Below are 104,373 nucleotides of genomic sequence, written 5' to 3'. Positions count from 1 at the left end.
TTTTACTTGCTGCGTGTGCAAGTTTTTTTGCCTCCCACTGCTGGGTCCTTGCACTGTTTGCCTTGTTTCCTCTATGTCAGTTTGACTATTTTCGCCATCCCTTTCGCCTTCCTTAATATTGTCTCCCTTCCCCTCGGAACTCAGTTTAAAGCTCTCCTGATCAAGTTCTTGAGACTGTTGGCAAAAACATTTCTTCCAACTGGCGTGAGATGCAACCCGTCTGTTGCAAGAAGTCCCTCCTCATGGAACCACAGCCCATGATCGAAGAATCCAAATCCTTCTCGGCGGCACCATCTGCGAAGCCAGTTGTTCACCTCTGCTATTTTCCTCTCCCTTCCTGGACCATGCCCTTCAACTGGCAGAAGAGACGAGATGACAACCTGTACATCCATTCCTTTCAGCTTCCTACCAAGCGCCTCGTAATCCCTTTTGATGTCCTGAAGGCTGTGTCTTGCAGTATCCTTGGTTCCCACATGGACCAAAAGGAAGGGGTATTGGTCAGTAGGCTTGACCAGTCTTGTCAGCCTCTCTGTCACATCACGGATCTTTGCACCTGGAAGACAACACACCTCTCGAGACATCTTGTCAGGCCTACAAATCACTGCTTCTGTACCCCTCAGCAAGGAGTCCCCCACTACGACCACACGCCTCCTCCGAGGCTTAGCAGCGACTGTTCCCTCGGGTGGGACTCTCAGGCTCCTCTGCTCTGTCCCAGAAGTCTGTCCATGCTGCTCTTCTTCATCCTCCTTGATAAGGGAAAGAGCTTCGAATCGATTCTCTAGCTGCAAGCTCCCCGAACAATTCCTTCTTGGCTTACTTCTCTTTGTGACATTCCTCCAGCTGTCTGCCTCCTGTGTTTGGCAAGTGACCTCTTCCATCCTAGCATCTTCCTCTGCGTGGTACTCATCCAAGATGGTTAGTTCTATTGAGTCCAGGAAATCCTCTTGTTCCCTAATATGCTGAAGTGTAGCTACTCTGGACTCCAGCTGCTGCACTTTCTCCTCCAAGAGTGCTACCAACTTGCACTTGGTGCATGTGAAGTTCTCCACTTCTGTAGGCAAGAAGAGAAACATCCCACAAGAGTTGCAGGTGACTGCGGCAGATCCCTCGTTGTCCATACTGCAAAGTCTTTAGTAATAAATATAACAGTCAATCTATTGGGAATACTTCTTTAAAGGTAAGTACTGGCTGCTATCTTACACTTAAAGGGAAGGTTCTGTTTCAATATCTGATTCTAACCTGATGCCACTTGAGCACAGTTGTTGAGAAGCTCCTCCCCTTCAGCAACGAGCACACGGTCTCGAGCACACGGTCTCAAAATGGCTGCCAAGCAGCTCCTCTCCTTCTCCTCTCTCTGGCCGGACTGTTCTGAAGGCTCTGGAAGTTGGTATATAAAGCTAGTCTGCTAGCTCCGCCCCCTTGTGACTCACAGATGTGACTCACAGAAGCTCCTCCCCTTCAGCAACGAGCACACGGTCTCGAGCACACGGTCTCAAAATGGCTGCCAAGCAGCTCCTCTCCTTCTCCTCTCTCTGGCCGGACTGTTCTGAAGGCTCTGGAAGTTGGTATATAAAGCTAGTCTGCTAGCTCCGCCCCCTTGTGACTCACAGATGTGACTCACAGAAGCTCCTCCCCTTCAGCAACGAGCACACGGTCTCGAGCACACGGTCTCAAAATGGCTGCCAAGCAGCTCCTCTCCTTCTCCTCTCTCTGGCCGGACTGTTCTGAAGGCTCTGGAAGTTGGTATATAAAGCTAGTCTGCTAGCTCCGCCCCCTTGTGACTCACAGATGTGACTCACAGAAGCTCCTCCCCTTCAGCAACGAGCACACGGTCTCGAGCACACGGTCTCAAAATGGCTGCCAAGCAGCTCCTCTCCTTCTCCTCTCTCTGGCCGGATGTCATGCCCAGCCTGGAAGATGGCTTGGAGGACTCAGAGGATGAGCTAGAGCCTCTGGGATCTGAACCTATAACGGAGGAGCCAGAGCCCCAGGGGCTTGAACCTGTAATGGAGGAGCCAGAGGCTGGCCCTAGTTCTGCTGGAGCAGAGTCTGTGGCCCCTCCAGAGGTTCAGCAGTCAAGTTTGCCTGGTGCCGAGGCTGTGGACATGGAGGAGGATCTGGGCAGTGTGCCTACCTTCAATGAGCGTCGAGCAGAAAGAGAGGGCCTTCGAAGATCTCGGAGGCTTTATCAGAAGTGTCTTCGCAATCAGGCACAGCTGAAGGCCAGCTCCTTGCCTTTATAAACACCTGGAGCATGTGTGGTTCTTTGGTTCTTTGCCAGTGGATATCTGACTCTTTTAGAGGAAAGACTCTGTCTCTGGCTCCTTGGCTTCTTGTCTTGAATACCCGGAAACCTTGACCTTGGACTGCTTCATCGACCTGCCTATCTGTTGCCCTGAACCTCGGACTGTCTGACAATTCTCTTGGTAATCCCTTTTGGTAAAGCTACTGCATCTCTCTAGGACTGACTTTGCTGTGCTGGGAGAGGGTTGTTTGTTTGGGAACTAGCTGCCTTATCAGCCTTTGGCTGCTTTCCCGGACACCGGACTGTTCTGAAGGCTCTGGAAGTTGGTATATAAAGCTAGTCTGCTAGCTCCGCCCCCTTGTGACTCACAGATGTGACTCACAGAAGCTCCTCCCCTTCAGCAACGAGCACACGGTCTCGAGCACACGGTCTCAAAATGGCTGCCAAGCAGCTCCTCTCCTTCTCCTCTCTCTGGCCGGACTGTTCTGAAGGCTCTGGAAGTTGGTATATAAAGCTAGTCTGCTAGCTCCGCCCCCTTGTGACTCACAGATGTGACTCACAGAAGCTCCTCCCCTTCAGCAACGAGCACACGGTCTCGAGCACACGGTCTCAAAATGGCTGCCAAGCAGCTCCTCTCCTTCTCCTCTCTCTGGCCGGACTGTTCTGAAGGCTCTGGAAGTTGGTATATAAAGCTAGTCTGCTAGCTCCGCCCCCTTGTGACTCACAGATGTGACTCACAGAAGCTCCTCCCCTTCAGCAACGAGCACACGGTCTCGAGCACACGGTCTCAAAATGGCTGCCAAGCAGCTCCTCTCCTTCTCCTCTCTCTGGCCGGACTGTTCTGAAGGCTCTGGAAGTTGGTATATAAAGCTAGTCTGCTAGCTCCGCCCCCTTGTGACTCACAGATGTGACTCACAGAAGCTCCTCCCCTTCAGCAACGAGCACACGGTCTCGAGCACACGGTCTCAAAATGGCTGCCAAGCAGCTCCTCTCCTTCTCCTCTCTCTGGCCGGACTGTTCTGAAGGCTCTGGAAGTTGGTATATAAAGCTAGTCTGCTAGCTCCGCCCCCTTGTGACTCACAGATGTGACTCACAGAAGCTCCTCCCCTTCAGCAACGAGCACACGGTCTCGAGCACACGGTCTCAAAATGGCTGCCAAGCAGCTCCTCTCCTTCTCCTCTCTCTGGCCGGACTGTTCTGAAGGCTCTGGAAGTTGGTATATAAAGCTAGTCTGCTAGCTCCGCCCCCTTGTGACTCACAGATGTGACTCACAGAAGCTCCTCCCCTTCAGCAACGAGCACACGGTCTCGAGCACACGGTCTCAAAATGGCTGCCAAGCAGCTCCTCTCCTTCTCCTCTCTCTGGCCGGACTGTTCTGAAGGCTCTGGAAGTTGGTATATAAAGCTAGTCTGCTAGCTCCGCCCCCTTGTGACTCACAGATGTGACTCACAGAAGCTCCTCCCCTTCAGCAACGAGCACACGGTCTCGAGCACACGGTCTCAAAATGGCTGCCAAGCAGCTCCTCTCCTTCTCCTCTCTCTGGCCGGACTGTTCTGAAGGCTCTGGAAGTTGGTATATAAAGCTAGTCTGCTAGCTCCGCCCCCTTGTGACTCACAGATGTGACTCACAGAAGCTCCTCCCCTTCAGCAACGAGCACACGGTCTCGAGCACACGGTCTCAAAATGGCTGCCAAGCAGCTCCTCTCCTTCTCCTCTCTCTGGCCGGACTGTTCTGAAGGCTCTGGAAGTTGGTATATAAAGCTAGTCTGCTAGCTCCGCCCCCTTGTGACTCACAGATGTGACTCACAGAAGCTCCTCCCCTTCAGCAACGAGCACACGGTCTCGAGCACACGGTCTCAAAATGGCTGCCAAGCAGCTCCTCTCCTTCTCCTCTCTCTGGCCGGACTGTTCTGAAGGCTCTGGAAGTTGGTATATAAAGCTAGTCTGCTAGCTCCGCCCCCTTGTGACTCACAGATGTGACTCACAGAAGCTCCTCCCCTTCAGCAACGAGCACACGGTCTCGAGCACACGGTCTCAAAATGGCTGCCAAGCAGCTCCTCTCCTTCTCCTCTCTCTGGCCGGACTGTTCTGAAGGCTCTGGAAGTTGGTATATAAAGCTAGTCTGCTAGCTCCGCCCCCTTGTGACTCACAGATGTGACTCACAGAAGCTCCTCCCCTTCAGCAACGAGCACACGGTCTCGAGCACACGGTCTCAAAATGGCTGCCAAGCAGCTCCTCTCCTTCTCCTCTCTCTGGCCGGATGTCATGCCCAGCCTGGAAGATGGCTTGGAGGACTCAGAGGATGAGCTAGAGCCTCTGGGATCTGAACCTATAACGGAGGAGCCAGAGCCCCAGGGGCTTGAACCTGTAATGGAGGAGCCAGAGGCTGGCCCTAGTTCTGCTGGAGCAGAGTCTGTGGCCCCTCCAGAGGTTCAGCAGTCAAGTTTGCCTGGTGCCGAGGCTGTGGACATGGAGGAGGATCTGGGCAGTGTGCCTACCTTCAATGAGCGTCGAGCAGAAAGAGAGGGCCTTCGAAGATCTCGGAGGCTTTATCAGAAGTGTCTTCGCAATCAGGCACAGCTGAAGGCCAGCTCCTTGCCTTTATAAACACCTGGAGCATGTGTGGTTCTTTGGTTCTTTGCCAGTGGATATCTGACTCTTTTAGAGGAAAGACTCTGTCTCTGGCTCCTTGGCTTCTTGTCTTGAATACCCGGAAACCTTGACCTTGGACTGCTTCATCGACCTGCCTATCTGTTGCCCTGAACCTCGGACTGTCTGACAATTCTCTTGGTAATCCCTTTTGGTAAAGCTACTGCATCTCTCTAGGACTGACTTTGCTGTGCTGGGAGAGGGTTGTTTGTTTGGGAACTAGCTGCCTTATCAGCCTTTGGCTGCTTTCCCGGACACCGGACTGTTCTGAAGGCTCTGGAAGTTGGTATATAAAGCTAGTCTGCTAGCTCCGCCCCCTTGTGACTCACAGATGTGACTCACAGAAGCTCCTCCCCTTCAGCAACGAGCACACGGTCTCGAGCACACGGTCTCAAAATGGCTGCCAAGCAGCTCCTCTCCTTCTCCTCTCTCTGGCCGGACTGTTCTGAAGGCTCTGGAAGTTGGTATATAAAGCTAGTCTGCTAGCTCCGCCCCCTTGTGACTCACAGATGTGACTCACAGAAGCTCCTCCCCTTCAGCAACGAGCACACGGTCTCGAGCACACGGTCTCAAAATGGCTGCCAAGCAGCTCCTCTCCTTCTCCTCTCTCTGGCCGGACTGTTCTGAAGGCTCTGGAAGTTGGTATATAAAGCTAGTCTGCTAGCTCCGCCCCCTTGTGACTCACAGATGTGACTCACAGAAGCTCCTCCCCTTCAGCAACGAGCACACGGTCTTGAGCACACGGTCTCAAGCACACGGTCTCAAAATGGCTGCCAAGCAGCTCCTCTCCTTCTCCTCTCTCTGGCCGGACTCTTCAAGCAGAGGCTAGATGGCCATCTGCTGGGGATGCTTTGATTGGATTTCCTGCATGGCAGAATGGGGTTGGACTGGATGGCCCTTGGGGTCTCTTCCAACTCTATGATTCTATGAATCTATGATTGGGGGGGGTGGGTTACCATAAATCAGAGTCAGCTTGATGGCACGTAAGAAGCACATCCCCCTCTGTTGAGCCGGATCTCTCACACGCTGTCAGCAATGCACACAGACCCCTCCATGCCTTGTGTCTTTAACAGGATACATAAAGTGGATACTGGTCTTTATTAAACAAGGACATTTCACTTTGTGAATGTAGTCCAAAATCCTGTATAACAGTCCTGAGAATCAGACCACTTTTTTGAAGGTGGGGAAATAAAGAAGGCACACGAGAAAATGCTATAAACGTTTTTTAATTTTTCTTAGAAAGTATTTCCAGAGAAACAGACAAGAAAATAATCTGGATCATTTATTTATAGTTTCAATAAAAACCTTTACATAATGTTCATGCGTAACCACACTGCTGCTGACAACCCTCACCCCAACACAGACTGGCCCCAGTTCCAGGGGTCCAGGAACCCATGCCCCACTGGACCCCCGCATCCACCTGAATGGGCGGCAGCAGCCACCAACACCCGCTTAGGCCATAGGCTCCGATTGTGCAAACAGGGCTTCTGGCCGCTTTACACACACACACCCATGCGCACCTGCCCTTGCAGGACAGCCGGAGGGATTGAAAAGTCCCTTCCTCCCAGAGGGTAAAGCTCCCTGGACCAACAAACCCCACAACCAGGTGAACCCCACAACTTCAGGCTGACTGTCTCAAGAGTGGGTAGCCTCAAGAGAAGCTGTGTCCTCAGTATTTGCAAAGAGGTCTGCTTTGTGCAGCTGATAAGAAAGAACAAGAGCAGCTCAGCTCTTTTTAAAAATGACCATGAAAAAGTCAGGCAACCAGAAGGTTTTGGGGTGGGGGAAGGAGTTTGAAAGCAATCTTCCTGCCCTCCTCTGTGAGAATCTGGAGGGACTTGCCCTTGACCCACAGCTGCCCTGACAGCCCAGGCTGGATTGCTGTGCTGAAGGGAGACACACCTGGTGCGCGTCCTGTCAAACAACCACCACCTTTGTGGAACACACTGCCCTCTCCAAAGCCACCCTGTTCTTGGCCTTCTCCTACCAGAAGACAAGACAAGCTCTCTGGGCCAGGGATCAATCAAAAGGAGACTCGATTACACACACACACACACACACACACACACAATTTCCACAGCTATCTGTAAGAAGTCTGGAAGGTGCTCCGCTGCCGCCTTGCTCCCTCCCTTCCATGGGTCAGGCCTTCACTACGATGGCTGGCTTCAGCTGCAGCAGGCTTTATTCAGCAATTGGGGGGGGGGGGGCCAGGCAGGGAGGAGGTGTCTGTGTATTACCAATGTGTCTTTGCACTCTACCCCTGAAGGGGTGGCCAGAAGCCAGTGAGTCGTAGCCCATGGCAGCATCCACAGGCAGGCAGGCAGTTCTGCTTTGCTGGAGAGGGTGTTGCTGGCAGAAGAGGGAGTGTACCCTTTCCTCCCCAAAAACAAGAGACAAGAAGACCAGCAAAATGTTCAAAGGGTGCAAGAAGCAGGCCAGCCTCACTGGGCCACCACTGTCAGTTCTCGCAAGTAGGACTGGGTGAGGCCACGCAGCTCCTCCAGGGCGTAGTCTTCAGGCATGGGGAGCCGTCCGATGTGAGGAGCCAGGAGCCGCAAGGGCACCCGCTGCACATCAGGAACACTGCCCCTTGAGGCCGAGTCCAGAGGGTGCTGCAGGCTCAGCACCACCCGCAAGATGTCTGCATTCCGCTTTGCCATTTCTGCAAGGAAGGAAAAAGGAAGGGATCCAACCATCAGTGACCCCAAATGAGCTGGGTTTCTTTTCTCTCCTGACTCCTTGAGCTCTCTGGGTCAGCATCAGAGCCCCCTTCCCGAAGCATTACAGACCCATACCCACCTAACACAAAACAAAGGATGGCTCTGCAGAGCCTGGTTGGTAGCGTAGAATGACTTTTCCTCAGCAGGGCCAACCTTACACTGTGGCCATTATACCCTCTGGAATATTTGCGGCTCAGTTTGATTTCAGTGAAGGCCACAGCAGGCTAGACCTCCATGGTTTAGGCAAGCGCTGTGAAGATTGCCCTACAAGGAAAGTGCCCCTGCCTGACCTTAGATTTCAAAAGCCAGGGATGCTTTTTAATCTCCAAAAGAGGCACAAAGGCCCATCCTTCTCCCTGCAACCTCTGCAACTCCCTTCCTGGGGAGGTTAGAATTCCAACCCCTCTCTTTCAATTGTCAGGTCATCCTAAATGGCTTCTGAGAGCATAAAAGGTTTTTTGAAAATGGAGTGGATTCAAATTACAGTATAAGAGATTCCACCTAAACATCAGGGTGAATTTTTTTAGTTCAGCAGTGGAATAGACTGCCTCAGAAGGCGGTAGAAACTCCTCCTTTGGAGGCCTTTAAAGTGAAGTTGGATGGTGAGTGCTTTAGCTTTGGATTCCTGCATGGCAGGGGCTTAGATTAGCTAGCCCTCGGGGTCCCTTTTCCACCTCTCTGACTCTGTGAAAAAAGGAATTTCCACATGGTGTTCCATTTTATGTTGTTTTTAAACCAGTTGGTTAAAGCCGTCAGAAAATGCTGTGTTACCTGATTTTAAAGGTCAGCAGCCCTGAGTGCTCTGGGACATGTTGCACAAAGCTTTCTGAGGGAGAAAGGGGGAGAGGGAGGACAGAAGGAAGGAAGGAAGGAAGGAAGGAAAAACCAACAGTGCCCATTAACTTACCAGACTGGGCCAATCTGTCCTTGGCATTGTGGCAAGGGACCAGCTCTATTCTGTTGCAGAGCGAAATCACTTTGGTGTGCAGCTCCTCCAGTTCATAGCTGGAGCAATCCAGCTGAAAGTAAAAAAGCAAGAAATAGGAAAGGCATCACTGAGGGATTTCATATCCCGTGCTTGGTAGAAATGCTTCTGCAAGATGATTCTGGGTGCCCACTGGCAGTTTCTTAAAGTAACCTTTGGCTATGCCACGTGGGTCAGACAGGAACCGCTCATTGCATCTGATGTTCTCTGCACTCCTGGAAATTCGTTAGGTCAATGTTCCAACCAGTCCTTGTGCTCATAGAAAGTCATGGCATGAGAATACTACACTTAGTCTCCCCAAAGAACTTGCCCACTGCACGACCCCTGTGCATTGTGGACAAACAAGACTGCAACCCATCAATCTCTGAAACACACTTTGTACACTTTCTTCACAGTGAGCAAACAATCATTCTGAACAAGGAGCAAAATGGACGGAGGCACACCAGAGGCTGCACTGGGAGCCTTTGTGGCTGACGAGCAGGTTATAAATACTCTAAATAATAAATAAATAGCGAGATATGACAGCAGAGACCATCTCTTGGATGGCCACCTGGACTAAGCTCCCTCCTGTCACTGCCACTCCTCAACACTGGGAAGGTCATATGCGCCCAGGAGGAGGATTGGCTTTCCTCTGACAAGCTAGTTTTTAAATTGGGTGTATGAGGAATATGCTCATGTGAAAGCTTTCAAGAGCATTCTCCCGCCACACCTACATGCTGAATTAGAAATGCAACACCACTTTCTCTGGCCATGCCAAATGTCTGACTGAGGATGAGAAAGAAAATGTTCATAGGAGAGATTTCTTGGATGGAGGAGGGTGTGGGAGGGAAATAATGTCCGGTGGCTACTGTCTGGGCTGCACTACCTGCTGAATCCTGTTGAGCATCTCAATGACCTGGATGTAGTCCAGGAAAACCAGCCCTGCAGTGTCCCAATCCTGGATGAGCGTGCTGCGTTCCGGGGCAGACAGGTCTTCTAAGAATCCTTTCAGGTAGGTGTAGTTTTCGTTAATGATGGCATCTGAGCAAGAAAGGAATGAATGAGAGTTGTAAGATTTTAACATGGCACCACTGATGCCAAGAACAGGATAAAGAAAAAAAACGAACAGATAAACGATTGTGACTGCATCTGCACTGCGGAAGTAATTCAGTTTGACCCCACTTTAACTGCCATGGCTCAATGCTGTGGAATTCTTGGAATTTCTGTCTGTTACGAACCAGAGCTCTCTGACAGTGAAGGCTAAATGTCTCACAAAACTACAATTCCTAAAATTCCATAGCATTGAGTAATGGCTATTACTGTGGTGTCAAACTGGATTATTTCTGCAATGCAGATGCAGACAATATCCCAAGAGGAAGAGCATGGTGGTCTAAGAGCCCCCTGGTCTTCTCAGTGGCTGCTCCCAGGCTCTAGTGGTCTCTTCCTATGGAGGCAAGGCTGGCTCCCTTCTTGCTCCTAGCTTTTTGTTGGCAAGTGAGGAACTGATGGGGAACTGATCATTGGGTAAGAAAAGGGCTTTTCTCAGTGTGCTTAATATCCTGCCTTCTCACCAGTATGGGAATCAAGATGTCTTACAACAGTTAAACAGCTAAAAATGCACAGCATGCAGAAGTTAAAAATGTAACTATCAAAAAATGAAAACCAATTAAAAACACAACCCTTAAAAAATCCCACAAATCATTGTCACAAAGGAGTTGTGAGCTCCCTGCAGCCAAACCCAGTTTAAAAAAAATGTCACTAAGGCTCTCTGGACCAGTTGAAGCTCCAAACAATCTTCAAAGGCAGCCCCACACGGAGCACATGACAATAATCCAAGTGGGACATACTCTACGGATGTTTCAAATGGCTTCAATTTTGCTGACAGTCTAAAACCATTCTAATACTATTTTGCAGTTTTAGTCATGTATATTCCTAAGTGCCAAAACAAACTGCAGAAATAAGACTGCTTGAAACCGCCTTAATTGCTAGAAAATTCTGGAATTGTAGTTTTGTGAAATATTTAGCCTGGTCTGTCAGAGAGCTCTGGTGTGTCAACAAACTACAAATCCCAGAATATCCTAGCACTGAGCAGTTGAAGCGGTATCAAACTGGATTATTTCTGCAGTATATTTTGGATGAATGTCTAATTCTCTCTTGTTTTGGAGCCCTGGTGTGCAGTGATTAAATGCAGCCACAAGGGCCACTCAGCCTTCCATCCTTTCGGAGGTCGCTAAAATGAGTCCCCAGCTCGTTGGGGGCAACTGGCTTGCACACTGTAAACTGCTTAGGGAGTGTGAGTTCACTAATAAGCGATATACAAACGTACTTGCGACTGCAATTTTGCAAGCTGCCTGGAGACCCAGCTTTGAGGAAAAGGCAGGGAACAAAGGAAGAAAGAGATGGTTGGATGGCTTAGGGAGATGTTTCCTTTCTGTCAGTGTTTGCCGAAGTGTCTGCTTGTCAATAATGTCCTCCAACCCACCCGCCCACCTACTATTGCTCAGCCCGCTTGAGAGCCATCAGGTGTGCCTTACCTGAAGCTAAGTGCCTGACCAACAGCCGGTGGCACAGGTTCCAATGACCTGCCCGGAACAGGTGCAGGGCCTCCTTGTGCTGGTCACCCTCCCTCCGAGCCTTCATGGCCTTTGCCTCGTGAATCCACGCTGGGGGCACGCAGAGCCTCTCCGTGAGAAAGGCCTCTTTCTCCCAGTAATCCGGTGTTTCCATTAGCTGGCAATGGCGATTCAGCATTTCACGCACAGCTCTCTCACGCATGCTGGGGTGGAAATACATGGATGAAAAACTCTATGAAGAGCTTCTGATCAATGGCTTTGGATAGGTAGCAGTACCATTCAGCTAGGCAAACTGCTTCTCATCCATCCTCACACACTCCCTCCTTCTTCCTTCACTCAACCTAGTTCTTTTTTTCTGGAACATCTCCAGAGGAAGGGACCAAGATGGTTAAAGGTCTGGAAATCAACAAGCTCTATGAGCCCCTTAATGAAAACTGATGATGAGTATAATAATATAATAATAATAATGATGTGTGAAAATTAGCTTTGATTGGGAAATTAATCCATAAGCTTGTTATAGTACAGCGGGCCCTTGTTATCTGCTGGGTTTGGTTCCTGAACTCCCTGTGGATACCAAAATCTGTGGATGTTCAAATCCCATTAAATACAATAGCATAGTAGTAAAATGGTGTCTCTCATATAAAATGTCAAAATCACACTTTGCTTTTTGGAATTTATACATTTGAAAAATATTTTCAAACGGTGGATGCTTGAATCCATGGATAAAAAAAAATCTGTGGCTACAGAGGGATGACTGTATCTTAGGTATAGGTTTTTCCAAGTGCAGAAAGAAAAAAACCAGAAAGAGGAGTTAGGCAATTTGAGTGCCAACAGTTATCTGCCTTCACACAGCTGCTCTCAGTCTGAAGAAAGAGGGACGGTAGGAGTCAAGGTCCCTTCAGTCCCTTGACCTTCTCTACTCACTGGATTCTGAAACCATAATGTTTGAGCCATCAGTAAAGACTTACTGACTGAGAGTGCTGTCTGTGTCGTTCTTCAAGCCAAATAAGCAAGTAATGGACTATAACTGTAGCACTGATATGTTATGCATTCTGCACTCTGCACATGCTCTGGATGTGCATGACCGTCTTGCAGTGACAAAACTTAGGATGGTTAAAAGACATTTAATTTTATTCTGAGTAGTTGGAACTGTTTTGCTGAATATATGAGTAAAAATGAAAACACTGGGCTTCTAAAGGCATCCCAGACTTTTGGCTGACAGTTCTTTTGACAACATTTTGAACATGTTTACTGTATTTTATGTCTTTGTACTTTAACGTAAAATATAACTTTGCCTACTGCTGTCTTCTGAGAAAGGATCGTTAGGGATAGCAATTATAAAATCAACTTTAAAAAATAATAATGTCGTTAAATACATTGACTGGGTCTGTTCAAACTTTGTACAGACTCTGGTCAGGAGATTGGGGCAGGAATTCTGAAGGCCCACTGAATCAGCGACTGAATGACAAGCCCACATATAGGTATATCCCCTTGATTCAAGCCATCTACTCCAGCTGGAAACAACAATAGGGTTTAGGTCAATCTTCTAAAGGCAAAGATGTTAGCCCCCTGGGATACCCTTCCTCCCTCCTTCCCAGTATGTGGGAAGGTGCCCGACATCTGAATCCATTTTATCTGGGAAAACACCACATACATTAAACAGCAACACCAAAGGAGGACTCACTGCACTTACTGGGCACTGGGCGTGTGGAGTAGCACAAAGACTGCCCATTCCCACAGCCCCTCGCTCTCCAGCTGGGCCGCGTAGCTGGCATTCAGCACCCCCTGGCACTGCTCTGAGAGGTGGGTGTAATTCAAGGCACGCAGCACTTCCCACAGGTGCCAGCTGAGGCGGTAGTCCAAGGGGTCAGCTGTGATGCTCTTTGGGTCAAGCAGCTGGTGGAGATCGTAGCATCTGTCAAGGGAGAAATCACACAGTCATAGAGCCCTAGAGCTGGAGGGGATCACAAGGGCCATCCATTCCAACCCCCTTCTGCTTTGCAAGAAGACAGTCAATGGCCATCCAGCCTCTGTTTAGAAACAGCCTCCAAAAGAAGGAGACTCCACCACTTTCGGAGACAGTGTCTTCCACTGTCGAACAGCTCTTACTGTCAGGAGGTTCTTCCTAATATTTAGGTGGAATCTCTTTCCTCTTTTCCCATTTGTCATGTAGATGATGGAGCCAGATTGTTTTCTGTTGCTCCAGAGACTAGAATAGGAACCAGTGGATTGAAATGGCAAAGAAACTTCACCTGAACATTAGGAAGACTGTGAGAACTGCTTGACAGTGGAAGGGACTGACTCGGGTAGGAGGCGGACTCTCCATCTTTGGAAGTCTTCCAACAAAGGCTGGATGGGCATCTCTTAGGCATGCTGCGGCTTATTTATTTATTTATTTATTTATTTATTTATTTATTGGATTTATATCGCGCCTTCTTCGCAAAATGGGATTCCAGGCAGTCATGGATTCCTGCATGGCAGAAAGGGACTGGACTAAATGGTCCTTGAAGTTAAGATTCAATAAACACACAGTGTCAGGCAGGCAAGGGCTTTGTTATTCCAGCAGGCCTTTGGGGACCACAGAATGATAGAGCTGGAAGAGACTTAAAGGGCCATCCAGACCTAACCCTTTCTATGCTTAAACCGACTTTTTAAGGGGAGAGAGCTTTAATTACTGTGTTGTACTCTCTATCTTTTATGCTGCTATGTGCATCTGTGTTTAATTCTATTGGTAATTTAATTATATTTCAGTTTTTAATGCTTTATTGATAAAAGCTTTTATGTATAAATATTTTAATTTCTTGAGATGCCTTGAGATTCACAGCTAGTAAAAGAAAGCAGGACACAAACAGGAGGAGTTGGAGGAAGTCAGTTTTCAGCATGGAGGATGATGGTGTGTCAGTTCTTGGTACCATACATTCTTTCCAAGGAAAAGGAAGCCCTGTTCCACCTGGGAGAACAGTAGACTTTCAGGAGACTGGGAGCACTGCCCCTGCCCCAAATGCAAGAAGAAATCCATGTTTTGGCACCACTGGACACAACTCTGCAAATTGTGGAAACACACAGAATTGTTCTTTGGGGCAGGGTGAAACAGGGTAAATGAAATAGCTCCGCAACTTCCCTCATGGAAATGTGTGGGAAACCTTAGCAATGGAATGAGGGAATGGGATTAAGAGATGTGGGCAACCTCATGGCAATCTATATTTTAGATTGTAAGCCTGAGGGCAGGGAACCGTCTAATTAAAAATAATAATTGTAAGCCGCTCTGATAGCCTTTAGGGCTGAAGGGCGGGGTATAAATGATGTAAATAAATAAATAAATAAATAAATAAAATAGATCTATCCCACCGGCTCCTTTGAGGTTTACGAACAGGCGGTTTATTATTTTTTATTTTTAAAAAAATAACCCTAGAAATCTGTCAAGTATGCCAAAAAACCAAACCAAAACAAAACAAAACCCAAAACTCTGGCTTGTTTGCAGATGGTACAAGTATTGTTTTTTGAGGACATTATTTGTAGTATGGCCTTGGCTGGTGAGAAAGACAAAACTTTTGAAGAAACAGCAGCAAAACCGAAGTCTTGTGGGACCTTGAAGATTAATCAGTTTATTACAGCAGAAACTCTCTGGGGGATGGAGTTCCTTGTGCCAGACGTGTGGAGTAGGGGAGAAGGAAAAATTCTTACCTGTCACTGTACAGTTTTAAGAGGTGAAAGCAGACATCTCGCAGCGGGTGGTGCAAATCCCCTTCCTCAACCAGGCAGCCGGACCCTTCCAGATAGGGAGGTAGGGGAGGACAGGCATACATGTCGCGCTCCAGTGAGTCCTGAGGGAAGCAAGGGCAATGAGTGAGAGGTGCAGGGGCAGGCGGAGGGGCCCATTGCCCACCACAGGCACCCCACATTTACCTGAGATCCTGCTGCACCACCAATTCCCCCTCTACCTCCTCCTCTCCTTGGTGGACAGCAGCAGGTGGGACTGAACCACATCTGTGGCCTGAGCTCAAGTCTGGCCTCCTGACCTGCAAGGATGCTGCCCTCACTCACCTGGAAGGCTGCTTCATACATAGACAGGGCCTTGGAAAGGGAAGCCGTGGAAGGAAGCAGGTACCAGAGGTGGATGCCAAGAGACCGCTTCCAGTCCAACTGGGAACAGACATTGAGGCTTCTCCTCTCTGACAACTGCCACACCTGCAGAAGGGAAGAGGGCGGGTTCAGGCAGGGCCAGTTTGGGCAAATCCAGGCACTGCAAAGCCCAGAGGCAACATGAATTGATTTGGGCTCCCTTCCCAGAGGCTCACTGGCTTGGGAGGAGAGTGACATTCCTGGCTGCCTCTTGTGAGAGAAGTGGCCAAGCTGTGGCCAGACACAGCTTTGTACTCAGGATTTGGAACTCACCGGCTTCCCAGCTAACAGAGCATATATGCGCAGCCTCTCCTCCTGGATGAAGCAATCTGCCTGGAGCTGATGCCAGTCTGCCAACTGCAAGGCAAGGAGCTCCCGGACCTCCTGGCTCCCAACCAGCTGTGAGAGGAGCAGAGCCAGCCTGTGGTCACCTAAACAAAAAGCACATTGTCACTCACTAGGCTGCCCTCTCAAGCCAACCTGCAGAACCCCAGCCAGATTGTGATAATACGCTTCAAAAGATTTTGCCCTTACCAGAGTGCTGTGCCAGCCGACAGGCTTCCCTGATCTGTTTCCCGGTGAGGTAGCTGAAGACGGCTTCTGCAGGATTGCTGTTTTGACTAAGTGAAACCTCCTCCTTGATGCGCTCAGCGGCTGTCTGGGACAGCCAGCGAGAAAAGGCCTTCCGGCGCTCTAGGGCCAAGACATATTCGCTGGGCTTTTCCAGGCAGGCCTCCAGCTCCTTCAACTGCCCCCAGAGTGCTTCGCACAAGGTCCACACCAGACACCAGTCTTTTACCACTGCTGGGGGGGAAAGCGTGTGAGAGTGCATTGTTAGGAAATCAATGCAACAGCTTCCAGTCTCCAACCTTGGGCTCCTCAATGCTGTGCCAAAATCCCAGCTGCAAGTAGGAAAGGTGCTCCAAGTGTAATTTCTTCATGTCTTCCATTCCCTTTGGTTTTCCTCAAGGAGAATGCTGCTCTCTGGGGGTTTTAAAACCTTTAAAGCTGGTGCTAGTCTCAGAATGTTTGTGCTCTGCAAGACAAGTTCTGCACCTGCCTAATCACAAGTTTGGAAAAGAGATCCTTTGGTATTTCCAAATCTTTTTCTAGGAAGTGGTTGTAAGAACCTAACCTGTTCTCACCACACTATCTAGAGCCAGGATGTTTCTGCAATGTAACTGCCACTGCCGGGGATTCCACATTAAAATTTGCTCTCAACTGACTGGCTGCATTCCCTTCCTGGCCGTGTTGCTAAGGGATTCCACAGGTTTTTTGTGGGTTTTTCGGGCTCTGTGGCCATGTTCTAGAAAATTTTCTTCCTGTCGTTTCACCAGCATCTGTGGCTGGCATCATGAGAGAATGCTTTGCCTGGAAAAATTGGGTGTATATATACTGTGTGAACCTGGGAATGCAGGAGTGATTTGCATGTGTATGTTCTGTGCTGATGGCAGGCCTCAGGCTGGGAGGCTAATGCAAAAGAGGATTAATGTCTGCTAATTGGTAATCATTATCTGCTGGGAAAGCCTCTGACTCTGAGTGGTTTCCCATTGGCATTTGCTGAGTCCTGATTTTGCTGCTGTTCCTCAGGACTGGCAGATTCCACAGGTTATAATACAAAAAAGAAACCCTCTTCTAAGCTATGACTGGATCTGGCAAAACTGCAGTTCATGTTATAAAAATCTTCCAGTCTTAATGGTGCCACAGCACATTTCACCCTCTCTCCAAATTGTCTGCCACTTCTTGTCCAGTAAGATGTTGCCGTGCCCCATAGCCAGCAATTCTCCTCGCATCAACACAGCTAGGAAGTTGTCACAGCACCAAGTAATCACACATTCCCAAAATGGTTTTGCATATGTGTGTGCCTTTCCACCGTGATTTGTGTCACATCTTGTAGCATGTAAAGATGTAATGTGTTGGTTCAACAACTGTATGCACTTATCCAGTTATGGTGTAAGGTAGCACAACATAAAGGCCCTACAAGGGACACAGGCCTGAACTGGTTAGCTGGTTCTGTGTACCCCGAGGAAGCTTGTTGCCAGATTCTGCTTGCTCTTTTAATCAATGTAAGCAAAAGAACTTTGACTATCTCCACACAGGGGCAGAGAGGGAATTTGAGAGGGTACCCTTATACTATTCTTCCATTACCCCAGTCTAACAGGAGCTGCACCTAACTGCTAGGCATCTGGTTTCCCTGCCACTGCCACCTTTGGTATGTGACATACAGTTACACACTCACCTTCCATTTCTTCTGGGTCTTCACATGTCTCCACAGTCCATGTAGCAAACTCGTGGATGGCTGCCACGCCAGGGTTGGGGGTCAAGAGGGGGCAGGGCTCATCCATATGAACAGTGCTGTGCTTCAGCTTGATTTCTAAGGGAGCGAGGTACAAGTGTAGACTCCTCTCAGCTGTTTTTCCTTCCAAGCTCAGCTTTTCTACATGAACCTTGAAGGGAGACTCTGAGAGCCTATGAAGAAAAGGCAAGCAGGCATCAGGAATATAAAACATGGAGGAGAAAAAAGAACATTGAACACCTCCCACCTGCTGTCTAGAAGCCCCTTCTGTTTCTGTGTAGGATTTGCAAACTCAGCCCCAAGCAGAGATTGCTTCCCTATACATATTCTCTGAAGCTGAGAAAGGCAGCCTTGGGAGAGAGACTGGTTAACATTATTTTGGAAAAGGTCCCCAAGCCCTTGAGCACATATGTGTGTGGGATGCAGCTCCCTCCCCTGCTTCCCACAGGCTCCTGTTAAATTGCAGCTGTGCTCAAAACAGGGCTGTGAAGTACTATAGACCATTCTTCAATGGATGGCTCTGCATGAACTCTACAGAATTCCAGAGAGCAGAAAAGGATCCTTGCTAGTGCAAGGATAAAGAAAGCTCAGGGATGGTAGCCTTAATTTGTCCACTACAGTACTGGTAGTGGTGTTTTTTTGGGGGGAGACCCCCTTAGAAGGAAAGCTGCTCCAACTGGAATCTGGGAATTCTCCTTCAGAACAAGGCATCACCCTGCTCAGAGCACTTGTTTTACTCAAACTCCATCCCAACAAAGATGTTGTTCTTTTAAACAAATCTGACAGTGGACCTGTGCTACTACCGGTTTCATTTTTCAGGGCAATGCAATCCATGGTGGATTTTAGGCACAGAAATCTGACCCCTGGACTGTGCTGACCTTCTGCTCTAGTGGAAACTGGTCAGAGCTTAATGCTGCTTCATCCGCAAGAGCCTCCTCACTGCCCTCGAAAGATACAGCTGGCCAGCCAAAAGAGACCCTATCCCACCCTGTCTATACTGGGTAATAGTTTGTAGAAAAAGCACATCCAAAGAAAGTGTGACTCACTGTTTTGGAGCAACAGGCGCGGGCAAGAACCCATACTCCATGGACTCACTTCGGAGGTCTTCTGGCTCGCTTGATGTACTCAGCCGCTCACCGCTGTGGACCAGAACCCAGTTGGGTCCCCAGCCGACACGGAAAGAGCGGCCCATGAAGAGTGCCATGTCCTTCAGCAGCCTCCCCTTCCCATTGGTGATGGACTTTTCCAGGGGCACAAGCCCAGGGTGCCTGCGGACACCAACTGTTTTCAGAGGTACTTCAGGTGCTGGGCTGGACATTGTGAAGACTGAAGTCAGGGGAGAAAGGGTTGGCCAAGGTGATGTGGGAAGAGGGCCTGCTAGAGACGACGTCCGTTGGCCACGGCTGTCCTGGAGGGAGGCAGATGGGGGGAGGAGGAGAGAGCCCCCGGAAAGCCTTGACTTCAGCAACCCACCAACTGAGGGCAGAGGAGAATGGAAGGATGTTAATATTAGGAAAACAAACAAGACAAGGCTAAAAAAGCAAAAAGCAGAGGATCATGACAGCAATCTTCTCTAAACAAACTGGCCACTGGGTCAAAGTACAACTACCTGCAGTTTTTACACATGCATACAACTTGCTCCCACCACTTCACAAGCTGGTTTCCAGGCATGAGTGTGTTGGCAGTTTCTGTTAGAGCAAGAAGTTGACCATGCATGGCTTCCAATGGACTATAGGAGGAGAAAGGTAGGCCCTTATAATAAATAAATAATAAATCATTTATTTATAGCCCGCCTTTCCTTGAGATCAAGGCGGGTTACAACATCAGAAAAACAAACAATGAACATATACAGTATTAAAACCAAACATTAAAAACAGAATTAAAAACACAGATTATGCTCTCATTACTCCCCAGTTTCTCTCTTTCAACCTGCATTCAGACATACCTTCCTAAGAAAGGTAGGCACATGGCCTGCATTCAGCTACAGCTGAATTAAGCCTTCAGCCTGATGATACTTCAGTCCAGGATTCAGGTGGGGGACCACACACCTGGAAGACTCCATCCCTCAACACACACACACGGGTCCCTCAATTACTGCTGTGAGAAGGACACTTGTAACTGACAGCTCTGAGAGCCAGCTCCTTCTTGATGCTTTTGCTCTGTCTTCAGGGTCCTGCCATCTTGTCAATGTATCAGGTGTTTTCTTATTTAAGAAAAGCACAACATTTTTGCTGATGGTAACTGGAAAAAGCTGAGGAGATGCCCTCCTCCCATCATCATCTAGGAGAACATTCTGAGGTGAGAGCTGAGCCTGACAGGCAGAGACTTCCAGAAGGTTTTGCCAAGAGCCATCCCAGTAGAGAGAATGGTGATTCCCAACTGAGGTCTTCAGGAGCCAGGTTCAAAGAAATACCACTCAGGGGTTGCAAGTGGTTTAAGCAAGGCTGTTAAAGGGGGAATGGGGGAGAATGGGTATATTCTACTTCCGATGGAATTCAGAGTGCTACTGCTGACTGAGAAAGAGCCCAGTGACCTAGAACTAGGGAGGGATGTGAAACCCGAGGAGTGTGTCCCTTGGATCGTAACATGTTCTCTGTGAAACCTACCTCCGTTCATTTTTCTTTTTTGTTATTTCAAATTAATTCTTTAATGGGATGAAATGTCAGACAAGGAAAGAATCCACATTAGGCCACTGGTTTCCAAACTTTGGTCTTCCAGATGTTTTGGACTTTACATCCCAGAATTGAAATCCTGAAACATCTGGAGGACCAAAATTTGGGAACCGTTCCATTAGATGCATTGCATTGCATTGCATTGCCATTCTAATATCAGTAATATTAACTTTAGAAAATATGTCCCAAAGTTTCAGAGATAGCTTTTTATCAAAGAGTTTGGAAGTGGTTGTTCTTATTGTTGTTATGGTTTATTTATATAGCACCATCCATGTACATGGTGTGTTACAAACAGTTGCAGAATAAAACATTTATATGCTAATTGATAATATAAAATACTAAAATACAATATTAAAATACAATAGAAAGCCACACACACAAAAACATAATGCAAAATAAAACAAAATAGGCAGTACAGATAATAGACTATACAAAATAAAAAATCCAATTATCCAGCTCAAATCTTTATAGGACCATGGTTTTAAATTGTTCTGATCAGTATTGTTCATTAAATAAGGAACAGTTTGAAAGCATATTAATTCTTTACTCTTTTAAACTTTTCAACTATGCTAAATTGTTCTGAACCTGTTTCATCCCCACACTACCCTGAGATGTTGTGATACCTGGTGGGGCATGGGGATGTTAGTAATATGTGTTTAATAGGACCCAACAGGCTGGCCTAAACACTTGCTGTACCTGAGAGGCGGCTCTTCCGTCCTTGCGGCAGCGAGGAGATGGGAAGTCTGGGGGAGCAGATCTCCTGGGAAGTGCCTGGGGCTGCAGCTTGTCTACTCAAGCGGCGATCCAGAATCAAGTCCAAATCTTCATCATCCACAAGCAATGATGCCTTCATGATCTGGAAATCAAGGACACACAAGACTCCTCACATGCTGTCCTCTTCCGGTCATTTTTCTAAAAGGCCTTAATCTACTATCATCTCTCTATTTACATTAAACCTTGCAGTGACTTTTTAAATTGGAAATTAGCCAAAGAGCCACACTATGATGTTATAAAACAAAACTACAGGCAGCACATAAAAACAGCATAAAACCATGTTTTCAGAGTTCAAAGTCAGAGAGAAGAAGGCTTTTGCTTAGCCACCAGAATATGTGACCACCAGGGTCTCCTTGGAGAAAATATACCACCCACTCCAAGGGTCTCCAGTCATCTCATAACCTGTCACACCTTGTGTGAAAGGAACATAAGAGGAAAGAGCCTCCAATAGTGACCTCTACACAAAGGTCAGCTGATACAGAGTTGGGCAATCCTTCCTATAACTTTGCCCCACAAGCCAAAAACGGCTTTTACATCAGCACAGAAATCTGAATTGTACTCCAAACCAACCAGGAGCCAATGTGACTATTTACTATGCTCCCAGCAACTAGTCACAGTTCTTGTTCTAGTAGCTGTCTTCTGAACCTGCTACTGTTTCCCAGATGTCCTTAGATGCATGGTAGCATGACTCAAGGGTACTCAGGAATCAAGGGTACTGCCATGGTTACAGAAGCAGCACTAGGACCAAGCCATTATGACCCCACACGGGTATCACACACAACTGCAACCACATGGAGCTCATCATGGAGCCCAGCATGGGCTCCATGATGAGCTCCATGTAGTTGTGACTGTGTGTGATGCACATGGGTGCCACACAGTCATAGCACAGCATACAAGATGTTGCGCTGTAGCCTTGAGTTACTCAAGAATCCTTTAAGACTGAAGAGGATCTTCATAACTTCCAAAGATTTAATTTCCTGAAGGGAAACTCCCATTTCCTGAACTGCAAGAGAATGTGAGCACAGTGTTTCATTATGTCAAAAACAGTCCTCAAGTTACATTTTGTCCTACCTGTTCAAAAATCAAAAGACACCTACATCCCTGGTCAAAGAATGCATATGTATAAATCAGATTTCATTTTGAAATATTTTTGAGAGCCACAGGAATTGCTTTAATCTGCTTTAGACGACTTGATCCAAGCCATTCCTACCTTCCTAGTAGCTGAAGCTCTTAAGGTTCACTTTTATCCCCTCTTCAATGGCTTTCCATTTTATGAGAGCGACATCCTTTTTTAAGCAGGCTTTTGGGTTATAAGATGCAGGATTGACCTTGTGCTTATTCTCTTATTCTGCTATAGTAATGTTCCAATAATGATGAATCTGTTGCTATTTTTGTGTATTACTTCTGCTTTAATTATTGCATTCCTAATTGTAATCTGTTTTATCTATTGATTTTAGACATTCAAATTCTGCTTTTCATTTTGATTTTTTAGAATTGTTTTCAGACTGTTACCTTCCCTTGAATTTGAAGGCATGGTGGGAGATGCTTCAAATCTGAATGAAAATGTGGTTTTCTAAATAAAAAGCTATAGAGATTTGCAAATGATCAGAGAATCAAAATGACTGGAAATAATTTGTCTCAAATGAAAGACAAGCATGTTTCAGAAGACAAGCCATGCAAGAGAGTGAACGTAACCTCAGGTGTCAATTGCCAACCTGAGAGAGGGCCAGGTATACAGGTAAGAGGGACAATGAATGAGAGAGTCACCTGCAAAGTGTGCGGGTTGATGTCCAGAGAAGATGCAATGTGGGTGGAGGCAGGCACTGGCTCCTGATCCTCCATAAGGCTTTCTTCTGAGGCAAAAGCCTGAGCGGGCTCCTGACTGATGTCTGCCATGTCGCTGTCAAACTCCACACCCTTTTCCAGCTGCTCAGCTTCTGGGCCCTGCAGGGAACAAGGAGAGGCAATCCAGCACAGGTCCAAAGCAATGGAGAGTCACCAATCACTATGTGAAAAGAGATCCACACAACACAACCCCCTTGCACCAATTCTAGATTCAGGCTAAATAAATGCTCCAACACCCAGGAGTCACCCAGCTAGCAAAGTCAGCTGTTCGGTGGGAACAAAGGGGAAATGTTGTAAGGCCATGTCACAGAAGGCAAAATTGTGCTGCCAACATAATGCTTCCTTCCCCCTAGTGAATGCCCAGAAACTAAACTAACTAACCCAGAGCATAAAAATGGGCACTACGGAAATCTGTGCAGTTGTCATGACATGCATACTGAGCACTTGTCAAATTGTGCTGAAGTGCAGGACAAGGGAACACACGTGGGCACAGCATTTCATCCCATGCTGCAGAAAAATTTAACTCTCAATGACTTGGCCTGCCTACCTTTGATTGCATTTTCTAACATAAATGCTGTTGGAGAGGATTCGGGTTTGTACGAAAGCTACTGTCTTTAAGAGTGAACAACTTGGCTATACAGACATGTACAGTGGGCCCTCCCCATACATGGGGATCTGTCCCCCCCAGCATATGGAGAAAAACGCATAAGCTCAAACCCCATTAGTTTCAATGGAGGAGTGTTCCTGTGTTTGGTGCGGCGCGTGTGCCATTCATTTTATGACGGCTTAACCTTCCGCCTAAGGTTAAAGCTGCGTGTAGCGCGCCTGTGCATGGCGTGGGCGCGCAGTACTTTCTTCTTGTTTTATTCTTTTAAATCACAAAATTCATCCAGCAAGGAGTTTCATTGCAAAACCATGATATCAAGAAGAGAAGAGAGCAGAAGTGGACTCTCCATCTTTGGAGGCCTTTAACCAGTGGTTGAATGGGCATCTTTCAGGGATGCTGTAGTTGTGGCTTCCTGCATGGCTGAAGGGGGCTGGAACAGATGGCCCTTGTGGCCCCAAGATTTTATGACTTTGTTGAGAAGCCAAAGCTGTCTTAGCCCAAATTCCCACAACTCTCTCCAAACTGGGAGCCCTATAGATTCTCCTGACCCACTGAGAGGAAATCTCCCTCTGCCAATTTTGCAGCAAGCTTTAAAGCAGTTCAAAAAACTGCAGCTAGGCATGGATACATGTCACTCCCTCCTAGCCAAGTCTGGTGCTTTTTAAAGTAGTACGAACAGACACAGGGCACTGAGAACAAAATTCTGTATTTTCAGAAGTGCCATGGTTTCCCTGGACTTGTTGTTTCTAAGCAAACAAAACCAGGGATCCTTTCATGCTGCACAGTTATAGCACTACAATTTTCCTTTAACAGCCATCTTGTGATCTGCAATTTAGGGAGTAGTTAGAATTCCAGCATGGAGTAGAGATCTGTGTGTTGCAACTAAGACTGAGAGACAAGGGCCTGTTACAGGCTCGTTACATACCGCCATAAGGGACGTCCTCAGGACGTCCTAGGTTTAAAAAGGGGCGTAACTTCTTGACGCCCCCAAGCCTAATACGTCCTGAGGATGTACAAGATGGTGGTGCCCCATCTACATGGGGGCCACCATGATGGTGTCACAAATGCGCCTTCTCCAGACGAGGCGGTGCGGACGTGTCGCTGTCGCGCTGCATGAGGGCGCTTAGTGCACCCTTTCGTCGGCGCAGGAAGGAGCTCCGAAACGGAGCTCCTTCCTGGTCTTGCATCGCTGGCGCAGCCTTTAGATGGCTGCACCCAGCGATGCAGAGGAGAAAGGGGCCAAGCGGCCCCTTTCATCTCCTCCCCGCCGCCGCGGTGTGTCCTTGGGGCTTGAAGCCCCAAGGACACCCCTTTCCAGGCCTCGGGGAATTGGCCTTTTGCTGCTTCCCTGCGGCCTGGAAAGTGGCGGATCGGGGCTTCAGCGGCTGCCGCTCTGGCCCCGATCCAGCGGGGAAAGGTGCGGGTGCAGGCCGCCACTTTTCGGCAGTCTGTAATGCGCCACAGACTGCCAAAATAAAGCTGCTTGGGGTCTCTTTGGAGGTATGCTGTTTAAATGATGCATGCATCCTAAGAATCCGGAAGCTGCACCAAAGCTGCCCTCCAGTGCTTAGGAATGGAGTGTGGCTTTGGTGTGACCTCCGGACTCTTAGGATCCATGCATCATTTAAACAGCATACCTCCAAAGAGACCCAAAGCAGCTTTATTTTGGCAGTCTGTAACAGGCCAAGGGTTCAAATCCCCACTCAGTCACGGAAACCTGCTGGGTGACTGCTGGCCCGTAACACTCTCATCTTCAGAGGAAGGCACAAACAAGCCCCCTCTAACCATTCTTGCCAAGAAAATCTCATGATAGGCTTTGCCTTAGGGTCACCATTAAGTCGCAAACAACTTGAATGCACACAACAAGAACACAGAATTCCCTGGCCAGAGAGCTGTGGTGACTCCCTCCCAACTGCAAACTTCAGGATTCATTGAGTCAAAGGATTATAGAGTTGAAACGGGCCTCATGGGTCACTGAGTCCAACCCCCTGCTCAGTGCAGGATCTCCAGCAATGGCAGTTAAAGTGTGGGATCAGTGTGTTGTCCTTGTGTAGTGTGAAAGGAGAACCACTGGTGGATTTGGCTCCAAGTTCTTCTCTTTCTGTCCCACTACAATACAGAGCCAAAGGAAATGCAACCGGCCAGTTCCAGATGTTCCCCCACTCCATCTTTCTCACCCAAATGGCTTCAGCAATTTTTCTTTGCAATGGTGGGACAAAGCAGGCGGTGGTGGGGAAATAACACATATAATTTATTTATTTATTTTTGCTTTCAAGATGGACAGATGTAGCCTCAAGCCCTGTCGCTATCTATGTCACTCTTCCCCTGTTAGGTCCCAGTCCATCTCCTCTCCTTCTCCTCTTACCTTGGTGGGTGCTGCTGGCTTTCCACTTAGAGCCATTTGCTGAGACATCAACTGGCCTGCTGGGGGAATTTGAGCTGTTTTTAATTTCTTTGCCTCCACTTTTGAGGGGTGGCCTTCCTCCTCCTCTTCATCAGAATCTTGCAAGCCGTATTTTGAGAAGTGAGCCACCTGGGCAAAGACACAAAAGCCACAAACAATTTCATAAGGTGAAGAAAAGCCCACAGAGGTCATTGAGGCAACATTTTACTAAGTTGAGATCGTGGATGCCTGTAGTCACTGCCTCAAGCTTCAAGCAAAAGCATGGGGCACTTTGCATAACCAACTGCATTATGTTATGTTTTCTAAGGACCAATGAAACAATAGCCCCTCATTCCTTCAGAGTCCATTTTGAGGTGTTATTTTCCTTATTTATTTTATATCCCACCTTCCTTCCTAACATGGGAACAAAGGTGGCTCCCAGCACAGACTAAAAGTACACTTTTTTGAAAGAAAAAGATAAATTAAAAAAATTGAACTATCCTATTAAAATGCCCCCCCCCCCCTTTTAAAACAGTAATTTATAAACAGACTAATTTATAAAAATTTTATGGTTGAAATACAGTGTAAAAAACAAGGCTGTGAGAACAAGGAGCAGATGCTACCATGCTGGCCTCTGAGGGAGAGAAGGAGAGGCAGGCAAGCTCCATCAGGCCTAGGCCCAGAGGAAGATTCAACACCCTCCCTCCATTTTAACTGCTACGACCCTGGCCTTGCAGGGAGAGAAGAAACAGCAGCATCTGTTGAACTTGATCCCCTTTCCCCACTACCTTCTCCTTCTGTGTTATGTGTTTTTAGACTGTAAATTTGAGGGCAGGGAACTGTCAAAATAGGAAGCTGTAAACTGCTCTGAGAGCGTCTACCCATGAACTGTGGATCTTACCACTTACTTCTTACCTTAAATACCCATGAACCAGTCTCAGGGCGGTACTCTTTGAACTGGGCACCCTGCTTCCGAGAGACAGCCTCCAGCCTGCCTTCGTAGTTCATTTCTACCAGCCGTTCTGGACTCTTGATCAAGCAACGTGAGGTTTTGTCTGTGGGCCAAACTCCATCTAAAGTGACTTCAGCTCGCCTGTTAAAAACAAGAAGGCCAGCACTCTAGAACACAAATAATCCAACAAACAGGGCTGGACATTCACTGTATCAGGGAATGAGAGCCAACATTACAAGACAGGTCTGCCATTACCTGTTCAAGCCTTCTCCAATGGGTGGTTTCAATTCATCATCCGGGTAGACGATGACTTCTTTCCTGCGGATGTGCACGATCTCATCCAAATTCAGGTTAGTGAGGCTGACTTCGCCTTCAAAGTAGATTGAGCCATAGCCTAGAGGGAAGAGGTCCTCCACAGCATGAGTCCAACTCTGGCCTCTGCCACAGAAAGCCTGTTTGTTTAATTGCTAGACTGCTCATGAGAAACTAATATCTAAAAAGGTATACAACAGTGAAATAGCAATGGACAATACACAAAGACCCAAGCCTGAGCCTAAGCAAACAAGAGCATCTTCAGAAGGCACAGCAGGTGCTAGCATCCATATAATGCAGAGGGTGGGGATGGGGAAGGATGGGGAAAGCTTCCTTCTGGGTCACTGCCGGCAGATGAGAATACTTCATCTCCCTGTCCCTCACCTGAGTCATAGGTGTATATCCTGTGTACAATTTCGCCACATGTACTTTAGCAGCTAATTATAATCTGCAACCACAATTTAGCACAGAGCTGATGGGTTTAAAAGGAACAACTCTAGGTGTTGCACAGTGGCACAAGTTTTCAAGGATCAAGGGTGTGAAAGGTGGGAGAACCTTTCTCTCACTCAAACTTCTGGAGGAAAGAAACCTTGGAAGGAAGAGCAATTGGGTAGGAAAGACACCCTTGAGAAGATCTTTCAACTCTTCTGACTTGGACAAAAGAGCAACATATAAAATATGGGTGTGGGACTCAGAGGGCAGCGATTGGGGTGTGACCCTTGCAACACATTCACCACCCAGTGATTGAAAATCACAGAGCCTCTGGATCCAGAGGTCTGGGAGTCTCCCTGAGTGCTACACTTAAGGTAGCCAACCTCCAGTCCTCTTCCTTGGCCTGGGCTCAACTCCTTCAAGCCAGGAGTGAGGGTTACAGGAGATCTTGCAGAGGCAGCTGCTGCAGGAAAGGCCTTCAAGCAGAGACAGGCTCTCACCTTTGCGGCCTATGGTGAAGTCCGTCACGATACACTCCCCCTGGTCGCTGGTCATTTTGGCTAGTTCTTCCATGGATGGAATGGTGTAGTACCCAACCCGGGTTAAAACAATTCCTAGAAGAACCAAAATTGGGTTAAATAGCACACCTCTCACCCTCTTTGGTAACCAACACAGTACAGTAATTCAATGAGAGAGCAAGTTAAAAGAAAGCCAGTTAGTTTTGCTAATCTGAATGCACAAACTGGAGGAACAACTTCCTGGAGTCTGGAGTTGTTCAAAGCATTTGTAGGTTTCCATCTGATGTACACAGACCCCCTACAAAGTGCTACTCTGCCATCCCACTGTGGTGTGGAAATGAAGCTGGGTTCCCGCAAGGCTGTGCCACTGAAACATCAGCACTACCAGTTCTGCAAGCAGAACCCCAGAGCCAGACAGCCTCTCTGTCATCCAAGGAGCACTAAGGATAGGGAGGCTCACTGGCAGAAGGATGGCCACCCACTGATGGACTGGTTATAGCATGTATACACAGAAAAACTGCCATCTGTGCTGGTGGAATCACAGATCTGGAAGAGACGGCACCCAAAAACTCTTGGCAAAACATTATGGCGCATTACAAACCGCCCAAAATGGGCGGTCTCGTGCCGCTACCAATTGCTGCGTCCAGGAACCGCACCAGCCAAACCCCGTGGTTCCCGGGCACAGCACAAAGAAGCACCAAAATGGCGCTTCTTCCTGGGCCCCGGAAGAGGCACTGCAAAGCACGAGGCGCGCACTGGCAGCACCACTTCCGGTGCATGATGTCCGGACGCTGTGCATCCACGACGTCAAAATGGCGGCACCCATCTGTATAGGGCGCCGCCATTTTGATGCACTCATTATGCACGAGGGGCAAGACGCGTCAGGAAGCGCCGCCCCTCGCGCGTAATGACATCACCTCAAGGGGCCCATCTGTAACGCGCCTATGTCGCAGCACAATGTAACGCTCTGGACAGGTATGTTTAAAACCATTTACTGAACAACAAGCCCAAATATTTATTTATTTCATAGAATTGTAGAGTTGGAAGAGACTCCAAGGGCCATTCAGTTCAACCCCATTCTGCCATGCAGGAACTCTCCATCAAAGCATTCCTGACAGATGGCCATCCAGCCTCTGCTTAAAGACCTCCAAAGAAGGAGATTCCACTACACTCCGAGGAATGAGTTTGTTCCACTGTCGAACATCCCTTACTGTGAAGAAGTTCTTCCTAATGTTCAGGTGAAATCTCTTTTCCTGTAGCTTGCATCCATTGTTCTGAGTCCTGTTCTCTGGAGCAGCAGAAAACAAGCTTGCTCCCTCCTCAATATGACATCCCTTCAAATATTTAAACAGGTCTATCATATCACCTCTTAACATTCTCTTCTCCAGGCTAAACATACCCAGCTATGGGGATGCTTTGATTTGGATTTCCTGCATGGCAGAAGAATGGGGTTGGACTGGATGGCCTTTGGGGTCTCTTCCAACTTTATGATTCTATCTACCAAGCTGGTAATTTTATCAAAGAAAGAGATTAGATTTGTCTGGCATGACTTGTTTCTCTGAAACCCATGTTGAGTTTTTTGTGATTATGGCATTGCCTTCTAGATGTTCACAGACTCTCTGTTTAATGATCTGCTCCAGAATCTTTCCTGGGATTGATGTCAGACGAACTGGAGGATAATTGTTGGGATCCTCTTTTTTCCCCTTTTTGAAGATGGGGGACAACGTTTGCCCTCCGCCAGTCTGCTGGGATCTCTCCTGTTTTCCAGGAGTTTTCAAAGATTATTGTCAGTGGCTCTGATATTACATTTACCAATTCTTTTAGTACCCTTGGATGGAGTTCATCTGGTCCTGGAGACTTAAATTCATCTAGATTAACAAGGTATTCCTCTACTCCTTTATCCTCAGATTGAGCAGCCTTTTCCTTTTCTGAGAAGACGGAGGCAACGAAGGTCTTGAGGAATTCTGCCTTTTCTCTGTCCCCTGTTAGCATTTTGCCATCTTCTCCACACAGTGGCCCTACCGTTTCCTTCTTTTTTTCCTTTTGCTGCGGACGTATCCAAAAAAGCCCTTTTTATTGTTCTTAACCTCTCTAGCAAGCCTGAGTTCATTCTGCGCTTGAGCTTTTCTGACTTTACCCCTACATGTGCTTGCTATTTCTTTGAATTCCTTTTTGATGATTTTCCCTGTTTCCATTTCTTTATTTATATCCAGCCTTCCTCCTGGTATAGGGACTCAGGACAGTTAAACAAACCTTGCAGCCCCTGGACCACTCCAGAATCTTTGCAGTATCAGTTTGTTTTTTAAAATCCTCCAGGCATAGCCTGCTGGCAGAGATCCTGACTCGGTGTTTAGTCTCCTTCTCCACTGAGAGAAGATGACAAGAAAACATATCTGGCCAGTACAACTAAGAGGTTCAAAAATGTATTCACTAGTTGGCCACTATCAGGGGCAGTAACACTGAACTGTACAGACCTATGACCTCACACAACATAAAAACAGTTACCTACACTCTGAAGGACAGGCAGCGTGGTGGAGTGGTCTGAGAGTTGGACCAGGACTCTGGAGATCAGGTATTGAATCCCCATTCAGCCACGGAAACCCACTGGGTGACTTTGGACAAGTTACACTCTCTCAGCCTCTGAGGAAGGCAAAGGCAGCCTCTGCCCAAGCAAATCTTACCAAGAAAACCCTGTGACAGTATTGCCTTAGGGTTGCCATAATTTGGAAATAGCTTGAAGTCACAAAAACAATATTCTGAAAGCCAGAGACAGGATTCAGATAAGCATTTTTCAAACAAGGAAAGAATCCAAGCTTCCAAGAGCAATTTTTCATCTTTGGAAAAAGACCCATGAATGTGCTGATACATAGAGTTCAGAGAGCAAACCCGCTCAACATCTGGACCAGGGTTAACAGTTCAGAAAAGGGACCTCTAAAACAAAGCCAGGAAATTTGAGGGACCCTTTCAGCACAACATCTATATGCCCTATACTCAGCCCTCCTCTGTGCGACACCATGGCTAGCTTCTCTCATCCTCAGAACTGCCCAAACTAACAGGGAAAAAAGAGTCATGCCCCCGAAGAACCCAAGCCTCACCAGCAGGATGCGAATGGTGTATCTCCTGCGTCTCTTCATCGTGGCCATCCTGCAGGGACTCTTCATGGTAGGAGATGTCCTCACTGCTGCCTTCCAGCCCGTTCCGCAGAGGTGCTCTTGCGTTCAGGACCATGATGGTGTCGTCCACATTGTTGTGATGCGTGTGCATGGCCTTCTCAGGGCTCTGTGGGATGGGCTTGGCGATGGGGTTGGAGTAGAACCGCGTCACTTCGCGAGAGGTGTCTTCCTCCTCCTGCTCCCCGTCCTGCCGATGGTTCTCTTCCATCGACCTGGAGAGGAAGCTGAATCTGAGAAAAAGAACGTCACAAGAACAAGACACAACTAATTCAGTGTGGTATAAGCAAGAAGTGCACTCAAGAGAACCGCTGCCTGTGAGAGATGGGTATCAAGGATTCCAGCTCTCATAGCTGAAAAGCAACATACAGTTGAAGTGGCATTCATAATCCAAAGACCACATAAGTATACAAGTTTCTTAACCTAAAGACAACATACAGTTGAAGCAGCAGGAAGAAAACACCCAAAGCATTATATCATGGGCTGTCTACTCTTTAATGAATTTAAAACACAAGGGTTTTTGTATGAATCACAGACTCATAGAGTTGGAAGGATTCCCCAAGGGTCATCTAATCCAACCCCCCTGCCATGCAGGAATACACAGCTAAATACCTCTGTTTAAAGACCTCCAGGAAGGAGAGTCAACCACCCTCCGAAGGAGTCCATATTCCACTGTCAAAAGTTAATCAAGAAGATCTTCCAAATGTTTAGGTGGAATCTCCTTTCTTGTGATTTAAGCCAAAGTAAATAGGAAAACAAATCCAATGACTCAAAGATTTTTGAAAGCTGAGGCAGGATTAACTGTACTGTGCCTGGAAAAGGCAGGCGAGCTCAGAAAAATTTGAGTGTCATCTGTTACAGGAGATATCCACAGGATTTAGTCTGCCTGCAATGGGGAAGTTTGTGGTGAGGCCTGAGACACAGCATTTCCCCCAAATGGGAGCCACCAGATGTGCTGGACTACCAGGCCCTGATCCTTACCAGCCAGCGCAGGGATTGCCTTAGGAAATCTGTGCACCTATTGAATCCATTTGCACTGAAGCTGAAGAGGAAAATGTGGAGCACTTTTGTGATCTCCAGGATTCAAAACTATTCCACACTCCCAATAAAATCCCTTTGCCTTGAAATGTTGTGTAGTCAGCAATTTCACCATGTCTGTAGGCCTGTCTGGTCTATGTTAGGGCCAGGAGAGGCATTTCTAAAAACAGGAAGCAATCCCAGAGCCACTTCCTATTGTTAAAAAGGGCCTATTTTGAGCCTAAATCAGCCAGGAGAGGGTTGGGGGCTGGAGAGCCCATGCAGCCCCCAAACCTATGACTGTCACCCATCCCTACACTAAAAAGACCACTGAGTTAGGATGTGCACATGGCTAGGAAGAACACACCAGCACTGGGGGTCTCAATTGGTGCTCATTGGAAAGGCTTCAGGGGCTCTATGGGCCAGGTATAGAAATGCTTTCCCCCCTTTTACTTCCTTCAACTTACTTTGACAGACTTCCTTGTCACAATGAAATTTAAAATTAATTAATTCCCCTCTTGTTGTATACTCCTTGGATTTCCCCCCTGCTTTTGGTCCAATCCTAGTAAAAGAGACCAATCTGCAGTGCAATACACGTGTGCACACACATGCATGTTTGTGTATTTTTCTGGAAGGAGAGGCTCAAACCCTTTCCTCAGAATCACAAAGGTGTCCATAACCACCCCCAAGGGCTACTGCATTAGTATCCCCCTCCAACAGACCTCCCTGCTTTCCACCCCCCCCCCCCCCCAAATCACAGCTCAGGTAGAATGCCAGGCAGCTGTTAGGGGGCCACCAGTTGCAGAAGACAACTATTATCACAACCCAAGAAACTATTATCACAACACAAAGGGGGCTTGTGTTCTTTCCTCCTGAGCCTGCTGCGACACACAAGACTGGATGCGGCCAGTCTTTCTGGCTGTTAACAGCCGTTAACAGAGAAGATCTGCCAATGTCAGAGACATCACAACTGCAGTGGAGCCACTTCCTTAAAATAAGGGATCCTGTAACTCCTTTGAGACTAACTGAGCAAAAGAAGTTGTAGCATAAGCTCTAGCAGGCTCAACCTACTTCCTCATATGTATGGAGTGAACTGGTGGCCAGGAAGGATCTTCAGAACAAGACTGTATGAATAGCCATAGAAATGCAAAACTTACAGAAATGGTGAGGAAGTGAAAAGTTCAGTTCTTAGTATAGTTGTTGAGGGACAAAACTAGGAAGGAATACATTGCCTAAAATCAGGGTGAGAGGAGGACCCAATGAATGATGGAAGGAATTTCTGAGTGTGGTGTGCGCTGGCTGGGATCCAAAGAGACGTGATAAACTGGCCAAGAGAGTCATCATGAGGTTGGGGTGTTAACTAGTGTTATAATGTGTAGTGTTGCCTTCCTGGGCTTCCATTCACTTTATACATTTGAGGAAGAAAACTAAGTCTACGAAAGCTCATACTACAACATTTTTTGCTCAATTAGTCTCCCATGTGCAACAAGATCCCTTTGCATCCAGACTGACACAGCTATGTCTCTGAATTCCTTAAAATCAGTTAGGAAGGAAAATCTAAGATGGGAAGGCACTGCAGACAGACATACCGTTCTCCGTTCTCTGGGTACTCCAAGGGCGAAGCAAGGTCATTGCCTTCACCACTGACAGGAGAGAAGAGACTGCTGCTGTTAAGGTTCTTCAAGACCAGCTTCTTAATGCTCTTCCTGAAACAAAGACCAAGGCCAAAAACATCTGTGAGAAAGGAGACCATGGCCTAAGGCCCATGGTGCCAATGGCTTACCCTGGAAACATCATTTGAGGGTTTGTAACTGGGTTGCCCCTCAGTGAAGAGGACTGCCATTTATTTCTTGGTACTTTAAAGCTGCTTTCTTTGATGCAAGGTGAAAACACCCAAAAATGATTAAGAACTGGAAAATTATCACAACAATTTAAAAAAAATAGTATTTTGAGAGAGAGACAAAGGAGAAAAAGACAGAACTAGGGACAATTTTGTTATGGCCCTGGTCTGAATCATTTTAAGCCAAGGAGAAGAGTTCCCTTCCAACAGGAAATAATGTAGAAACTGACTTTGGAGTTACTTCCTGTGGAAAAAGAGGACTGTCTTGGGCTTAAAACAGGCCAGAGTGGAAAGAAGCAGCATCCTAGTACAGTCTGACCAGTATTTTCGCAGGGGATTCATTTCATGGTTACTGCAGATAAGCAGAAACCACTGTTAACAGTGAATACTATTTTCTGTTGGAAGTTTGCCATAGAGTTGTGCTGGAGGACCTCCAGATGCCTAGAGAGACCTGTTTTCCCCAGACACAGGGGTGTGAAACTGCAGTTACTGATCCTGTGGATATGGGGGTCAGACTGTCCTCCCAATCTAGAGGGTGCTGGGCATCTCTGGGGCAATGGGAAGAAGGGTTTCAGTCCTCTAAAGATGTTGCAGGTTGGGAGGAATTGGCTCCCTATTCTTTGATCTATAATCTCACAATGGGTTCTATGTGGCATGATAGAATTAAAAGTGGATCTCTTCTCTAACCATTTTCAGCTATGGCTCCAGTCTAATGTACTGTATAACATCTTTACACCACACTATTAATCTGTTAGAGTCACATGCAAAAAAGGAATCCTTCAAAATAGAGGCAAAGTACAGCCAAAGTCTGTGGGCATAGCATCTCAGGAACCCAGGATCCCACCTCCAAAATGTAACGTTTAAAAAACTTAAAAGGTCCCTCACACCTTCCAGGGCATCCCCCCCCCCCCCCAAATGCACACACACAACTTGTTTTACGTTTAGAGAGGGTTTCCCCCCACAAAACATAAAAAATTGGTCCTCAGAAGTTGAAGAGCCCTTTTCTAAAAAAAGAAGTACTATTTCCTTTGAAACTAGGGGAAGTGGATGTGTGCTGTACCAGAACCTGTGGAAGTTTCCCATCCCACACTTAGAGCATGAAATGTTTGAACTGCTTTTAGTTTCAGCCTATCAAGAATCATTCAGTCAAGGCATGCCCTCCTCCCCACCCCACAAAATCTGTTTAACTCACAAAAGGACCTAACACTCACTTGGGCATGAAAGCCCCATTCGAGAGGGCAGGCTCATCGTCATCCAGGCCATCAAAGAGGTGGGATTTGGAGGAGCCCGTTGTCTGCAAAGCCTTTGGACGCACTCGGGTCGCAGGGCGAGGGGTCAGCTTATAGTGGGTGGGAGTAGTCAACGCCTTCTGGGCTGCTGGGTTGGTTGGCTTGAGCCTCTGAAAATGAAACACAAGATGTAGGCTTTAGCCACTATCCTATCAGCTCCTGGGCTGGCTGGATTCACTGGAGATGTAGTGATGGAGGAGAGTTCTATACATACCCTGGACTGCCAAAAAGACAAAAAAAAATGTCCAATAAGGCAAGGTGACTAAGCTGAAACTGTCATACTTTGGCCATAGCATGAGAAAATATAATTCCCTGGGAAAAGATGGTAAGAGCTGGGGTAAGTGGAAGGCAGGAGGAGAAGAGGAAGACTTCATTACAGATGGTTAGACTGGATCAAGGAAGACTCACTTGCCCTGAATTTAAGACCTGAGTAGGCCTGTAGATCACAGGGGTCTTTCAGGTCTCTCATACATAGGTTTGCACTAAGTTGAAACTGATCTGACAACCTAACAACACCATCAACATCAGGGATAAAGGTGCACATTTCCAGCAGAGATTTCCAGGGAGTTTTGCTTTTGGTAACCTTGCAGAAATCTCAACTGTAGGAGTGAGCAAAATGTGCAAACTGGATGCAAGACTACTATCCCACTAACTATGCTCAGGTGGTTTCATAAGACAACACACACAAATCTTTCCAACTGTGAGAAGTACAGAGTTGCAGTGACATTTCTCTTGGCTTCAGGAACACTCAGAAGAATCTGCTGATTCCTAGGATGCCATCTATACAAGGATCAAACCCACCCAAACCATATCTGCCATCCACACTGCTAGCATTACTTTTTGGCAAGTCACTCTTATGATGGAAGGTGCTCCAAATCTGGTAACATGGCAAATCAACAAAAGCTCTCTTTTGTCCATTCACTGCACCTACAACTCTGCTCTGGCATCCACACTGACATGGGATCCATGCCTCTGAATCTGCCAGTCTTTCAAGCTCAGTTTCCCTTGTGTCACAAGACAGAGCACCTACGCCAATATTATAGAGCTGTGTAAGGCTTGCAAGATAATGATGCACTTTAAAAACACCATGTCTACGTGCTCAGCATGAAATTGATTAAGGAACTCTAAACTTCCCTGCAGCATGATACCAAGCAAGTTAAAGGAGTAGGAGAAGCAAGACAGTCAACATTGCCTCAGGACAATTTTTGGTTTGTTTTAAAAACACACAGAAGGAAAGACTCTCCCCTCCATGCATCTGTCTAATTTTCTTTCAGAGGCTTTCAACTGAGAAGCCATCATCACACCCTGGAGCAGCAAATTCCGTTAAATAAATTTTGTGTAAGAAGCATTTTCATCTGAATCTGCTGGTAAACTATTTCATCAGGCAATCACACATTCTTCAGCTACTGGAGGGAGAGAGAAACTATGGCCTGTTACAGACTGCCAAAATAAAGCTGCTTCGGGTCTCTTTGGAGGTATGCTGTTTAAATGATGCATGGGTCCTACGAGTCCGGAGGTCACGCCAAAGTCACACTCCATTCCTATGCACTGGAGTGCAGCTTTGGTGCAGCTTCCGGATTCTTAGGATGCATGCATCATTTAAACAGCATACCTCCAAAGAGACCCGAAGCAGCTTTATTTTGGCAGTCTGTAACTGGCCTATGACTTTCTTCATACCAGGTATAGTTTCAAAAACCTCTCTGTCATGTTCCCACCACAACCATCTTCACTTAGCCAGCCAGCCAGCCAGCCAGCCAGCCAAGCAAATCCTCTCCCTGCTTACCTCTTCTTTCTTCTTGGGGTCAGACATGGGGTTTCTGAAAAGTGGGGAATCCCCAAAGGGGGAGTAAGTCAGGCTGTTGAGGTGCTGCTGAAGAATTGCTTGCTGGGCTGCAGAAGCATTTGGGTCTGTCAAAGCTGAAAAAGAAAACCTGTCATTAGTCCAACGTCCAGCAAGAGCGACAGAACAAGATGCCACTGAAGAGTAGATGCCTCCAACTGTACAATTGTACAGAAAGCCCCAGAAGTCTAAAGTTATCCCTGCCAAGGAGCATCTCTCAACTGTCTAGCCTGAAACAGTGATGGGCACGGAAAGCCTTGCCATCGCTCTTCCAGTCGTCTTCCACAAAGACCTGGTTTCAGGTATGATCTGGGCAGACCTGCTTGCCTGGCACTTCACAGGCCAGGCAAGCAGGTCTGCCCAGATCATACCTGAAACAAGGTCTTTGTGGAAGGCGACTGGAAGAGCGATGGCAAGGCTTTCCGTTCCCATCACTGCTTGAATTACCCAGGAGACACTCTCACACCAGCTGTGCATTTAATTTTGCCAGCCCATGTCCTTGTGTTTTGTATACAATGTGATTAACCAGAGTGAGCTGAAGAACAACATGCCAGGATGGTTCAAAAGAAACCCCCTCCTGTCTCTGTCTTTATAGAGATTTGAGGCAGACTGAGCCGCAGCTAAGAACACTGCAGATTTCCACTAGAATAAGAAGGCACCTGGGATAAACCATGGATGAGCAGCAATTAGAGAAAAGGGGGCTCTTTTGCCTCCCTCTGTTAGAATCATAGAATCATAGAGTTGGAAGAGACCGCAAGGGCCATCCAGTCCAACCCCCTGCCATGCAGGAAATCCAAATCAAAGCATCCCCAACAGATGGCCATCTAGCCTCTGCTTAAAGACCTCCAAGGAAGGAGACTCCACTACACTCCATTGAGGGAGTTTGTTCCACTGTCAAACAGCCCTTACTGTCAGGAAGTTCTTCCTAATGTTGAGGTGGAATCTCTTTTCCTGTAGCTTGCATCCATTGTCCGGGTCCTATTCTCTGGAGCAGCAGAAAACAAGCTTGCTCCCTCCTCAATGTGACATCCTTTCAAATATTTAAACAGGGCTATCATATCACCTCTTAACCTTCTCTTCTCCAGGCTAAACATCCCCAGCTCCCTGAGTCGTTCCTCATAGGGCAAGGTTTCCAGACCTTTCACCATTTTAGTCGCCCTCCTCTGGACACGCTCCAGTTTCTCAATGTCCTTTTTGAATTGTGGTGCCCAGAACTGGACACAATATTATTCCAGGTGGGGCCTGACCAGAGCAGAATACAGTGGCACTATTACTTCTCTTGATCTAGACACTATACTTTTATTGATGCAGCATAGAATTGCATTGGCCTTTTTAGCTGCCGCATCACACTGTTGGCTCATGTTCAACTTATGGTCTACTTGGACTCCTAGATCTCTTTCACATGTACTTTCATTCAGCAATGTGTCTCCCATCCTATATCTGTGTATTTCATTTTTCTGCCCTAAGTGCAGTACCTTACATTTCTCTGTGTTGAATTTCATTTTGTTAGCTTTGGCCCAGCTTTCTAGTCTATTCAGATCATTTTGAATGTTGGTCCTGTCCTCTGGAGTATTAACTATTCCTCCTAATTTGGTGTCATCTGCAAATTTGATAAGTGTGCTCCCAATTCTGTCATCCAGGTCATTGATAAAGATGTTGAATAACACTGGGCCCAGGACAGAGCCCTGTGGGACCCCAGTGGTCACTTCTCTCCCGGAGGAAGAAGAGGAGTCATTGTTGAGCACCCTTTGGCTTCGGCCGGTCAACCAATTACAGATCCATGTAACAGTTACTTTGTCTAGCCCACATTTTACAAGCTTGTTTGCAAGAATATCATGGGAAACTTTGTCATAGGCCTTACTGAAATCAAGATATACTATATCCACAGCATTCCCTTCATCTAACAAGCTGGTCATTTTATCAAAGAAAGAGATCAGATTTGTCTGGCATGACTTGTTTCTCTGAAACCCATGTTGACTTTTTGTGATGATGGCATTGCCTTCTAGATGTTCACAAACTCTCTGTTTAATGATCTGCTCCAGAATCTTTCCTAGAACTGATGTCAGACTAACTGGACGATAATTGTTGGGATCCTCTTTCTTCCCCTTTTTGAAGATGGGGACAACGTTTGCCCTCCTCCAGTCTGCTGGGATCTCTCCTGTTCTCCAGGAGTTCTCAAAGATTCTTGCCAATGGCTCCGATATTCCATTTGCCAGTTCTTTTAATACTCTTGGATGTAGTTCATCTGATCCTGGAGACTTATATTCATTTAGATTAACCAGGTATTCCTCTACTATCTCTTTACTTATTCTGTGCTGAAATTCCCCTGTTCTGTCCTCTGTTCCATTATCTTCAGGTTGAGCACCCTTTGCCTTTTCTGAGAAGACTGAGGCAAAGAAGGTGTTGAGTAATTCTGCCTTTTCTCTGTCTTCTGTTAGCATTTTGCCATCTTCTCCACGCAGTGGCCCTATTGTTTCCTTCTTCTTCCTTTTGCTGCGGACATATCCAAAAAAGCCCTTTTTGTTGTTCTTAACCTCTCTAGCAAGCCTGAGTTCATTCTGCACTTTAGCTTTTCTGACTTTACCCCTACAAATGCCTGCTATTTCTTTGAATTCCTTTTTCATGATTTCCCCCTTTTTCCATTTCTTATACATGTTCCGTTTCAAACTTAGCTCCGTTGAAAGTTCCTTAGTCATCCATCCTGGTTTCTTGAGACACCTCCGATTTTTCTTTCTCACTGGAACTGTTTGAAATTGTGCCTTCAGTATCTCCCTTTTGAGAAACTCCCATCCATCCTGAACTCCCTTCTCTTTTAGTATTTCTGACCATGGGATCACCCTCAATACTTCACTAAGTTTACTGAAATCCGTTCTCCTAAAGTCTAGGATGCGTGTCTGACTCTGCCTGGCTTCTCCTTTCCACTGTATTACAAACTCCAGGAGAACATGGTCACTTCCACCTAATGATCCCACCACTTGCACCCCATTAACCAAGTCATCCTTGTTGGTTAGGATCAGATCCAAAATAGCTGACCCCCTTGTTGCCTCTTCCACCTTTTGGACCATGAAATAGTCTTCCAGGCAAGTGAGGAATTTGCTAGACCTTGAGGATCTGGCTGAGTTTGACTTCCAACAAATATCAGGGTAGTTGAAGTCCCGCATCACTACTACATCTCTCTTTTCTGACTGTGTGGTCATCTGTTCTAGAAAGGCATCATCCAATTCCTCCGTCTGACTTGGGGGTCTGTAGTAGACTCCCACCATAACATCCTTGTTGTTTCCTTCCCCTTTGATTCTTATCCAGATGCTCTCCACCTGGCTTCCATGATTGATGTCCTGGATCTCTTCACTGGTGTAAATATCTCTGACATATAGTGCTATTCCTCCTCCTTTCCTGTTTGGCCTATTTCTCTTAAAAAGGTTATACCCCTCTATTTCCACATTCCAATCATGAGACTTGTCCCACCAGGTTTCAGTGTTCATCTAGCTGGCCAGTTATGAAGCTTGTCCCTGTTTCCCTGTTACAAATACATGGGACCTCGTTATCTATGGACCCCCTCCACCCTGTGGATACCAAAATCCAGAGATGCTCAAGTCCCTTTGTCCCCGAATGGCAGTGTAGCTACATGCATGTGCCACCATTGTGGACAATGGGGGTTTGCTGTTCAAGAATGCTGAAATCCGTGATGGCAAGTCTGCAGATGCCAAGGTCCCACTGTACTGTGGGACCATACATGTTCAGGCGCAAGGACCTTAAAGATCACCATCACCACCAGCCCTGGTCATAAGCATGCAGGACTGGAATGTTTCACACAGCTGTCACTGTCCCACTATACACACAGCTCAGCTGAGAACTGAGCTAGCTGTCATGCCTCTCTGCTACTTGCAAATGGCAAATTTCATCACTACAGCCTACAGTTTGACTCTCATATCTACAGGAACAGTAACAGCAGTTTCACTCGCCTGTGATCCATGGGCTGCAATGATACCCAGGGCCCTTCCTTGCCTTTTTATTATGCAAGGCAGGGAGGGAAGGAGGAAAGCAACACTATCACTTGGCAGTTCCTCCTTCTCCCTCCTTTTCTTCTTCCCACACGTCATTCTCCATCTCTGATGGTCACAGGACAAGGACGAGGGAGCAGCAGTGCCAGAACCTGCTTTTTGCCATCACGTATTTCAGAATATGGCTTGGGCCCAGGGTACTTGGAGGACCGCCTCTCCCCATATAGTCCGCCCCGCACTCTTAGATCAGGAGGAAGACATCTGTTGACGGTTCCAGATGTCCGCTACGCTGTTACGAGGAGGGCTTATTCTGTCTCAGCCCCTAGACTCTGGAACGCACTCCCTAATGAGCTCCGCATGTCCACTTCCCTTGACGTTTTCAAGAAAAACTTGAAGACTTACCTTTTTCGTCAGGCATTCCCCCCATGAATCGTTGGTGTTATTTTTCTCCCCCTGAATGTGACGTTCTTCCATTCTGTCAGCCTTGTAATTGTACTGTTGTTTTTATCTTGTTATTTTATTGTATATTGTGTTTTCAAATTGTTTTTACTATGCTGTAAACCGCTATGATCCATGGAATAGCGGTATATAAATAAATTTTATTATTATTATTATTTTCACAGCCATTCAGCGGCATCTGCCTGGTTACACACCTGGGTCACTACCAAAGCCAGCATGTAGACAGATCTTGTAGCACCTCTGAAATTAACTCAAAGACACTGGCAGCACAAGCTTTTGTAGACTTAAGTCTGCCTCCTCAGATGAGGAAGTAGACTTAAGTCTATGAAAGTTCATGCTGCTAACTTCTTTCTTTCAGTTAGTCTCACAGGTGCTACAAGATCTCTCTACATACTGATTTTACAGACTAACATGGATATTATCTTTGACATACTACCACCAGTTTGTGCTTCTTGGCCATGGAAGGAGATGGATACTTCTTCCTCAGCCAAGAGAGATGTGACCCCCTGGCTGTACGAAGCCATGCTTCTCCTGGTTGCGGTCATTCTTCCTTTAGTTCTCACATGAGAGAATGCAGCATCCACTGCTAACAAAGATGCACAGCTTCGTGCAGCTGGGCCTCTTGTACTTCTCTCATCTGAGGATGGACTGTTCATGTCTGTTTTCATCCTCGGCCGAGAAGCACAAACTGGAGGTGGTGAGGAGCCAGGTGTGGCCAAGGCAGACACCTCTGGCCAGCTGATTGCTGTGCAAAGCAAGGGGCACTGCTGCCACCACCAAAGGGGCAGCCCCCTGTCCTCCTCATCTCACAACCAGTGGGAATGGAGAGAGCTTTTCAAGCCCTGCCAGGAGGGAAGCAAGACAGGCGAGAAGGCAGGAAGGCACTGGGTAGTAGTGTTGCCTCCCTCCCTCATTGTCTCACACAGCTAGGGCTCGCTACTACCCACAATTCACATATCTGTACATTTCTGTTTCTCCATGGTAGTTCTAAGTGTTCAACCACTGAGGACCCTAGTCTAAGGACTAGGACTCTGGAGAACAGGATTAGAATCCTCTTGGTCATGGTGACCCACTGGGTGACCCTAGACTCTCTCAACATCACAGGAAGGCAATTGCAAATCCTGTCTAGACAAATTTTGCCAAGAAAACCCCGTAACAGGTTTGCCTTAGGTCAGAAACAACTTGAACGAACACCCAGCTCCTCCAACAGGGCCTTGCATGTTTTCCCATCTATTTCAGCCTAACTAAAACAACTGCAAGACACTTCTATCCTATGGAAGGTTTGAATTTCAGACAGTACACTTAGGACCTATTCCAAATGACTGTCCTGACAAAATGAGATGAAACCCAATTCCTCTTATATGAAAGCGAAAGCTGAGTACCTGACAATGGTCCCATACAGACAGGCCAAAATAAAGCTGCTTTGGGTCACTTTGGAGGTATGCTGTTTAAATGATGCGTGTGTACTAAGAGTCCAGAAGCCACACCAAAGCCACGATCCAGTCCTAAGGATTAGAGCACAGCTTTGGAGCAACTTCTGGACTCTTAGTACACATGCATCATTTAAACAGCATACCTCAAAAGTGACCTGAAGCAGCTTTATTTTGGCCTGTCTGTATGGGGCCAATGGCTCCCTTCCACCAACCTACAAGGGCAAGAGCTGAAGATGCTCTAACATGACACTGCTACAAAATCAGTAGGGAAATCTGTCTAAATTAATGTAGGAGTCTCACAAGATGTTGTAGCAGAAACAACACAAACTACGTGATGAAACCCAGAGCCATTGCCAAGGCGCCATTGCCTCCCACACCGACAATGAAAAGGTGCCTTGAGGCAGCCCTAACATTAGCAAAATAAACTGTTCTCTTTTTTTCTGGCTGTGACTTACGGCAGACCTCTGAGAGAGAGACCTCCAAAGGATCACTATTATTAACCGTTCTGCTTAACTTTTCCTAACTAAAGGCAGCTATGGCTCCCAGACAAGAGATACTTCTCCCCTTTAACATCAAAAGATTTGCTTGTCAGCTAAGATGTACTTACCCACAGCAGGCTGGGGAGCTCCAAAGCCAAGGGTGGCTGTTGATGTATTAAATCCAGGGGTGCCAAATGCTCCTGTCCCCAGTGTGCCTCCTAGTTTTGGCTGGGTGTTCCCAAACAACGAGGTCTGCCCTGGATTGAGGGCTACAGAAGGGGAGAGAAACAGATGTGCTTCTGGCAAACCATCATGGATGTCCAACAGCAACAAATGTATTCATGCCCTCCCTCCCTAAGGATCTATCAGAGAACGATGGCATAAGGCATAATTCTTAAGGCACAATTCTCCCCTCTCCTTCCCCATTCACCAACTCTTGCTCTGCATGAGATGCAACAACCAGATTACATTTAAAGGACACATTTTTAAAATGATGCCCATTAAACTTAATAATTCCCAGAGAGAAATATTAACTGCAGTTACTAATAGAAACAACTCACAGCTGTTAGCACCTCTGAGACTGAATTTAAAAAGTTGTAATTAAAACTTTAATAGGCTTGGACTACTTCCTCAGATTTATAGAGTGAACTAGTGCCCAGGAAGAACCAAAGGAAGTAGACCAAGTCTACGAAAACTTACATTACAGTGTCTTTCGCTCAGTCAGCCTCAGAGGTGCTACAAGATCCCTTTACATACTGATATTCCAGGCTACACAGCTGTGTCTTTGAATTCCAACTCACAGCTGTTATTTCTTACATAACAAAGAGCTGGTGGTGAAGGAGAAGCAGCAGGGAGTGCTTTCTTTTAGTCATAACTACCCAACCTTGCAGTCATGTAGAGGGCTACTCAGAATGGGGAGGGGAACCAGGACCAGTGCCAGTCCAAAAGCCAACAGCTGCCTGACCCTGAAGAGTTTCCAAGAAAGAAGAAAACATGGGCAGAAATACAGCACCTGTTGCTGGCACACTGGAAAAAATTGTCAAGTCTTCCATCTTAAAGAGTACTATTTAATATTTATTTAATTAATTTGTATGCCACCTTTCTCTCCATAGGGACCCAAGGCAGCTCACAGACAAAAACAGTTAAAATCTCAGTAAAATTCAAAACAATTAAAATCTATACACAACTTATGGGGATCCAGCATCTACAATGACAACATATTCGTGACAGGGGAGGCAATGCCAGCATACGCATACAGAATGCTTGATGAATTCACACTCTTCTGCCTTAAGAAACTAGGGAGCTACATTTATGTATTTATTTGCTTCTGAAAGACTAGTAAAGGGAAGTACTGTAGTATATGACAACATCAATTTTGGAAGTCAGAAAGCTAAGATGAAAATGCTACAGAAAAGAGATCTGATGCTTGGGTGTACTAGGATAAGTTTATCTTCTGGCAAAACTAAGAAATAACTTTGATGGTTATCCATTCACTACTGGTGTATCAAGAGGCTTAGTGAGTGGCATGCAGAATGCTGACCAAGAGCCTACAGAGTAGGGAGTAGAGAGAGACAGCCAGGTGGTCCAGTGCTGGCACCTTCCCATTCCTTACCTGTCCCAAATCCTGTTCCGAGTCCAGTTCCCAGGGCCCCCGTGGCTGGCTTATTCCCAAAAAGGCTGTTCCCAGTGGTGTTTGCACCAAAACCTACAAGTGGAAAATTGGCAGAGGGATTGATATCCAGGACACTTCTCTGCACAAGCACCGCTGCACTTGGCCAATTTGCTATCATTAGTATGCACAGCTGGCCTGAGGGTCTGTAAAGTCCTCTATTTGCAGATGATGCAAGTGGGAAAACAGCGCTGGCTGCCTACATGCAGGACCCTCACAAAGGGAAAGACTCTTGAGTGGCTCAGGAACTTCTTCAAGAAGGTGCACTATCAGTCCCTTCCCTTCTCTTTTGTCAGAACATGAGGGGGGGGATTGTCACAAGTGTGAAAGGAACAGGTCTGCAAACCAACCAAAAATGCTCAATGTTATAGAAACCCTGCCAGAAGAATAACATAGAAGCATGCATGTGCAGTTTTTAACCTAGTATTTGCTTATCCCGACACAAACATGCTGAAATCTATGTTGAGATAAAGTGAGTTGGGGGGAGGGAAGAGTGTTTGTGTGTGATTTCTACACAAGAAACCTACGTGCATTTCTAGAAAGCTTTTTTGTAGACTCTATCCCCACAATTTTTGCCTAAAATCTCAAACATAACATACTCTCCAATATTTCACAGATGGAAGCAAGGACATGTGTGGCCAAAGATCAGACAGTATGGTCAAAAAGGTAAAGAGTTATTAACAAAACCTCCAGGCAAACTCAGAGTGGCTGCAGCAGTTTGCTTTTGCCTCAGCCTCTGAGAAGGGGAAAATTCTGCCCCTCCTCTTCTCTTCCTGCTGCTGATTTAAGTGAGTGCAAACTACTTTTTCCCTATGACTTCAATTCTGCAGCAACAGAAGTAAGCTGAGGACAAAGATAGAAAATGGGAAGAAGGGAGAGAGAAACTGGAACATTTTAAAATGCAGGTGAAAACGCATCAGGATGGTCTTTGCCAAACTGGGACAGTCAGAGGGTATATAAAATTATTTGCTCTTGAAAGCAAGGAAAAAATAGTGAAAGATTTACATTCCTGTCTGTCACCAAATAGGAAAGGAGGAGAAACATTTCTGGGAGGGAATCGAAAAGCACAAGAGCCTTCACTCTCTCCAGCTGCCTTCCGCCAGTTGCCAAGAGCAATGTTGTTGGGACTTGACCAAAGTCAAGTTCAGCTTTGACTTGAGGAACAACTCAATATGTCAAGTTAAGAATACCTGACAGACTAATTGCTTTCCCTGTGCAAAAGAACACCCCGCCTGACCTCTCTTGGAGAAACAATCTCTGACCAAGGAGCAAAAATGGTTTAGCAAACAAAATTTCAAACTATTCTCCAGAATGATTCTACCTGCTTTGGTTTTTAACCAGGGGAAAAGCCTGCTAATGGATTGGAAAGACTACTCTCCCTCCCTCCCTGAACCCCTCCTGCTTCAGTCAAATAAAAACCTAAACAGAGATTAACATTCAGATGAGACAGAACTGAGACCAACCCCATGAATTGTCTACATCTGCTTCTTCTGAGGCAAGATACTGAACTAGGCCAAGTGTTGCCCCAGCAGCTGATTCCTTCCTAAAGCCTACAAGAAATAAGATCCTACCTTCCTCATCCCAAAACAACTGATCAAATGAACAAGCAAATTTATATTTTGGAGCCCAAAACTCACTCCTGCACAAGAAAACAGATCTACATAAAATGAGAATTTCCCTGCTGCCCCACAGAGCACAGCTGGCCTGGCAATACCAATACCTAGAACTCTTCAGCCCAACTGAACCCACAGAAAGCCTTGGGATACTGAATCCACCAGCCAAAAAGATTAACATAAATACACCAAAGGGAAAGCGTCTGCTTCAGTTGTTACCAAAAAGTCCAGTTGTCGTTGTTCCAAAGGAGGGTGCGCTGGTGGTTGTGGTTCCAAACCCAGCAGGCTTGTTGCTAAACAGGGACTGAAAATTAAAAATGGACATGTTTAGCTAGTTACAGATGAGCCTTCAGATTGTGTACTCCTACTAATCTTGGATAGTTTTAACTGCAGTTGCCTCTTGCATACAAAATGGAGAACTGTGATTTAATGGAGGTTTACTAACCAAGAACTTAAGCTATATTTAAACCACTTGGAGCACCAAGCAGTAACACTAAATGAGCCATGTAGTTTAAGATCTTGGTTATTAAACCGGTTTTAACTTAAGGCTACCCCTTTCAGAGAGGGAGGAGCAGTTTAAGCTAACCACAATCTAGATGTCAGAACTGGTGCTTCAAAGGCTTCAGGGGTGGGGTGACAAGAGTGCATGGAATCCCATAACTTCTTAAAGGATTGTCAAGTCATTGTTTAATGAATGATCTGCTGGTATTTAGGCACACTAGGTTTCTTTATTAGCAAAACCTTCCATTGACAACTATGTGGGGCATTCCTAAGGACTACCTATATTGCCATTTCTACCTCAGAAGCATGTTTGAGGGTAGGAAAACCACCAATAAGCTGTGCCATAAGGCAAAAGAGAACAAGCTACTTCTATGTCCTTAAGAAGACTCCAAACCTTCTCACCAACTTACCGAGCTGCCAACTCCAAATCCAGTACTGGCTGTTCCAAAGAGCCCTGTCCCAGTTCCAAAGGCAGTGGCCGTATTTGTGTTGGCGGCTGTTCCAAAAAGGCCTCCTGGCTGCGAAGGCTGCGCTGCTCCAAATAAACCCTGCAGACATAAGAGGATGTTTGAGAAATGAGAGGTTACTACTATTTTCTCTGACAAAACTCAATGGCCATTCTGCATACCAGGGAATAGTTTCAGGTCAGGCAGATTTTTACAGGTCACAGGTGCTCAGTGTTGGAGTTTGGTTCTGGGTATTAGTCAAGCAGAAAACCTCACTTAGTTTAGAACAGTGCAATCTGATGTAGAGGACAGGCAATTATTATTTTTCTAATGTGTCAGGAACGGGCATTAAATTTTTGTCCACTGGGTACAAGTGTTTCCTTCTTTCCTGAAAACTTGTGAGGGTCTAGAAGCCCCTGACTCAGGGACTGGCACAAGTCTATGACCACCACTTTGAATAGTACAGTGGGCCCTTGATATTTGCTGTGGTTTGGTTCCAAGACCCTCCGTGAATAACAAAATGGGTGGATGCTCAAGTCCCATTAAATACAATGGCATAGCAAAATGGTGTCCCTTATATAAAATGGCAAAATCAAGATTTGCTTTTTGAAATTTATATATATAGTCAGTATTTGCAAACTGTACATACTTGAATTAGTGGATACGAAGAACTGACTGTACTTGTTTAGACCCAATGCTAGGGGAATTACTTGAGGCTTGGCAATATCTTATGGGACAGACAAATGAACTAGAAAAGCAGCCCTATGGTTGCCATAAAGGCCACAGAGGCCCTCACTGGAGGAGAAAAAAAGGCACACAGAGCACTCACAATCATGTTCTGGGAAACATACAGAAAACACCCCCAGGTTTACAAGGACTGCTAATCTCTTCAGCTCAACACACCCACTCTCACATGATTTGGCCACGTTCGCTACCGAAGCCTTTAATTCTACATTCAGAAGAGGTAAAACAGTTTCTGTTATGGTGATAAAATTACCAGCTTGATAGATGAAGGGAATGCTGTGGATATAGTATATCTTGACTTCAGTATATCTTGAGAGGGTTCCCCATGACATTCTTGCAAAGAAGCTTGTAAAATGTGGGCGAGATAAGGCAACTGTTACATGGATTTGGAATTGGTTGACCGGCCGAACCCAAAGGGTGCTCAGCAATGGCTGCTTTTCCTCCTGGAAAGAAGTGACCAGTGGGGTCCCGCGGGGCTCTGTCCTGGGGCCAGCACTATTCAGCATCTTTATCAATGACTTGGATGATAGAATTGGGAGCATACTTATCAAATTTGCAGATGACACCAAATTAGGAGGAATAGCTAATACTCCAGAGGACAGCATCAAAATTCAAGATGACCTGAATAGACTAGAAAGCTGGGCCAAATCTAACAAAATGAAATTCAACACAGAGAAATGTAAGGTACTGCACTTAAGGCGGAAAAATGAAATGCACAGTCCTCTACATCAGATTGCACGGTTCTGATGGGGGAGACCTGGCTGAATGAGAGACTTATTCATGTGAAAAGGATCTGGGAGTCCAAGTAGATCACAAGTTGAACATGAGTCAACAGTGCGAAGCGGCAGCTAAAAAGGCCAATGCAATTTTAGGTTACATCAATAAACGTACAGTGTCTAGATCAAGGGAAATAATAGTGCCACTCTATTCTGCTCTGGTCCCACCAGGAATATTGTGTCCAGTTCTGGGCACCACAATTCAAAAAGGATGTTGAGAAACTGGAGCCATGTGTCCAAGGGAGGGCAACTAAAATGGTGAAGGGTCTGGAAACCATGTCCTATGAGGAACGACTTAAGGAGCTGGATATGTTTAGCCTGGAGAAGAGAAGGTTAAGAGGTGATATGATAGCCCTGTTTAAATACTTGAAGGGATGTCATATTGAGGAGGGAGCAAGCTTGTTTTCTGCTGCTCCAGAGACCAGGACACGGAACAATGGATGTAAGCTATAGGATAAGAGATTCCACCTCAACATTAGGAGGAACCTCTTGACAGTAAGGGCTGTTCAACAGTGGAACGCACTCCTTCCTCAGAGTGTAGTGGATTCTCCTTCCTTAGAGATCTTTAATCAGAGTCTCGATGGCCATCTGTCAGGGATGCTTTGATTTAGATTTTCTGCATGGCAGAATGGGGTTGGAATGGATGGCCCTTGGGGCCTCTTCCAAGTCTACGATTCTACGGCTACTGGATGAGTGTTTTAAGGGTGTAATGTTCTGTACAACATCCTTCATGGTTTAGCTGACTACCGAAGTCCAATTTCATTTCCAACATGAGGCCCTCTTTATGTATTTCCTCTCACAGTTCCTAACGGACTAACCTGACAACTAAAAAATAATAAAATAAAACTTTTATTTTTATCCCGCTTTAGTGATGCGACAATCAAAGCATCTCACAACATATTAAAATATCCACATTCACAACATTATGTTCCAAAGTGGTGGGCTAATAATCCATGATGCGGGGGCAATCATTCTGTGACCGGGCACTTTATTCAGGAAGGCCTGCCGGAAGAGATCCGTCTTGACAGCGTCTTTAAAGCTGTCTAAGCTGGCAATTTGACGGATCTTGTCCGGCCGGCCGTTCCATAGTTTGGGAGCCATTGCAGAGAAGGCCCTCTGGGAGGGAGCAGTTAAGTCTGGTCTTTAAAGGCTGCAGTAGATTCCTCCCAGAGGACCTGAGGGTGCAGCGGGGCGGATTATATGGGAGCAGGCGATCCCTTAAATAGGTTGGACCCAAGCCATGTAAAACTTTAAAGGTAATAACCAATACCTTGTACTGTGCCCAGAAACTAATAGGCAGCCAGTGAAGAGATTTTAGGATGGATGTTATTCGGTCACTCCTAGTTTTTCTGGCGACCAGCCTGGCTGCCATATTTTGCACTAATTGAAGTTTCGGGACTAGGCACAAGGGTAGCCCCATGTACAGCGCATTACAGAAATCAAGTTGTGAGGTTACCAGTGAATGTACAACAGTTTCTATGTCCTTTACTTCCAGGAAAGGGCACAGCTGGCGTATCAGCTGGAGCTGATGACAGGTGCTCCTGATCGTTGCATTCACCTGATTTCTCATGTGAAGCGATGGATCTAGGAGCATCCCCAGACTGTGAACACAGTCCTTTGTGGAGAGTGTGAGCCCATCTAGGACTAGAGGTTGCAACCCTATACCTGGTTTGGAGGCCCTACTGTAAGAACCTCCGTTTTGTCTGGATTCAGCCTGAGTTTGTTTTTCCTCATCCAGCCCATTACAACAGGCAGAGAAAGCCAGAGTTCCTTGGTAGAGTGGCATTTGTATCTGATTGTACTCACTCTTCAAAAGAATGCTAAGAAGACTGATGTTCATATCTATCCCTGATTATACTTACTTTTCAAAAGAATGCCACAAAGACCAATGTTCACATTTATCACTACCAAAAGTAAGACAAGAACAGCATTCAGGTTTCTCTAGGTAAGCGCAGGTAGTTTTCCGGGATGGGAGTGACCCCTGCTTTGCTAAGCGATTAGTTTCATCCAGCTACAGCTGTTTGCAACCAATGTTTTTATCTGGCAGCATTTGCCAAGACAAACATTCTTTTGAAAGAAATCATGTGGAATAGGAATGTATAGCATTCCACCAGGTGGTTGGTCTGCAAGTCATACCATACCTCACCACTAGCTATGCTCCAGGGAAACCCAACCCAACTGGAGGCCCACAGTTTCATGAGTTCTGATATTGTGGGCTGGCACAACTAATTAATAATTAATGGATCTTTTATTAAGAGAGAATAGCTCTGGAAAGCTTTGGCCAGAGTACAGGACAGCTTTCAATCACAGTAAGTAGATGGCTTGAAACATTCTGGTAAAAATATTCACTGCAGGTTAAGGCAGCTGACTGCTGATGATCACCAGCCTACTGAACAAAGAGAATGTTCTTGGTCAATTCTTAGTGATAAGCTGCAGAACCAAGGCACCAGAAATCATGAAGAACCAGCATACCACCCTGAACACTCTAATCTTATCTGATTTTGGAAGCTAAAGAGACTCAGTCCTGGTTAATACTTGGATGGGAGACCTCCAAGAGAGAAACAACAAGGGTCTCCAGATAGGACCAAGAAGTGACAGTGTCTGAAACCTGGGAGAGCCATGGTTCAAAACACAGCTGACAATCCTAGGCTAGACAGGACAGTAGTTCTGCCCAGTACACAGGCAGCTTCCCTGATTCACTCTACAGAAAGTCCCAGCTTCCATCCCCAGCAGGCTTTCCAAGAAAGGCTAGGAAGGAATCCTGCCTGAAACCCTGGAGTGCCATTCCTGTTTGCCAGAGCTACCATCGCTGGCATAGATTGACCACCATGAGTCTCTCCCAGAATAAGGCCACTTTCTATCCTCCAAGGAGATTAATCGATGTCGCCCTCCAGCTGTGTCTGGACTGCAGCTCACAGCATTCATCCTACTGACAGTGGCAGCTGGAGGTTTTGTCCAACAGTGTCTGGAGGGCCATTTCATTCCCACCCCTAATGCACAGCCACCCTGTAGGTGGTTGCAATCGTTGTCATTTTACCATTGTATTTGTATTGGGCTGTCCAAGGGTGCTGGTATTCCCAAACGAAAAGCCTGTGTTCGCAGTAGTGGGCTGACCAAAGGGCTTGTTGAAGAGGCTGGTTGTTGGCTGGGGCTGGCCAAAGAGGCTGCCAGTTCCTGTTCCAAAACCTGTTGTACCTGGAAGAGAGAGAAACCAGTGCTATCACACTGTATGTGGAGTTTGCCAGCTGGATTTCCACTGTGGAGTAGCCAAGTAAAAGGATACAAAAGGGGATGGGGAGGGCAGGTGCAGCAACAGGCGTTTGCCTGGGTATTATTTGGGGTGATTAGGCCAATGTTATGGGGGAAAGGGAGGGGTGTCATGTGGATGTTTGCAGAGGGACATCCTGACAGAAGGGCTAGCAAGAGGAGCAGCAGACCAACTTTGGCCAAATGCTGACCAGCTGAATGACCGAGATGACATTTTTATCAGCACCAAAGGAACCCTACTAGCCGCATAACCTACAGCACTGGATAAATATCAAAAACATTTTTTTTTGCCCACAAGTGTCTCATTTCCCCGTATTTTTGATGATCCCAGATTTGGCAAGCTCAGTGTGGTATAGTGGGTTGATTGTTGTACTGGGAGACCAGGGTTCGAATCCCCACTCAGCCATGTCAATCTACTGGGCGACTTTGGGCAAGTCACACTTTCTCAGCTTCAGAGAAAGGCAAGGGGCAAACCTGCTCTGAACAAATTCTGCCAAGAAAAGCCATGATATGTTACCTTTAGGGTACCCATAAATTAGAAATGACTTGAAGGCATGCAACAAATGCCTCTTTTACAACAGGAAGTGACCTTTTTAACCTTCCTTTTAGAAAAATGGCCCAGAGTGCAAAAAATACAGCAGCACTGCTTGCCAGACCCCCAAAAGGGGGCTTGGGGAGGGGGACTTGAGAGCAAAAGCCTTAAAAAAATTCTGGACAGTGAAGGCTACAGAAATAGCCCTGGGGACCTGCATTTCTCCTGTCCCTGGACAACAGCAAGGGCCCCTGGCTGTTTCTCCTTTTTTGCTCTGAAAATCTAATGAATGATGTGTTTTCATCTTCCCAATCCCAAGTGGCTTGGGCCTGAAATGCAGTGCCCACCAACCTAAGGTAAGCACCCTCGAAGGCTGATGGAACCTCAGAGGTTCCAAGAAGCCTTAGAGGGGCTCACGGTTGGAAATGACGGCGACTCTGTTGATGCCCTTACCGGTATCTGGAATACCGGTCTTTCTGGGGCTATACACAGAATCGCTCCCAAGCGTCCTCTCAGGCCCGCTTCCAATCGTAAGCCCTGGTATACGGAAGATCTCCGGGCGAGGAAGCGGGTCCTGCGACGACTAGAGTACCGTTGGCGGAAACACCTACGCTTAAACGACAAGACTCTCCTAGACCGTTTGTTGAAGGACTATGGAGAGGCAATACGAGCAACTAAGAATTCGTTCTATGGTGCTCGTATTGCGTCCGCGGAGTCACGTCCGGCAGAGTTGTTCAGGGTGGTCAGGGAGCTAACTCAGCTCCCTCCTGCCCCGAACCAGATCCTTGAACCTTCTAAGGCCTGCTGCGACCTTTTTAATGACTTTTTTGTGGATAAAACTTCTCGTATAAGCGAAGGTCTGAACGCCGATGTTAATGCAGAGCCTAGGGTAGAAGTGTCCAGAGCCTCCGTGGACTGTGTTACACTGGATCAGTTTGAGTTGGTGAGTACCGAGGATGTGGACAAGATCCTCGGAAGTGTTCGGAAAACGACCTGCTCTCTTGATCCCTGCCCCTCGTGGTTAGCGGCCCAGGGGGGACCGGTAGTTACAACATTGCTACACCGGATAATCAACACCTCTTTGAGGGATGGGCAGTTTCCATCGGATCTAAAATTGGCCATCGTAAGACCGATCCTAAAAAAGCCCTCCCTCGACCCCCTGGTACATAATAATTATCGGCCTGTTTCGCTGCTACCATTTTTGGGGAAGGTGATTGAGAGAGCGGTTGCGATCCAGCTTCAGGCGGTCTTGGATGAAACTGATTATCTGGATCCATTTCAAACTGGCTTCCGGGCGGGTCACGGGGTTGAGACGGCCATGGTCGCCTTGGTCGATGATCTCCGTCTGAGCATCGACGGGGGTAGCGTGTCCCTGTTGGTGCTCTTGGACATCTCAGCGGCTTTCGATACCATAGACCATGGTATCCTTCTGGGGCGCCTGGCGGAGGTTGGGATCGGGGGCACTGCGCTCCAGTGGTTCCGGTCCTACCTCTCTGGGAGGTCCCAGATGGTGCAGCTGGGAGACGTGTGCTCCAGCGAGCGGGCCCTTAAAACTGGGGTCCCTCAAGGAGCCATTCTGTCTCCCATGCTATTTAACATTTACATGAAACCGCTGGGAGAGATCATCCGGAGACATGGGGCGCGGGGTTATCAGTACGCTGATGACACCCAGATTATTTTCTCTATGTCTCCGACTGATGCAGTGACCGGGGATGGCGTCTCTCCTCTCGTGGCCTGTCTGGAGTCAGTAATGGACTGGATGAGGAAAAACCGACTCAAACTAAATCCAGAGAAAACGGAGGTACTAGTGATAGGTTCCCCCGGTCCGGGAATGACGGTGGTTCCACCTGTCCTGAACGGGGTCACGCTCCCTGTGAAGGACTCCGTGCGCAGTCTGGGAGTGCTTCTTGATTCGTCGCTTCATCTGACTGCTCAGGTGAATGCGACGGTCAAGAGCACCTGTTATCAGCTTCGGCTGATCCGCCAGCTGCGCCCATACCTGGACCGGAGGGACCTAGAAACTGTTGTACACGCCCTGGTAACTTCGAGATTGGACTTCTGCAATGTACTCTACTTGGGGCAACCCTTATACCAAACTCGGAAGCTCCAACTGGTACAGAATATGGCAGCCCGGCTGGTCACTGGTGCGAACAGGACCAGCCACATAACACCTATACTTAAAGATCTTCATTGGCTGCCTATACGCTTCCGAGCTCAATATAAGGCGTTGGTTATTACCTATAAAGCCCTAAATGGCTTGGGCCCAGGATTTCTGAAGGACCGCCTCTCCCCGTACAATCCGCCTCGCACCCTCAGAACATCTGGGCAGCAATTGCTGAAGGTGCCAGGGGCTAGGCTAGCTTCTACCTCTAGAAGAGCCTTTTCCACAGCTGCCCCTGCCCTCTGGAACACGCTGCCCACCGAGCTCCGCTCATCTACTACCCTGGCCCAATTTAGGAAGGACCTCAAGACCTTCCTATTTAAGCAGGCATTCCCCGACTAAACATCCCGTGGGCCTCCCTCCTCTTCCGTGGCCATGAGGAGGGGCTAACGGGGCTTTTTATTGTTTTTATTGTTTCTTGTTGTATCAGTATTGATGCTGTTGTTGTGTTTTTAATCTGTGTCTGTGCATTGTCTGCATTTGGAAGCCGCCCTGATCTTTTTGGAAGGGCGGGATATAAATAAAGTATTTATTTATTATATTTATTAGGGCCTGCCCAGTGGATTCTTAAGTGAGTTTCATGACTTGCGTAGAGATTTAAATTCAAATCTCCACCCTTCTAAGTCTGGGCTGTAACAACATGCTGGCCCTGTAATGCTGCTTGTTCTGTTCTTGGGTTTCAGTCACTGGATGATTAATACTCTACAAGGACTTGCTGACTGTATCACTTGCTGACTGTATGTTGGCTGGATTCCATTTCGATAAAGGAAAACCAAACTACCTTGATGAGATTATGTGCAGCTCGATGGCATACTTTTACGCAGCAGCTAGCCAGCACCTCAAGCTTTGGACAGAGCCTGAAGAGGCCTCCCCACATCAACCTACACGCATCAGTACTTACTGGTCCCGAAGCCTGTCTTATTCTGTCCGTATGAAAAGCCTGTATTTGTGGTGGAGGAACCAAAGAGCCCCGTGGCTGCACTGGACGTGGCAGTGGATGATCCAAACAACCCTGGCGTGGCTCCAGTTCCAACAGGGTTGGAGGGACCCTTCCTGTTTGCTTGATAGTCCTCTAGACGAAGCTCCTACACAAGAAACATTTCTTAAGTACTGTCATGCCATACAGGACACCGCTTAGCTCCTTCTGTCTGCCCTCAAACACACAAACACTACTCAGCCGCAATAATGGTTCAGCAGGCATATGAATCTGAAGTTCCCTTTCAGAGAGCTGAAGGTATCTTCAGTGACCATCTCTATCCAAGCAGGTCACTAAAGCCCCAGCACAGTCCTTCTTTCTGACAGTTTTAACCAAGTATGTGATACACAGATGTACAGCTCTTCTCCGCTCCCTTTTGCATCACTTTCCTTCTTCGCTCTTGAAACACAGAGTATTCACACTACCATTATTGCTCCAGTCTTGTACATGTGCAAAAATAATACATGAGAAAGGTGAAGGGACTGAGGGGCAGCCATGCAGAATCTACATCTGCAGGCCCACGAAGAGAACCCCAACACAACACAGGAGACAAGGGATTCAGAATCAACACATCTAAAAGCAGTGATTGTGGAACAACCAAGGAACTTATGCAGACCTTCAATTTGTAACCTGGTATTGGGGGGCAGGGGTGGAGAATGAGAAGAATGTTCCTAACCTAAGCATTTCTCCTGGCAGATGAAGGCCGCATCTCACTGCAGAAATAATCCAGTTTTGACACTTTAACCTTCATGCCTCAATGCTATGGAATTTTGAGAATTCCTCTCTGTCAAAGAGTGCTGGTGCCGCAACAAACTATACTTGCCAGAACTGTAGCACTGAGCCATGGCAGTTCAAGTGATGTCAAATTGGATTAGCCTTCCCAGGCATTGCATAATTGTTGCTTACTATTTGATGTTCTTTTGGTGCCTGTTTATCAAACCATTTCCTGTATTGCTATGTACTGTATATGCATTATCCTACTTGAGAGTATGAAGATTAACCATCCATTATGAAACCAAGCCCTCCCTCCAGTCCATCTGCCTTGGTCCAGGTCTCGGAGGTAGAGAGGAACTGCTGGACCTCTTACCCTTTCCCTCCACCACTCCCTTCTCCTTCTGTGTCATGTCTTTTTAGATTGTAAGCCCGAGGGCAGGGATCCGTCTAGCTAAAAAGATTGCATGTACAGCGCTGTGTAAATTTACAGCACTTCATAAATAAAGGTTAATAATAATTATTATTATTCCCAGTGCAGATGCAACCCAAGTTGTGCAAGACTTCCAAAGGAGACGGATACATGTATCTGACAGGCCAAATGAAGCGGCTTTGGGCCACTTTGCAGGCGTGCTGCAATGATGCATGTGTCCTAAGAGGCCGGAAGCTGTATGGAAACCAGATTCCAGTCCTAAGGACCAGAATGTAGCTTTAGCATGGCTTCCGGCCTCTTTGGATGGGTGCGTCATTTAAACAGCGCACCTCCAAAGTAGCCCAAGGCAGCTTCATTTGGCCTGTCAGTTTCGGCCCATAGTCTCTGAGATGCACTTAAATCTGTAGGTCATATCTATCAAAAAGGAAGGATTTTTTTTCTGCCCATCACAGCACTCCTCCTAAAGTGACCCCATTCTTCACAGTTTCCTGTGGAAAGCCTTCCAAGTAACTTCCTTTCAGGACTCCGTGTAAAACCCAATTTTTGGAGATTTTACAGAGGGTCAAAGGTGTCCCCCAATCCAGCTCTCTGATGTGTTTCTCTCTCCTAAAAGGAACCAGCCTCTGCCAAGATAAGGAAGATATATAACTCCACTGTCTGGACCATTGGTTTCATGGCAAATGGAAAGACAATGTGTAAAACACACAAACACAGACACAGACTAACCTCCAGTGATTTGCTTTCATATTCTTTCATTGCAGTAATACACTGATGTTTGGTGCTGATGTTCGTACTGACTCCAGATTTCACCATGGTGTCAGTCCCAGTTGGCGGCTGTGAGGAAAAAAAGGAAATAGTAATTAAGGTTTCTGCAGATCTTATTCCCACTGCCACCTACCCAAGTCCTGCAAGTAGATAATAATTGCATGGAGGACCAAAGGACTTCCTTCATAGGCCAACAAGACCATTAATGTGGCTCACAGTGGAGGTTTGGATCCAAGAAATCCAAGTTCAGATTCCTGTTCAGCCATAGGCATTCCAGGTGCTTCTTGAGCAAGTTAAGAACAAAGCCACAGGCTTTTAGGAAGGAGGAGAGAATACGTATGGAGACAAAGGTTGGGGCTTTTCTTGCCTTGGTATGCAGGAGATGTGAACATTTTCTAAGTGTCCTGCAACTAAGCCACATGCTGTCCACACCAACAGTCTGCCTCTGGTCCCGCTCAAGGCCTATATGTCTGTAAAAGTCCTTCTCTAACTGGAAGGTAACCCTTCCTGTCATTTCTTCTTCTATAATATGAGCAGCCAAGAGTTCCACCCTTAAATCTACTCATAGAATCATAGAGTTGGACAGAAACAAGGTATAAGACATCTCTCCCTGGTGTCAAATATGTATCTTCTGCTCCCTCAACTGCTACAGAATGCTCAAGATGAACTATTCTATCCACTGTTTAAAGGGGCCTCTCTACATCCTAGCCTCTGAATAAATGTCATCCACTTCAGATTCACACTTAAAACACAGACAGTGGCCTCATACTGGACCAGGCCATTGGTACATCAGCTCAGTAGTTTCTATGTTGACTGGCTGGAGCTGGTCAGTCTCAGGAAAGAGGTATTTCCAAGCTGTGGAGCAAGGACTGAACATGGGACTTTCTGCATACAAGCATCTGCTCTACCACTGAGCTGCAAGTCTAACCACCCACCATCACTTGACTACATATTATTCAAAAGTGAATTACAAACACACATCTTCTACATGTACATATGCACCGACCTAGATTTACACCAAGACAAAGGAGTGAATGATCAGAAGTGGAACAGCAAAGGGAATGCATCTACCTTACTAACACAAGTCATTGTAAAATTAATCTGGACTGCCTATCTATCTGTTCATGCAAGCCTGTCTACGTATCTGGCTTTCTTACATCACTAAACTTTCTCAGTCTCTGACCTGACAAAAGCATCCTATTTTCACTTATCTTTTACACTCATTAGTGACACCAACAGGACAGAACTGCGGGCCAAAGCTCAAAGAGAGCTTAACACGCCTCAGGGAGAATTACGACTCATCTTCTGCAATCTGGCTTTCTTACATCACTTTTGCTGAAGGAAACAACCCTCATGCCTTTTGTTGGAAACAATAGCCTAAAGGCCAAAGCGTAATGAAGGGCTGAATGTGTGAAGGATGGAATACATCTTCAAAAGTGGGACTCACATTGAATTTAATGGTAGTGCCAGTTGGAACAGCTGTAAAGCTAGCTGACCCAAAGAGGGAGCCAGATGTACCCCCAAAGGGGTTGGAGGTTGTGTTAGTGGTTCCAAAAAGGCCACCGCTGCTGGTACTTGTCCCAAAGTCTGCAAGGAAGGAAAGGAAAAAAAATTGAAGTCATTGCCAAAACAGAGTCACAGGAATCTGCACAGTGTATTTTTCAAACTACAACCATCTGATGTGGTATCACGGTGGAGGTACAGCATTTCTGTTTATTTATTCAAGTTACACTCTACTGTTCACAAGTGGGACTCAAGACAACTCACAACAAGATTAGAAGAAAATGCAATTACAACACAAATTCAAACATAATTAGATTGAAAATGTTATTCTGAAAACAGTTGTACAAGACTGGATTCTGCAAATGGTTAGGTCAAGGGCAAATGCCTCTCGGTTCCTTAAGTTCTTTGACCAAGCCATGGGGTGGTGGGAAGCCTCGACAGTGACACAAGTAGTAGGCTTGGTTAAGAGGCCACACACCCAAACCTCTTGCTCCTAAAGCAGCCTGCTAATTAACTCTGGCTTTTCTCAGTACCAAAGAGGCTTAATAGTACATGCTGAAATTCTTTGGCAAACTGGAATACTAATGTGGGGGAAAATAGATTCTCTGCAGCAATAATAGCTACATCTGTCTGTTTGTAGGTTTCCTCATAAGAAACAGCTCATGAACAGGATTATCATTATTATTATTATTATTATTATTATTATCACTTTATTTATCAATAGCAAGTCTTATGCTTCACTCACAAGAACAGAAAAAAAGGTGAAGAACCAGTTTTAAGACTGCCGATTTTAAGTAACAATATGGCTCCTGATGTTGTACAGAGCAAACTGCTGTAGAAATTGCAAAGGAAGCAATACTTACTACCAAAGCCCACAGGCTTGTTCTGTGCAAAGGCATTGTTTTGGGATGAGAAGAGGCCTCCTCCTGTACTTGCCGTTCCAAACAAGCCACTGGAAGTTCCCGTGGACGTCCCAAACCCAAACCCAGTGCTAGTGGAAGAGGTAGCCGGCTGGCTGAAAGTGCTTGAACCAAACAATCCTCCTGAAACCAGAGATGGCATCCAATCAGATCAGGCACGGAAAAGCATGAGGTCAGGAAAGGTATTGAGGTGTTAAGTGTAACAGTAATATTTTTACCAGGTTTGGTCTGTGCACTCCCAAAGAGTCCTCCTGTGTTATTATTGGATCCAAATGCAGATGTCCCAAACGCTCCTCCGCTCGTGGTGCCAAAGCCAGTATCTGCAAAGTAGGAAGGGGATTTGGATAGTGAGGTCTGGAGCACAGCAGGAGTAAAATCGCTGAGCAAGTGCTTGGCCTCACATGCAGGAAAAGCCACAGCTGACTTGCAGAAAGTGAGGTTGTTTCAAAGGCAAATGGAGCATGTTCTGGAAGACCACAGTGTTTGGTCCACCATGGCTCTTAGGTGATTGAAGTTCTATAAAGGCATCTGTGACAGCCGCTCAGGCCGGAGATCAGACAAAGAAAACAACACATTTCAGAATAAATTATTCCCGAGACTCAAGGGAAGTTACAACAGATAAGGCTCAACCAGCCTACAGATGAGAAATATTGAAACCACGGAGGAATGGGTGGTCCTCCAGATGTTATCTGACTGCAACTTCCACCAATCATGAGCAGCACAATCAATGATAAAAGGATCATGAGAACTTTCCACAACCCAGATTTAAACCCTCAGACAGCTCAGACGTAGAGCTTACACTTCACACACAGAATGCTCTGGATTCCATCCTTAACATCTCCAGTTTAAAAGGAGTGAAATATTTGTTTGTTGTAGCCAAAGAAAGCCCCCTCGTAACACAAAGTTCCAGAGTACAATATGCTAAAATATCACAAAACATAAAAGTCTAAACATTTTCAGAGAACCAAGTCAAATGACCAATACCCAGTCCCTCAAAGAACTAAACATATATCCATATAATCAGGGCTTTAAGGTGGTGAGGTGAAAAACCTCTGCCAGGAACCATGAAGAGTTGCTCCCAGGCAAGAGATGATATTTGGACAGAACCAGAAAACTCTGGAAAGGCACTATTGTGCCTGAGGGCACCTATTTTGGTGCATTTCATGAAACTTTGTTTAAAGGAAGAGGCTAGCTAGCTGCAGAGGAAAACATCTGGGATTTCTAAAACAAATAAAGATGTGCATTTGAGATTGTTGACTGTGTAACAACAAGCCTCCTACCTATGGCAGTCATGTAATGTCTCAGATTCCAGACTGGTTCCATATTCCAAAAGACTGGGTGCCCCTGGACCAGAAAGACTAACAGCAGCACCCTGTATAAGGCAGTTTCCCATATTTTATTCAGTGTCACTTACTCTGACCAAAAGTTGATGTTGTCCCAAAGCCCCCGGTGTTGCCTCCGAAAGGCGTTCCAAATGATTTATTAAACATTTTGAAGTTGTTTCAAGTTTTCCAAACCTAAACAAAGATGAAAAACAAGAATATAGTAGACAAACCCAACATCGAGAAATCCTTGCTGGCATTATTTACAAAAACACCAAATAAATGCAGGCATTACAGGAGTAAAAACAAACAAACATCATTTTTATCCCATGCCCCATAGCAGTGAAGGACCCCTCGCTGGATTCTATTATCATCTGGCCAGGCTGTCTAGGTGAGATGCGGAAGATACTGTTTCACAGAATCCTAGTCTCAGAAAGGGAGTGACATGGTCCCTGTAGGGTTCCTCAGGATTTCTCTTTCTCAGGTTCTTCAAGTCATTTTAGCTCATCCATCCAGGTGAATGGTAGTCAGGCTGTTCCAGATGGATCTACATTTCAACTACTGAACCAGTCAGAACCAGGAAGCCTATTCAAAATTGATCCAGCACAGTCAAGCACTGCTCCCATTAATGCTCCCGCATTGTCAAGTGACCTCTACAAATGAAAGCACACGTTGATCCCAAACAGGACGGCTATACAGTACCAGTGATTAGAACCAGGAAGCCTATTCATATTTTACTTGGCCACTGTTAGCTGTGTTGCCTCCCACTTCACTTCCAGGATTATTCCAACTTTAAAGCAAAGCCTTAAATATCTTAAAACTAGATTACCAGAAAGAGCGCCTTTTCTATGTGTACCTTCCTGAACCTTACCCTCTTTGGAGGACCCTACCAAGGGTTACTGTCAAATGACAAGAGGCAGTAAACATTAGGGACAAAATGTTTTTGGTGGTGGCTTCTATTAGGAATCAGTCTTCTCAGGGAAGCAGGCTCCTTCAGTTTATCTGGATGTTTCTTTTAAACAATTTGCATAGTCTGGGATTGCCAGCTTGTCAATGTGTGTGTGTGCATTTTGAGAGGGTATATGTTTTGTTAAGTTGCTTTTGAATTCATCCTTTGCTATTTTATTTTGTATTTCATTTTTGAAAACGTCTGTTTATTGCAAAATACCTTAATAGGTGTGTTACAGAATGGCAGTCAAACTGATGTAAAGTATTTTTAAAACTCACACATTCTACCAAGACGGAAGGAGGATTAAGAACATCTGAATGACTGTTAAGAGTTCCAAACCTAGCCACCATCTAGATGCCCAATACCACAGATAATGCAGTAATGCAACTTTGTCATATGCATCCATGTGTTCATTGTTTATATTTGATAATATATTATATGATAATCTTTCCTGAAACTTTTAGCTACAGGAAAAGAGATTTCGCCTGACAGTAAGAGCTATTCAACAGTGGAAGATGCTGCTGTCTTAGAGTATGGTAGAGTCTCCTTTTTTGGAGGTTTTTAAAAAGAGGCTGGATGGCCGTCTGTCACAGGGAGGGCTTTGATGGTGTCTTCCTACATGGCAGAAGGGGCTTGGACTGGATGGCCCATTGGGTTCCCTTCCAACTCTGCGATTCTCGGCTGCTCCCAGGAACAGGATCCGGAACAATGGATGGAAGCTACAGGAAAAGAGATTCCACCTGAACATTAGGAGGAACTTCCTGACAGTAAGAGCTGTTCGACAGTGGAACACACTCTCTCAATGGAGAATGGTGTAGTCTCCTTCTTTGGAGGTCTTTAAATTGAGGTTGGATGGCCATCTGTCAATGGGGATGCTTTGACTGGGAGGAGGAGGTTGGACTGGATGGCCCTTGGGGTCTCTTCCAACTCTCGGATTCTATGGTTCTACAGGTCTATGATTTCTTGGCTACTGTAGAGCTGAAAATGTACAGAGATAATAAACTCAAATGGCTGAGAGGCTGACACAAGGCACTTATGAGGAAAGTGTGAATTTTTTTGGGGGGGGGGGTTAGCTTACAAAAAAAAAAGGGAAATACCGTATATACTTGTGTATAAGTCCAAAAATTCATGCCCAAAAATTGACCTGAAAATCCCAGGTCGACCTATTTACAGGTCAGTATGGTAATGTGACAGCAGCTCTTTTCTTATGTATGTTTATGACTGTATAGTAATTTTAAGCAATAAGATCTTTTAAAATGCTTGTGTTTTCAATAAAGTATGAGTAAGCTATGGAACACACTCAAAGACATGGGAGTGCCATTACATCTGACAGTCCTGAAGAGGAATCTGTCCCAAGGAGAAGAGGCCACTGTCAGAAGAGAGTTGGGGGAAACAGAGTGGTCCCCAACAGGCAAAAGGGGTCAGGCAAGGCTGCACCTGATCCCCTTCCTTGTTTAAAACATCGTAAGAAAAGCAGAATTAGAATCAGAAAAAGGAGGAATGAAGACAGGAAGAAGCGACATTAGCAACCGAAGATAATGCGGACAGTGACACCATAATATTAATTTATATGCTGAAAACATCATCAGAAAAGGAGAATTGGAATCAGAAAAAGGAGGAGTGAAGATAGGAGGAAGCGACATTAGCAACCGAAGGTAATGCGGACAATGACACCAAAATAGTAGAAGAAGGCATTCAGGAATTGGAACAGTTAATAAGGAAGGTCCAAGATGAAAGCGCAAAACGTCTGATGCTGAACATAAAACAAAAAGAATGACCGCAGAAGAAATACTCAAATTCAATCTAGACAATGAGGAAATTGAAATAGTAAAGAAAGCCCATCTCTAGGATGAAGCCTTGACCAGAATGGAGACTGCAGGCAAGAAATAAGGAGATTAGGAATGGGAAGGGCAGCTATGAAGGAACCGGAAAAGCTACTGAAGAGCAAAGACATGCAACTGAGCAGCAAAGTCAGAATGGTCCAGGCCACTGTATTCCCCATCATCCCCATGAATGGATGGGAGAGCTGGACAGTGGAGGAAGCAGACAGACAGAAAACCAATGCATTCAAAATGTGGTCCTTAGGATGATCCCATGGAGAGCCAAGAAGACCAACAAATGGGTCCTTGGACAGATCAGACCAGGGCTCTCCTTGGAAGCAAAGACGGTCAAGCGGAGACTATTGTACTTTGGCCACATCAGGAGAAGGCACAGGTCACTAGAAGAAACAATAATGCTAGGAAAGGAGGAGGGAGGAAGAAAGCGAGGAAGACCACAGACCAGATGGAGAGACTCAGTTGGAGGGGGGGGGGCTTATGGGGAAGGGCTTATTGCAGGATCTGGCCAAGACTGCAGTGGATGATAGGGATGCTGGGAGATCATCTCATGCATACTGTCACCATGATGCAGTTAACAACAACAACAAAGAAGACCCAAATATGCAGGTTCTTACTCCTGAGGCCATGGCTGTTTTGGGATTAAGATTATCCCCCAACAGCCTCCTTCTCTATGAGCCTGACTCTACAATGAGATCATATTTTGAGGCTGCATTGTTTGTCTCGCCACCAAGAGGTCAAACTGCCTCTGGCCTGGAGGCATCCACCCTCAAAAGAAAACAACTTCTACCAGGAAACGGTTGATTACAAATTCCAATCTTGGCAATGTCTAGTCAAAACAGCAGAAGCCTTGCAGCCTTGGAAAACCTGTTGGCAGCCAGAACAAGAATCGCTGGGGAATCCTGGGAACTGTAGCTCTCTCTGACAGAGGCGGCTAAATGTCTCACAGAACTACAGTTCCCAGGATTTCACAGGACCGAGCCAGGGCTGTTAAAGCCATCTGGGCTTGTGTGTCCAGTTCTGGGCACCACAATTCAAAAAGGGTGCTGAGAAGCTGGAGCAGGCCAAAGGAGGGCCACCAAAATGACAAAGGGTCTGGAACCCATGAAGCCCTAGGAGGAAAGACTCAGAGAGCTGGGGATGTTTAGCCTGGAGAAGAGGAGGTTAAGAGGGGATATGATGGCCCTGTTTAAATACTTGAAGGGATGTCATATTGAGGAGGGAGCAAGCCTGTGTTCTGCTGCTCCAGAGAATAGGACCCAATGGAGCAATGGATGCAAGCTCCAGGAAAAGAGATTCCAGCTCAACATTAGGAGGAACCTCCTGAGAGTAAGAGCTGTTTGACAGTGGGACACACTCCTTCTGCCGAGTGTTAAGACCTTGGAGGTCTTCAGATGCTGGATGGCCATCTGTCAATGGGGGTGCCTTGACTGAGAGTTCCTGCATGGCAGAAGAAGGGGCTTGGACTGGATCTTCTTGGGGTCTCTAGGATTCCATCTATCTGATCTGTCTACATTAAGGCTTATTTCTGCAGTGTGTTTTGGACCCATCTCGCCTTCAACTGCTGGAGTCCCTTGTCGGTCTCCTGCCAGAAGGCTCCTCAGGGTTGGCCCTACTTAGCTTCCCAAATTAGATGGATCTTCTTGAGGAGACTCAGGTTCCCTTGAACCCTGATGCTCATGTTTCCAACTTCTCTCTTCCACTTGGTCTCAAAGGGGCAAAAACACCCCTTCAGATACTGTTATTATTGGTGTCATTATTACTATTGTCATTATTATCGTAACTTGCTTATTATTATTATTATTATTATTATTATTATATCCTTGCTCTTTATATTCCATTTTCTGGAATGTGCACCAATGGCCGGTCCATTTCATTCCATTTCATTCCATGTACTACAGCACTTTCTAAATAAAGTTTCATCAGGATGAAGATAGCTCTGCTTCCCCCCGTTTTGGGACGGAAGGTGGCTTTGCTGTTGTCGCTGTTGTCGCTGTGTGCCTGCAAGTTACACAAAAGCAAAGAGTCCAACTACAAAGAAGGATAATTATACTATCAGCAAAACTAAAAGCAGCCTAAAGATAGATCTGTTGCGAGGGAACTAAGGGTCCAAAACACACTGCAGGACTAGTCCAGTTTGAGACTCTTGAACTGCCCTGGCTCAGCGCCAGAGAACTCTGGGAAGTGCAGTCTCTGTCAGAGAGAGCTCTAGCGCCACAATAAACTACAACTCCCAGCATTCCCTAGCACTGAGCCAGGGCTGTTAAAGCGGCCGCAGAGTGGACTATTCCTGCAGCGTGTTCTGGGCCTGGAAGAGAGATTTTGCGGACTCTGTCCTATTTCACTCTTAAAACGGGGCTGGCTCTTTTTCAAAGTAGAACGTAAATATTGAAGATTTTGTATATTGTGCGTCAAATACACAAACACACAGCCAGCCATAGAGGCCCTGCGGGGGGGGGGGGGGGGGGTCCTTCCTGCTGTCGCAACTGGAACTGCCTTTCATGCTTTTCAGGGGGGCAATGGGGATCCTATAGAGGTCCCTTGTGCTGCAAGTTTGTTAACAAAAAGCGGGGTGGAGATCGATTATTATTATTACTATTACTATTACTATTACAAACGTGGTCCCTGCCCGCTGTTGCATTTTGGGATCTGTAGTCCAGTGAGGCTTAAGAGCTCTATGGCTGAACTACAACTCCCAGAATGCAACAGGGGGCTCATGGGACAAGGCCCTTCCGTTTGAAACTTACTCCCTCGGATCCTAGTTCGATTGAATTCAAAGAGACGCGGGTTCTATTATAACGCGTTTTGTGCGCCTTGCCGGTCGGTCGCCCACCCAAGGCCTCGCCAGGGCCGGCCCTGCTCAGCTCCCTCAATTAGGAGATCCAGGCTCCCTTGAACCCTGAGCAGCTGGGCCCCGACCTCCTCCTCCTCCGCCGCCGCCGTTTCCCGCCTCCCTTCCTCCCGACGCGGCCTTTACCGGCTTCTCGGGCCTGCGCTGGGCCTGGAGGCGGAGGGCGGCCCGGCTGGGCCCCGCTCCTCGCGCACCACGAAGCGAAGGCGGCGGCAGCAGCGGCGGCGGAACTTCTAGAGCAGCGACGCCTCAAACGACGACGACGACGACGACGTTCTCCTCACGCGAGAGGTCCAGACCGGGCCGAAGCGGGGCGCAAAGTGCGTCACACACGCAAACACGCACGCTCCCAAGACGGACGCATGCGCACTACCCTCCCCCTCCCTCTCGTCGGGGCCTCTCACTGGCTGGGAGCACTTCCTGCCTCCCTGACGAAGAAAACCATTGGTCCAGAACTCCGCGCTCTTCTCCTACTGGTCGAGGAGCCTTCCCTCGTGACTCACTCAGTCGGCCAATCGAATCATGCCTTTCTCCCACTTCCCTTATGACGGGTTAATATAGCCAGCCGTGATTGGCTGAAAATAAAACATTCCCGGTTTCCAGGCTTTTGGACTTCAACTCCCAGAATTCCTGATCGTTGTTTCATAGTGGCTGCGGCTCCTGGGAGTTGAAGTCCAAAAGGACCAAAGTAGGGAAAAGAGAAAAGAGCGGGGTTAAACGTACTTCCGGAGCCATTAAAGGGAAATGATGTCAGGGCAGGCTTTGACCGCCCCGGGCCAATCAGGATGGGCTTGGGTTCCTATAGCAACCGTTTGACTACGAAAGGCCTAGGCCGCAAAAGTAGGCCTCAAAGCGTCTGCTGTGGTAATGAGTCCTCCGCCTTGCCCTCAACGGGGGCGGACTCGATTCCAGGCGACGCGCCCCAAGTGTGGAAGTGAAACAAATCAAAGGCCTTTATCCCCTTCAACACTGTTCGTGGTCAATAAAGTACGACTAGGCCTCACTTGCGTGGCCTCACAGCGAGGCAGAACTAAACCGCAGGCCCTTGTCCTGAGGCGAACGTGGAGGCGCCTTGTTTTCGACTTCCCCGCCGGGCCTGAGGGCGGCTGAAGCGCGGAGCCACGGAGGGGGACTTGGGCCGCCCTCAGGCCCGGCGGAGGAGGGAAAGAGAAGCGGGAGGCGGCCTGAATGTGATGACGCCGCCCCGCTTGGAGCCTTCCCGGGAAGGAAGGCGGCGCTCGCCCTGGAGGCTTCCAGTCGGAGCGGTGAGTGGCCTCGGGGGGGGGAGAGGGATATCGGAGCAATAAATAACCCGGTTTGGCACCGCTTAAACTTGTTGTCTGGCTCAAGGCTATGGAATTCTGGGAGTTGGAGTTTGTTGTGGGGCCTTCCTTCCTTAAGCTCTGCTCCGGGCCCACAACAAACTCCAACTCCCAGAATTCCCTAGCCTTGAGCCAGGGCAGTTAAAGCGGTACCAAACCGGGTTATCGCTCCAGTGCGGATGCAGCCTTTGTTTCAAAACACGCTGAGGAAATAATCCGGTTTGAGACCGCTTTAAATGCCCCGGCTCAATGCTAGGCAACCCTGGGATATGTAGTGCTTGCTTGTGAGACATTTAGCCGCCTCTGTCAGAGAGGGCCCTGGTGGGGCCACAGTAAACTACAATTCCCAGGATTCCATAGCAGTGAGGCATGGCAGGTAACAAAATCAAGCTGCTTGGGGTCTCTTTGGAGGGATGCTGCTGTTTAAATGATGCCTGGGTCCTAAGAGTCCGGACTCCATTGCTAAGCACTGGAGGGCAGCTTTGGTGCAGCTTCCGGGTCCTTCGGATGCAGCCAGGCATCGTGTCAAGAGCAGCATCCCTCCAAAGAGACCCCAAGCAGCTTGATTTGGGCAGTCGGGAACAGGCCTCGGCGTCACAGCGGAGGCAGCCCCGGTTTAAAGCCTTCCTCTGGAGGAAGTATGTTTAAGGTCCAAAAGACACTGCAGAAAGAATCCGTTTTGAGACCGCTTTAGTTGCCCTGGCTCAATGCTGGGGCATCCTGGGAAATGTAGTTTTGTGAGACATTGACCCCTCCTGTCAGAGACCTCTTGTGCCACAATAAACTACAGTTCCCAGGATTCCCTACCACTGAGCCAGGGCACTTTAAACTGGATTAATTTCACAGTGTGTTTTGGACTAAAGTCTGGGAAAGCTTACGCTATCAGCTTCTCTCTTCCAATAGTGACAAATGCAAAAGTATCCCATTGTGTACTTTTATTATTATTGTTGTTGCTGCTGCTGTTGTTGTTGTTGTTGTTAATATCTCACCCTTTCCTCAGTTTGGGGCTATCAAGATGGCTTTACAACAGTTTTAAAAAACCCCCCACAGCATAGTTGAACATGTACAAAGTGCAAATGCTTAGTGGTTAACATTTAACCATTTAAAACAGCGCAACAAACAACTACAGATCTCCCATCCTTCATCACCATTTTCCTCTCAAAGAGAAGGACTTGCATATAAAACTTACTCTTTTTCTTCTTGTTGTTACTACTGTTACTGTTGTTGTTGTTGTTGTTGTGCCCCGCCTCAAGCCCTTTTTTAATTAATAAAATATTTTATTGATTAATATTTAAAACATCCCATGATCCTTTCCATCACACTTTGGTCATATTTGGTAGAACAGGCCATCTTCACATCGCCTTGCCATCCTCAAACAAAACATTTCAAGGTAAAGAGTGTCTTCCAATGTGTTAATATATCGCAATTATTGCAAAGAATGCAATGCAAAAATCCTTCTCTTACCCCTCTATTTTCTTTCCATCTACAACCTCTTTCTCTACCTTCCACCATTATTCCTCCTCACCCATTTCTTTCCTTTCTTTTCCTTCTCTACCTCGCGTTACACATTTCCATCATCCTTTACCTCTTGCCTTTCCATACTGCTCCTCTTTCTATTCAGACTCTCTCCTAAGTCACTTTCATAGCTATACTACCTCCTCATACCTTCTTCAACCTATTTACACCTTCAGGTTCCCGACACACTTCTACCTATCTCTTTTGCTTCATTCCTAACACACATCCTTAACTTCCTTCTTAGCCCTCCCAAATTATTTGGTATTGAATAATGACCTCCTTGCCCTGTCTAATTACTAACTACTAACAGCTTACAATAAATCGTATCTTTTATGCCATTTGATCCATTTCTTGTCAGGGATGATGGGAGTTGTAGCTCTTCACCTCTGGCTCGAACTCACCACCTTGTTACGCACCGGCGCTGACCAGTTTTGGCCAGTGGATAAAGCTTTGCTCTAAAGCAGCAGAGTTACAGAGAATAGGCTGAAGACCCTGACAAACTCTCCAAGCCTTCTCACTCTTGCTTCCACAGAAGTCTTCCCACTTCTTCAGGATCCAGCTGGCTCTTGTATCTTCACCCAAGACACCAGACAACTCAGTAGTCTTATATCAAAGATCTACTTTATTCTACTATATACAGCTCCAAAACTATCCAACACAACTCCAATACAACAATACTGCTCACTACTACTACCCACAAAATACATTAGGAATCATAACCATTATTATAGTCATTGCAAAATACCACCCACTCTTGTCAGTATCCACCCAGTGGGCATGTACATCCACTCTCATTGGTTCTCTTGTTTCTACCCAGAATTAATGATTTCATCATCTCAGCCTTGACCACTTAACAATTCTCAGGTGTGTTCAATTATCCACTTTGCATTTCTGTCCTTGGCATTTAGGACTTGCTAATTCCATTACCTTTTACACCTGTGTGGCTTCTAATTGCTTCTGCTGAGTCACCCTGACTCTCACATACAAGTTTTATTTCATTCACTGTATATCCCATGTTGCTTTTTCCTTAACATTTCTGTGATCCTGTTGTTGTTGTTGTTGTTGTTGTTGTTGTTGCACCCTGCCTCAAGCCTTGAGCAGAAGCAGGGAATAAATCAAATGTTCAGAATCGTAGAATCCTAAGAGTTGGAAGAGAACGCAAGAGCCGTCCGCTCCAATCGCCGGTTTATATTTTTTCTGTTTGTTGTTTGTGTACTTTATTATTTAACGTTAATATATGTTAATACATATTATGTTAAATTATTTTAGTGCAATGTACGCTTTAGGCAGGTTTATTATTATTATTTTATTCTATTTTTAACTGATTGTATTTACAGCTCTGTGTAAATTTACAGCGCTCTATGAATAAGCTTAATAATAACAATAACCCCCTTCTGCCATGCAGGAACTCTCAGTCAGAGCATTCCCTGTGAGAGATGGCCATCCAGCCTCTGCTTAAAGAAGGAGACTCCACCAAACTCTCCAAGGGAGGAGTGTGTTCCACTGTTGAACAGCCCTTACTCTCAGGAAGGTCCTCCTTATGTTGAGCTGGAATCTTTTTTCCTGGAGCTTGCATCCATTGCTCTTATTCTCTGGAGCAGTAGAAAACAAGCTTGCTCCCTCCTCAATATGACATCCCTTCAAGTATTTAAACAAGGCTATCATATCACCTCTTAACCATCTCTTTTCCAGGCTAAACATACCCAGTTCCCTAAGCCGTTCCTCACAGGGCTTTATGGTTTCCGGACCTTTTGCTGTTCCCTTGAAATGTTGTTGTTATTATTATATCTCACCTTTTCCCCAGGTTTGTGACTCAAAGTGCCTTGCAATAGTTTTTTTAAAAAACACACACATAGGTCCAATGCACATTGCAGAAATAACCCAGTTTGAGAACACTTTAACGGCCCTGCCTCAGTACTAGGGAATCCTGGGAACTGTAGTTTTGTGAAACATTAAGCCTTCTCTGTCGGAGAACCCTGGTGCCACAATGAACTACAATTCCCAGGATTCCCCAGCACTGAGCCACAGAGGCAGTTAAAGCAGTCTCAAACTGGATTGTTTCTCTAGGGTGTTTTGGACCGTAGTTAGACCTTTACTTCACCAAATATAAAAGTTGTTAAACTGTCAATTTAAAAAATCCACACAGCTAAAAATATAAGCCACAGAAAGCAACACACACACACACCCACACACCCATCGCGATCCATGAGGAGAGTCGGATCAGCATGATTAGTATCAGTACTGATATTTATAATAACAAATATTATTATTATCATCATACTACAACAAACACAACAGACCCCCCCCCTTCAACTTCCGCAGGTGGCGGTTTTACTGGGAGAAGCATAATACATCCTGTCCAATTTCCTCTCAAAGGGAAGGTTTGATGGCATGCATATAAAACACATTACTACTATATTCTTATTATACCCCACCTTTCCCCCATTTTGGGACTTTGCCATTGCCGTGTGCCTTCAATTCGTTTCCGACTCATGGTGACCCTAAGATGACCATATCACAGGGGTTTTGGGGCTGAGAGTGTGTGCCTTTCCCCAAGGACACTTGGTGGGTTTCCATGGCCGAGTGGGAATGGAACCCTAATCTCCAGAGTCCCAAGTCCTACGCTCCAACAACTTTGCCACACTGGCTCTCTCAAGGTGGCTGACAATAGATTAAACACAAACATGGTTAAACACTCATAAAATATAAACGTTAAACGTGAAGTCAAAGGCTTTCATGGCCGGCGCCCATAGTTTTTTGTGGGGTTTGGGGGCTGTGTGGCCATGTTCGAGAAGAGTTTCTTCCTGACGTTTTGCAAGCAGCATCTGTGGCTGGCATCTTCAGGAAGAAACTCTTCTAGAACATGGCCATATAGCCCCCAAAACCCACAAAAACCTAAAAGTTAAATGGTTACCTGTCAATTAAAAACAACAACCAGGTAAAAACATAAGCCATACAACTTTTAGGGTGACCAAGAGGAAAAAATGTCTACAGTTTAGGTCTAGTTATGTGTGAATTTCTGTAGCAAAACGTGGCTTTAGGAGACTAAAATATCCGTCCACTTGGATGACAATTGAACCAACCTTTCCTAACACGCCGTTCTATTCAGCATCATCCATTTATGAACCATAGACTTTGCAAAAATATAAAAATATATTTTAAAATCCCAGGCAAATTGCAGGTGAAACTCTGCTTATTTCTAACACTATAATTTCTAACATTATTTCGTAATCCTATTCATATCAGTGCAGAAAAAAAGACCCATTAAGTGGGATTTACTTCTGGATAAGCGTCCATAGCCACATTCATTTGTAGCTTGTTTAAATTATAAAGCATTTAGATTCTACGAACAAAACCAGCAAACCTCATTCCCACCCATCATCTTCATTTGGGGTGAATAAAAACAGGTGCCAGCCAGGTGTACAGTGTTAAATAAATGTGACATTAACATTTTATACCTATTTTCTGTGGTTATTAGTGGACCACGGTGGTTTTCTTTTGGTTGAGGGAAGTTTGTATGCAGGCCGCTGCTGCCTGGTCTCTTTGGCTGCATCTGCACTGCAGAAATAATCCAGTTTGATACCACTTGAGTGCTATGATTGAGTGCTACAGAATTCTGGCATTTATAGTTTGTTGCGGCACCAGAGCTCTCTGACACAGAAGGCTAAATCTCTCACAAAACTACATTCCCAGAATTCCCTAGCACTGAGCCATGGCAGTTAAAGCAGTGTCAAACTGGATTATTTCTGCAGTGTGTTTTGGGCCTACCTTAGGGTTGCTCAAACCACTGGTCTGCCTGTTTGCTTTAGTGTCTATTTTTATGCCACCTTTCTCCCAGTATGGGCTCCAAGGCTGTTCACAACAAAGGTTAAAACAGAATACACCTGATACAGGTAAAAAAAAACAACCACCAATATATGACACAAAAGGTTTTCTGTGGGTTTTTCAGGCTGTGGCCATGTTCTAGCAGAGTTTCTTTCTGACGTTTCGCCAGATCTGTCAGAAAGACAGCAAACGTCAGAAAGAAACTCTGCTAGAACATGGCCACATAACCCAAAAAACCCACAAAAAACTATGGATGCCGGCCATGAAAGCCTTCAACTTTACAAAAGGTTTCTTTTTAAGCTATTAAATAAGCAGTCCTCTTAAAAACACTAATTCAAAGTAGTGTGGAAATGTTTGGACATAGCTATAAAGGTGATAGTGCACAACCTGCCAGCCTGTCTTCCTTGCCTGATGATGCCATGGGCTCCCTTCTATCTGAACTGCCAGCGTCCCACATGTGACCCTATTGAGACTGGCAGCAGTTTCCAGAGGGGTCTGTCTCCTGACCTGGAGTTTGGGCCCTTTGTAAGCAAATCCATGGTTATCACAGCAGGAGATTTCTGCAGCACTGTCCTATTTGTGCACCAGGGTTGTTTGAGCATTGTCTCAGCCTGGGGTGGAAATCAATGCAACCCTCCAGATCTTGGACTGCAATGCCCAGCGTTCCTCATCTTTGTGCTCTGCTGGCTTGCAGCTGCCGGGGTTACAATACAACAGAATGGCCATCATCTCATCGAGACAGTGACGGGTTGCATAAATGGAAGTACAGTATCTAGATCAAGGGAAATAATAATGTCACTCTATTCTGCTTTGGTCAGGCCCCATGTGGAATATTGTGGGCCTCAACATTCAAACAGGATGTTGAGAACTGGAGCATGTCCAAAGGAAGGCCACTAAAATGAAGGGTCTGGAAACCATAAAGCCCTATGAGGAAGGACTTAGGGAGCTGGGGATGTTTAGCCTGGAGAAGAGAAGGTTAAGAGGTGATATGATAGCTCTGTTTAAATATTTGAAGGGATGTCATATTGAGGAGGGAGCAAGCTTGTTTTCTGCTGCTCCAGAGAACAGGACCCGGAACAATGGATGCAAGCTCCAGGAAAAGAGATTCTCCTAAGCCTTAGGAACAACCTCCTGACAGTAAGGGCTGTTCCACAGTGGAAGACACTCCCTTGGAGGCTGGTGGAGGCTCCTTCTTTGGAGGTTTTTAAACGGGGCTGGATGGCCATCTGTCAATGGGGGCTGCTTTGATTGAGAGTCCCTGCATGGCAGAATGGGGTCAGACTGGATGGCCCTTGTGGTCTCTTCCAACTCTGTGATTCTATGATTTGTGCACCAGCATCTTTAGAGCATTGTCTCGGACCAGGGTTGAAATCATTGCAACCCTCCAGATGTTGTTGGGCTGCAATGCCCAGCATTCTTCACCACTGCCCTGCTGGCTAGAGGCTGCTGGGGTTGCAGTACAATAAAAATCCAGCCCATCACCTCACCTGGGCAGTGTCAATTGCAGCCCAAGAACCTCTGGATCATCAGAGGTTGCCCACCCTTGACCTAGGGCTAATGTGTAATGACGTTTAACCAGGGAGAGCATTCTCAAGAGACACACCATGCAGCTGAGGAAGCCTGCAAAAGCTTGTGCTAAATAAAAACCTCTCTGTCTTTTTCAGGTGCCATAAGGCTCTGAGCTTCTCTGTGCCAGACAGGCTGCTCAGGGTCATCACCTCCTCCTCCTTGCCAGTTGCTCAAAGCCCCAGGGAGTCAAGCTCTTTCTGTGGAATTATTCACAGCCAGTAATCTAATCAGTGCAGCTCTTTCCCTTAGTAAAGGAGCCATCTTAACTGGAGTGGCAAATTGGAGCTATACTCCTTGTTTTTCCAAAATAGGCTTCCTTGGGTGCTTGATCTTAGAGGCTTTCCGTGAGGCCAGGTTGCCTAGGCAGATTACATTCTGAGTGCATTTGGAGGCTGTAGCCCTTCCTGCCTTCCTTTCGAGACAGATTCCAGACTCTGCATGCCAGCTCATGCCCACGTATCAGTCTTGGCAGGGATGTTATGCCAAGCCAGGTAACTAGCACTCTAGACATCAGTCCTGATGGCACATAACTCATTTCTTCTTCTCACCTCAATGCAAAGAAACTTTTTCAGTTCCAGACTGATAATGTTGTCAGTAATGGACTGGAGGAGGGTTAGCAGAGCATGGCATAGTGTGTTGGGTATTGGACTCTAGAGACCAGGAATCAAGTTGGCAATGAAAACCGAATTGCTGACCCTGGGCAAGTCACACTTTCTCAGCCTCTGAACAAACCTTGCCAAGAGACCCCCATGACTTTGTTGTTATCTGCCTCTGAGTCGACCTCGACTCTTGGTGACCTGTGGATGAGACACCTCCAAGAACCCCTCTCTTCCACCTCTCTGCTTAGTTCATGCAATCCCATGTCTGTAGCCCCTCTGACTGAGTCAATCCATCCGGTATGTGGGCTTCCTTTCCTTCTTCGTCCCTCTACCTTTCCTAATGTTATTGTCTTTTCCAGTGTTCTGTGCGTTCTCATTATATGGCCAAAGTACACCAGTCTCAGTTTTATCACCTTGGCTTCCAATGTTCACCTTAGGGTTGCCTTAAGTCAGAAATGACTTGAAGGCACACAGCAACAAGGGTGAACAAATTGAAGCTGGGCAAGCAAAAAGTAGATGGGGTTACACTCCCTCTTTTGTCCAGTTTAGCTGGACTCCTGGATTCAGACCTGAGCCTAGACATCTTGGTTTCAGCACTGGCTAGAAATGCATGTTCGCACTTAAAACAAATGCATCAACTGCAGCTGTTTCTGGAGATGTGTGATCTGGTCATGGCAAAAAAGGTCTTAGTTAAATCCTGTTTGGACTACTTTAACCTACATCTGAGAAAACCCCATGATAGGTTCACCTTATGTCACCATAAATTGCAAATGATGTGAAGACACACAGCAATAACAGACACGGAGCTGCCTTTGAGGTGTGCCTGGAAACTTCAGTTGGGGCAGATTACTGCGACCACACAACTCCCTCACTTGAACTGCCAGCCTGTTTCCAGACAAATCTAAATGCTGTTGGTGACCTAGATGGTTCAAGTCCAGTGATCTGAAGGGCTGTGTTCTCTCATATGAGCCTGCCTCTGTTTTGACATCTTTGGGGAAGGCTCTTGTTGTAACACAATGCAACACAACAATGTCAGGTGGCATGTTTATCCCCGCAGAGCATTGTTCCTATTCTACAGAAGGCTAACCTAGTGATATTCAGAGAAAAAACCTCAAGCCACATCCACTACCACCACCACAACCTAGAGAAAACACATAGGCTATATACAAATACTCCCACACAAAACTGTAGCTTGATATATATATATATATATATATATATATATATATATATATATACACACACACACACACACACACACATACATACACATACATACACACACACACACACACACACACACACACACATATATATATCTCCATCCATCCCACTCTTTTCCCAGGGCTGGGACTCAGAGCGGCTTCACAGCAATTAAAAAACAAACAAACAAACAAACATAAAGTACAATTAAAACATTTAAAAAATAAATAGATAAATGACATGCATTAAACAGAATGATTAAACTAGTCCAACATTCCTGCCTGTTCTTATAGTGATTCCTTAAATGCCTGTTTGAACAGGTAGGTCTTCACCTGCCATCGGAAAGCCATCAAGGAGGGAGCCGTTCTTCTCTCCCTGGGAGAACAGGGAGTTCCAGAGTCTAGGGGCAGCCGCTGAGAAGGCCCTCTCTCATGTCCCCACCAACCGTGTTTGTGAAGGTGTTGGGATGGAGAGAAGGGCTTCTCCAGAGGATCTCAGAGTCCGGGCAGGTTCATACCAGGAGAAACGGTTGGCCAAATAATGTGGACCTGAGCCATGTAGGGCTTTGTAGGATATAACCAGTGCCTTGAATTGTGCCCGGGAACGAACTGGCAGCCAATGAAGCTGTTTCAACAGGGGAGTTGTATGGGCTCTGTAATCGGCGCCTGTTAACAGCCTGGCAGCAGCTCTTTGAACCAGTTGAATTTTCCGAACACTTTTCAAAGGCAGTCCTATGTAGAGCCCATTACAGTAGTCCAAACGGGATGCAACCAAGGCATGTACCACTGTGGCCAGATCTGGCTTCTCAAGGAACGGGCGCAGTTGGCGCACAAGTTTTAAATGTGCGAAAGCACTCCTGGTCACAGCAGAGACCTGGGCCTCCAAGTTTAAAGCTGAGTCCAAGATTACCCCCAAACTGCGAACCTGTGTCTTCAGGGGGAGTGTGACCCCATCTAACACAGGCTGGATCCCTATTCCCCGATCTGCCTTCCGACTGACCAGGAGCACCTCTGTCTTGTCTGGACTAAGTTTCAACTTGTTTGCTCTCATCCAGTCCATTACTGAAGACAGGCACTGGTTTAGGACCAGGACTGCCTCCTTGGATTGAGGTTCTTGAAATAAAGATGGTACGAGTAGCTGTTGTGTTGCTTTGCAACAAACCAGCTTCTGTTATATTGGGTTTCCATCAAATTTAACTTTTAAAAATGGAAATTAAAAAAATTAATTTCATTTAAATGTTTTAAAACATGTAATGAAGTTCATTAACATCTGTAAGGCACCATAGAAGCCCTTGCTGTGCTGATGCCATCAATGAATGCTGGTTGCTGGCATGCTCTGCCTCTGGCAAAGTGTGCAATGGTGTACATGTATTCACTTCCCCACATCCACGGCACACCTTTTCCCTTGCTTCTCCTTCCTCAGAGCCACAGTTCTTGCCACTGTGGCAATGAATTCACAGATAGCCCAGCCTGGGACGCTGCCTGCCACTTGTGAGTCCGAAGGGCCAAGACTTTGCCTAAAGAGAGCTTTCCAGTGGGGTGTCTTTGGGGGTGAAGGAAACTCATCTTCGGAGAAGAATCTGTGCCAGTTGCCACCCAGTCACACCTGCCTAGATATGTAAACATCAAGCACCATTTCTGTTTGTTTCCTAGCTCTCTGTCTGGCGGGGCCGACTTGGAGGCGAGAATGCACAGTCTCAGCTATTATTATTATTATTATTATTATTATTAGCCTTTATTTATGAAGCGCTGTAAATTTAAACAGCGCTGTACATACAATCTTTTTAGTTAGACAGTTCCCTGCCTTGGGCTTACAATCTAAAAAGACATGACACAGAACGAGAGGGAGTGGTGGAGGGAAAGGGTAAGAGGTCCAGCAGTTCTTCTCTACCTCCAAGGCCTGGACCAAGGCAGATGGACTGGAGGGAGGGCTTGGCTTTCTTGGCTAAGGTGAAGAACAAGTGCTTGACTTAAGGAATCGCTGCACACATTTGCCTAGAGGGGTGAGTCCAGGTTTCTCTTGCTCCTGGGGGACATGGGTACCTTTTCTCACCATCTGGTTCACCAGGTTTACAAGGCTCAGGAATGGCCAAGATCATATTTCAAACAAGCAATGGATATTGCTCTGTTCACACAATTCTGTGTCCTCCTCTGTGAATCCGTCAAGCTCCAGGAGGGTTTCCTGATGGTGATGATAATCATGATGGTGAGGACAAGGAGAGGGGAGGGGAGGAGGCAATTTAGATAACAGAAAAGCAGCTGGTCTCAGCTTGGGAAAGGGGAGAAATGAGCATGCACTCACAGATGGAGTGTGGCCTCATTTTCCTTCCCCTCAGAGCAGCCACATCTTCATTGTTTGAATTGTCTCCCCTCTCTGTGTCCAAACACAGTCTGGGCATCCAAAACCAAAGGCTAGTTTTTACACAGCTGATAGCCAGGACATGGTGCCAGCTAATGAGCAAGCAAAATAAACTGAGACTGTATGGACATCTGTTGGGGGTACTTTGATTGTGAGTTCCTGCATGTCAGGGTTGGACTTGCTGGTCCTTGAGATCTCTTCCAACTGTATGATTTTATGATTCTATGAAAGTAACAGAGCACATTGCAGTCCAGCACTTACTTTGCTTTGCAAACAAAGCCTTAAGTCCCAAACAGTTCATTCACCGGCTTCAGGTCTGGCAAGAGAGTTCAGCAATGTCCGAGTCAGGTAAACAGTATCAGAGTCAACAAACACAGTTCAGGTCAAGCACAGAGTTCAGGAACACAAAGGGGAGTCAGGAACATCACATAATCTCCGACAGTTCCTGGAGGGCAGGGCTGGGAATTTATAGCTCAGCGGCTCAAGGCAGCTGCTGCTTTGTTAAATGCTGCTTCCTATAAATCCTCTGAGACCTCCTCAAGCCTCCCTTTGTTATCTCCGCTGGATGACAGTTGGTAGGGGTAAGTGGTCTTCTGTACTGAATGGGCAGGACTCTCTGCTAGAGCCTCAGGTCTGTATCTGAAACCTGTGGCTCTGGAACCACCCGCTCTGATTCAGCAGAAGGTCCCAACAGGTTCCCTGCTTCAGTCGCTGAGTCAGTTCTCACATTCTGCAAGCAGGGCATGACACTCTTCTCTCCTCCTAACTGGTAAGCAGCAGTAGCACCCCTTCCCCACCTTGACATCTTCTGTGGGGGAAGAGGCTTTGGATGGGTTACAGAAGGCTAGAGAATTGCACCTTGTCTAAAAAGAGATGTTTACTTTTGCAGTGCTCTAGGGGAGAGAATTTAGGGCTCTGTGTGTGTGTGTGTGTGTGTGAGAGAGAGAGAGAGAGAAATAGAGGGCTGACAACCTTTAGTTTCCTGAAAATCAGATAAATGTCCATTGTTTGTGTTTCTGCAAACCTGAGAATTAACAGGCAGGGTTCTTTTCCCCTTTGCTTCCATGGTGGAGCTGGAGGATACATGATCCTCCAGGTACTGTGTGACTGCAACTCCCATCAGTCCTAGCCAGGAGCGAATGAAGGTATTGTCCAGCAACATGTGGAGAGTGCTATGTTCTTCTCCTCACTTTGTGTTTTAAGAGGATCATGAAAGCAACCCTGTCTTTTCTCCCACATGTAGGCTGAGCAGGATGTTCCAGCTGCCTCTGCCTTTGGACCGGGACAGGACCCTCTTCCGGCTCCGTTTCACCACCCTGGCGGTGGGCACGGTCTGCTGCCCACTCTTTGGCTTCCTCTTCTGCGTGATCTGGTCTCTCTTCTTTCACTTCCATGAAGCCACTGCCACTCACTGCGGGGTAAGTCCTGCCATTTACTTATTTACAAATATTTACTTCCTGCTTAGAGCCCAGATTTTTAAAACATGTAAATCAGGGATCCGGCCAGGGAATCCCCAGGACATGCCCCAAACTCCCAGCTGCCCAGTTTATTTTTTACCTAGATAAATTTTGTCTCACCCCCCCCCCCCCAAGGTCTCTTACACACTGAGCAATTGCAGCACTTTGATACCACTGCCAGGGCTGCCTCCCATGGAATTCTGGGAGTGGTAGTTTGGGGAGGGAGCAGAGCTCTGCGCTGGAGAATTCTGAATACCTCACAACACGACAGATCCCAGGATTCCAGAGGATGCAGCCATGGCAGTTACAAGTGGTATCAAATTGCTATAATTGTGCAGTGTGAAGGAGGCCTTTAAAATGAGGTGTCACATCACATCTGCTCTTTGCTTGTAGGGGTCTGGGTGGGTGGGAGAGCACCCCACCCCCCAGAACAGTTGTCCACCCTGATATACATCAGTAAAACACAAGCAGTGCATAAATACACAACACATGAGTTAATATGCGTTTTTCATGTGGTTCATGAAGCAGAGGTTAGGTATGACACAACAGGAACCATTTGTCTGAATAAGTCTGTTTTAAACATATGTCGGAAGTTAAGGCTAGTTGCAATGTGTTGAATTTCTAAGGGGAAAGCATTCAACATAATAAGTGCCACCACACTAGAGGCCCTGCTCTTCAGGGCTGCAAGAGTGGACCTCAGAGGCATATCTGGATTCAAACTACAGGAAAAGAGATTCCTCCTAAACGTCAGGAAGAGCTTCCTGAAACTAACATCTGTTCAACAGGGGAAGACACTGCTTTGGAGTGTTGTGGAGTCTCTTCTTTGAAAGGCTGGATGGCCATCTGACATAGCTCTGATTGTGTCTTTCTGCATGGCAGGTGGACTGTATGGCATTTGGGATATCTTCCAACTATAGAATTCAAGGATTAACAGAAGAGCCTCTCTAGAGGACCATACAGACCTCATGGGTCTGTAAACTTAAATAAGTTAAACCAAGTGAGGGGTGGATGTTATTTAATATTGTAATAACCTTAATTTTGTATGTTTTTAACCCTATGTGTCTTATTGTATTTTCTGCCCTTTTGTTAGCTGTCTTTAATCCCCATCTGGGAGAAAGGTGGGGTATAAATAAAAGGATGGAGAGATGGATCATAGAATCATAGAATCATAGAGTTGGAAGAGACCGCACGGGCCATCCAATCCAACCCCCTGCCATGCAGGAAATCACAATCAAAGCAGTCCCGACAGATGGCCATCCAGCCTCTGCTTGAAGACCTCTAAGGAAGGAGACTCCACTACACTCCATTGAGGGAGTGTGTTCCACTGTCAAACAGCCCTTACTGTCAGGAAGTTCCTCCTAATGTTGAGGTGGAATCTCTTTTCCTGGAGTTTGCATCCATTGCTCTGGGTCCTAGTCTCTGGAGCAGCAGGATGTAAGCAGGGATGTAGTATCTGAGGTAACCAGACAGGTGTGGGAGCTGAATATCATGATGTCGTGCCCCTCAGAGATTTAGAGTGCATAACAATAGACTAAGAAGTGTGGCTTGATAAGGCTTCCCCATCAAGGCCAGTAAATATTTGACCACATAGAATGACCTGGGATAAACAAGTTGCTGTTTATCCTCTACAGGACCTGATGGTGGGTGGTCAGGGATGTTAGAGAATGCGGTCTTGGTCACCCAGCACATACAGAGCTCTGAAAAGTTTTACTTTTACCTAACTCCTAGAATCCCCCAGTTGTAGTCCAGAGAGGGCTTTTTTGAGTGCTGTGGTCTAGGATGTCAGCTACAAATCTTTTGTGGGAGAGCATGTGAGTGCCTGAAGGAATGAGAGGGGTGGGCCAGAAGCGCCAGCAGCATGGCCCTGGTTGAAATGACACAGGTGTTTGTTTCCCCCATCTCCCCACTTGCAGGTCCCCAACTACCTCCCCTCCATCAGCGCTGCCATCGGTGGGGACACACCTGAGCGGTACGTCTGGCGGTTCTGCATTGGCCTGCACTCCGGCCCCCGCTTCCTAGTTGCAGTGGTCTACTGGGGCTACTACTGCAGCTGCCACTGCACTCACCCCCGGTACCACTGCCTCTGCAACGTGGCCTTTGCCCTCAACCTGTTGGAGAATGTGGCCCTCCTGTTGCTCACCTATGTTTCCTCCTCAGAGAACTACCGTAAGTGCCTGCCTTGGGTCCTGAATGTCTTTGCCCGGGGTAATGAGCCAAGCCTCTACCACTAGGCAGACGAATTTCATAGAATCATAAAATCATAGGGTTGGAAGAGACTCCAAGGTCCATCTAGTCCAATCCACTTCTGCCATGCAGGAACATACAATCAAAGCACTCCCAACGGATGGCCATCCAGTGTCTCTTTAAAAACAGCCTCCAAAGAAAAAGGTTTCGGAGTCCATGCGAGCATCATGGCCAGTTGTCCAGTTGAATCATAGAATCCTAGAATTGGAAGAGATCCCAAGGGCCATCCAGTCCAACCCCATTCTGCCATGCAGGAATACACAATCAAAGCATCCCCAACATATGGCCATCCAGCCTCTGTTTAAAGACCTTTCACAGTGGTGTGAAAGGGTTCGTTTGTATTACTGACTTTGTTAGATGCTTTTTGCATTCACTTGACAGTTTGAGGCTGGGAAAAGATAGGAAGGCTGAGAAGGAGTTACCATAATTTTTTGTTGTCATCCCACTTGCACAGTTCTCATAACTGTGGGGGAAGATGAGCCATGCTTACACATTGTAATTTTCTTAATCTGCTTCTGCATTGTATAACCCATCTTCCATTGGCCTCAGCCTGCAGTGGGGGGCAGAGTACACGCCAACCCAGGAGCCCATATATGTCCAGCAAGAGGGATTTGATTTGATTGCTTGGTCAGGGGTAAGTCTGGTTCAAAGTTGCAGATGCAGGACCCCAACAGCAGGACCCCAATAGGACCCCAACAGCAAGTTGCAGATGCAGGACCCCAAAGATGCAGGACCCAACAGCAAAAGGGTTGGGGTGTTTCTCAGCTGTGTAGCATCTGCTGCATCATTAGCCACCGATAAAACTTAGGCAATAGCAGTAACATGTGTCAGTGTTTGGCACTGAAGAACCTTGGAGACACCTGGAACTACTCCGTTCTGGATCAAGATACCTGGTGCCATACTGGTTGATTTGATTATTTGAGGAATCTCTAGGTCCTCCAATGCAACTCTATGGGCAACTTTTTCCATAAGTTGCACAGGTGGACATATAGATTCCTAGAGAGAACCACAGATTGCAGTAGTAATAGCATCTTCTTTTATAAACCACTTCATACCGCACTAAGCAGTCTCTAAGCCAAACTGTAAGCTAATTGCTGGGTACTCATTTTAGCGACCTCAGGAGGATGAAAGCAGGGACGTAGCCAGGATTTTAGGAAGGGGGGGTCCAGACTAAGTGCCACCATTATAACGGGGCTTGAGTGCGGCGGCGCAGCAGCACGCACCATTCATTTTTCTAACGGAAGGGGGGGTCCAGACCCCAAGACCTCCCCTCCTTGGCTACGTCCCTGATGCAAGGTTGAGTCGACCCTGGGCCCCTGGCTAGGAATGAACTCACAAAATTGTGGTTTGTGAGTGAGTGGCCACAGCACCCCCAGGGCTCATTGCAGAGGTCTGGATGTCTTCCAAAAGAGGCTGGAAAGCTCCCTGCTGGGGATGCTTTACTTGGAGATCCTGCACTGAGCAGGGAGTTGGACTCAATGGCCTCTGAGGGCCCCTTTCAACTCAGGATCCTAATTGTTGTTGTTGTTACTGTGTGCCTTCAAGTCGTTTCTGACTTATGGCGACCCTAGGGTGAACATATCAAGGAGATTTCTTGGCAAGTTTCATCACAGGGGTTTGCCATTGCCATCCTCTGAGGTGAGAGAGTATGGACTGGACTGTATGGCAGCCCTCTCACAGAGTTTTCTTGGCAAGATTTATTCAGAGGAGGTTTGTCATTGCTTTCCCCTGAAGCTGAGAGTGTGTGACTTTCCTAAGGTCACCCAATGGGTTTTCATGGATGAGCAGGGAATCAAATTAAACAGAGGCTGGATGGCCATCTGTCAGGGAGGCTTTGATTGTGATTTTCTGCATGGCAGAATGGATTTGTAATGGATGCCCCTTGTAGTCTCTTCCAACTCTTATGATTCTATGATTCGATGAACCCTGTTCTTCAGAGTCCTAATCCTACAGTCAAACCACTATGCCACTCTGGCTCTGTCCTAATAATAGGATCCTAGTATTTGCCTGTTGCTTCTGTGTGGGGCTGGGTGCCAAGATCTGCCTCCCTTCCAGTCTGTCCTGGAATGGCTTGAAACTTTCAGTGGCTGCTTCCTTGCTTACCACTTGGGTTGCCTCTTCTCTTGTCGCCGCAGTCATCCACGAAAGCGCCTTCATTCTCTTCATCTTTTCGGCCCTCAGCCACATGTTCCTGACCTGCATTTTGTGGCGAATGACCAAGAAGCACACAGTAAGTCCTGAGGTACGGTGCCCTTTTTGTTTGTCTTTCTCTTCAGTTACCAGTCGATCACTTAATTTTGTATGTTTCTTTGTTCGAAGCATTGTCTATACATGGCCTCTCAACAGAACAGCCCCTGAGACAAAGTAGAATAGATAAAAACATTAAGAATATTAAATATGCAATTGTATATCTAATGGCCACAGGTTTGCTGTGGGTCTCTGGATTGTTGTTTTTGTTGTTGTATGCCTTCAAGTGCTTTCTGACTTATGCTGACCCTAAGGCAAACTTATTGTGGGGGTTTCTGAGGCTGAGAGTGTGTGACTTGTCCAAGATGGGTTTCCATGGCTGAACAGGGAATTGAACCCCAATCTCCAGAGTTGTAGTCCAGTGCTCAAATCACTATTCCATGCTGGCTCATTGGAAAACAATAATTATCACCCCCCCCCCACACACACACATCCAGGAGGCTGAGACGGATAGGTTTATGCTACCTTTTCATAAAGAATGTGCTCAGTCTGGTTCAGAATAAAGCAGATAATAATACAATAACTGAATTACTAGCTCCATGAAACTGGATTCCAGCTGTAACTGAGCTTGCTTTATTCCTTTTTGGCTGCTACCACTGCCTTTCTTTCTTCCTCTCTTCCTTTATTCCTTAGCCTCTCCTCACTGGGTAGAAAAGGATTCTCATGGTAAAGACTTTCTTCCCATGTGTTCAACAATAGGATTCCTTCTGCTTTCAGTCTGGAAAGCATATGGGCTGTGGATGAGCCTTCAGGCGAAGGTGCAGCATTGTTAGCAGAGAGGCAATAAGCTTGACGATGCATAAGGAAACAACTCTGTCACATGCTAGCAATCATGCTTTGGGTGTGATGGCAACACAGGGTACTTCCCTGCACATTGCCTATGTAAGCAGGCACAAGGAAGCAGCTTGTTGCTCTTGTTAACTGCCCTCAAGCCGACTTTGACTCATGGTGACCCTGTGAATGAGACTTCTCCAGGCCTCCCTGTCCTCCACTGCTCTGCTCAGGTCCTTCAGGCCCAGGTCTTCCCTGATCAAGTCCAGCCACCTGGCCTGTGGTCTTCCTCAGCGCTGTGTACATTTATAGCGCTTTATAAATAAAAGTTAATAATAATAATAATAATAATAATAATAATAATAATACTGCATTCCACTTTTTCTAGTGTTATTGCCTTTTCCAGTTATTCATTTTTCCCCATGATGTGGCCAAAGTATGACAGCCTCCATTTTGATCTTCTTGGCTTCTACAGTGAATTTGGGCTTGATATGTTCCAGAAGCCATATCTTTGTCTTCTTGGCCATCCATGGTATTCTCAGTACTCTTCCCCAGCACCACACCTCAAATGAGCTGGTTTTCTTCCTTTTCGCTTCCTTCACTGTCAGTTCATGGTGATGGGGAATACAATGGCTTGAATGGATCCCACTTTAGTGTTCAGAGTTACTGTATGTCTTTACACTTTCTGATCTTGCCCAGGGACAGGTCAGCCTTGTGAACTGAGGTAGAGCTGTAATTAAGGCTCTTTCCACATAAGGCTCTGGCATAAAAGCATGCCTCCAGAGGGCAGCAGGTGCCAGGTTTGCCACGTCCTCAATATCTTCTTTTCCACTTGTCTGCTTTTGAGGTGTGTGTAAGCTCTGTGAAATTCACAGGATTGCAAAAAATCAACAAGCGACAAAAGTACATATTTCACGTCACCCATCGACTAATGGCAGCCCTGTGAATTCCATAGGGTTTTCTGAGGCAAGGAATACTCTGAGATGGTTTTGCCAGTTCCTTCCTCTGAAATATAGCCTACAGCACCTGGTATTCATTGGTGGTCTCCCATCCAAGTACTAACCAGGGCTGACCTCCCCCTTACCTTCCAAGATCAGATGGAATCTAGTACCTTTGCAACTCCTAAAGTAGGGGACTCCTCCTTCTTTCTAAAGATTCCTGAGGACATGGATTGAGGGCAGGGAAAGCACTTTGCACATGTTCAGGGGCACACCTTTCAGCCAGCCAGTGCACACAGAGAAGTCCGTTTTGGCAAATATGTGTTACAGTGGGTCGAGACCACAGCCTATGTACAGGAGGTAAAAAGCAGTGTGAGCAGGTGAAGCTATACTTTGAACCTAAGCTGTTGTGGGGCACAAGATGGAGTGCTCTCACATCCTGTTGGAGGGCTTAATGTCAAGAAAGATGTATGGGTGGTTCAATTGCATCTTAGCAGTATTTTACTTGTATCTCTGCTAATAACTGCGCTTCTTTTAACTTTTGCAAGCTGCCTTGAGTGGTAGTATTAGAAAGAAAGGTGGGATATCAATAGGAAGGTGAGGAGGAGAAGACCCATGGGAGCAACACTCCAAGGGAATGTCTTCCACTGTCCAACAGCCCTTACTGTCCGGAAGGTCTTCCCAATGTTGAGGCGGAATCTCTTTTCCTCTAGCTTGGATCCATTGTTGGAAAAATTTGTTTTGGGTGATGCCTCTTGCCTCGTGGTTCCAAACTGGTACCAACTGGATGCAGACGCAGGCTCCTCTGGAACTCAGGACCAAAGCAATCTCCAACACAGGCGTCAGCTTGCTGGAGCAATGCCTAGGGCAACAGCTGCTTCATTAAAGAAAGAAACTCCAGCAGGATTTCTCTCATTGCTCAGGGCTTTATTTCTTATTGCTATTTACACAAGCTAATAAGCTACAACTGTACAACATGGCTTACTCCTTCAGGCTCCATTCTCAGAAAAAAACACTAGAACATAACATCAGTCTTTCCCACGATGCAACTCCTTAGTCCAGCCTCTTTCCCACAAGTTGCTTTGCAACATAGGAACCAATCATTGTACAAACAAAAAACATGTCTTGTTTACATTTTGTCTTGTTCCGTCCTCCTTGAACAGTTTGTTTTCTGGCCTAGACTTGTTGGCCATCAGTCTGTAACCAATTTAAAACTTTCAACAAGAAGACCAAGATGCTATTTTGAGATTAGAAATCAAACAGAGAGAAAAATGCATCAAATTGAGAGGCCTTCCAGAACAAGCTCACGAAAACTTATACGACTTCTTGACTCCCTACTTAGCTAAATATCTCGACATGCCGGTGCAACAAACGTATGGAGAAATCGATAGGATGTATAGAATAAACTCTAACACAGCAAGAACTAGGAAACTCCCAAGGGAGGTGGTGTTATATTGGGTAAGAAAACAGACAAAAGATGCATTTCTCCAGAAAAACTTCAAAACAATATTTGTGATAAGAGGGACGGAGATTCAAGTGTTTAAGGACATTCCCGCGAAGTGTTAAGAAGACGAAAAGACTACCAATTCCTAACAGAACAACTGAAGAGATATAAAATACCATTTAGATGGGAAGAACTGGAAGGACTTTCTTTAACATGGAATCAAAAAAGATACAGATTAAACTCACTAGAAAAAGCTGGAAATTTTTGGAAAGAATTTTAAAAGGAAATGACGAAAAGAACAACACCGGGGGAGAAGAAGGATAGAAACGAGAGAGAAGAAAAAGAACACCTTCTAGGACTTTCATTAGAAACTGAAGTTGGAGAGGAGGAGTGGAGGCAAGAAGAAGAAGAAGAAAAGGGGAGTATACCAGAAGAGAGAGAGAGTAGAGAAGAATTGAGAGAAGTGGAATAGAAAGATCTGGAAGATAAAGAACTGTGAAATAAGTTAAGTAGGGGGATGTCTGGGAAAGCAGCCAAAGGGCTGATAAGGCAGCTAGTTCTCAAACAAACAAACCCCCTCCCAGCACAGCAAAGTCAGTGTAAGCTACACAGTCCTGGAGATTCACAGTAGTTCTACCAAAAGGGATTACCAAGAAAATTGTCAGACGGTCCGAGGTTCAGGGTAACAGGTAGGCAGGTCGATAAAGCAGTCCAAGGTCAAGGTTTCCGGGTAGTCAAGACAAGAAGCCAAAGGAGCCAGAGACAGAGTCTTTCCTCTAAAAGAGTCAGATATCCACTGGCAAAGAACCACACATGCTCCAGGTGCTTAAGAAGGCAAGGAGCCGGCCTTCAGCTGTGTCTGATTACAAACACGCTTCTGATAAAGCCTCCGAGATCTTCGAAGGCCCTCTCTTTCTGCTCGACGCTCATTGAAGGTAGGCACACTGCCCAGATCCTCCTCCATGTCCACAGCCTCGGCACCAGGCAAACTTGACTGCTGAACCTCTGGAGGGGTCACAGACTCTGCTCCAGCAGAACTAGGGCCAGCCTCTGGCTCCTCCATTACAGGTTCAAGCCCCAGGGGCTCTGGCTCCTCCATTACAGGTTCAGGTCCCAGGGGCTCTAGCTCATCCTCTGAGTCCTCCAAGCCGTCCTGCAGGCTGGGCATGACAGGGGAAGAAGGGAAAGAAGAGAAAGGGAAAGGGAAGGGAATTTAACTACTTAAATTCAGTTTGAACATTTAATAAAATTTGGAGACTACGAAAGAAAACTATAAAACCGTAATATGAAATTAATAACCTGGAATGTAAAAGGACTAAACTCACCAAATAAGAGGGGAAAAGTAACTCATTATCTAGGAAAACTAAAATGTGACTTCATTTGTATGCAAGAAACGCATATTAAATTCACGGAAAAAAGATTCATACGATTCAGAAATTTAGGAAAAGATTATATCTCGGCAGCCAAAAATAGGAAGAAAGGAGTTGCAATTTATATTCAAAACTATATTCATTCAAAAGAAGTTCTAAACGATCCAATGGGACATTACGTAGGTGTTGAAATTAATCTAAATGACGAAAAATGTTTAATACTAGGAATTTACTGTCCACAAGACAAAAAAGGAGTTTTTTTACTATAAATTACACAATGAAGTAGAGAAATTGAAATATGATAAAATAATAATCCTGGGAGATTTTAACGGAGTAGTAGAACCCTCTCTGGACAGAAAATCTGTAAAAGAAATAAAAAACAATCAAGGTATACTTCCCCAATCCTTCTTTGATTTGGTAAAAAGTTACTATTTAAAAGATGTTTGGAGATTAGGTAAAAAGGAAGAACAGGGATTTACATTTTACTCAAACAGACATCAATCAGTTTCGCGTATTGATATGATTTGGGTACCAATATCGTTATGCAGTTTGATTAAATCAGTAGAAACACAGCCAAGACTAATTTCGGACCACAATCCTGTAATAGCAACTCTTTCTCAAAAAACTAGAACAAACATTTGGAGATTGAAAGACTCTATAATCCAAAACAAAGAAGTTATCAAAAAAACAAAAGAGGTAATAATTAATTATTTTAAAGAAAACACTACCCAAGATATAAAGCTAAAGAGTGTGTGGGACGCTGGGAAAGCAGTAGTGAGGGTTTTTTTAATTAACCAAGAAGCTTATCTGAATAAAAGGGAGAAAGAGAAAGAACAGAAGATATCCAAATTAATAGTAACTAAGGAAAAAGAATTGGAAACACACTTGGGAGATTCAAAAATATTGGAAGAGATTAATCTACTAAAAAAACAAAAAATGAATAAAGACACATTGGAAATTAGTAAAAAGCTAAAAAGTTTAAAACAGAAGAATTTTGAACAAGCTAATAGAGTTAGTAAAGGAATGGCAGAGATGTTAAGGAAAAAACAGAGCAAGAAAACAATAGTTGAATTAAAAGTAGAAGGCAAAATGGTAACTAAACAAGAAGATATAAGAAACGGGTTTGTCCAATTCTTTTCAGAGGTGTACCAAGATCAAGAAATAGATATGAGAAAAATTCAAAATTAGCTAGCAGATGGGAGAGATGAATTTATAAATCCAAACAAGAATCAATTAGAAGAATTAAATAAACCAATCAGCTTTATGGAAGTAAAGACAGCAATTGATAATTTGAAAAATGGAAAATCTCTAGGACCCGATGGCTTTACAGTGCATTATTATAAAACTTTTAAAGATTAATTATGTGGCCCCCTACAAACTATGTTAAATTCTATATTAAAAGAAGGAATTCCAGAAACTTGGAAAGAGGCTGATATAATATTAATACCGAAAGAAGGAAAAGATACTAAGGAAATCAAAAATTACTGTCCAATCTCGCTATTGAATATTGATTATAAGATTTTTTCAGCAGTTTTGGCAACTAGATTAAAGAGTTTTCTAAAAGATACCATAGATATTGATCAGAAAGGGTTTTTACCCCAAAGACAAATAAGGAAAAATACAAGATTAGTATTACAGTGGAACCTCGCCATACGCGGGGGATCCGTTCTGGATCCCGCCGCGTATGGCGATTTCCGCCTATGCTCAAGCCCCATTGTAAACAATGGGGCTCGTGCACGGAGGTGCGCGGGGCGCAATGGGCGCGTGCGCCCATTCAACTGAATTCTATTGGAATTCTATGAAAAACATAATGAAAGAGAATTAGGTTTATTACTATTGGATTTAGAAAAAGCATTCGATACAGTAAATTGGAAGACACTTTTCGAAATTTTGGGGAAATTGGAATTAGGCTCTAAATTTATAGGATGGATTAAAGAAATTTACAAAGATCAAAAAGCAAGAAATATTGTGAATGGCGAAAAAACAAACTATATAAAAATTAGTAGGGGTACAAGACAGGGTTGTCTCCTCTCCCCACTACTGTTTATAACTATAATTGAAAGATTGATTAAAAGGATTAAAAATAATGACTACATACAAGGTATAAAAATAAAGAAACATGTATATAAAGTGAGAGCCTTTGCTGATGATTTGGTGATCTTTCTAAATGACCCCTGCAAGAGTGCAATAGAATTATTAAAAATAGTAGAAGAATTTGGAGAAATAGCAGGTTGTAAGTTAAATAAAGATAAATCTACGATAATAACTAAAAATATGTCCTCAGAGAAAGTAAAGAAATTATCAGAAATGTTAAAGATAAAAACAGAAAAAAGGCTAAATATTTAGGGATAACAGTATCTAGTAATTTGAGCAAATTATTTGACATGAATTACAAAAAACATGGAAAGAAATTAAATCGAAATTGGAGAAATGGAAGAAATGTAACTTATCACTTTTGGGGAAAGTAGCAGCAATAAAAATGGTGGTCCTTCCAAAAATTTTATATTTATTCCAAATACTTCCAATTTTAATTAAAGACAATTTTTTAAAAATTTGGCAAAGAGATTTAAGTAACTTCATTTGGCAAAAAAAGAGGCAGAGAATTAGATTAAAAATAATGCAAGATTCGATAGAGAGAGGTGGACTAGGCTTACCAAATTTAAAACTATATTTTGAGTCATGTTGTTTAATGTGGATTAAAGAATGGATATTGCTAAAAGATGAAAATTTATTAGAGATAGAGGGAGACAATCTATCATTTGGATGGCATGCATATCTGGGATATGATAAGCTAAGAGCAAATAAAGGTTTTAATTTACACCACATCAGAAGGTCACTATATAAAGTATGGAATAAGTACAAACTTAGAATCATGGCAAAATTTCCTATTGGTTTTAACCACAAGAAGCTATTCAAAGACCAGAAACCAGACAAAAAACAGATTGGTTAACCTATGCAAAGTTATTAAAGAAAGACAAAAAGGAGAATTTGGAACTTAAAACACAAAAGGAACTCTCTGAGGAGGAGATAGAATTAGATTGGTTTAGATATTGGCAGATAAGAGAAAGATTTAAATCGGATTCTAAAACAGCAGGATTTGAGGTTAAACAAAGTGAATTTGGGAAAATACTAGAAAAAGAAAATCCAAAATGGATAAAAGAATTTTATAAACTATTGTTAAGTTGGCAACAAGACGATGAAATAATAAAAGAAAACCTGATACAATGGGCAAAAAATATTGGTTACCCTTTAAATTTGGATAGATGGGACGTGGTTTGGAAAAAAAGATTAAAATATTCGGCTTCACAAAACCTGAGAGAAAGCTATTATAAAACTTTTTTTCGTTGGTATCTGACTCCAGAAAAGATATCCAAAATTTATAAATCAACAAACAATTTATGTTGGAAATGCCAAAAAGAGCCTGGAACCTTATATCATTGCCTCTGGACACGCAAATTAGTTAAAAACTACTGGAAAAAAGTATACGAGACGATAAATTTGATTTTACCAGTTAAAATCAAATTTCTTCCTGAAACCTTTTCATTGAACATGTCGGAAGAGGAAGCAGACAGAAGATATGGAAAAATTTGTACTATTTAATTTCAATGGCGAGACTGGCTTTAACGCAAAAATGGAAAGGGAAAAAGACTCCAAGTAAAAAAGACTGGCTGATTAAAGTATATGATGCAATCGAAATGGATAAAACGACACAGTTGCTTAGAGATCAAGCTTTAGATGAAGTAGATGAAGAATGGGCTAAAGTTTTAGAATGTTTGGATAACGAATGGGGAAAATAGCAACAATTGGATTCTGTAAATAATAGTAACAAACAAATTAATAGAATATATATATACTGTATTTAAAGTAGAATATAGGATTTGGAGAGTAAATGAGATATGAGAATTTTGGGAATTTAAAACAACTAAGGAAAATAAAAGGGTAAAAAAGGTAATACGTTTAGGATCAATAAATAGAAAGCAGCAAGTTCTAGAGTAGTTGGGAAATTAAAGAATAGATATTCATACTACCGCTGTGATTGGACTTTTGGGAAAGAATAACAACTAAATTTGAAGTAAATTTAAAAGGGTAAGAATTTAGAACAATTATACCCAACAGGATTAGAGAGAGAAGTCTGGTAACAATGAGGTGAAAGATTGTGGAAGAGGAAAGAAGAAGGATTGAATGAGGGTAAAGTAGGTGTGAGAAGGTGAGAGAAAGTAGTAAAGTCAGGAGAAGTGAGATGTGGAGCAGATAAGCTGAAGAGAGGGAAGTGAAGAAGGAATTAAGAGAAAGAATATACAAGAAGTAGAAGGTAATTGTAGAATCGAGTTTAAATTAAAGACAGAACAATGAAGGTGGATATAAAGATAGAAGGAAAGAGAAGGGAAAGATAAAGGGAATAAATAGTATTAAAGAAAAAAGATGAGACACAACATTTATGTATTTATGGAACATGTATTCTAACAGGCTACGCGATTTTTTTCCTTGTTTTGTCTTTGTGCCCTCGTTTTGTTTAACTTTTCGTATGTAAAGTTTGATATAGGGGTGGGTGAGTCTGTGTTGCGATGAATGTTTGATATTGTTGCTGTGTCTTTTTAATTTTTTAAATTTAATAAAACTACTTATAAAAAAAATAAAAGTTTAGCAATCAATGTCACATCTGAACATTTGCAACACAAATATACAATAATATCCATTGCTCCATTGTGTCCTATTCTCTGGAGCAGCAGAAAATAAGCTTGCTCCCTCCTCAGTATGACATCCCTTCAAATATTTATTACTACTGTCAGGAAGTTCCTCCTGAGGTGGAATCTCTTTTCCTGCAGCTTGCATCCATTGCTCCATTGGGTCCTATTCTCTGGAGCAGCAGAAAACAAGTTTTCTCCCTCCTCGACATGACACCCCTTCAGATATTTAAACAGGGCACTCTTATCCCCTCTTAACCTTCTCTTCTCCAGGCTAAACATCCCCAGCAATTCCCTGAGTCCTTCCTCATAGGGCTTCATGGCTTCCAGGCCCTTCACCATTTTAGTCGCTCTCCTTTGGACACATGGCTCCGGTTTCTCCACATCCTTTTTGAATTGTTTTAATTAGCTTCCAACAGCAGACAGGAGTTGGTTCCTTTAGGATAATTAGGGCCTACTGTATTCAATACTGTACTGTTTTCATTGTACTGTTTTTATTCAGCTTTTTGTTATTTTCAGTTGCTTGTGCTAAAATTGTTTTTAATGCTGATGGTTTAGTTCCCTTTTAATACTGGCTTTTCTGTGTTTTAACTCTATTGCTTCTGTTTCTTTCTGAAAACCACCTTGAATTTTGCATTTGGGGAAAGACATTGTGTCAACACAGCGCATATGAAGGAGGCACAGCAAGGAAATGTGTGCCGTTGGCAGGAAGCGTGGTGGTCGGGTGAGGAAAGAGGTTCATGTGGGTTAGACGGAGGCAACCCCAGAGACCTGGCAGCTGGAAGGAAGCAGAGGTTGAGGACTTGAAAGAGAGACTGCAGGCAAAAATTGAATGGAAATTGGCCATGGCTGGGTTTGCATGGTTGGGGGCAATCTCCCAGGGCAGGGGGAGATTGGTGGGAGAACTCTGTGGTAGGAGGAGGCGCTTTCTCACGCCTTGCACCAAGAGCACCATGCCTCCTATTGCTTCCTGTGTGAACTCTCACCTCCCAGAATTACTTCCTTTGCTTGCCTTGGCAGTTTTCATTCAGAAGCAAACCTGGGGGCCCCTTCCCACTTACATTTAAAGCAGTTTGCAATTTGCCTTCACTCTGTGTTGGTAAATTGATTCCAAAAGGTCCGTCATTCCCACTATGAAAGTGGATCTTTTCATTATCCTCTTGTAATTGCTTCTTTTTTGGCACGATTGTCATCCCCACTAGTTTGCACCGCTTCAAAATGCCTGTCAATCACCTGTGCGTCATCAGTGATGTAAGCAGCAGCCCTGGCAGCCCGGCTTGGGAACTACACACACACAGACAGACAGACAGATAGATAGATAGATAGATAGATAGATAGATAGATAGATTAAATAAATTGATAGAAGATTTTAATCACTGGTTTTGCAACTACCTGCCTGACTATAAACTGCCATTGGATCGCCTGGGTATCTGCAAGTAGTTACAAAGCCAATGAATTGAATCTTCTATCGATTTTATTTTTTTTAACAAAAGAATCATGCGCCCGTCGGTCACACCAAAAGCACAAAGGCAGCGCTGGGAGGTGGGGGAGGGAAGGGTGGATCTACCCAAAACTGAGGAGGGACGGTAAACACCCCTCTGCCATTAGTCACTCTCCTCCAGAATGATGCAATTCAGATCTGTCATTCCCACTTGACCAACATGCTTCGGAATCGATCCTTTTCAAAAGAACTGCTAGGAAACTAGACTCTGGGGAAACTGGGTTTTTTGCCTTTGCCTTGCTTTATCACAACAGAAACCAATCCAAGTAGGATCAGGCCCAGGTTCAAATGGGAACGACTGTCATATAACCCATTCAGCTATTTGCTTTAAATCATAGTGCCCTACGTTTTCCATCATACCCCCATCCCCAGGAGCCTTGACTGATGGGGAGGCCAGCAGACCCCAAAGACAAGGCCTTCAAAGAAGGAGGAACCCAAGGCCAAAGGGGCTGGCACCAGAGAAGAGGCAGAGCAGCAGAGACACAAAGGTGGCAGCTAACTTAAAAAAAGAGAGATGGGAGACTTATTGTTATTATTGTTATTATTACTATTATTATTCAGTCAGCCCTCAGTAGCCACAGATTCAACCATCCATGGTTTGAAAATATTTTAAAATTTACTTAAATTCCAAAAAGCAGACCTTGATTTTGCTATTTTACATAAGGGGCACCATCTTACTTTGCCATTGCATTTAATGAGGCTTGAGCACCCATGGATTTTGGTATCCATGGAGGGTCCTGGAACCAAACCCCAGCAGATACCAAAGGCCCACTATAGTAATAGTAATAGTAATGATAATAATAACCCCTCACTGTATACAATGGGACTTGAGCATTTATGGATTTTGGTATCCACGGCGGGTCCTGGAACCAAACCATAACGGAGACCAAGAGCCCATTGTGTTTATTTATATCCCGGTTTCCCCCCAAAATTGGGGCTCAAAGCAGCTTGCAATTTAAAAGCACAATAGAATTAAAAACGTACAAAAGTAAGCATTGAAATAGAATTAAACTATTCCCATATTAAAGCAAATCACTTGTTAAAAGACTAAAATACAATTAGGAAGATAAAAGCGCTTGAAAACCATACACTTTGCTTATTATTACTATTAATAGACTTGAAACGGCTTTTCCTTTGTGCTGGCGTCTGGCTTGGATTCAAGTCTTTGGTTGTTCTGTATTGATGCCGTCCAGCTCTTCTGCTTTGAACAGCAGTTTCGATTTCTTCTGCTTTGGGCTCCATGGCTGTCATTCTTTCCCTGTTTTTATCCGTTCAGCTCAAAGCTCTCTCACTTTCTTTGTTTAAAAAGAAGAAACTATTGCAAAATCTGCTGCAACCCCAAAGGAAATGGGGGGGGGGTTCTTGATAGAGGCAAATGGAAACTGCTGTCGTGTCTAAATAGTCCTGTTTGGGGCTTTTTTAGAGCTTCAGCACCCTGACGCATGGAGGAGGGGGGGTTTCCCCAGGCCTTGCAGGGTTGTTGTGCGGACAGAGATGCTCCATATACAGTTTTTAAAAAACACCAAAAACATGCTCGCTTTGGCAGCACATATACTAAAATTGGAACGATACAGAGAAGATTAGCATGGCCCCCGCGCAAGGATGACACGCAAATTCATGAAGCGTTCCAGATTTAAAAAAAAACAACACCAGAAAACTTCCCAATAACATTTTAAAACAATTAAAACCATAGAATCATAGAAGCGCAGAGTTGGAAGAGAGCAGCACAAGGGCCCTGATCCAGTCCAACCCCATTCTGCCATGGACTGGCCATAAAATAGTGTAACGTCATTGTAAAAACATACTAAAGTTTGTAAAGCTCTGTTTTATGTGGTAATTGTAATTGTTTCTGAATTTTATTGGGAAGGCTTCTTCTTGGCTCTCCCTGGGAGCCCTTTGGGGAAAAAGTTGGGTACAGATGAAGTAAATCAATAGATGCTCTTATTACCACGGAGTCCCTGCTTTCTTTCCAGGAGTGTAAGCACACGTTTCGGCTAAATTTCCACCGTTACGTATTAATTACCGAACCCACCAAACGTACTTCATGAATTTATCTCATTTTCAAAGCCTGCAAGAGTTATCTTTTCTCCACTCTCTCCTAACAAAAAAGATAATTCTTGTGACAATATAGTAAAAGCATACAGCATTAAAGGAAAATGAAACTCCCAATATCATCACAATAAAGTTAAAATAATTTTTGAAAAACAGGATAATAAAAAGGTTCAAAACAGAACAGCATCCTTTGAAAGTCCTTTTTAGAAAGCTTGCCAGAGTCTTTTCTGGCATTGAGGGGAAAAAAAACCTCCAAAGAAGGAGCCTCCAACACACTCCAAAGTTTTATTCCACTGTCAAACAACTCTTACCATCAGGAAGCTCTTCCTAATGTTGAGCTGGAATCTCTTTTCCCGTAGGTTGAGAGGTGATTTGATAGCCATGGTTCAGTATTTTAAAGGATGTGATGTGAATGATGGACCAAATTGTCACTGCAGCTCCAGAGAATATGGGCCTGAACAGAAAGGCCAAAATAAAGCTGCTTCGGGTCCCTTTGGAGGTATGCTGTTTAAATGATGCATGCCTTCGAAGAGTCCAGAAGCTGCGCCAAAGCCATGCTCCGGTCCTAAGGACTGGAGTGCAGCTTTGATGCAGCTTCTGGTCTCTCAAAATGTGCATGTCATTTAACAGCATACCTCCAAAGTGACCTGAAGCAGCTTTATTTTGGCCTGTCTGTTCGGGTCCTAAGACACAGAGCAATGGATGCAAACTACAGGAAAAGGGATTCCATCTGAACATTAGGAAGACTTTCCTGACATAAGAGCTGCTCGAGCGTGGAAGATAGTGCTCCCTTGGAGTGTGGAGGAGTCTCCTGCTTTGGAGGCTGTTTTTAAACAGAGGCTGGATGGCCATCTGTCACAAGGAGTGCTTGGATGGTGTCTTCCTACAAGGCAGTCGGGGGCTGGAGACTCTGGGGGTCTCTTCCAACTCTAGGATTCTACTAAATGCATCCCCTTTGTGTCCAGGACACAGCCCTGCTTGCAGGCTTTCCTAGTGGCAGAAGCCAGGCCCTGACCTCCTTCCACCCAGTGTGTGTGTGAGTGTGTGAACCATGATGGCCCCAGTACCTCTTTCTCAGTTCCCCCTCCTACGTGTCTCCCCTTCCCTCCTGGGCTTACTCCCCAGACGGAAACCTCCTTGCAGTTTCTCCTTCTTCTCTTCCTCTGGTGTTCCGTTTCCACACACACCAAAAGCTGAGACAGGGAACCCGCCCAAAGAGGGATGCTTCCTCCTTCCCTGTCCTTAGCCCCGGGCGCCTTGTGGGCAGAGACGGCTGCCTGGCCTTGGGGTGGGAAGGGCCACGTCCAGCATTGCCATTGCAGTTGTTGGGGTGGGCTTTGGGGGTCCTTGCAAGGGGGAGGGGGTTGAGATCCAGTGTGTCTAGTGTTTTCACAGCTGGGCTGGGATTCTGGGAGACCAGGATTCAACTGTGGGGTTGTGGGCAAGTCACACTCTCTCATCCTCAAAGGTAGGCAATGTTGGCAAAGCTTCTCTGGCTAATAGTTTTTTGTGATTTTTGGGGGCTCTGTGAATGCCATGTTCTAGAAGAGTTTCTTCCTGACATTTCGCCAGCAGCATCTGTGGCATCTGGCATCTTCAGAGAATCTGGCAAAACGTCAGGAAGAAACTCTTCTAGAACATGGCCACATAGTCCCAAAAACCCACAAAAAACTATAGATGCCGGCCATGAAACCCTTCGACTACTCTGGCTAATTCTTGACAGCTAGCATGGTAGAGCGGTCTGAATGTTAGACAAAGCCTTTGGGAACCCAGGGTTCAAATCCCTGCTCAGCCATCCACTGGCAAGTCGCACTCTCTCACCCTTAGAGGAAGGCAAAGGTAAACCTCCTCTGAACAAATATTGCCAATAAAACAGCACAAATAGGTTCCCCTTAGGGACCTTCAAATTCAAAAGAATTTGAAGATGCACAACAACAAACTTTGATACAGCAGTCACTCTGTGCCAGCTCAGAAGATCTTTCTCCTTGGGCTCCCAGTGCAAATCCTGGCAGGGACAGTACATTTCTGCCTGTGCCCCAGAGGAGTGATGCCTCTATGGAAGCGGAGGCTGCAGGGTGGACAAGCAGGTGGGCAAGATCCTGCTGTGTGGGGCTAGTGGAGCCCCTGCCCCTTGCATCCCCCTCCTCACTGCCTCTCTTTCTTGCCTTCTCTCTCCTTTGCAGGAGCGCAGGTCCTACAGGTGGAAGTGCTGGCTCTTCTTCTTCAACCTCGTCGCATTCTCCATCGCCGTCTGCTTCTACTTTCGCCACAATTGGTACTGTGAGGCCGGAGGTAAGCCTTTCTCAGGGTGTCTGTATTGCTGACCCTATTATTTATGATGCCTACCACCAGGATGGCCAGGAAGGTCTGCGTGTGGGGCCCTCTGAAGATTTGTTTTGTGTGGCCCTTGACACCTCCAGAATCCCCAAAGTGACCTTTTTCTGGTGCAAAATGAGAGTGAACTGATGCTTCTGGAAGCCTCTGGGTGCAACAGTTTACCTTTAGAATGGGTTCCATGCTCTCCTTGTGCTGTGCAACAATCAAAACATATCCATTTTTGAGAACCAGAACTGGACTTATAACCCCTTGGGTTTTTGCTTTGTTTCCCAGAAGTCCTTCTTGTAGCCCCCAGAGGCTTCTGGGGCATAAAAGCAGCCCCTGAACCTGCCTCATTTGCCCAGCACTGGCCAACTGGGTGGTTTTTGCATTGCTGATGGTCACTGCTTGGTGCTTTTCAGACAGTACTTTGTCTAAACAATGAAACCACCCATGCTTGGTCACTTTGCCCACAACCTTGTAGAACACTAAAAGGTCAGTAAGAGCATTCCAATATTGCTGCAAAGGTGACAACATAGTGAGGGGCAGACTTCAGAAAAGTTGCTTTTTCAGACTGTAACTTTTCCTTGCCCACTACAACATGGCCACTTTGGGGGAAGCATAATCCTGGAAGTAGGACACCCCTGACTTCATTTCCATGCTTCCTTATGACATATGACAAGGGCCTCAGGATGGTGGATGAACAAATAAGCTCCTCATCTTAGGCTCTGGCCAACTGGAGGTGGTGAAAGTTGGAATTTAGAAAAGTTACCTTTTCCAACTGCAGCTTTGAGAATCCCAGGTATTTTGGGTATTGAAGTTAAAAAACAGGCGGTGGTGCTGAGCCCAGTGGAAGGCCTGGTATCCATTGTTACAAGAGAGGAGATCAGAGTTTAGGACTTCCAGGCTTGGGCTCTTCTTTATCTGTGCCACCTGGCTAGTGGCAGCTAAACTCCCAAGGATCCCCTCATATGTTTTGGTGAGAACTTGCCTCTTTACCCTTCCCAAGCCACAGATTTCCTTTCTTTCTGGGGGCCCCAGCCACCTTCAGCCCCACGCGAGAGGCCAGCTGTGGATTTCCATTCTTGCTGAGCTGCCTTTGTCCAAGCTCTGCTGAAAATAGCCCCACATGTGTTTTTGTGTTTCTGCTCTCCTTTCCCAGTGTACACCATCTTTGCCTTCCTGGAGTACCTAGTGGTCCTTTCCAACATGGCCTTCCACATGACAGCCTGGTGGGACTTTGGCAACAAGGAGCTGGTGGTCAGCTCTCAACCGGAAGACAAGCACTTCTAGCAGTGACCTCGCCTTGGACGGCTACCCCACCTTCGGGTGTCCTTCCAGAAGTCCTTCGGGAGGAGGCCTTGCCTTTTGGAAGCTGTGGATCCTTCTGATGATGGGCCTTGGAAAAGCTCCTGGAGGAACTCTGCAAATGGGCCCAAAGATATCCCAGGATGTCCGCCTTCCCAAGCTGGAGCGGAAAATACAGCCAGCCAGAGAAAGGGGACAATCTTCTTTTTGAAATAATGACAGTCCAAACTGCCCCCTGCTGCTAGGGCAGGACCAGTGGAGTGGTGAAAAGGCCGAGACACTCACCCGCTGAGTCTTTTCACCAGACCTCTCCCACAGAAGTCCAACAGTCAGAACCTGCTTGTAGCACCAGGGTAAATGTGTCAAAAACAACGCTTTTGCAGCTCCCAGAGTTGTGCGGGTAAAAATCTACAGCTCTGAGGGTAAATTTAAGCAAAGAAGGGGAGCTAGGGCAGGGGAATGGAGGGCAGCTTCCAGTCCTTAGCAGTAAGGATGAGTGGTTGCAGCAACTCCTCCCCAGGCCCTGAGCCTGTCCCCCTTGATCTGGGTTGCAGTTACAGCAGGGGGGTCCCTCCAGGTGGGAATTTTCCTGCCTGACCAAAGGAGGCCTCTATGAATTGCATTGCCCAATCTGGCTGAATTGCCAGCCCACAGGACCCACATGTCTGGCGGGGGGGGGGGATCTTTTCTTCCCCTCCATTTCTCTGTCTCCTCTCCTACCCCTCCAACCAACTTTTCTTCCTTGCACTGGAGCTGCCTGTTGTGTGCATGAAGACAAATTAAGGACTGTTCAGTTGTGTCTCCCTCTGCAATCCTGGGAGGTGGGAATCTTTAAAGCCTCCCCACACTTCCCAGAACAGGAGCAGAGGGAGGCAGAGAGAGCATCCAAGGGGGCAGGCATTTACATTTGGGAGCCTTGGCTGCTGCTGGATGGAGACTGGCTTGGGCTCCACTGGCAAGCCAGGCTCTGTAGAAGAGAAGGGCTGGCCTTTGAGATTTGTACATGTGAGCGTGTGATGTGGATAGGAACTCAGTGAGGAAGATGCAAAATGGTCTTTAGTGAGCAGAAGAGTGACCACAGGAGCCAAACAGCCTGCATGCAGTGTTATTACTTCAAGACCCCCAGTTTCTGGTGGCAAAGGCACATCTGAAGGGGACTGATAGCCGCTCTCCTCCTCAGAGCCCTATCAGATCTTCATCCAAGGCAAGCAAGAGAAAGACAGAGGAAGCATCTGCTAGGACCAGGGGCCTCTCTGAGCAGCAAAGGGCCAGCAGTAATGGACCCAGAATCCCAAGGGAAAGAATCCACTAACAGACAGGAGGCTGGAGGGGGATGCAGAGGCACCACTCTCTGATCCCATGGGTCTGTGAAGCAGTAGAGGGGAACTCTTGGGAAGGGCCAGAGGAGAGGGCTGGATGTGGGTCACAGTGGATGACCCTCTTGTCTCAAAGAAGACCTGGAAGAGAGGAGCCGGTTGCGTGATGGCATTATCTGCTCAGGGCCAGCTGGTGAGAGGCTGGTTCACAGGAGCACCAGGGGAAAGAGAGCCAGAAGCCATGGCTCCCAATCCTACCACAGGGGAGACTCAAAGCTGGAGGAGTGTCATGATGCTGAATATTATCATGTGTCATGATATTATCTGAATAGTGTCATGATGCTGAATGTCTTGCGTGGCATGGCATGTCCTCCCATCTTCCTTGCCACCTGTACTGTTGCTGCTGTGACTCAGCATGCGTGTATGCGTATGAATGTATGTGTGTGATGGTTTGTACTGCTAGATGTATATTTTGATTGGAACAGGCTCTTGAATAAAACACTGAGTATTTTTCATTCTTTTTTTTCTGGGGTTTCTAAAGGTCTTGCCTTTGCCTTCATAGGGGAGGCCTATTTGCTCCCAGCAGCAGGCACAGAAGTGAACCCACATCTGGTGTGGCATGAGAGGGCCAGGGGCAAGCCTCCTTGCTGCTCTCCCAGCTCATCCTCCCTGAGGACTTACTTAAAGCAGAAAGCCGAAATGGGAAGGGAGAGGAGAGGAGAGGAGAGGAAGAGCTTATTGAGTGATGGACAACAGTCTGGAGGGTTT

At 45.8% G+C, this 104,373-nt stretch overlaps 2 protein-coding genes and 1 non-coding gene across 7 annotated transcripts; 2 read left to right on the top strand and 1 right to left on the bottom strand.

Moving 5' to 3' along the window:
- Positions 1-6,103: 6,103 nt before the first annotated feature.
- On the bottom strand, positions 6,104-67,880 carry NUP98 (nucleoporin 98 and 96 precursor). Of its 4 annotated transcripts, none has more exons than XM_089513179.1 (33): positions 67,692-67,880; positions 62,023-62,125; positions 60,827-60,928; positions 60,552-60,731; positions 59,633-59,772; positions 58,147-58,254; positions 56,202-56,385; positions 52,378-52,535; positions 47,785-47,922; positions 47,093-47,177; positions 45,204-45,296; positions 43,720-43,860; positions 37,163-37,296; positions 35,302-35,489; positions 33,840-33,956; positions 31,159-31,466; positions 28,046-28,159; positions 27,057-27,195; positions 26,765-26,942; positions 25,832-25,999; positions 22,782-22,958; positions 20,937-21,096; positions 18,615-19,044; positions 17,512-17,741; positions 15,807-16,076; positions 15,546-15,703; positions 15,195-15,338; positions 14,835-14,974; positions 12,844-13,065; positions 11,112-11,353; positions 9,464-9,618; positions 8,521-8,632; positions 6,104-7,555 (listed from the first exon to the last, which is right to left on the bottom strand). In XM_089513179.1, exons 2-33 carry the CDS (start codon positions 62,096-62,098, stop codon positions 7,335-7,337), a joined length of 5,412 nt encoding a protein of 1,803 aa, XP_089369305.1. In that variant the 5' UTR covers positions 62,099-62,125; positions 67,692-67,880; the 3' UTR covers positions 6,104-7,334. The 4 variants fall into 4 exon arrangements, with proteins under 4 accessions (XP_089369305.1, XP_089369307.1, XP_089369306.1 ...); XM_089513181.1 differs by having other exon boundaries at positions 15,807-16,073; XM_089513180.1 differs by lacking the exon at positions 67,692-67,880 and adding an exon at positions 67,462-67,650.
- A 402-nt stretch (positions 67,881-68,282) lies between these two features.
- Positions 68,283-104,117, top strand: PGAP2 (post-GPI attachment to proteins 2). Of its 2 annotated transcripts, none has more exons than XM_089513178.1 (6): positions 68,283-68,830; positions 81,200-81,374; positions 83,327-83,579; positions 85,793-85,899; positions 100,849-100,957; positions 102,144-104,117. In XM_089513178.1, exons 2-6 carry the CDS (start codon positions 81,210-81,212, stop codon positions 102,272-102,274), a joined length of 765 nt encoding a protein of 254 aa, XP_089369304.1. In that variant the 5' UTR covers positions 68,283-68,830; positions 81,200-81,209; the 3' UTR covers positions 102,275-104,117. The 2 variants fall into 2 exon arrangements, with proteins under 2 accessions (XP_089369304.1, XP_089369303.1); XM_089513177.1 differs by lacking the exon at positions 68,283-68,830 and adding an exon at positions 80,502-80,725.
- Positions 98,144-98,250, top strand: LOC149320242 (U6 spliceosomal RNA). The gene has a single exon (XR_016280345.1). It is a non-coding gene; the product is annotated as a U6 spliceosomal RNA (small nuclear RNA).
- Positions 104,118-104,373: the final 256 nt, after the last annotated feature.

This window comes from Sceloporus occidentalis, unplaced genomic scaffold (assembly GCF_023333645.1).
Source record: "Sceloporus occidentalis isolate IW3139 unplaced genomic scaffold, rSceOcc1.0.p SCAF_2, whole genome shotgun sequence".
NCBI lineage: Eukaryota > Metazoa > Chordata > Lepidosauria > Squamata > Phrynosomatidae > Sceloporus > Sceloporus occidentalis.
Note: the sequence above shows the minus strand (reverse complement) of the source record. Positions and strands in the feature narration are given on the sequence as shown.

Bases quoted from the DNA above. Each gene is read 5' to 3' on its own strand.
- NUP98 (XM_089513179.1), bottom strand. From the start codon at position 62,098: ATGTTTAATAAATCATTTGGAACGCCTTTCGGAGGCAACACCGGGGGC. The intron at 26,000-26,764 runs GTAAGAAGTAAG...GTCTTTGCCCAG, and splicing joins CTGGTTCATGGGTATTTAAG to GTGGCTCACTTCTCAAAATA. The intron at 13,066-14,834 runs GTAAGAATTTTT...CTCCCTTGACAG, and splicing joins TTAAAACTGTACAGTGACAG to ATGCTACGATCTCCACCAGC.
- PGAP2 (XM_089513177.1), top strand. From the start codon at position 80,700: ATGACACTCTTCTCTCCTCCTAACTG. The intron at 81,375-83,326 runs GTAAGTCCTGCC...CCCCACTTGCAG, and splicing joins CCACTGCCACTCACTGCGGG to GTCCCCAACTACCTCCCCTC. The intron at 83,580-85,792 runs GTAAGTGCCTGC...TTGTCGCCGCAG, and splicing joins TTCCTCCTCAGAGAACTACC to TCATCCACGAAAGCGCCTTC.